At 43.8% G+C, this 144179-nt stretch overlaps 1 protein-coding gene across 1 annotated transcript; it reads right to left on the reverse strand.

The window, feature by feature from the left end:
* Nucleotides 1–75497: 75497 nt before the first annotated feature.
* Nucleotides 75498–76700, reverse strand: LOC118832688 (DDB1- and CUL4-associated factor 7-like). The gene is made up of 2 exons (XM_036740019.1): nucleotides 76370–76700; nucleotides 75498–76225 (listed from the first exon to the last, which is right to left on the reverse strand). The coding sequence occupies exons 1-2, from the start codon at nucleotides 76698–76700 to the stop codon at nucleotides 75498–75500; spliced, it is 1059 nt and encodes a 352-aa protein (XP_036595914.1).
* Between the last annotated feature and the right edge of the window lie 67479 nt (nucleotides 76701–144179).

The raw sequence follows: 144179 nt of genomic DNA on the forward strand, positions 1-144179 counted from the left end.
AAATGGAAGCAGTGTCAGATTTGATATTCTTGGGCTCAAAGATCACTGCAGATGGCAACGGCAGCCATGAAATTAAAAATGCTTGATCCTTGGAAGAAAAACTATGGCAAATCTGGGCAGCATATTAAAAAGTAGAGACATCACTTTGCTGACCAAGGTCTGTACAGTCAAAGCTGTGGTTTTTCCAGTAGCAATGTATGGCTGTGAGAGCTGGACTATACTGAGCTCCACAGAATCGATACTTTGGAATTGTGGGGCTGGAGAAGACTTTGGAGAGTCCCTTGGACAGCAAAGAGATCAAATCAGTCAATACTTAGAGAAATTAATTCAGGCTATTCAATGGAAGAACAAATACTGAAGCTGAAGATTAAATACTTTGGCCACATAACGAGAAGATGAGTGTCATTGGAAAAGACCCTGATGTTGGAAAAGATTGAAGGTAAAAGGAGATGGGACAGTAGAGGAGATGGATAGAGAGTGTCATGGAAACAAGAAATGTGAGCTTGGACAGACTTCAGGAGATAGTGGAGGATGGAAGGGCCTGGTGTGCCCTGGTCTATGAGGTCGTGAAGAGTCAGACGTGACTGAACAACGACAAAACGTTATTTGTACCTCTTATGTACTCAATTAGCAAATGTTTAGTAAGGACCTACTGTGTGCCAAGCACCGTACTAAAATAGGGCCACAAAGACAAAAGTCCAAGTCCCCATCCTCAATGAGGTCATTTTCTATCAAAGGAAGCAACCTGTGCACATAGAGTACATGCATATATTGACATCTATATGACCTCAGAGAAAGGGCACTAGCAGCTGCTGGGATCAGAAAAAGCCTCATGTAATAATCGGTCCATTGATAAGCATTTCTAGCTGGTTTCTGATCAGTGTGAATAATGAATTCACTATTTGAATTCATGCTACATATTTCCAGCGGACTGTAACTGGCTACTATATTTTCCATAATGATAACTTCAAATAGTGCGGATTCAAATACATGAAACCACTTTAGGGGATTCATTATTTGCACTAACTGGGACCTCATGCCTAATACCTAGTATCAGACATTCACTATATGCTAGTCTCTGGACCAAGGGCGGGAGACACATAGAAAAGAGGCAAAACCGGCCCCACGCCCTGAGATGGAGGAAACGACATAAGTAAATCAGTTTGTCCAAGATGAAATCCAGAGGAGATGGAAGGCAGCCTGAGAGGGAGAGGGACCAAAAGAGGCCCCTTGGAGAAGATGGCACTTTAAGGAAGCCAGGGAATCTACAAAGTGGACATCAGGTAGGAGAGTACTACAGGCATTGAAGATGTCTTGTCTGCAGAACAGCAAGGACAGTTAGAACAGAGAGTATGTAAGAGGGCTAAGGTATGATGGCTGGAGTGAGTAGGTGAGAGAGAGACAGAGACACGTTATGACTTCTCATGTGCCAAGCACAGTGCTGGGGATACAGGTACAAAAAGTAAGACAGTCCTAGGGGGGACAACCTATTGGGGGAGTGATGGCAAGGGAGGAGTGTTAAAACGTAATGATTTCATCATTGTTCCCAGGAGAGCTTGGGGTAAAGATCATGAGTTCTGTTGTGGACACGTGGACATGTTATCAGATGTTATTTTGTGTTATCCTTATTCAGGTCAGATCCTAGGGCCAAGGTGAGAACTGTTTCAATTCTCTTTTTGCCTGGGTTGAATTTGAAAATGTTTCCATCCCAGTGCTTTGAATGCTCACTAACGCTTGTCCTTTGCAAGGAGCTGGTCAAGGGGAGAAGGGGATGCTAACCCCAGGTGACATTTCTTTCTCTCCTCGTCCACTGAGTGCTAGTGGCTCTTCAAGATGAAAAAAGTAACCAAATGCTTGTTATGATGAGAATTAGGAATTTTTAAAACTTTCAAACAGTGAATTGCCATAGCCGAAGTTTTCCATCACAATAACTTATAAAATGTACTCTTAGGTACAGAAGGCTTGTGATTCGCTCCTTTGGAAAAAGTTTTCAAGGAGATGGAATCTTGGATCTTTGAAAATGTTCTCATTTAAATAATAAAGTTTCTAAGTACCTCCATGCTCTCCCTTTAGCGCCATGGCCAGAAGGGAGAATTTGCCAGTCACACCTGATTACAGGCTCATGAAAAATGACTCCTTAATTCAAATTACATTTGGCTTCATTCCTTCTGCCCATTTGCCAAAAGGAATACCCAACTGTGGAGAAGAGGGTACCCTGGCTGATCTGCTAATTTCTAAACAGGGCTATCCGTCTAGAATGGGCCAAACTCTACGTATAGTGCAGCCCGTGCCAGGGTGGTCTGTGGCAGCACATCATGGAGTAAAATGGCATCTAGTGTCTGCAGCTCTAGTTTAAATAAGGTCACAGCTCAGGAAGTAGCTCTCTTGAGTAATTTACTAGCAAGCGGCTTGAAAGTAAAATGTGTTACCTCCTGTATCTTCATTTTGTCCTAATCTGCCAAATAGGACATTTCTCCCTCTCCCCCTCATTCCCCTTTAACCTCACCATAAAGAATATCATAGCACCTGAGTGCTAGGAATTAAGCATCCGAGGAGTTAAACATCAATGAATACCCACATCCCCACAAGGGAAGACAAGAAGCTGTATTCCCACTAACTGGAAGAGTTGTCTAGAGGCCAGCTCAGGGATTGCAACTCAACACCCATTTGTTAAGAACCAACTATCTGTGTAAGAGGCAGTTCTAGGCAGTTGAATAGAGAGCTGGCCTTGGAGTTCTGAAGATCTGTGTCCAGAAGATTTCAGAACCATACTAGGCAGGTCGCTTAACCTTTTAGTGCACCAGGAAGCAACTTTTTATGACTAGAAGTTACATATAAGTTGCCAAGGGAGTTTCTACATTGGGAGGTCCCTACACTGATGAAATCACAGATCTTGACTGTCTGCTCTCTCTGCCCCTCCTCCCCATTTGAAAGGTACTGTGCTAAGTTGTGGGGATAGAGAGAAAAAAATGAGCCAGTCCTTGCCTTTAAGAAGCTTGCTGAGGAAATAGAAATAATTAACATTGAGATGGGGAGCACCACAATGAAAACATCTCCATGGTGTTTAAGGGATGCTGGGAAAGCCCCAACAACTCTGCCATGCTCCCTGAAATTCTATTATTTGAGACTCATAACTAGATGAATATATGTCTAGGGAAGAATAATATATTAATACATTGTCTTCCATTAAAACCTTTTGCAGGAATTAATTTATCATATTTGCTACAATGGGACATTTTAGTGAACATAGGAACCTAGGAAAATTAATTAATCATATTTCCCACAGTGGAATGTTTTAGCGAGCCTAGGAACCTAATGGAATAGGTTAGATAACCCTTAGAAAATGGGGAGACCTAGAATATAGGATGCTAATTTGAAATGGAGCTCTGCAGTACAGAGCTCTATTTATTTATTATGAACCTGAAAAACATTCAACAGCAACAAAAATGAGGACTATATATGAAACCGTAAACTTGTTTTAGATACATTAAAAATATTGTTTGTCCTTCATTTATGAAGAGGACCATTGACATCACTAGGTGATATTTTGAATTGCCCATCAATTGGATTTAAGTAAGGCAGAGCTGCACAAAGTCAGCAGCCTTACTCTCTTTGCCAGGGTCATCTAAGTCCAGTGACAAAAGTCAGACCAACTGGTGATGGCCCAGGACTCAGTGGATGACCTTGGTGTGTTTGATGTCTTACCAAACTCTAAGTGCTCCATAGCACCTGTTTCAGTCGGCTTTGTGGCCATTGGAACAAATTATTCTTTCCACCCTTTCCATGGGGAAAAGTCTTCACATGCTTTGGGAAGACATCCCCCTACCTCACTGATGAGTTTGAGGCCTGTTGATTACCCTTAACCTGGTATTAGCCCATCTCCCAGACGGTTTTTACCAGGTTGTGGCTGCTGTGCATGCTCCAGCTTCTTGGAGCTGCAGATGAGAGCTGTGTGACCAGTTAGACACCAAAAGAAGATGAGCAGCCCTGGTTCAGCAAGCCCTCACACCTGAATACCCTATATCCCCCCCAAAACATATATTAAAACGCATATTACATTTAACCCAATAGAAGCAAAATTGCACTGCCTATCTGTGTCCCTTTCTGCACTTCCTTCTGCTCTCTTCAGTGTATTTTTAAAAAGCTATTCTACTATTTTTTCTCTTTTCTTCTTTTTTTGGCATCATTCACTGGCTAGCCTTACATGCTTAACTTGTTCCCAAACAGAAGCCTTTCCTTGTAATGTGCAGTTGAACAATAAAAGCTCACTCTTACGCCATATCTGGAGATGCATGTCTCTTTCTGCACCCTTCATCTGTCACCTTCCGGCCAACAGATATGAGGTATGCTTCCCCATCAGTCTTCTGGAGTCGCACTTGGTCGTTTCATTGATCAGAGTTTTTAGCTCTTTCAGAGTTGTTTCCTTTATGTTTTTGTAGTCATTGTATAAATCGTTCTCCAGGTTTTGCCCACTTTCGCTCATCGTCAGTTCATATGAGTCTTCCCAGGTTTCTCTTAATCCATCCTGTAATATTCTATTACATTCGTGTGCCATAATTGGTTTACTTTCTCCAATTCATGGGCACCTTCTTTGTTTCCCTCTGCCTTTGATTTCTTTGGGATATATGCCTCATAGTGGTGTCACAGGTTCAAGGGACATGCACAGTTCAGTGACTTCTGCAGTACCTTTCCAGATTGCTTTCTAGAATGGTCGGACCAATTTGCAGTTCTACTGACAGACAGTACATCAGTGTACCTAGGCTTTCACAGCTGTTCCCAAAATTGTCATTTTCCTTTTTTGTCATCTTTGTCAATTTGATGTCTATAAAATTGAACCTCAGAGATCTTTAATTTACATTTCTCTTATTACCAATTGATCAATAACCATTTATTAAGCACCTACTATGTGCTAGATACTGTGCTAAGCACTGGAGACATAGAGAAAAAGCAAAAATAGTCCTTTTCTTCAAGGAGTCTATGTTCTAATGGGGGAAAATATTATTTATAAATCAGTACATACAAGATAAAATACAGAGGACATTGAAGGTAGCTTTAGAGGGAGAGGTACTAGCAGGGATACTGGGGACTCAAAAAGGCCTCCTGGAAAAGGTAACCCTTGAGCTGAATTCCCAAGGAAGCCAGGGAGTACATTTCAGGTCAAGGGTTTCACGGGAAGCCAGTACAAAGGCATTGAGATGAGGCACCTTGTCTGAAGAGGCCAGGATAGTTGAATTGCAGAATATGTAGAAGAGTAGAACATGTTATAAGAACAGTAGGGAGAGGCCAGGCACAAAGAACCAAGAGAGGACCTGATAGTTAATCCTAGAGGTAATAGGGATCCATTGGAGTTTAATGAATAGGAGGGTGACATGGTTGGATTGGGGCTTTAGGAAAATCACGATTGCAGCTGAGTGGAGGTTTTATTGGAGTGGGGAGACAATTATAAAACCATTGCAATGATTCAGGGAAATATCGATGAGGGTCTGAACTAAGCAAGGAAGTGATTGTGGGAGAGGAAAGCAGAGGCTATATAAGGAAAATTTACTAGAAAAAGAAATTACAGAATTTGGTAATTTATTACCTACGCAAGGTAAGTGAGAGAGGAGTCCAGGATGACACCTGGGTAACTGCATATAATTAGTGCTATCCTCAACAGTGGACAGCTAGGTGGTATGGTAAATAGAGCACCAGGTCTGGAGTCAGGAATACTCATCTTCCTGAGTTCAAATCTAACCTCAGGTACATCCTTGCTGTGTGACCCTGAACAAGTCACTTCAACCTGTTTGCCTCAGTTTCCTCCTCCATAAAATGAGCTGGAGAAGAAAATGGCAAACCACTCCAGTACCTTTGCCAAGAAAACCTCAAAGGGGTCATGAAGAGTCAGTCACGACTGAAGAACAACAACAAACCCTCAGTAACAACAGGCAAATACAGAAGAGTCATGTAGTTGAGATGTATATGGCATATTCAGCTGAAAACAGGCGATTGTTGATGTGGGCTTGGAGCTCAAGATGTACTAGAGTCAGATAAATAGATCTGAGGGTAGTCTTCTAAGAGATGAATTGAACACCTGAGAGTTGTGAAAGAATAGAGAGAGAAAATAGAAGAGGGTCCATGATGGAGACTTAGAGGACACTCATGGGGGTGGGGTGATCCAGCAAAAGCATCTGAGGAGGACTAGTCATATAGGTAGGAAGAGAACCAAGAAAATGTAGAAGCATAACGAGAGAGGAGAATCTGTAGAAGGAGAAGGCAGTAACTATGACGAGCTAAAGAAAGGCCAGCAAGGATGGGAACTGAAAAAGTCATTGGATTTGCCAATTAGGAGGTAACTTTGGTTATGGTGGCTTCAGTTGAATGTTGAAATTGAAAGCCAGATTTTAGAGAGTTTAGGGGAGAGAGAGAGAGAGAGAGGGAGGGAGAGAGAGGGAGAGAGAATATGTATGTGTGTGTGTGTGTGTGTGTGTGTGTGTTGGGGGGAAGAGTAGACAATGGGGGAGCGAGGGTGCAGCTGAGGTGGATGGGGACGAAGGTTGCATTTCAATAGCCAGGGTCAGTAGTGAAGAGATGGGGAGAGTAAGGGGAATGGGGGTGGGGTGAAGAATGTGTTAACCACTGGGAAATGAATCCAGGCAGAGAATTGATATGGTCCACTGATGAAGAAAGGCAATTAGAAGGACCTGGGTTGATTAGAATGGCCTTGGTTGACACCTCCACTCCCCCAGCTATCAACACAATACACAACTGATTGAGCTGCCAAGTCGTTGTGAATTGAGGTGAGCTGGGCCGTGTTGCGGTTCTGTGCAGTTGGGAATCTCTTGGGCCAGCTGGGAAACCTAGAAAAGAAGACAAAAGTTGTTTTTGCTAGTCTGGAAGCCCAGTGAGGAGGGGGGAGGAAATGATTATTAAGGATTTGGAACCTTTTTTCATATGGTTCTTGATAGCTTGCATTTCTTCTTTTAAGAATGGCCTCTTCCTGTTCCTTGATTGTTTATCCACTGGGTGAATGGTTCATGTTCTTTTTTTCCTCAATTTCCTTCATATCTTGGATATTGGACCTTTAGCGGAGAAGCATAGACCTTTAGACAGCTAGTTGTTAGCATGAGGGAATTTGGCTCCAATGGACAAAGGAGCATGGGAAAAGAAGAAAGCAGGGAGGCTAGAGCATAAAATCCAACTTTCCAATTCTGTCCAGGGCCTCCTCTTGGTACAGGAAGCTATCTGGAATAGATAAGGATGGGACTATGAACACAAACCAGTTCCCAAAGGTCATGATTTCTGTTTGTCCTTCATTCTCTTTTTTTAAATTTATTTTTTTATTTTTAGTTTACAACACTCAGTTCCACAAGTTTTTGAGCTCCAAATTTCCTTCCCCTCCCTCTCCTCCCCCCTCCCCCTATGACAGCATATAATCTGATATAGGTTCTACATATACCTTAACGTTAAACTTATTTTTACCTTAGTCAAGTTGTAAAGAAGAATTATAACCAATGGAATGAACTATGAGAAAGAAGAAACAAAACCAAAAAAGGGGGGAAAAGAGAAAGCAAACAGTTTGCTTCAATCTGCATTCAGACTCCTTAATTCTTTCTCTGGATGTGAATTGCTTTCTCCATCATGAATCTTTTGGAGCTGTCTTAGAACCTTGCATTGCTGAGAAGAACCAAGTCTATCAAAGTTAGTCATCACAGATACCATGTGTCTGTACCTGTGTATTGTCCTTCACTCTCGAAGAAGACCACAGCGTGAGGTAGTTGATGCCGTGACTTGAAAGTGAATTGGATTTAAGTGAGGGAGGGCCATGCAAAGTCACTAGCCTCACTTTCTCCTCCAGAGCCATCTGGGTCTGGTGGCCAGATATAGATCAGGTCTACTGGAAATGGCTCCAAAAGGTCATGAAAGCCAAGAGCAAAGGTCTTCCAGTTAGGCTGGTTTGGCTTATCCCTTTGTGCCAGAGTCCAGGGTGGGTGGCCTTTTGGTGCAAAGCCAAAGAAGTTTGCCCGTGCTTCTAAACAAAGAAGGCAGAGGAACTGCCATTCAGACTTCTTAACTGTGACTGATTCTCTTGGTTTGTTATTCTGTAAGGAAAGTTGTTGCACATCATTGAGGACCTAATAGAGCAGCATGAGGAGAAAAGTCTCAATTTGTTCAGAATGTATCACATTCATCCTCATCATAATACAGTCAGTATTCACTGGATTGCCTTTGCAGCCTGTGCTCAGTATATGGGGGCGCTTTGGCCACCTTCCTTAGACTAGGAACTTAATGGGATAAAACCAGTCATGTCTGACCACTTCCCTCTCTCTCTGTATGCTTTGCCCCATTTCCTTGACCTTGTATGTCTTAGTTAGATGATGACTTTAAACTTGGAGAGTAATCCCGCCTCCCTGCAGGGTCTTACCAGTCTTCCCAGGGCTGCCAACCTTTGCTCCCCAAGATGAAATGCAATCTGGGATGGTAATATCTTCAGCACGTGAGCCTGTACCTGCAATCTTGGTGAGTCTTTGTCCTGGAGTCCGTATTTCAGGAACCCAAATGCCTATGAATGGGATCCGAGGTCGACCTACGCTCGGTTGAATTTCACATAGTAGTTAGTTCTCATAGGGATAGCAAGATTCCTGGGGTTCTCTAATTCAGACACACTGATGCTCTTCTTCCTTCCATTTTTATTGCCCCCCCCCTTAATCCAGTAGGGCTTAGCCCAATTTGGAACTGGGCCAACTGAAGGCCAGTGGCATTAACCAGAGTGCCAGAATGCCCACCTAACCAGGGGGAGGGAGCCAAGGTTGCCAGTCTCTGTTCTGAGTTGTATCTACCTGGGCTCTGATTTTCATTCTGAAGATGGCTTCTGTCAAGCCCATCTGCACCCCATCCTTCAACAGCTCTGACCTGAACACAGAGTGAGTGACATTAAGATGTATAGCACCCCCTGCCCCTCTTTGGTGAAAATGCATAGTGAATATCATACAGTCAGCAAGTAGTTTGTCATCCTGATAATAACCACTTCAAACTGTCTGGGCATCTTTGAGTCTCCTACGGAATGACTTAGGGTACCATCCAAAAACATAGATCTGGCCGTGTTCCTCTCCTGCTCAAGAAATTTTAATGGTTCCCCATCGTCCTTAGGATCAAATGCAAACCATATCTGGCATTTATAACCCTTCCTAGTGTGGCTCCAGCCTCTTAGACTCTGTGGTTCAACCAAACTAGCCTCTTTAGCATTCCCTGCTCACCACATTCCACCCCCAACCTTCATACCTTTTTAGAAGCTGTACTCAAGCCTGGAATGCTTTCCTTTCTCACCTCAGCTTTTTGTAATCCCTGGATCGGTTCAAAGCTTGGCCAAAGCATTCCTTAGTTTGTTAACGTTTCAGTCTAAAATCCCCTTGGAGCTATTTTTATTAACTTCTCTGAATATCCACAGTGCTTCCCCCAATAGATTGTAAACCCCTTGAACAATGGGACTGTTCATTTGGGGAGTTGGATTCCCCAAACCTGGCCCAGTGCTTCCCCCGACCCCCTCGTACTCTATGAGGAATTAAGAATTGTCACCTCTTTGTCCTTCCTTAGTGACTGATACAGTGAACACTCAGAATTGTCCAGGTTCTGCTCTGCTGTTGTCTGTCTGGCAATGGCTCTTTCAAGGCATTGGGTTGCCCTTGAGTCTTTTGAGAAAGGAGCTCAGTTATCATGCTACCAAGGTGCTTTGAACTACCCAGGAAAAGCATCTATTTAATGTGGCCTGTCTGGCAGCTAGATTGGCACCTTGCATGAGGTGCTGGGTAATCCAGTGGCTCAGTGACCCCTTACTTTCTACCTCCTCTCCAAATAAAGATAGTGATGGACTAGATCTCCTCCCAGGGTCAACTCCACTGCCACTGGAATAGTGCCATTCACACTTGGGAGCACTGGATAATAATGAACAAATATCAGAATTAGAATGTAGAAGTGAGAGATGACATTCAAGCACCCTCCCACCTCCCTATCTCTCCCCACCCTGCATCAAACTTCCTTGAAGCTGCTCTTTAGTAATGTGTCCTTTGCCCATTTCTCTCTGCCCTGGCCTCCCATCACTCCTAAGTGTTGGCTTCATATGCGATTACAAAAACTCTGAGCTGGAAAGGCACTGTCAGGTGTGGGGAGATCTTATATAACATGATGCTTGAGCTGAGTCTGGAAAGAAACCAGGGATCCCAAGAGGCAGAGGAGGGCAAGGGATCAATGACTCCAGTTTGGTTAGGCAATAGAGAGTGTGTGTGTTGGGGGGCGGGGAATAAAGAGGGACCAGGTACGTCAATTGATGCAAAAAATGCTCTATAATTTTAATTTGAAATAATATTTTTCATCTTATATTTATTTTGACTTGGATAAAAAAATATGCATTGTCGATTGAGCCTGCTTGGTCCTTTGAGGTTTTCTCAAATTCTGGTCCTTGTGGTGGTAATATCTAAAACTGCTATAAAAGTCATCGTTTGGGAGCTTCCCATTTCTTGAGGCAAGCCATTCCAAACATTTGCGTACTTAGCTGTTTGCTGTGGCGCATTGTTCTGGAGATGTCTCCTTCCTCCTCGGTTAGACTTGAGACTGTTAGCAGAGGCTGGGCAATCCACTTGTTGAGGAAGTCATAGTGGAGCTTCCTTTCGCCTATGGGTCGGACTTGATGGTTGGTTCTCCAGCAAGGTCTTTCCAGTCTTTCAGTTCCATGATTACATGATTTTGTGAAAGTCAGAGATTGTGAGTTACCCTACATCTGTCATTGCACATCAAATCATAGCAGTAAGTAGGGGTTTGGTCCAGCTCTCTGAGAATCTTCCAGTGCCCCCATGGAGATCATAAAGGGAGAGAGTCCTAGCTGTCCTGTTCATAGCATTGTACCTTACATACAGTAGGTACCCAAGAAATACCTGTGGGGATAAAAGTGTGGATCTTGGATAGCATAGCCCAATGTTTGGGTCAGTATCCAACTTTGGGGATGGGCCTGAGCAAGATCTTATGAAGTTCTGAACTCCACAAGAACAAGTGAAGATAAGCTCTAACAGACAGCCATTAAAAAAAAACAACTGGTTTAGGGGGGATGTCTTCATTGGCTCAATGGGACCTATGTTTAACCATGATTAGTTTTAATGATTAACTGCAAGGTGACCAAGGTACTTTTTACTGGATGTAAATGAGAGCTCATTGTGAAGGCCTGAGGCCATAATGGCTGGAAAAAGACACTCCATTAGAAATGCAGATTTCAAAGAAACACTTTGGAATTCAATTTCAAAGCTTCAGTTAAAACCTTTGTATGGATAAGGTATTGCTTTGAAACGGTTCAAATTCCAAATCTGAATCTCTCCAAAGACCTGGGTCATTTTCCTGCAAGGTATTCTGCCCTGGGCGCAGTTTTACCTCAGGAAGGAGGGATAGAGAAAATACCCACTGACTCTGGAAATGCAACTGGGCATAATGGGACTTTTTCCTGCTTTGTTGTCTAGTCCTTGGCTGGGGTGTGATTGATTTCTGCTTCCCAAACAGGAGCACCCGGGGCTCAAATCATTGTCTGGCTGATGCTTTCAGACTTGGTGATCAAGGGGCTCCCATGCGCAGAAATGATTTTCTAAAGTGTCACCAGATGACGGTCTCATAATGCTGAAGAAACAAGGGAGAAAAAGTGCCGCGCACCAAGCTGTCACCTGCTGAAAATGAGCATTTAGGGAAAAAGTTTCTGACAAATGAGTAGCATTTCTTCGTAACATTTTGCCCTTCTCCATAACTCATTTTGAAAGTGTTTACTGCTCCTTCAAAAAATCTGGGATTGAGAACAGATGAAGATTTATCCAGGAATTTTGATAATTCATCATAGACAAGATGAGAAACATGGCCTGCATTTTTTGGCATTTTCCAAAGTCTAGCTTGGCTTGAAGGTAGGGATTCTTGTGGCACCAACCCCCGAAGGACTTTCCTTATGCATAACCATGGCAGTCATGCAACTGATGTCAGCCAATGAACTTTTTTATCAATGACATGATACTGACATGGATGCATAGTGCCTGGGTCAGAAAGCTTGGTGCTTTGATATCTGAGGTCACCCACTGTCTAGTAAGAAGCATTGATCTTCATGACATGGCCTCTACTTTCATATTTTCAGGGCCCTTGGAGGATGAGAGCAGGTATACCCATCCTTATTCAAGGATGTGCTTTGGTCAAATCCAATGAGCATTTATTAAGTGCCTACTCTGAACAAGGAGCTGGGCCGGGTGTTGGGAAAACACACACACACACACACACACACACACACACACACACACACGCATACACACACATACACGCATACACACATACACATACACACACATACACACACATATGCATTGTGGAAAATATTATACTATTTTATATCATTTCTAATTTCAACCAGACCCAGAGCCTGAATTAATGAGTAACTGGATGAAGATCCAGGACCTGGGCTTCTTTGTTCTCTCTAAAAGCTTGCTCAGGCAATACCCTTACCTCTGTCAACAAGGCCAGATACCTGTTAGCCATTAAGGGATGAGACCCTAACCCCAAGAAAGACTACCTCGCTTAATATTAACTGACCTTTGTCAACATTCTTTCCATTAAGGAAAATCCTCTTCTTGTATCATGGTTAAACATACATGGGGGTCATAAAAATGAGGTCATACAGGCTTGCTAGCTCTGCTAAAATAACATATATAAGTTTTCTCATTGCTTTGTTCAGGCAGCCAGAGTTTATACTCTGACTCCTTGTACGTACAAGTAAGCTAGCTCCGCTATGCTTTAAGGGAAAATAGTAAACAACATGGATTTTTCTATCACCTAGCTCTGTTGTTTCCTTCAACCAAATTTTCAGGTTTAACAACATACACACACATACATACATACACACACATACACATACACACACACACACACACACACACACCCCATTAGGCCCTGTCCTTAAAAACTTTACCTTCTATGACGATGGCCATTAGTTCTTACTGACTGAATGTTAGCAAAACTTATGATGGCTTATGCTCGTCACACATGTCAGCTGAGCATGTTGCCCAATAGTTCTGTATTTCAGAACTGGTACCTTCCCTTGGCCTTAGTGATTTCCTCATAAAATGTTATGGGTGCTCTTGTGATCAGAAGGAACCTATAAAGTTACTTTCAGATCTTAAATTTATGATAATAGGATTTTGGATGTCAAACTGGAAGTGGCTTCAGGGGACATAGAATCCAACCGTCAAATTTGGCAAAGGAGGAAGCTGAGGCCTGCAGTCACACAGATGTGTACCCAGCTGTTCTGACACCAAATCTCAGGCTCTTTCTCCTCCTCACAATTGAAAAGGAAGAAAAGAGGGCCTGCTTTACTTAGAGTGTGCTGTAGTTGCTTTGACAGCTTAATGTACTGTAAAATAGTTTGTTTTCATCCTTTTACTTTCCCTTCCATTGCCCTTTCCCTAAACTTTTTTTAAGGTAGTGAAGTCAAGATCTTAATATAGACACATGTTGTGTTGATAATTAGAAAGTTTCATCAACTATTCACGCAGGAAAAACCAAGTGGATGCAGAATGCCTGTTGTCAAAAGGATGCTCTGTAGTTAGAACAACTCACAAAGCTGACCCATCAGTAAATCAGTCTTGGCCAGTCACTGAAAATGACCTCAGCCCAGAATTAAACTGCCACAGAATGGTCTTGATTGCCCTTGGGGAAAACGCAAAGTTCCTTTAAAGACTCCAAGTTTCTTTCTGTAATAAAAGCCGGTCTTTTGTACAGCAATAGCTTCTAGCGATGTTGGCTGGTAGTGAGTTATCAACTGCCACAGTCTGGGAAGAAGTTCATTTTGTTTCTGTGATCTATGATCATAGGACTACGAATCTAGATCTGGAAAGGACCTTAACGGTCATTGAGTCCAGTCCAGAGTTCTCGCTATGGGTTCATAAGTTCTTGAAGGGTAGGAAACATGCAATCGGCTTTCTCCTTATATTGGCGTCCTCCAGAGCAGTTGTTTAAGCATGGCCTTCTTCCCTGAAAACCTCGAACTGAGAGCCTTTGGCACCACCCCTACCACTCTCAGTCCACTTCTATTTGTGAATTGTAAATCCACTTTCAATTATTCTGTTTCCATTTGAACACAAGAGATTCCATATTTGAACATAATAACAGTCAGCAAAGCAAAACAAAATAGGAAATATTTACTTTTGAATAGAAAAAAGCCTGAATCAAAGGAACAAATTGTTTTTAAGGCATCTGGCTGGGAGGGATTCAGAGCCTTTGCTTCTTTCCCCTCAAGTGAGCTGGGGAGCTTTTCCCACCTTGCTTGGAACCCTCCAACTTGTGGAGATCTTCTGTACTCCCAATTTATGATCCTGCTTTGCAGGTGACTAATTTACAAAGAACAACAAAAACCCATGTTTGCCCTAGCATGAACATGAGCATGTGAGAACTACAAAGATGCATAAGGCTCAGCCCTGACCTCGAGGAGTTGGCGGTCTAGTAGGGGAGCTACGATGTGGCTCAGAGACCTTTGATCCAAAATAGAACAGGGCAGGTACATCAGGAGAATAAAAGCCAAGAGTTCTGAGGCTCCAGGAGGAAGGGTTGCCTTCTAGCTGGATCAGAGGAGGTGATGTATGAGCTGAGCTTCAAAGGATTGCAAAAGGGAAGATGGAGTGGGAGGAGGGAGGGTTTTTTCTTTACACAGATAAGAAAAGGAAGGGGGGATGATCATCAAAAGCCAGCAAGACATCCTCAAGAACAGGTCAAGCCACATTAACCTTATATCTGTTGTTGCCAGGTTTGCTAAGCTGGTAGATTAGAGGAATCACTTAGGTTTTAGCAAAGCATTTACTAAAGCAGCTCATTTAATTCCTGCAACAAAGGTGGAGGGATGGGGGATTAGATGATGTATTTGAAACCAGCTGACGAAGAGTAGCCATTGTGGTTCAAGGTCTCCAGTGGCCTGCTCCAATGGCCTGCTTGGTACTGTGCTGTGTCACATCCCTGGCAATGATTTGAGAAAATGTGTGTCTGCCTATGTGTGCGCATGAGGGACCTCAGAGAACATTTAATCCAGTCCAACCTGTACACAATGGAACCCCTATAATATACCTGACAAATACTGATCTGCCCTCTCTCTGAAGACCTTTCAGGAGGCCTGAACCAGGGCCACTTCAGAACCAGCCTCTTTCTCAGGATCTTGTCTACTGGCCTCTGCTCCTGCTTCTGCCTTTGGGACCAATGGGATCAAGTTTAGTCCAGTGACACTTGAAGCCAGATCACATGTCCTCCCCAGTGGCTTCCTTCCTCCAGGCTAAACCTACCCAGTTCTTTCAACTCATCCTCATGAACTCAAATCCATTCTGGTTCAGAATCCTGGTTGCCCTCTGCTTGACATTCTCCAATGGATTCATGTTGTGCTTAACCTGTGAGGCCTTAAACCCAATCCAATACTCCAGATGAAGTTTGACCCGGGCAGAGGCTGCTGGGACTCATGCCTCCCTATCCCTGGAAGCTCTGGTCTTCCTGTGTAGCCCAAGATGGATTTAGCCTGTTTGGGTGCCACATCACACTGCCACCCCTACTGATCTTCCAGTCATGTCCTTCCTTCCACTGCCAAGGAATACTCCATGGAATGTGGCTGGATGCAAGGTCCCTTACTGACCTGGTTGCTTTCTTTGGATGCTCTCCAGATTATAAATTTTTCTAAGCTGCAGCCCCATAAATGAACTAATGCGTTATCATCAGTGACCCCTGGGACTTATTTCTTCTCTTAATCCAACACAAGATCAATTTGCTTTTATGGCCGTCCTACCCACTGAACTCTAAGGCCATCAGATCCCCCATCCTGTACTTTGTGAAATTGTACTCAAGTGAAAGACTTTAGATTTGTATCAATATTGATATATAGTTTGTAGATAGACAGAAATGGTTTGTAATATATACATATTTGTATATATATACACACATTTATATAATTATGTTTACATATATTTATACATGTATATGTACATATGTGTATATATACATATATACATATATATACACATATATACACACACACACACATACGTGTATATGTGTGTATTTTTCCCCCTGAATCTCTGAGTCCATCAGTTTCAGAGAGACAGAGAGACCTCTCTGGTGAAAAAATCACCTCTAGTAAAGCAACTACAACTCTTCAGCACCTTCTAGTCTTGGAGAGCTGCTTGGGGAACCAAGAGGGGAAATGACTTGGCCCAGATGAAATAGTTGGCTTCCCTCTTCACAAGGCTGGCTCTATGTATCGTATCAAGCTGCTTCTTTCTATTTGTCCCTGAAAGATGATACATCATTGGCTGTCAGCTCAGCCGTCTTCCAGACTTCTTCTCTTTGGATCCTGAATTTGCGATCCAGTTTGTTAGCCATCCCTCCTCGCTTTGTGGTGCCTGCAAATGCAATGGGCTGCCAAGTATGCCCCTGTGCAAATCATTGCTAGGGATGTGACACAGCACAGCACCAAGCAGGCCATTGGAGCAGGCCACTGGAGACCTTGAACCACAATGGCTACTCTTCGTCAGCTGGTTTCAAATACATCATCTAATCCCCCATCCCTCCACCTTTGTTGCAGGAATTAAATGAGCTGCTTTAGTAAATGCTTTGCTAAAACCTAAGTGATTCCTCTAATCTACCAGCTTAGCAAACCTGGCAACAGAAATAAGGTTAATGTGGCTTGACCTGTTCTTGAGGATGTCTTGCTGGCTTTTGATGATCATCCCCCCTTCCTTTTCTAAATATTCAACAAGCATCTCTTCGATTCCTATGAAAATTCTAGACTACATCATTAGCAACAACCTCAGTGGCCTATGGTTCACTCCCCTTCCCTTTTACAAAAGTCAGGTCGTTTGCCCATCTCCCATCCCGTGATAGTTATTCTGTGCCCTAGGACTTTTCACATATCACTGTCCCTTCCATAGGCTTCCATACAGTACCTGACCTGGCCACTGAAAGGCCGTAAGGCCAGAAAAGGGCCCTCATACTTGCCTTGAGGTGAGCAGCGGCCTAGTAGCCGTATTTGTTCTGTCCAATGCAGAGAAACAGAGGCACATTAAGACTCAAGCTGCTCTGTCTTATCTCTGAGGTCAGTTACTTTTTGTCCCACCTATTCCAAGCCCTGTCATCTTGTGATTTTCCTCTTCCCCTCCCTACCCCCATCACTAAAAAAAATCCCGTGAGCTTTAGAATGTCTGACACCATTTATGCTGTAGTGTGCTTTGACATGTGGCCCCTGGTCCGTGCCCTTGATTCTGTCTGCAGATAGATAGCTAGTTATGTATGGATTTGTGCAGATATATGTATATATGTATGTAAATATATATACACACACATATTAACATGTATACATATGTATACACACATACACATACATACATATGTGTGTGTGTTTCTAAGATCGAGGGTGCCTGTCATCCTAGATTCCTTCTCCTCCACCACCAACTCTAGGATGGTACTTCCTCTCCAAGGTTCCCATCATTTCCATTCCATTAATCTGCTCTTCTCTGTTACTGAAAATCATGCCCAGAATAGACTGTCCCCTAGTTGGTTCTTCTGCCTTGTGAAGGATGACTGTCATTAAAGCGAGTCAAGAAGTCTCCAGCTGCTCTGCTGTCAGCAGATGAGACACTCCAGCTTTGGAATCAGAGAGTCTGAAGTCAAGTCCTACTATGCGCGCTGGGTCACTTCACCTTTTGGGGCCTCAGTTTCTTCAGCAGTGAAATGAGGGCCTTGGACAAGACAGCCTTTAGGGTCTTTCTATCTCTATGGCCCTATGAGCCTATGGCTGGCTACTTGAAATTCCTCATCACTATTCTACTCGCCTCTTTCCCAAACCATTTATCTATTGGCTCTTTGTGTCTTGCAGTGTTTTCTGATGTCAGTCCCTTCTGCTTGTCCCTCCAAGGCTGCATACCCAAAGGCTCTCCACCATGCTCCCTCTCCTCCCCTTCTTTACTGGCTTTGTTCCTAGCATACACTGCTAACCTATCCTCTCCCTCTTAGCCATCCTGCTCATAGTCAGCGTAGCGTGCTCACCTAGAACCATCAGCCAATGAGACGTTTCATGTTGGGGCTTCATTATGAGGTAGAGATGGCTGTCAACACAGCCAAACCCAATGCATCCCACCTGTTTTGGCTATGAAGATCCCTTTGTAATAGCAAAACATTTTGCTGTCCCCAAGTGACCTTAGGACCCCCAATTTTGAGCTAGAAAGGACCCTAGAGGTCATCTAGATGATGCCTTCATTTTAAAGAGTGGGAAATTGAGGCCCAGGAAAGTCAACTTGCCCAAGGTCACATGGGCAGTGAGGAAGCAGAGCTTGGCTTCAAAGCCAAGTCTTGTCATTTCATATCCTGACCTGGTGCATTCCTTATGATGATGATGCAGTAGTCAGAGTAGGGGTTCTTAAAAAGGATGCTGTCAGGCTTGTGGGTGTACTTCACCCTCCCCAACACAGACACACACACACATGTACACACACACACACACACACACACACACATACAGACACACACACTCTTCCAAAGTCTTCACTTTGTTGCTTTCCTGCCAGTTGTCTTTCAAATGAAAAAAAACCCTCAGTTCTGTTCACTGGAGAAACAGAGATCTATACTGGGAGGAAAGTGGCCATTTTCAGTATTTTTATAATGTGAAAGACCCATGGATTCCCCTTAGAATATCCCTCCTGCCTGGCTCCTTGCAGCCCTTCAGAAGCCAGGCCTGTGCACCCCATAGCTGGGAAGAGGAGACAAGCCTCTGTCCAGCTCCTGGAGGGTACCAGGCAAGGGACTCCTCCCAGTGATGTAGCCAGCCCAAGACAAGGAAGAAAAGAAGACCACTTCAGATATTCTAAGCAGAAAGTGAGGATCAAGATTCTGCAGGCTGAAGACAAATCAATAAAATGCAAAAGAAAATGCTGCAGGAACTTCATGCCCTAATGCCCCTTATCTTCCAGAAAATAGCAGAATTGCGTTCTAGTCTCCTGAATAGAAGACGACAGGATATTTCCCGGGTTGATTTGTTCCTTACTTTACATTTAATATTCAATCCTGATGGAAAAGTGTAGAAGCCTTCCTCAGTTTGCCCAGGCCATCCCCACACTGCCCTGGGGTTTCCTGGAGTGGATGAGAATTGGGAGTGAGAGAATAAAGGAGGAGGATAGGCAGAGTCATCCTTGCCTCACTCGCCCATATGCCCTCCCCCAGGTCCATCCTCTAAATGCCCACCTTCTTCGCTTGGGGTCCACAAACTTGGGTTTTTAACAATATTTTGGTAACTGTAGTTCGATAATACACACACACATACATATACATATACATATACATATATATATATATATATATATATGCATATATGTGTGTGTGCGTATATACAGGTGTGTATATATGTCATGGGTGCCCTCCCTATCTGTCAGCACCTTTATTGTTGCCTTTGTTTTGTTTATCCTTAGCCTCCTATTGGATTCTTCCTTGCAGGAGTGAAGACTTTTAATCAAATATGTACCCCATCCCCCACCCGTGGCTCCCCCACATTGTGCGTTTCTCTACCATCCCATCATTCATCAGCCTTTCGCTGCTCTTTAACATTCTTTTTCTTTGAATCAGTGGAGTCATTTTATATATTGGTTCTGTTTTCTTCCTGAATTCTTTATTTTTGGTTATTTTTTTGGATGACCTAGCAATGTTCCATTACATTCATATACTACATATTCCCCAATTGATGGGCACCTACTTGTCTTCCAGTTTTTTGCTACCACAAAAATGGTGCCATGGATATCTGGGTATACATGGGCCCTTTCTTTTTACTTCGACCTCTCTGGGGTGTATACCCAGTGCTAAAATTGCTATGGGCCAAAGAATATATGACTTTCCCCCTCACAATTCTGTTTTTTTTTCTTCTTCTGAAATGGTTGGAATCAATTCAAAGCTCTACCAGCTATGTACCAGTGTGCCTATTTCTACCCCAGCCCAACATCGACTATTTGCATCTTTCATCATTTTTGCCATGTTGAAGGATGCCTATGGCTCCTCCCAGACCCCAGAAGCCCCACAAGAGAGGATTAGGGATACAAAACAAAAGTAAAAGCCAGAGCTCCATAAGCGTCCTAACAATATAGTGTGTCGTGATGACATGACTTGATAAACCCAAGATTATTGGCTGAGGCAGATGTGTCTATGAAGGTCATAGCAAGCACGAACATTAGCCCCCTCCTACCCAAATGTGATAAGGCTACAGTTGTAGGGGCAGGGACTGGTTAAAAGAAAGATCCAGGAAGATGGGGAGGCATAGGTTATGCTGGAGGGGCTTTAAGAGGAGAAAGACAGCTCTAGTGCAAAGGCTCCAGCCTCCTGATTCTCCCCTCGCAGCCCAAGGGAGCCTACTGGATAGATACCACAGCTTTCACAATGGCCAGTATCTCATCCTTTCTACATTGGGTGGGTTGGGGAAGGGGGACTAAGGATGATGGGAGTTTCATAGCAGTGGGCACAGGGACAGTTGGAGGAGACAGAGCAGCATGGGGCAGGCCAAGGCAGCCTAACTCCTACTGTCTCCTTGCCCCCATTCCCTGAGTTAAAGGTCCTGTTTGTCTTTGATTCCCAGCCTGCCCCTAAACCTCTCCCTAGTCCTGTATCAGTTCTCAGAAGCTCCTGACAGAGCAGGAGTCAGGGAAATAAAACTCTGTCTCATCGTCCTTGGGCACTTCTCAGAGGCCTAGACCTGAAAGCAAGAGCAGGCGTCAACCTTCTCCATGGCCTTTCCATTCCATTCCATCACCTCCTGCATCTGACACAGCTCAGAAAAATGGCATTTGTCTCATGCCACTTACCAAACTACGGCCTCGACTTTGGTTTCCCTTCTGCAGCATAGGGTTACCTTGTTATGGCCTTTAACCTAAGCCCTTGGTCATGGAGCTAGGGAGGGCCTGTGAGGATTGCTAGTGCCACTGGCCACTGAAGCAGTATAGGGGCTGAGTAGGAAGCCCGGAGGGAAGCCACCAGCCTTCCCTGGAGCTCAAGTAGGAGAGAGGCAAGAAAGAAGAGGGAGACGGGGAGGAGGAGGAAGAGGAAACAGAGGAAATAATCAGCCCAGCTATAAGGACAGATGGCCACTAACCTGCCTCAGGGCCCTGTGTAGATGTACCTGGTCCATGGTGGTTACCTTCCTCAATTCCCACCTGAAATTCCACACACCCACAGATATCTCATTGGGACATCCTCGGCTCTCCTTTCCAATCTAGCGTCAGATTAAAACCTATAACTTTTCTTCAATGAAAAGGGAATGCAGATATAGCTATATTTATGGTAGATAAAACCACTCTCGATATCATAAAAATCCCTCAAGATTAAGATGGATACATGATGCCTACATATATAGAATACCCCGGAATCTAATCTGCAGAGAACTCGTTTATCGAATCCCAATTATCAAACTCAGAAGTTCTTGAGAATGGATAGCCCCAATGACAGTAAGCAAAAGAAGAAAGCCCTCCCTGTCAATACTAGATATACCAATAACCAAAAAAGCAAAAAGCCAAGTAGGATCGAGAATTCAGTCATACACGGTAGCCATGGAGGTGTGAGTTTCCTAGTTGATTTCCTCTGGCAGAATGATGAGTTTGTGAAGCTAAGGAAGTCCAGGAAAGTCTCAAGCCCAGTGATCTCCCCACTATTTCTCCCAAAGTCCCAAACTGGATCATTAACAGTGAAATGAGTAGAATTCCAGCATAGATGGAGATGGAAGCCTGCTGTAACAGATATCAAATGATTCCATAATCCTCAGTAAGCAACTAAGAGAGTTTCTGGAGAGAAACACTCAATAGAATATTGATGCCACTGGACGCCCTTTGGTCGGAGCTGGAGCAAGTGTGCTCTATTCACTTGGATTCACCAGGTGGAAGCTGATCAGCTGCAGGCATGGTACCTTGAAGGAAACAAATAGACTCCCACAGGCTGCCCATCAACACCCAAAACCACAAAAGAGATGGAAAATAGCAGGTGTCACTCAGCAAGCCATTAGTCCTTTGTCTTCTTACTGGAGCTTTTTAGAGTTCTTTGCAGGCTGTCATTCCCTCTCAGGGATAAATCCATAGTCTTCTTTATTTCTGCAATTCCACAGAAAATCAACTTTTGGCCCCAAAGAACAGAACAGGGAGTTACAGTTGGTCTGCTCTATCCCAGAAGGAATAAACAATAGCATTTTACACAGAAACTTGGGGGTAGGGCAAGCCAGGGCTGGGATTGGGGGGGGGCAATTTTCCTGAGAATAACCACTTCCCCTGTTGCCTTCCTGGTGGGATACTGACTCTTCATTCCACTCCCACCAGAGGAAACCCAGAATCCCTCAGGCCTGCTTTCCCCTTTCCAGTGATGGTGATTAGGTCCTCTCCAGACTTGCTGACATCCAGAACAGACACCCTGCTGCACCTTAAAAGTGCTTGAGCCTTGCTATCTGCTGTACCTCCTTTACAACCCCTGGGCCTCATCATCTACCCTAAAGTTTCTCTATGTGTTATCTTCCCCAGCTAGACTATGAGCTCTTTGAAAGTGAGCATTGCCTTGCTTTCATTTTTTTGTATTCCCAGACTTGGCACAGTGTTTGGTGTATAGTAAACATTTAACAGATGCTTATTCATTCATTCATTTATCCATCCATCCATCCATTCATAGGAAGAGGAGGAGAAGTAAAAGAGCAATTAATCTGGGAAACTGTGCAGGAAGGAGATTTGAATTGTGGGGGCCCAAACAAAGCCTTTAGCCTCTCAAAACCTCAGTTTCTTCATCTGTAAAATGGGGCCATTAGCACATAGCTTGTTTACCTTTCGGATCTTCTTTATGTGTGTGAATGGTGCAAGATGCCAAAGGAAGGTCATTGGAGGGACTAAGCATTGGGAAGGGTGGTATTCAGACAGTGTTATGGTGGAGGTGAGAGATGAAGATGGTATGGGTACAGGCTACTATGAAGTACTGGGTGGAGGGGCCGGGGGACCCAGAGCTTCTGGAACAGCAGAAGCAGCAGGGCCAGGCTAGTGGGAACTTTGACTCTCCCAACATATGAATGTTTCATATATGATCAGAACTGGAAGGGCCCTGGGAGACCATCTAGTGTCCAATCCCCTCCTTTCAAAGGGGAGAAAACAGGTCCAGAGAGAAGCTGACTTGCTGCTGGTCACACGGCTTGTTTGTGGCAGCAAACACACTAATGTCTTGGTCTCTTAACTCCCTGGCAGTTGCCCATTGCCTTTGGGGTCTGGTGAGTGTTGGTGGTCAATTGACCACTGAAGGAGAGGGCTAGCTGGAGCAGGCTGGTGGAAAGGGGGCCTTAATGAATAAGGACAATGGGAAAGAGAAGAGCTACCAATGTTATCAGTGATCCTGCAATTGCCAAATCCAATGTTCTTTTCTCAGTCTTCCTCCTTCTTAAGCTATCTGGAGCCTTTGCCACTGTGGATCTCCCTCTTCTTCTTGGTATTCTTTCTCTCTAGATTTCCATGATTCACTCTGTCTTGGTTCTCCTCCCATTTGTCTGACCGCTCCTCAGTCTCCTTTGCTGAATCTGTTCAGTCATGCCTGCTAAGTGGGAGCTTTCCTCAGGCTTCTGTCCTGGGCCCTCTTCTCTTCTCCCTCTATACTGTCTCACTTGGTGATCTCATCAACTCCCATGGATTCAGTTGTCATGGATGCTGATGATTCTCTGAACTATTTCTCGAGCCCTCACCGCTCTGCTGACCTACAGAATCACATCCCCAACTGGATCTTAGAGATCTCAAATGAGATGTCCCATAGACATCTTCAACTCAATGTGTCCCTAACTGAACTCATTATCTTTTTCCCCTTCTGAACTTCCCCATTACTGTTTAGGGTGTTACCATCCCCCTAGTCACCCAGGCTCCCAAACTTGGGGCCATCCTCAATGCTACACTCTCCCTCACCCTCCCCATAACCATTCTGTGGCCAAGTGTTGTCAATTGTACCTTTGTAGCATTTCTCCTACATGCCTCCTTCTCTCCCCTCTGACACTGCCAATATCCATACCACCACCACCAAGGTCATTTGGGAAAGGAGAAAATTTTAACACCTGGGGATGGGGACAGAAACAGGGAGTCAGAAACCAAGAAAGGATTCCCAGAGAAGCTGGCATCTCAGCTGAGCCTTGGAGGAAGCTAAGACTTCTATGAGGCAGGAGCAAGGAAGGAGTTGAGTACAGGCAAAGATGGGAGGGAAGAGCTGAAATGCTGAGTTTGAGAATAGAAAGTTGGCTCTTTTGGCTGGAAAAGCATGTTTGTGAAATAGAGTAATGAGAAATATGTCTGAAAATGGAGATAGGAGATAAATGATGAGTGCCAAGCAGGAGAATCTGTATTTCATCCTAGAGATAACTGGGTTCTCCTGGATATCCCTGGGCTTTAGGAAGGGGATTTTTTGGCAGCTGTGAGGAGAAGGAATTGGAGAGGAGAGATCCTGGAAGCAGGGAGACCAATTAAGAGGCAATTGTGGTGGTCCAGATGAGAGGTAATGAGTAGCCTAACTCAGGTAGTGACCATATTAGTAAGGAGAGGGACAGATGGGAATGATGATAAAATGAGATACTGGATGTAAAAGAGCTTTGAAAATACAGTTTAAAGTGCTATGCAAATGAAGAAGGTGGAAGGCTATAAAATAAAAACTTCATTCCCATCTGTCTATATAGACCTCATAGGTAATACCACAGGGGCAGAGATGCAGCACTAGAATGAACCTCAGAAATTAAGCCAAATCTCCTTTTCGAAGAAGGGAAACTGAGGCTCAGAGAGGAGAAGAGCCTTGCCCAAGATCACACAGGGAACCAGGATGCAAACCTAGGTCCTTTTATTCCAGACCTGGTGTACACATAAAGCCCATAAACTATGATTTCATTAATATGAAAAACACCCATACGAAAAGTTCCTCCACTGATGTCAAGTAGCAAGTCCTCTGGATCCGACAGTCTTGGAGAATGATCTGGGTCACTAAAAGCCAGAATGTGTTAGAGGTGAAACTTGAGGCCAGGCTACCCTGCTGACTACAAGAACAGCCCTTTATCCACTAGGCTTCAAGGGCTTATATTTTTTCCCACTGAATTGCCTGAATTGGACCAGTTGGTGTGTGTGTGTGTGTGCATAAACACACTGCGCACGTCCACACATATCCCCTATTCAAAAGCTGGCAGAAAAAATCTTCCCTCTCCACTCAGGTAGGACGTTAAGATAAGAAATGATGTGAAATATTGTCAATGAACTGATATTTAGATAAATTATTAAAACATTCTGTTGTTGAATGGGAGCAACATATGCACTTTTCCTGGGAAAACGGCCTCAGAGGTTCCATTTCAAACTCCCAAGTTTGACATAGGCAGTGGTCTGCGGTGCCCTGGTTGGCATTCTGTGATCATTTGAAGAGCACGTTAATTGTAGAAGGGGCAGGAAAGCCAAACACTCAACTTGATGGACTTATGGGGACTCTGCAAATGGTGGTTTGGAGAGAGCATCCATCTCTATGCCTGTACTGGTGAATGCCCCTAAAGGGGAAGGAGGCATTCTATGTCACTACTGATTCACTTTCAAAATTGAGAGCTCTTCCTCGGCAGTAAAAGAAAGTGGGCAGATCAGGTGGTCTCTCGGATCTCTTCCAGTTCTCTTGTCTTCTAAATCCGGTGAACTTTGAATAACAACCATGGCATTTCCCAGTCACCAAGCCACTGCTTCTCACTCACTTGAGGATCTCATAGGAGAGATCTTCCCTCAAAGTCCTCCTCTGATGCTCCAGTGGGATAATGGAGGCACCCTTGGGATCCAGAAGGCTCTGTCAGTGGAGATGCTCACTACATCTGTAGATAATAGCCAACTGGAAGGGAGAGTAAACTTACTGAATGGCCAAGCCAGACCCAGTCATATCATGAGAGGCTAGAGCAGAAGGGATAAGTGTAAAGTTATAAAGCTAAGGTCAAAAAGTCCCCTTCACAAGGAAGAGACAGAAAAGGCATGGTTAGACTGCAATTTATCTAAAAGCAATCTGGGAGTTTCAGTGAAGCACAAGGTCGTTGTGAGTTGGCAGTGTGATGTGGTGGCCAAACAAGCTTTGGTACCATCTTGGGTGACATTAAGAGGGGTAGAGCTTCCTAGAATAGGGAGGTGAATCCTGCTGTACTTTGCCCTCATCAGGCTTCATTTGAAATATTGGATTCAGATACAGGTGCCATGTCATAGAACAACATCGATACGCCAGATGGTGTCGAGAGAAGAGCAACCAGCATGGTGGAGGACATTGAGCCCATGATATGTGAAGATCAGTTGAAGTAACTGGGGATGTTTTGCCTGGAGAAGAGAAGACTCACAAGGGATGTGCTAGCTGCATTCCAGGGCTGTATTGTGGAAGAAGGATTAGCTTTCTTCAGTTTGCCCCCAAAGGGTAGAATCAAGAACATTTAAATGTAAGAGGTAAATTTCAGCTTTATGTTTTCACTGTTGGAGCTATCTGCCAGGTGGGAGGCTCCTCCTCTTGGGAAGTCTTTAAGCAGAGGCTGGGTAACCACTGTTTGGGCTGTCAGCAGGGATTCCTTTCAGGTACGAGTCACATTAGATGGTTGTTAAGGTCCCTTCCAAGCTGCAAATCTGTAATTATCTGGGAGAGTCTACTTACTGCTTCACATACAGTCCTCAAAGATGGCTTCAGTTCATGCATAGACCCTTCTCATCAACTTGTAGAAATGAGAAAGGTTGGCACCTGTTGATAACTTTGGAGGGCGATGATTAACAATAATAACAGCTAGTGATTATTTGTCACCTACTATGTGCCAGGCACTAGCTAAGTGCTTTATAAATATTATGTGATCCTCACAGCAACCCCTTGAGGCATGTGCTCTTATTATCTCTATTTTACAGTTGAGGAAACTGAGGCAAACAGAGGTTAAGTGAGTTGCCCAAGGACACACAACTGGAAGGTCCCTGAGGCTGGATTTGAACTTAGTTCCAGGCCCAGTGCTCTCTTCCCTGCATCACATAGCTTCCTCTAGAAACCTGAAATTTTGAAATTCTTTTGAAATCTTCCCTGCTTTACATTTCTTGCCAATGGATCCCCAGGTGCCTCTAAAACTGCACCATTTCTACACCATTGATTTCTATGCTAGGCATCTGGTCATGTGCAGCTGCTTTTCCCAACTTCCTATTTCTAAATGCCAATCTGACCTTAAAGTGAGATACATTTAAGCCTCGTGTTCTCATTGGGCAGTGACTTGGCTCCGAAGTTCAGTTGTCATCTGATAACTCTACACTAGATACAAATACAGTGATTGAAATGGGTCAGAACAAAGTGGCTCTTTGGGCTGCCAAGGCAGAAATGATGCTGACACATGGACATTTACTCCATCCCACACCAAGAGTTCTTGTGTTTGATATGTTGCTGTTCTGATGGAAGGATGGGAATAGAGTGACAGTCAAGTCCCTCCGTCCCACACCCCTTGCCCAATGTGAAATGATGATGCCGAACCATAGTGCTTATTCCTTCTTGTGAAGAGAAAAGGAACAAGCCATCCCAATAGGCCTCATATGTTCAGAAATGGTCTTATCCATGCAAGAAAGCTATTTCTCCATTGACCTATACAGGTCCTCAAGTGTGGCCCTTTAACTGAATCCAAACTTCACAGAATAAATCCCTTTAATAAAAGGATTTGTTCTGTAAAACTTGGACTCAGTCAAAGGCAGCACCTATAGGTAGGTATAGGTCCTATGCCTACCAAAGTGATATGCAAAGAGCCAGCCCTCACCACAATGGGAGAGTTGGCAAAGTATCTTTGGTTGGCAGGTCCTCCTCCTTTTTGCCCTTTTACTTCCCCCTCCCTTTATCCCTCCCCATTCCAGCACCCTACAAAAACTATTTCCTCCCTTAAGCACAACTATGGAATGAAAGCCCAGTAATATTGCATATGAACCTGAGGCACTAGAGACCTAATGGTGAAGAGAACTTGTCATGTCAAGGAGGGAGGAAAAGGTCAATATGAAGGAATCCATTTCTAATGTGCAGTTTCAGACAGTTTGACAAGTGATGGGAATATCTCAATCAATCAACAAGCCCCTGTTATGCTCTAGGGATCATGCTTGGCACTGGGGAACCAAAGACAGAAACCAAACCATCATGGGCCTCACAAAGTTAACATTTGAATAGAAGAAACAGTATGTATGTACATGTTATGAGGAGAACCAGAATGTAGACAAAATAAATAATGATAGTTTGGGCAGGAGGGCATGGTAGCATGTAGGGCACTAAGTAAAGGCTGCATATAGGAGGTGTTCTTGAGGGAACCTAGGGATTCCAAGACGTGGAGGTGAGGAGGGAGAACATTCCAGGTGTGTGTGGCGGGAACTTCAGTGCCTCCCAAAGAGGTGCTAATACTCCCTGAACACCCCATACCCACCAGAAAAATGCATAAGAAGACTGGAAAGGTAGGAAGGGGCTGGATTGTGAAAAGCATAAAATGATACTTTATATTTCATCCTAAAGGTAGTAGGGGGTAACTGGAGTTAAGAGGAGGGAAGGGGTGATGTGGCTACGCGCTCCCTTTTGGAGAATGGATTAGAGTAGGGAGAACATATGTGCTCTGACCTCAGCAGATTTGGTGAGTGGAGATAAAGGACCAGAGACGGTACTTGGAACTACATAGGCCCAAGCATGGTGTGTTGCTCAGTGGAGCCACTGGCTCTCCTCCCACTCTCTTCTAAACTCTGACCTCACCACCCAAGTCACCATTGATCTTTTAAATGCCTTTGCTCAATAGCCATCCTTTTGGACCTCTCTGCAGACTCTCCTGATGGAGATCACTCTCTTTTCCTCTGAGTAACACTGCTCTCCTCCACTTTTCCTCCTTCCCGTACACCTGTTCATTCTCAGTCTCTCTCCTTGGATGAATCCTCATCCAGGTATAGCCACTAACTGTGGCCATCCCCCAAGGCTCTGCTTGGACCACCTTCACTTTCCAGTCTGTACTAAGGGGGTTTGTGAATTGAAAAATATGTTACATAAATACATATGTTTGAAAAACTATTTCAATATAATTGGTTTCCTTTGTAATACTATGATTTAAGTTTATGTTTTTAAAAGTGCCATTCTTAGAAAGGATCCATGGGCTTCACCAGGCTGCTATAGAATCCTAGTGCCTGCTAGGTCCTGTCTCTTGGTTTCTCTGGCTTCCTTCCAGACTCAGTTCAAGTCTCACTCCCTGCAGTTACCCACCGAGCTAAGACCTTCCCCTCAAAGATTGTCTTCCACTTACTCTGTGTAGAACATGTTTACACATCATCGTTTGCAGTTCATTTTCCAATAGAACACAACCTTCGATGGCAGAGGACAGATTTTCGCCTTTCTTTGTGTCCACAGCATTTAGCACAGTGCCTGGCACATAGTGAGTACTTAACAAATGCTTACTGACTGACCGGCTGAGATAGAGTTCATACTCTTTGTTGCACAAAATGACCAGGAAGATCTACAGAGAATACCAGGTATGAGGAAACCTGTTCTTGGCCCCAGGAGCTGTTGGCACCTCCCTGTTAAGGCCTAATTTAGGGACACTTGCTGTGGCCAGCCAGAAATAATATATGAAAAATAAATTGAAAGAATGGATCATCCTTCATTTGTGAAAGAAAGCAGAATGAATGAATGATTAGAAAGCATTTATTAAACTCTCATCACTGTGCTGGGGATACAAACGGAAAAGCAAGATACTCTCTAATGTAATTGATCTCAGCACTTTCATTGTTACAAGCTCTGTGTTTATCGTCTCATTTAATCCTCAGAACAACCTTGTGAGGTAGGTGCTATCATTATCCCTTTGTACAGAGAAGGAAATGGAGACTGAGAGTGGTTAAGTGACTTACCTAGGGTCACACAGCTAGTACGTCTCTGAGGTGGGTGGCAAACTCGACTTTCTCTGATTTCAAGTCTGAGTCACTAGCCATAAGTTAGAAGTTTAGGCAACATCATCCACACCGTCTCATCTCTGCTCACCAATGACATACTTCTCCATCCCAGTTAGAAATTATGTATCTACTTTGTGTTCATCTCATTGAAAAATCCATGGACAATGTTTAATGAATAAGCACGGAGGAACGTACCATAATGACTGAGATATCTACATGAGGTAAGGTTTGAGGTAAGCATAAACAAAAGATTATGTATTTGGAGAATAGGAAGAACCAAATTAATTTAGCGAGTGTTTCTCAAAAGCGTCCTTACTATGTGCAAGACACTCGAGATACAAATATGAAAAATCACTCTCCTTGGGCCTAAGTTTCTATGAAATGAGGTAGTGGGACTCAGTGGCTCCTAGGGTCCCTTCTAGCTCTAAATCTGTGGTTCTATGATCCCTGCTGCTCTCTAGAAGTGTGTCTTCTAGTGAGGAAGCCAAGTCATGTGCATAGATGAGTATGCTACAGTTTGAAGTATGAGCTGTCCATAGTGGACAACTTCCTTAGACTAGGAAGAGGAAGTGTTAGCTTTAGCAATGTCACCAAAATTCCCCAAAGACAAACCTCCTCTGACAATGCTCTCTCTGTCACCCATGCTATGAAAACACAGGCTTCAGAACAGCCCACCAGGGTCAGGCATAGTCAACAACACCACATTGCACATTTCCTGTCCTTTATGTCTTGGCTCGGTGGATAATTTCAGGGTACCCATCAGCCCTCAGGGGAAGCCAGCTGTTTTTCAGGGCCCATAAAGGAGCTGACTGGTGAGACAGAACAGGTGGAGACTAATCATGGATGAAAACATTCCAGTCTACAAAATGGCCACAGGACATCAACCTGGCTACAGTGAAAATGGACCAGGGATAATGCCCCCTCTTATTGGGACCTAGCCTGCAAAGGGAAAAAGACTAGAAAAGCCCTGCAAGTGTGAAGAAGGCCAGCAATTCTGCTTGAGCAATCATGGAAAGCAAAAATGCTTAGCTGTGGTAATGGCAGACAGCTAAGGAGAAGGCACTTAGTATAGGCTGGATTAATGAATAAGGCCTTGAGATATGGACACTTGGCTGCCTCCGTCCCCTTTCTCATCCCTCTATCCCCATCCTTCCATCACCCTCAAAGATATTTGAAGGGGGACTCTTGTGCACCCACCTAACCAGACCAAACCATGCTAGCTCCCACTTAATAATAGGGGAAGAGTGTATTTGCTGTCAATCACAGCTGGAAAATGAGAACAAAGAAAAGATTGGATGGCAAATCAAATCGCCCCATGATTTCTCAAAGGGGATTGTCATGGAAACTGTGGAAGGAAACCCCAAATGGCCCTACAGATGTTACCCCTTATTGGGATCTTTTTCTATACATTTACATGCATGTGTGTATATACACATATTTACAAGCTCTATTCAAATATTTAAATTAAGACAAACAAATAGTTGAAATGTTAGCTCATCTAAAAGTATTTTGTAACCAATATTCAAGGAAAAAAGGAATGGCAGTGAGCTTGGGGGGAGGTACTCATCACAGTAAGTATTCTCAGTAGAGAATCAGTTTAAAAGATATTCCCTGTGCCAATACCCAACAAGGAAAGAGAAATGCCTTGTGCAGAAAGTGAGATAGATGAGCTGATTGGCATGTACCAATATGCAATTTTCTAATGCCATCTAATTACCTTCTTAGCATTCAGTATCATTGGCTTCCTTTTGTCTGTTTCCAAACAGAATGAATGCTGTGCTAAAACAAGGAAATTGAGCACAGACATCCTTGGTTACACAACCTGTTCTTGCTCATTAGCAAGTCAAAATAGCTTGACATTCAAAGGACCACCATTTGATAATTCTATCAACCCTCCTGTCAGTGCTGAAATAGCAAGGAACTACATCAAATCCATGAAATAGAACTAATGTCAAGTTGAGTGTCTTGCACATAGTAGGTATTCAATCAACATTTGTTTAATAAATAAATTCAACAAACTTTTATGAAGCCTCTACTGTACTCAAGGCACTGTGCTAGGGGTTAGAGATACATACACAACAAAGGAGTTCTTGCTCTCAAGGAGCTTATTTCCACATTTTAGAATTGCTATCTCCTACCAAGGTTCAGCATAAGGGCCACCATCAGACCTTCCCTGATTATTCCTCCCCCATCCCAGTTACCACCAATTGTTAATGTTTTCCCTGCAACATACACACCCCAAAACTCTTCAGTATTTACTTGCAATCCTGGATATTCCCAGGAATCTTGGGCTTAGCTGCCCATCAGTGGTAGGTTTTTTGTGTTTCATGTTGGTGGTTGTAAAGAAGATGGGCCCTTGCTCTACAGGGATGGCTCCTCTCAATGATGGCTGCCAGGTCCACACTAGAGGTATGGCTGGTGGCTTGTGGGCTATCTCCATCAGAGTCTGAGGTAAAATGGTGGTCAGGTTGGTGGCAGTAGTTTGACTTACCTGACAGGTCAGCTCTTGTCCCTCTGGACTGTGTTGAAGGGATTATGTAAGGAAGTGAGTATGTGGTGAGAAAACATGCTTTGAACTAACTGCCTCCTGGCCACTACCCCCTTTGAGCAGTAACCCAAGCAGGCTTTGTTTGGTCATGGTTAATAGGTATTTCTCCATTCTGAGTTCCAGATGGGCACATGGTAACAGAAATACTTCTCCTTTCCAAAGAAGACACTTGTTGCCTCTCATTGAAAACTCCACAGACAGTATTTAATAAATAATCTAGTAGCGTGGAGAAGCCAAACAAAGTCAACAATGGTTGAAATGTCCACATGAATTGAGGCTTGAGGAGTTGGGGTTGATTTTTAGATCAGTGCTAGGATAACTCTAAGAGCCTGGACTCAGAGTTTCTGGAGGCTGTTAGTTGCACACAATGTTTTTTTTTCCATCTTCCAGGAGGAAGATCGATCTTGGTATTGATTTACTTAACACTAAGACTTGAAAACCTAAAATAATTGTCAAATAGTCTTTCCATCATTTCAACAGAATGAGGAGACAGAGCTTCAATATCCCTGTTCATGGACACACTTAGGAGCTTAATAGTTTCAGGATGGGGGCAGGAGGCTCACCTCTTTGTAGAATTGTTTGGGAACGGTCAACATTTGGCAAAGCTATGGAAGTGAGAGCTATGTTGTATTTTTAATGTACGCATTTCAAATGAGGGTATGTTGGTCTCAGGTTATCAAATAGGGATGGCAGCAGATTGGACAATAGGACTCCTTCAAAGCCGTAATGACAATAAATTATACCCCTGAGGATTTCAACCAACATCCATTCGATCCCCCTCTTAATGCTCACACCGCCCATTCAAGTCCAGAAAGTACAGAGAATTATCATCCTCATTATACAAACAGAGAAATCAATCTGCCACCCGATAAAGGAGTTTGATCAGAAGTGAACAATGAGGCAGTGGGGAGTGTGGAAGGGACCTCTGGTGGGATGCCAACAATTGAAATGAAGTCACAGAGCCTGGTGTGCTTGTCAGCTTGTGGAGCTCAATGAGTGTTCCATAGGTGGACTAAACTGCATTGTCAGACTGGAAGCACACAAAGAGGCAACATGTTACTTCGGGCATTGGAGGAATATGAAGGTTGGCACATTAGGGTGGCCGCTGGATTCAAGATTCGAAGGTCATCCAGGAAGTCAGTGCAGAACCACATGGTGAAGTTCAGAGCCATATACTCAAATGCACCTGCTTGCCTACCCGATGCCTCACAATAGGTGTTCTATAGTCAGTTCAAGCTCAACATGCCCAAAACAGAACTCATTATCTTTCCCCCCAAATAATGTTCTGAGCTTTTCTATTACCGCCAAGAGGAGTACCATCCTTCCACCAAACTCAGCATCATCCTCCATGCCTCATTCTCTCTTACTCTGCATATTTCCACTCTCATTTCTGCCTCTCTCTCTCATCCATCCTCTTCTCTCTACTCTCATGGCCATATGGGAGTTCAGGCTCCCAGCACATCTCATATGAAAAGCCCACCTAGTGAAAATGCATAGCAGGAGCCCTTTTCTGGGGAGGGACCTCCTGGGTCCAGGATAATGAAGGTTTGGAACGTAGGGGAGAAAATAGACAAAGTAAGTGAATTCAGCTTAATACATAAGATGGAGCGTAATGTTTCAAGCCACTGATGTGTGCATCTGTGCATGTATGTGAGTGTGTGTAAGTGTGTGTGGGCAGGGGTGAGGGGATGATGGCACATGAGCTGAATATTCTTGATGGTATTAGTAATCTTTTGATGGAAGGATTGATCTAGTCCTATTATCTCCTTGAAGTAGAACACTCCAGATTCTTTTTATTTTAAATTTATTTATTTAACATATTTAGTTTTCAGCATTGATTTTCACAAGAGTTTGAATTACAAATTTTCTCCCCATTTATACCCTACCCCCCACTCCAAGATGGCGTATATTCTGGTTGCCCTGTTCCCCAGTCAGCCCTCCTTTCTGTCCTCCCACTCCCCTCCCATCCCCTTTTTCCTTCCTTTCTTGTAGGGTAAGATAAATTTCTATGCCCCATTGCCTGTGTATCTTATTTTCTAGTTGCATGCAAAAACTTTTTTTTTGTTTTTGAACATCTGTTTTTAAAACTTTGAGTTCCAAATTCTCTCCCCTCTTCCCTTCCCACCCACTCTCCCTAAGAAGGCAAGCGATTCGACATAGGCCACATGTGTATCATTATGTATAACCCTTCCACGATACTCGTGTTGTGTAAGGCTAAATATATTTTGCTTCTTCCCAACCCATCCCCCTTTATTGAATTTTCTCCCTTAACCCTGTCTACTTTCCAAAGTGTTTGTTTTTGATTACCTCCACCCCCATCTGCCCTCCCCTCCATCATCCCCCCCCCTTTTTTTATCTTCTTCCCTCTTCTTTCCTGTGGGGTAAGATACCCAATTCAGTATGTATGGTATTCCCTCCTCAGGCCAAATTTGATGAGAGCAAGATTCACTCATTCCCCCCTCACCTGCCCTCTCCCCTCCTCCCACAGAACTGCTTCCTCTTGCTACCTTTATGCGAGATAATCCACCCCATTCTATCTCTCCCTATCTCCCTCTCTCAATATATTCCTCTCTCATCCCTTAATTTGATTTTATTTCTTTTAGATATCTTCCCTTCATCTTCAACTCACCCTGTGTCCGCTCTCTCTCTCTTTATATATATACACACATACATATATACATACATACACATTTACTTATATCTATCTATATATGTATATATATATATATATATATAAACATGTATATATATGCATATTCCCTTCAGCTACCCTAATACTGAGGTCTCATGAATTATACACATCATCTTTCCATGTAGGAATGTAAACAAAACAGTTCAACTTTAGTAAGTCCCTTGCAATTTCTTTTTCTTGATTACCTTTTCATGCTTCTCTTGATTCTTGTGTTTGAAAGTCAAATTTTCTATTCAGCTCTGGTCTTTTCACTGAGAAAGCTTGAAAGTCCTCTATTTTATTGAAAATCCTTATTTTGCCTTGGAACATGATACTCAGTTTTGCTGGGTAGGTGATTCTTGCTTTTAATCCCAGCTCCATTGACCTCTGGAATATGGTATTCCAAGCCCTTCGATCTCTTAATGTAGAGGCTGCCAGATCTTGGGTTATTCTGATTGGGTTTCCACAATACTCAAATTGTTTCTTTCTGGCTGCTTGCAGTATTTTCTCCTTGATCTGGGAGCTCTGGAATTTGGCGACAATATTCCTAGGAGATTTCTTTTTGGGATCTATTTGAGGAGGCGATCGATGGATTCTTTCAATTTCTATTTTGCCCTGTGGCTCTAGAATATCAGGGCAGTTCTCCTTGATAATTTCTTGAAAGATGATATCTAGGCTCTTTTTTGATCATGGCTTTCAGGTAGTCCAATAATTTTTAAATTCTCTCTCCTGGATCTATTCTCCAGGTCAGTGGTTTTTCCAATGAGATATTTCACATTGTCTTCCATTTTTTCATTCCTTTGGTTCTGTTTGATAATATCTTGATTTCTCATCAAGTCACTAGCTTCCACTTGCTCCAATCTAATTTTTAAGGTAGTATTTTCTTCAGTGGTCTTTTGGACCTCCTTTTCCATTTCAGTAATTCTGCCTTTCAAGGCATTCTTCTCCTCATTGGCTTTTTGGAGCTCTTTTGCCATTTGAGTTAGTCTATTTTTTAAGGTGTTGTTTTCTTCAGTGTATTTTTCAGTATTTTTTTTGGGTCTCCTTTAGCAAGTCATTGACTTGTTTTTCATGGTTTTCTCGCATCCTTCTCATTTCTCTTCCCAATTTTTCCTCTACTTCTCTAACTTGCTTTTCCAAATCCTTTTTGAGTTCTTCCATGGCCTGGGGCCAGTTCATGTTTTTCTTGGAGGCTTTTGGTGTAGGCTCTTGCACTTTGTTGACTTTTTTAGGCTGTATGTTTTGGTGTTCTTTGTCACCAAAGAAGGAATCCAAAGTCTGAGACTGAATCTGGGTGCATTTTCGCTGCCTGGGCATATTCCCAACCAACTAACTTGACCCTTGAGTTTTTCAGCGGGGTATGACTGCTTGTAGACTAAAGAGTTCTACGTTCCATGTTTGGGGGGGATGCACCAGCTCTGCCACACAAACACTCCTCCTTCCCCAAGAACCCCCAACCCGGACTGGGCTTAGGTCTTCAGCAGGCTGTGCACTCCTGTTCTGATCTGCCACTTAATTCCTCCCACCAGGTGGGCCTGGGGCCTGAAGCAACTGCGGCTGTAGCTGCCCCACCTCCGCTGCCCCTGGGGCGGTGGCCGAACTGGGAACTCCTTCCACTCCCGCAGCTTTTCCCACTAACCTTCTCTGCTGTCTTTGGTGTTTGTGGGTTGAGAAGTCTGGTAACTGCCGCGGCTCACTGATTCAGAGTGCTAGGGCCCGCTCTGCCCAGCTCCTGGTCTGGTTGGTCCGCACCGCTCACGCTGGGCTCTGCTCTGCTCCCAGCTCCCAGCTCTGTGTGGGATAGACCTCACCCAAAGACCATCCAGGCTGTCCTGGGCTGCAGCCCTGCTTCCCTCTGCTGTTTTGTGGGTTCTGCAGTTCTAGAATTGGTTCAGAGCCATTTTTAAAAGGCTTTGGAGGGACTGGGGGGGGGAGCTCACGCTAGTCCTTGCTTTCCAGCCACCATCTTGGCTCCGGCCCCATCTCCACTCCAGATTCTTTAAACAGGGAAGATCAACCAGTGCATTCATTAATTGGAGTCCTGTGTGTAGCTCCAGAGGGAGACAGCATTAAGTGAGACCCAGGTCGTGAAGCCAACTGTCATTCTCTAAAAATATTGAGTTAACTTGAGTTCTTGTAGGAAATGCAGGAACTTGGGAACTTGTGAAATTCATGCATACTTTTTTTTAATACAAAGACTTTTTCTCCCAATAATAAGGCATCAAATGACTTTACTATGTTAGAAGCCCAGCAGTTGAGACAAACATGGTCCAGCTGAAGCTAGAAATGTAAACAAGGTTCTAGTGAATAAATGGACTGCTCAGGGCTCCCAACCCAAGCTTAGCCTTTGGTCAGGTCCAATCTAAATGATAAGCCATATTAAAATGAAAAAGGGCCATTTCAAAGAGGGAGAAAGCAGAGATAAAAGGTGAAGGCCTGAGGAGTGAGAACTCCATCTTCTCACCCCTGTATCTTCTGCTCCCTATGCCAAGAGTCCTCACTATGTTTTGTTTGGTTCCTTTGGGAAGTATCAAAAGATGGCATTTTTTTCATAAAACTATTTGGATTTAATATCTGGGATTTTTTTAATCTATGACCACCAGATATGTGAAATCAACCATCTGTTAGTCCTTCTGCTGAGATATAGGAATGTAGCCTCTACTTCATAAGAGAGAAAAAGCTACGTTTCCCAGGCATCCAACTCTTATAAATCCTGTGTACAGCAAAGTAAGTGAAAATGAGAGGGGCAGATCAATAGAGTCTTGAAAGGCCAGGAGGTGGGTGTGATGTAGGTTAGGTTCCAATTTGTGGGGCTAGTTTTTCTTGCCTGAGTCGTGAAGTTTTAAACTATAAATGTATTCCATGCACATATAGTACATGCAAAATTGATTTCTTACCCAAAAAGTTGTGCCAACAATTAAAAAATGAGAAGTAAGCAGGCCCTTGTGGCCTTCACGACTCCATGCCAGGCCTGGCTCCCAATACTAAGCATCATTGACATTCTTCTGACAATATTTCTGGGCTTGGAGGACTAATTCAGCAGTGATAGGGTCATCTGGGCAATCCTTTTGTTGCCAGAAGTGCCAGATTGATGGAGCTCATCGCTGGGGAGGCAAATAAGGCTGTCTTGGCATACCGTCCTCCCTTCCCTCCCTGGCCATTGATTCCCTTTATTGCCCCCGCCCCCAATCCAAGCAAAATTATCTGGTCTCCTTCAGGGCCCTACAATGATCCAACATATGTCAGGCTGTTCTTCGCAGATGGTCCAGCCAAACCAACTTTCTTGTTGCCTCAATAATGTATTTTGTCCCCTTGCTTCTGTGTCTCTGATGAGGGTGGCCCCTATTCCTGGAAGAATTTCCTTCCTCGTGTCTGGCTTTGGGAATCTCCAGCTCCTTTTGAGGCTCAGGTCAGATGTCAGCTCCTATTGAGGCCTTTCCTAATTATCCCAGGTGCTAGTACCCTCTTTGGCCTGAAATTATTTGTATGTTGTGTGTGTGTGTGTGTGTGTGTGTGTGTGTGTGTGTGTGTGTATGTGTGTATGTGTATGACAAGTTCTATCAGTTTCTACCATGCCAGAGAAGTATCTGGCAGGGGTCCTGCTTCCCAAGGACCAGTCTAGCAATAGGCTGATCACTTGATGGTGAATCTTTGGCATGGCCATCCTTGCACCAAAGACAATTAGCAAGTGGCCCTCAGACTGTGCAAACCCCTTTCATCTCTATAGTGATCATGGCAGTGGGCTGGGGAGTGCCAGGAATGACGAGGTTTTTGCCTTGGTTATTGGGCTTCTAAATGTTAGAACCTTGTCCGGTGACTGGTGAGTGAACATGGAACTAAAGGAAGTGGATGGTACCTTTGTTGACATTCTTGCTATAAATGGAGTGAGAAGAAATAAGAAAGATTCAGTTAAAAGGAGGAAATGGTTGCAGACTCTCCTGGGGGAGACAAAGAAAAAAAAAACCATGGAGTTGGTTTTATCAAATGTCCAAATGAAACAAAGATCATAATTCAAGGAGATATTTGTTCACCTTTGCCAGTGCTTAGGATAAGTGTTTGCAAAATGACAAGCACAGAAAACTATATCCCCCAAACTAAATGGACCCTCTTTTAGCCAATAGTAAATGACTACTTATTAATATGGTAGACATTCCCAAATTACCTGTCTGTAAAGAAAAACCACCATCTTCTTAGAGCAAAGATGAAAGTGAATGTACATCTAAAAGGAAGAAAAATAGAAGCAAGTTATGGGATGCAGTATAAATAAGTAAATCCTGACTTACGCCAACAGTTTACTGATAATTAAAAATGGATTGTGGACAAAATAAAGGCAATAGACATCATTCAGAAGAATCTGGCCTCACCAGTGATCTATGTAGGAAAGCTCAGGAGGATGAAGAATGAAGCATTAGCGTGCTCGGATGGTGACAAAGTGAGAAATTTCTATGGTTATTGTCCAGGCTACACCATAGCGAACAATGTCCATAGTACTTTGATTTATATTTATTAACTCATTTGACATGCAGTCAGACGAGCTGTAGAACATAGACATCAGTACATTTATTGCGGACAGATGGCACCAATGACTAATCAGTTGAACCTAGAGTTAAACAGACCAAAGAGAATGGGTGGATGGCCTTTAGGAAATTGTAAAGTTACTTTATAGACCCCACACTCCTTCAAAAAAAAGGGCCATATTTTATAATACCAGTAATCTACTAGTGGAGGCAGGTAGGTGGCTCAGTGGATAGAGCACTACACCTGGAGTCAGAAAGACCTGAGTTCAAATCCAACTTCAGACACTTGCTAGCTGTGTGACCCTGGGCATGTCAGTTTCCCTCAGTTTCGTCATCCATAAAATGAGCTGGAGAAGGGAATGTTAGCAGGGGCCTCCTGGTGGCATCTTGCTTTAGGCTATAATGGTGGTGTTTCAGGCACTTTGTCAGGAGATATCTTTGCAGAGGAGGGTCATTTAACAGTGCCGCTCACACGATGCCATGTAAGTAACTGACTTAGCTGAGGATGGACTGGAAATCTTTCATCATTTTCCTTACCACAAATTGATTTGGGAGTCGATGATGATAACAGCCTTTCACTTTATTGTAACCTTTGGGATTTACAAAGCACTTTAATATCCATTATCTCATGTGAATGAACAAATCAGCTTTTATTAAGTGCTTAACTCTGGAGATAGAAATAGGAAAGCAAGAGAGCCCCTGCCCTCAAGGACCTTACATCCTAATAGGAGGAGATAGTATCAATAGGGAAGTGGCAGACACAGGGAGGGAGAGGTTTTAGACAAGAAGGCCCTAGAGAAGGGGCAGTGGAGGAATAGGCTGTTCTCTGAGGGAATGGTAGTATTCATTGAATTACCCATCATCTAACGGTATGGGCTGGGGAGGTTAGCCACACAGCAGCTGGTTGGCAAAGGACCTCAACAATAATTCTGTGAGGCAGGCAGGGCAGGTGCTAACCATCCCTATTTAATTGCTGAGGAAACAGATTTGGGGAGGTTAAGTGATTTGGCCCATATCCCTTGGAACCCACATTTCTTCAGGCATAAACTCTGGGAGCTTCCCACTCCACCTACAGCACATGATTAAGCTGTCCCTAAGCCTGCCCTTTCTCATCCCAGACCCTATCCTTTCCACCATACTATCCTGTTTCTTTTGTAGCTTAGCTAACTACCAATGCTCTGAGTTTTCCAACTTGTAAAGGAAGTCCGCAAGTATTCAAAAAGCACATTATAAATGTGGTGAGGTAAGGACACCAGATTAGGCAGCGGACTCACCAAAGGAAGCCACAGAAATCCTGAGAGGTCATTTGGCTTGGTTGCTAATACACAGACACTGGGTCTCAAAGATCATATGCAACAGCTCCAACCCGCACAGGGCAAATGGACCTTTGATCCAAGACATCAACATTTTGAGTAGGATAGGGGATCATGTTCCCTTTACACTAAGAGATTCAGGGTTGTATGATGGATAGAGCAGTGGACTTGGAATCAGGAAGAGGTGGGTTCAAATCTTGCCTCAAAGGCTTGCTATTGTGTGGCTTTGGGCAAGTCACTTAAACACTCTGGCCTCAGTTTCCTCACCTGTAAAATGAAGAGATTTGATTTAATCCCTAAACGCCCTTTCAGCTTGAAATCTATGATCCTATGATCCCTTGTGCCACCTTCAGGGGCCTATCCTTAAGTCCACTTTTCCCTCCAACCCTTACAGGAGTGAGGGCTGGACTCTCTGGTGGGTGAGCCCCTCCCTCCCTCTCTTGACATGGCTGTCCCTATTAGTTAGACTTTCCTGTGTTCTACCACTGTACTCCTCTCTCCTCTTCCCCCCGAATTTTCCCGAAGCACAGTCATTGTTCTGCTGTGTGTCCCCTCCCCCAGCCCTCTACAAAAATGAAATAGGAACATAGCTCTGGAGATGGAAGAGACCCTGGGGGTTATCTGGTCCTTTACAAATGAGGAAATGGGTATAGAAGGGTGAGGGGACTTTCTCAAGGTCACATAGGGAGTTAGTAAGTAGGATTTGAACTCGCATCCCTTGACTCCTGATTGGGAGAGCCATTCATTCCACGGGTTCCATTTCTTCATCTCCTTCGTCTCCCCACAGATGCCAGAGGAATGGACTCTGCTCTTGCCCCTTCCACTTACTCTTCCTCACGTGTATTCCGAAAGCTCTGTCTTTGGCTGGCTGATGGCCCAAGCTTAACCCTTCTTAGCTTCAGAAACCTAGCAAGATTATGGCCCAAGGGAATTATGGAAATTGTAGCTTTCTCACCAGCTGCTCAGAGTGTGCGATAAGCATTCCTTCCTGTGTCCCATTAATTACTTTTCCAGGGCTACAATAAATACTTAGGACTGCGTGTAAGCTATGAGTAACTTGTTCACCTTTTTTGTTATTTCTCTGTAGACTGGCGTTCAGTACCACTGCCAAAACCGAGACCTGCCTTAGGAAATGGCCACATGAGAACAGCCAAACTATAGCACCTTTAATGGCCTAGTACTTTATCTTTGGTAGGATAAGATCATAGATCTAGAGGAGAAAAAAGCTCTCCGCACCCCATCATTTTACAGATGAGAAAATTGAGGTCCCAATAGGTCAAGTGACTTGCCCACAGTAATATAGGAAGTAGCAGACACAGGATTTGAATCCAGGTCCTCTGACTCTCTGCTTTATTCACTATACTGTGCTATGCACTACCGCCTGTCTGCCCAGATACTCTCCTTGTGGGGCTACTTGGTCCTACCTCAACCCCTTGCTACCTCCTCCCATCACAGCTGAGCTATGCAGCATCCATTTCCTTCACAGCTTAGCTCTAGGCTAGGAAAAAAAAGCATCTTGAGAGCCTACCAGGCTTAGATACCTTTTATGTATTTTCATGCAGACCTTCTGGGTACCAAAAAAGGTGGACATTTTGATTACTGCAAGGGTTCTTTCTGTAATCCTATAAAACCACAGGCTTTGGCCAGTTGCCTTCTCTGCTTCTCTTTACACCTGTGTATAAGACCTAGATACACAGAAGACAGGGAAGCTTTGGGCTTTCAGCAGACAGAGGTTTGAGTCATAGCTCTCGTAGCCCTCCCTGAGCTTTAGTTTCCTCATCTAAAAATGGTGGTGATAACGTTGGCACTACCCACCTCCCAGGGTGCCTGTGTGGAAAGTGATCTTAAATTGGGAAGGGGAAGTGAAAAGAAATGCTTAATAACTTAAAATAGAGTGATTTTTAATAAAACTAAGGACTAGGAGAAAAAAGGGATTTATAAACTGAAAAGTGAGTTACTTTCACGTTCTCTATCGTATTGGGAATGCAGCACATGCACGAGGACTGATTTTCCAATTTGCAAAGCGTCTGTATCTTTTTAAAAGACAAAATAGAATGCTACCATGATAAATGCATCCTGAAATCACTTGGATCAACCTTTTGGGAATCCTGAGTAACTCTTTCCTGCCATTACAGATGTCATATTATTGTCCATGGGGTTGATGGTGAAAATTTACTGCAAGTCGGTTCCATGTAAGCCCTCCTCCCTAGAAAAGAGAAAATGGAGCACACTTATTTGTGAAGTTCTACTTTGGAATAGGGAGAACTGGATTTGCAGTTAGGAAGACCTGGCTTTAGATCTTGCCTCTGAAGCTCGCTAGCTGTGTGATTCTGGGTAAGCCACTTGATCACCTTTCTGGCATCTGTAAAAAGGCGATGAGGATATCTGTCTTGCAGACCTCATAGAGTTGTTATGAGGCTCATATGAAATGATGTAGGTAAACTGCTTTCTCAGTGATGTGGTATACTGGAAATTTGGGCTGTCATCCTCCTCCTCTTCCTCCTCCTCCTCCTCCTCCTCCTCTTCCTCCTCTTCCTCCTCCTCCTCCTCCTCCTCCTCCTCCTCATCATCATCATCATCATCATCTTTGATGAGGTTCAGATTGAAACGATCCTGGGGCAAATCTCTATCCTGTTTTTATTCTATATTTAATGGTCCTCAGACCACTGCACAGATGGTTACAGCTACTGCTGTTTATAGTCAAATAAAAGTATTGGAATGAGATCCCATTCTCTGTATGTGCACTGAGAGCATCTTTGGTACCTCTCCAGTAGCAGACAGGGTGGCAAAAAGACAAGAACTTCATCTTATCACCGTATGATTTTGGTCTCCTCTGCTGGGTGTCTGTATTTTACAAGCTTTTTGTTCCATGTAGCTTGGATAAAATGAATATTGGAGATGACTACATCTATCAAAAACCCCCTTTGAAGTTTTTGTAGTTCAGTATTATATCTAAGCAATTATAGGCAAGAATTTAGTCTGTGATGATGGTCTGGTTTGAGTCCAATTCATTGGTTGAGTTTTCCAGGATATTTTGAAGTCTCTATAGTAGTATGTGAGTTTGTCAGTTGTTGGTCTATGAGAGGCAGTAAGCTTCTGATAAATAATTCTACCCACCAGATCATGTCTTGATAAGTATTTTTTTGTGCTGTTGTGCTGTCTCGGTTATTTCTTTATACCTCCTCTGCATATATCTTTTATGTATTATTACCACGATCTTCTCAAGAATAGAGACTGTCTTTTGTCTTTCTTTGTATCCCTGGCACTCAGCACAGTGGCTGGAATATTAGTGTGTAATAGCTTATAATCTTTTCAATGTGTGGCTGTAGCTTCTATGCTAGTAGTCAATATTTGTGTGTCAAAATTCATTAGAAATGTTGAAGTATAGTTTTCTTTCTGTGTTTTGACTCTCCCTGTGTCCTAAAAGGAATTTGGTAGGATCTATTTTTTATTTTGGCAAATTATTTAATACTGGGATTGTTGTTTGCCTTAGTTTTCAAAGAGGACCAGTGACATCATGGGGTGATATCTTGACTTGTGCATGAATTACATTTAAGTGAGACAGAATTGCACAAAGTCATCAGCCTTATTCTTTCTTCCTGAGTCATCAAAGTCCAGTTGCAGGACAAAAGTCAAGATGTCTGGTGATGGTCTGGGATGCAGTGGCATCCGGGCACATTGGCAACTTAGATGTCTGGCCAAGCTCTGAGCAGTCCACAACACCCGCTTCAGCCTCCTTCATGCCTGTTGGAACAAAATGTTCCCATCCACCCATTCCACAGCAGGGAGTCTTAACATGCTTGAGGTAGACATGCCCCTAAAACATCGACAATTTCGAGGCCTGTTGGTTACCCTCAACCTGGTTTTGCCCCTCTGCCAAGATGGATCAGTGAGGTATGACTACTGTACATGTTACAGCTTGTTGGAGCCACAGGTGAGAGTTGGGTGAACATAGGCACCAAAGGAACAGCCCTGAAAGGGGCTCTGCAAGTCCTCACCCCAAAGGCACTAGTCCTCCCTGAATGCCCCATACACCCCAATAATACTGGAATTAGTTGTTCTTTGAAATATTTGAGAATAATCACTTACAAATCCATCTGGTCCTGCATTTAAAAAAATTCTTTGGGTGTTCAATTATAGCTTATTCAATTTCTTTTTCTGAAATGGGAATATTTACATTTTTATTAATCAGTCTATCGGTTTAGGTATTTTATATGTTTAAAAATATTCATCAATTTTGTCAGTCTATAATTGAGCACTAATGCTTCTAGCAAATTCCTTTATTTCTTCTTGACCTGCTGTATATTGTCATTTTCCATTTTTTTGTATTGGCAAATTGGTTTTCCCTCTCTCTTAAAAACATAATTAGCTAATTACAGTTTGCTTATCTGTTTGTAAGAAAAGGTACTAGTCTTATTTTCAATTCGTGTCTTTCCTTCAGTGTTGTTAACACTCCCTTTGACTTTCAGAATTGGAGTTTTGGTGTTTAATTGAAGCTGCTTGATTTGTTGGTTTTCTAGTGTTTTTTCAAACATGTGATTCTCAATTCATTGATATGTTCCTTTTCTCTTTTTCTTGACGAAAATGTTTAGAGACATACATTTATCCCTAATGACTACTTTGGCTGCAGCCAGAAAGTTGGATCGTATTGTCTCACTGTTGTCATTTCCTTTGATGAAATTAATCTAATGTTTCTATGATTAGTTCTTTGAACCAATTCTTTAGGACTAAATTACTTAATCTTCATTAAATTTGAATTCCTTCTCTGCAGACTCTTTGTTATCATTTTATTATCTTGTGGTCAGTAAAAGATATGTTTACTATTTCTCCTTTTCTGTATTTGTTTGGGAAGTTTTCACTAGCTCATTAAAGTTACTTTTTGTAAAAGTTCTATGTACAGCTGAAAATATGTATATTTCTTTCCATTCCCATTCAGTAATTGCAAGAGAGTTAGGACTAAATTACTTAATCTTCATTAAATTTGAATTCCTTCTCTTCTTCCTTTTGACTGATAGGGCCACGTGTGGCTTCAAGGCCATAGGTTTCCTACCCCTCATTTAAACTGTGTATATCTCTTTTAACTATGCCTATTTTTGTTGTCGTTCAGTTCAGTCGTGTCTGACTCTTTGTCACCCCACAGACCATAACACACCAGGCCCTCCTATCCTCTACTATCTCTCAGAGTCTGTCCAAGTTCATGTTTATTTTTTCCGTAATACTATTGATCCATCTCATCCTCTGTCATCCCATTTTCCTATTGCCTTCAATCTTTCCCAAGTTAGGGTCTTTTCCAACGAGCCCAGTCCTCTCATTATGTGGCCAAAGTATTTCAGCTTCGGTATTTGACCTTCCAGCGAAAAGCCTGAATTGATTAAGTATTAACTGATTTTGTCTCCTTGCTCTCTAAGGGACTCTCAAAAGTCTTCTCCAGCACCACAATTCGAAAGTGTTGATTCTGTCGCCCTCAGCTTTCTTTATGATAGAATTCTGACAGCCATACGTTGCTACTGGAAAAATTATAGCTTTGACTATAAGGACCTTTGTTGGCAACGTGATGTCTTTGGTTTTTAGTGTACTGTCCAGATTTGCCCTACCTCTCTTTCCAAGGTGCAAGCCTTTTTTTACTTTTACTGTCCGTTCCCCACCCCCACCACCCCACACACCTTGTCAATCTCTTATCCCCTTCCCCTCCTTTTTCCTTATTGGGTAAGATAGATTTTGACAACCAACTGAGTAAGTGTGTGTATTTCCCTCTTTGAATAAATTCCACTGAGAATGAGGTTGAAGCATTGCAACCACCCCTACCTTTTCCCTCTCTACTATAAAAGTTCTTCCTTGTGTACCTGTTTTATGTGAGAAAAATTTCTCTGTTTTACCTCTCCTGTTCTCCCCTTCTTCCAGTGCATTCCTTTTTCATCCCCTCTTCATTTTTTTGAGATAATTCCAACATAATTGATTCACACCCATGCCCTCTGTCTACATAAATTCCTATTAACTTCCCTAATAATGATAAAGTTCTTAGGAGTTATAGGAGTCCCCATATAGGGAATTTTATTGAATCCCTTATGATTTCTCTTTCATGCTTCTCTCAAGTCTTATGTTTTAATATCAAATTTTCTATTCAGCTCTGATCTTTTCATCAGGGATGCTTGGAAGCTGCTATATCTTATGTGATCCTGACTGTGGTTTTACAGTATTTGAATTGTTTCTTTCTGGCTATTGAAGTATTTCCTCCTTGACCTGGGAGCTCTGGAATTTGGCTATTATATTCCAGGGAGTTTTCATTTTGGGATCTCTCTCAGGATTTGATTGGTAGATTCTTTCCATTTCTATTTTGCCCTCTGGATCCAAAATATCAAGGCAGTTTTCCTTGATAATATTTGAAATATAATGTCTAGACTTTTTTTTTATCATGGCTTTCAGGTAGTCCAATAATTCTTAATTATCTCTCCTTAATCTATTTTCCAGGTCAGTTGCTTTCTGATGAGATATTTCACATTTTCTATGTTTTAATTCTTTTGACTTTATTTTATTGTTGCTCGATGTCTTACAGAGTCATTAGCTTCTACCTGCCCAATTCAAATTTTTAAGGAATTTTTTTTCAGTGAGCTTTTGTATCTCTTTTTTCATTTAGTTAATTCTGCTTTTTTAAAAAATGTTTTTCTTTAGTGAATTTTTGTGCCTCTTTTACCATTAGGCCCATTCTGGTTTTTTAAGGTGTCATTTACTTCAGTATTTTTGTGTTTCTTTTATCAAACTATAAATACTTTTTTCATAATTGTCTTGCATCACTCTTCATTTCTTTTCTCAGTTTTTCCTCTACCTCTTTTATCATGTAACTCTTCCAGGAATTCTTGTTGGGCTTGGATCCAATTATCAGTTCTCTTTGAGTCTTTACTTGTAGCTGTTTTCACATTATTGTCTTCTTCTGAATTTATGTCCTGGTCTTCCCTGGCACCATAGTAGCTATTTATGGTCAAGTTCTTTTTTTGTTGTTTGCTCATTTTCCCACCTATTTCTTGACTTTGAATTTTATGTTGAAGTTGGACTCTGCTTATCTGGGGGTAGAAAGGCACTGTCCCAAGCTTCAGACTTTTTATATTGTTGTTTTCACAGCTAATTCTGAGGATCTGCAAGTTTTCAGTGCTTCCAAGTTGGTGTGACTTGGGGAGAGGTGTGGTTACTACTCTCCTGGTCTGCACTCTGATATTTATCCTGCTACCCTGCAGTCACAAGTGTTAGTGCTCCTGTTAGCCCTGGAACTGTGACTAGGACCCCTATTCACTTTGTGACCAACCATAAGCACTCCTCTCTGCCTGGGTACTGGGATCTAGAACTGCGTATGGGCAATAGAGTTGCCAATCAGTGCCAGCAGAGAGTCCTACATAATCTGTTTCTGACCAGTCCTCTGAACCCCTTACCACATCCTGAAGCTGCTACCACTGCTGCTATTTCAGCTGCCTTCCAAGGCCCACAACTGGTGCTGCTGCTGCTCCCACCCCAGTGTTATGAAGCTCTCCTGTCAACCTCCTAAATTGTCTTATGTTGGAAAAATGTCTCACTCTGATCTTTTGTTGGCTCTGCTGCTTTAGAATTTGATTTGAGATGTTATTTTAAAATTGTTTGCAGGAGAATGTTAGGAAAGTTCAACTGTATGGCTGCCTCTAATCCTCCAACTTGGCTAGCTTCTGCCCTTGCCTCATTTTGAAGGTACTCTTGTCTCTGCACCTTTACGACATTTGTTCTTCTGACTGCCTACCTGGCTTTGACCTACTGGCCTGACTTGACACACCTCCCTACCAGCATTTCTGGCTTCCATGGATTCTCTCAATCTAGCCAGTCATGTCCCTTCCATCCTGTCCATTGATTCCAGACCTGACTTTAGCCCTCCCAGAATCACTGAATTCTGTCTATGACTCACATGACAGGGCAAATAGGCTATCCTGGTGTGTTGTGGTATGCCTTTGTAAATGGTTCACTATGCTCTACTACTATTCCTAGTGCTTTTCATTCTAGTCTTTTTAGATAATTTTGTTAAAACATCAGAGAACAAAAGCTTCAAATCCAATAATTAGCTGCAAAGAACTTAGCATTTTTCAGCGTGAACCAGTAATGGACTTCCAGTTTTGGAATAGCACATAACTGTTCTCAAGTTCTCAAGATGAAGATAAATGGGGGAAACCTCAATCTGATGACTTCTCCTCTGGCTTTCATTGCAGGTCTCTCAAGGGGAGCATCTTCTAGCACTGCCTCCACTTGCCCACAGTCATTCCCTGCCCCTTTGCTCCGGCCTCTCTGGAAGGCTAGCCTTTTGATCAATCCAACGAGAGACTGTCTCCAAGATTCTTGCTGTAGATTCTTGATTTGACCTTCCTTGCACAAGATCCCATGCTCTTTGTCCTATTCCACACTGCCTCTTCATTATCTCAGCAGGGAAGGGAAATACCTTGGTTGCCTGTATTGATGGGCCAGACATTTCATGAGATCTTCATGAGATAGTTTTGCTGATATTTATATCGGAAAAAATGTTTCATGTGTTGGCTTCATTTCTAGGTCCCTCTACAGGGGAGTTAGGACTTTGTGCTTTGTAAGTCTGTGTTTCCCTTGGGTCTACAGACTCCTGAAGAAACTTGACTTGTGCTTTCCACTCAGTTGCTGGCTTGCTATGTGACCCTGTATATAGCTTCTCCTTTCACTGGGCTTCAGTTGACCCTATCTATAACATGACATTAAACTTGAATGAGTCAATACAAATTCTCTATTTTCTCCTCCTGTTGGATGAGATTCTGCTAGAATTCACAGACTTGTTGCACATGTGTACATCTCTTTGTGAACAAAAAAGAGGGGAGGGAGGGCACCAGTGACAAACAGACTCCTACTCTGGCTGTAGCATGCAGTGTTACTAAGGAAGTACAGTACCAAGCTGTGCATCCCCTTTGAGGGGATATATGATGCAAAGACAAGGCAGTGTGGGCTGGTGTAGCTGAAGAGAGCACCAGGGGAACCCAGTAAAGTGCCAAGACCAAGTGGGATGCCTCCAGCACATTGAAGGGACCACTGGTGGAGAGCTCCCAGAAGAATACCTTCTCCCCAGTCTGAGAAGGCAGGGCTTGTGCAGGGTGGGAAGGCATGCCCGTGTGGACAAGGCCACAGTGTTCTTGAGGTGCTTTGGTGGAAGATGCCTCTGACTGGCCTGAGAGATGTCACTGGGTGAGTCATCGTGGGCATCACAGGGCTCTTTTCTCAAATTTGGGATCCCGGAGCTTGTGGAATTTGGAACTGGGGGACAGAAAGCGTGGCTTTTCCTTTCCTCCTGGCCCTGGCTCACTATGTCATTTTGGATGTCTCATTTCCATTCTCTGGGCCTCGGTTGCCCCCAACCATCATAAGATATTAAAGTTAATCATCTCAAATGGGCTTCTTAATTTTATGTTTCTGAAATATTATAGCAAAGAGTTAGTTGAAAAATTAGTTGGGCTCCCACTCCCCTTTTCAAGCAAGAATGTGTTTGCTTGCAAAACTGCTTCGTGGGGCTTGGATAACAATCCTCGTAATCCTGTCTACTTAGCAGCTATTACATTTCAGTGGGAGGTACACCTTTATTGTAGCTTTGGAATATATAATTAGGATTGGAACATGCTGTCCCTGATTGCCATAGAAACACACTGAAATTTCTCCTCAAACTGTTTTTTCCTTTTGGAAGTCTTTCTTTCTTCCTTTCCCAATGAGAGAGACAGAGGCAGAGGCAGAGGCAGGGGTGGAGAGGGAGAGGGAGATGGAGCGGGAGAGGAAGGGAGAGGAAGGGAGGGACAGGGAGGGGGGGAGAGAGAGAGCGAGAGAGCAAGAGAGAGAGAGAGAATGAGAATGAGAATGAATCCTTTTCTCCCATTTTGGTTCATTTACCAAGAGGAGCCATTGCCAACCACAACAAGTGGTGTAGAATGAACCCCTCTTCTCCCTGAAAAACCAGAACCTATTAATAGCCTGTCACACATTTTAATTAAATATGTTTTTCTAGCTAAAATTTAAATAGACGTTTTGGCATCAGACATTTTCTCAATCTCCAGTAATTTCCAGTCCATTCCTTTGGCAGAATTTATGCTCACTTGGATTAGAGAAGGTCAGGCTATGCTCAGTTTCGATCAATGTCCGATTAGGTACACTGGCCTGAGGAGCTGAACCAAAGCAACTTCTCCAGGCAACTCGATCTATAAGTCTTTGTCTTCCTCAGCAGCAGGGCCCTGCTTTCGCCTCTGAATTGCAGAGATCATTTCTCATCTTGCTGTTTGCAAAGTTGTTCCAAGCTTGCCTTCTGCATTTTAAAGCAAAAGCTCAAGCAATGGCACTAATTTGCTTTTCTGAGATAGGAGAGCAGGATGTGAGCTCATCAGATGACTTCTGGGCCTTCTCCTCCTTGGAGAGCTGTACCTTGTGGGCAGAAAACCGAAGTTTTGCAAAGACATTCATTTTCCAAGGAGAAGAATGCTGGTTCGGTGTTTGTTGCCCTCCTGAGGTGAGGTGAATGTTCCGATATTAGGGGAAGCTTTTTATAGCCCACATTTGGGTATTTGTGTTTGACAGGCCTGTCCTACTCAGTAGGAATGGTCTTGAATGTCTGCTTTTGCTCATTACAGAATCCTCCACTGTACTCTCCATGTTGAGATGGCCATTCATCAGCCTTGATTACCGTGGTCCAAATGTAAAAAGCAGTTGGTACCTCCTATTACCTGTGTCCTTCCTCAGACAAAATCCATCAATCCCTGTCTGGAACTCCTTAGGAGCCTGGGGATGTTGACTACGGAAGGGCCCATACAGACTTGTTATTCCATTCCAGAAAGCAAGCCTGCCCTTCTGACAGTATGTTTGCCTTTGCTGCCCTTTCCTCTCTCTCTCTGGGGTGCCCCTTTTTGTGTCCTCATTCTCCTACCCTTCCTTCTAGCAAAGTCTCCTCAGCTGCCAAACGAAAAGGCAGTAATAACCTAATTCACACAAATGACTCAACACTATTGTCCCTCCTTAGAATTGTTGCATTTTAATGGGGTTAACCTACTTAACCCAAAGGAATATGTTTCAGGCATTGGGACAGGTCCTCCTAGAGGCCTCCAAACTTCTTCAATATTTTGCCCTGAGGTTTGTAGAGGTCAGAGAACTTGTCTAACATTCACCTCTCCCCCACCCTCAGCCCTCCAGGGCCTCAGGCAGTGTGCAGTGAAAGCTGAGCGCTGAATGGCTCACTGATTTCTCACTTAGCTCTGGTGATGATAAACCCAGTTGTTCTTCAGTCCTGGAGAAAAAACACATCATGAGAATGAAGGGCATATACACACGTGTGTCAGAAAGTAAGCAAATGTAGCATGTGGTGGGGGAAGGGCTGGGAGGGAGGAAGGGGGAGATGCAGTCTGTCAGTGAGCCAATCTTAGCCATGGGAGCTGGAGTCCGTTCCCTTCAGGGGCTTCCAGGGCTGGGGTGGGGAGCGTTTTGTATAGCTGTGCAGCAAGGTTCAATACAGTGGGGAGCAGAGCCCTCATCTGTAGGCACTTGAGGTCTGCCTGGCCTCAGATAAGACATTGGCATTCCAGACTTGGCAGCAGAATGCAAATCATCCCAGAGGAAGAGCAATAAACAAATATGTGCGCACTGGGGAGGGGAGGATTCAATAGGAATTAGCAATAGGCCATCAATATCCAGGAGTCAGCAGCCATATTTTGGCCTCACTTCTACCTTGGATGACAGGTAGCTGGAAACATTTCAAATATCTAGATAGATGGGTTTTTTTAATCTATTAGAACCAACTTTGATTCTTGTGAAGGCCAGCAAACAAACAAGTACTTTGCCATTTTGTCTCCTGGATTCTCCAGTGCTCAGCCCATTCCAACCACCATGTGTTCTTTCTCATTAGTGAGTCCTGGGAATTCGAGAGAACTGACTTCCCTCCCTTGCTTGAAGAAAGGGAAGAGATGAATTGCTTCATCCCTGCCACTATTCCCCAGTGCCCTTGTCTGGCCTTCAGTGCCACATTTGGCAGATGGTAGAAATGGTGGCATACTTGACAGCATCCATTCATTGGCCCCTTGTTTCCCATTGGATTCTTGGCCTCTAACATTAAAGTAGGTTGGCCATGTAAAGATAGGTGCTGATGAGGGTTCATGGGGAGGTTTCAGTGGGGTTCCAAAACCCCATTATTACCACCATACAAGCCTTTATAACACTAGGTAAAGTCCTCTTAGAGGGCAATAAAAGTCAACAGCAGCTGCCCTAATGCATTTACCCTGAAGGTCAGTGATCTCCTTAGCATGTGAAAGGGTCATGAGGATATCAAGGAGGTGTGAAAAAGGTCAGAAATGTAATTATTGTCAATCATTCCTATTCTGGGAAGAAGCAGTGTGTTACAGTGGCAGGAGGGTGGAGATTGGACTCAGGAGGGCTTGGATTCAGATGCCACCTTCAATACTTACTAGCTATGTAACCATGGGCACGCCACTCTGACCTCCAGACTCTTCCTGAGACCTGTCTACTCTATTACAGACAAGTTATAATCTGAGTTGATGGAGGGAGTTCCTATTCTAAATAAATAGAAATCCATGACCTTCAAAGAAAAGGGTGAATGACCTATTTGTACAAAAAAAATATACAGCAGCTCTTCTGGTAGTGGCAAAGAATTAGAAAGTGAGGAGATGCCCATCATTTGGGGAATGGCCAAACAAATTGCAGTACATGGTTGGGATGGAATTCTATTGTACTATAAGAAATGATAGCAGGATGGTTTCAGAAAAAACCTGGAACGAGTTATATGAACTAATGCAAAGCAAAGTGAGCAGAACCAGGAGAATATTGTGTAAAGTAATGGCAATATTGTGAGGATGATCAACTGTGAAATACTTAGGGACTCTTATCAAGACAATTCCAAAAGCCCCATGATAAAAAATTCGATCTACCACCAGAGAGAGAAATGATGAACTCTGAGTGCAAATTAAAGCATACTTTTCTTGCATTCTTTATTTTTCTTAGGTGTGTGTGTATGTGTGTGTGTGTGTGTGTGTGTGTGTGTGTGTGTGTGTGCTTTCTTCTGCAACATGGCTAATATTGAAATATATTTTGTATGACTTCACATGTATAATCAATATCATATTGCTTGTCTTCTAAAGGGGTGGGGGATGGGCAAGAGGGAGAGAAAGAATTTGGAAATCAAAATTTTTAAAAATGAATGTTAAAAATTTTTAAATGTAACTGGGAAATATTTAATGAAATAAATAAAATATTTTTAAAAACAGAAATAAAAGAATCCATAATTTTCTGATTTATTCCTATCCCTGATAGCTTATCTTTATCTCCCATTCTCCTCCCCACATGGACCAAGAAGCTACAAACAATGTTTTGCTCATTAAGAACCTACCTGCTCAAATATTTCTGATAAAGTACTGATATCTAAGATATAAAGAAAATTGACACATATGAAAGAACAAGAGCCATTACCCATTTGATAAGTTGTCAGATAATATGAGCAAGCACTAATAAAAGTAAGAAATGCAAGCTATCAATAGGCTTAGGAAAGAATGTTTCAAATCACCACTGGTAGGAGAAATGCAATGTCAAACAGCTCTCACCCTTCAGATTGGCAATTCTGACCAAAGAGGAAAATAGCTAATGCTACAGGGGCATAGAAGACAGGTATACCAATGCATTATTGGTGAAGCTGTGAATTAGTCTGATACTTCTGGAAAACAATTTGGAATTACCCTAGAAAAGTAACTAAATTATCCACACTCTGACCCAGCAATACCACTCCTGAGCATATACCTCAGAGAAGTCAACGACATAGGGAAAGATTCCATGTATGACAAAATATTCTTAGCAATGATAGCAAGGGACTGGAAGCAAAGTGCATACCCATCGAGTAATGATGGAACAAATTGGGGTATGTGAATAGAATACATTGCTATGCTGTGAGAAGTAGTGTATATGAAGAATTCAGAGAAATTTGTGGATTGATTCGGAGCAAAGTAAGCAGAGCCAAAACAAATGATATGATGGCCACCATAACATAAAGGAAATGAATGCTGGAAGACTTCAAAACCCTGATCAATGCAATGACTGTACATGACCTCAGAAGACTCATGGTGAAATATGCCACCTACCAGAGGCACAGAATGAGGAATACGTTGTCAGATGTGGCCTTCAGTTTTATTTGCTTAACATAATTGTACTTCATTGTTTCAAAAGTGGGGCATCACTAAGAAGTGACAGACTTTTCAAAATAAGTATCAATAAAACATTGAGAACCCATCTGCTGATTTTTGGTCATGACACTATGTCCTATGAAGGAAGACCAAGTCAAAGTGGTAGTGGGAATATGTCTTTTCCCTTTGTGCCTCAGTTTCCCTTTCTGTACAATAAGGAGGTTGAATAGATAGTCTCTTAGGAACCACATTCTAGTTCTGCCATTCTTATACAGCTTAATATAGGTCAGTGCTTCTTAAACTGGGGGTTGTCACGACCCATAGTTTAAGAAGTGCTGAAGGGGTCACCAGTGGGAAAAGTTTAAGAAACCCTGAATTATAGGTGATGTACTATATGGATCCATTCTAAAGCCAAGATGATATGTCAGTTCAGTGTAAGTTCATTTTATGGAGATTTGGTCAGTTTTTCAATCCGTCCATCAATGATCTGTGCTTTTGTTCCCCAACCAGTGCAGAAGGCAATGTGTCTGTGAATCAGGAGTCTGTCTTTGAGAGTTTTTCTGACCAGAAAAGCCACGGGCCTGTGGCCAACCTAGTGAGGAGCCCCTGCAAACTTAGCTGGGCTGGTCTTCAAACGGCAAGTGTGATACAGCTCCTGCCAGGCCCCAGTCCTTCTGTCAGACTCCACCCTCTAGTGGCAGAGCCTTGGAAGAGCCAGGGTCACCACTCCACAATGAGGCATTGGGTTCCAAGGTGACCGAAAGTTTGAAAAATAAAAGAATTATCCATGAAATGTAAAAAACCCTCTGGCATAATATAAAGGTGAAGTCACTTCAGAAGAGGCTACATTGAGGGCTGATCTCTGAATCTCAATCCCTGCCTAGCAGGTGCTAGTGATGTACTGGGGGATACAACAGTTGGTTCATATCTGTCAGCATCTAGTTAGTACAAGCCTTCTAGGTGCTGGCACTCTACTGGGTACTAGAGATAAAAACAGAGCAGTCCTTACCTTCAAGGAGCTTATACTGTACTGGCAGAAATAGCATCTACCTAGATGAGGAAATATAAACTATGCACCAAAAAACACAGAGTAATGGCGGGGGCAGCAAACAACTGGGGGAATATGGAAAACCTTCCTCTAGGAGCTGGCTCTTGAGTCGAGCTTTGAAGTGAACTTGGACTTCCAAGAGGCAGAGGGGAGGAAGGGGACCCAGTTTGATTGGAAAGGAAGGTGTGAAAGTGGCCATGCAAAGAAGATGGGGCTTTAAATGTCCAACAGTTATGTTAGTATTGTGTTGTAGAAGTTTCTTCAGCCTGGGAGTGGCATGATCAGTCCTGCACTTATACGAATCTGGCAGTTGGAAGATGGATTGGAAAGAGGCCACCGTGGGGGCAGCAAAACCCTTGAGGACTAGCACAATGGGCTAGACAAGAGATGCTGAGTATCTGAACACAGATCCATCAGGTCCAGTGTGAGTGGAGGAAGGACATGGAGTTAAGATATTGTGGAGGTCACATACATAAAACTTGGCGACTGGCTGTGGGTGGGGGAGAGGGAAGCATTGTAGACTTGCCAGGAGGCTCAAGAAAAGCTTCAGCTACTAAGAAGGACATGGGGTAAAAGAAATTAGGGCGTGTAAGAAGTAGGAGAGAACCAGGGAAAAATGAGGCCTGGGAAGATGGAGGAACTTGCGAACATTACATGTTGACTTTGACATAGCTGACACTTGACTCTCACTTTCAGCTCAGCGGTTTTTCCACTGTGCCACAATTCAAACCAGAAAATATTTATTAAGTCCCTATCCTATAGCCAAGGCCCTACAAATGCAAAAAGAGCAGTTGAATAACCCCTGCCATCGAGGAGCTCATGTTCTCTTGGGAGAATACAACATGTGCCCAGACATGTCGATATGAGGTCATTGGAAGGAGGAGCATTGATGGAGGCTTCACAAAAGGAGTGACAGCCCTATGCTGAGCTTCCAAGGAAGAAATGGGCTCTGAGAGGGTGAGATCCTCTGGAAGGGAGTACCAGTCATGGGAGATGACTCCTCTAAAAGCACAAATCTGGGGAAGGAGGAAGAGGATCCAGTTGGAAGGTGGTAATGGCAAATCCGAGGGTGGGGGAGGCAATGGCCAGCAGGGAGTTTAGAAGAGAACTTGGGAGACATCATCATCAGGATGAATGTCAGCCTCATGGGAACTGATGTGGTCACCAAGGCAGAGCCCTGGGAGATGCCTCTAGTGAAGGTGTAGGAGAGGAAAGGGATGGTAAATATCAAGAGAGGTGGACAGCTATGTGGGAGGGGAAATACAAGAGAGCAACCAGGCGGAAGCTAAGGAAAGAGAGACTGCAGAAGGAGGAAGTGCTTAACATTTTCAACAGCTGCAGAGAGATCAAAGAGGACACAGATTCAGAAAAAAAGCTTTTAAATTTAGCAGTTAAGAGATTCTTGGAGGGGCAGCTAGGTGGCTCAGTGAGTAGAGCACTGGCCCTGGAGTCAGGAGGACATCAGACACTTGACAAACTTACTAGCTGTGTGACCTTGGGCAAGTCACTTAACCCCAACTGCCCTGCCTTCTGTCCTCAAAAAAAGAAAAAAAAAAGAAGAGACTCGGCACCTTTAGAGGGTAAAGTTCCAGCAGAGTGATGGGGTCAGGGCCAAATCACAAGGAGTTGAGAAGTGAGTGCGTGGAAGGGCAGTGGCTGCAAACAGCTTGTTTTCTGTTAGTTTGGGAGTGAAGGAAGAGAGAGAGCTGGAGAAGAGGGGAACAGGCAGCTGCTTGGGGTCACCACACCCCACAGTCTCATGGTGCTAGAACCTGATGTACAGGCCCATTCCATCTCCCCATACAGAGCTGGGTGTGCTCGTAGGGAGTCCAGGCAAGTTATCTGGGCCACTCACGTCCTGGTCATCAGGGCCTGAGGCTGACCTCACCCACCATTCCAGCTCTACGCTTTAATACCAAGGCAGTGAGACCCATGTAGAATATAATAACCCCTCTGTGTGTGACATATGCTCCACTCTCAAATGAACCTGTTATGTGAGGTGTAGCCCCCCTTCTCTTCCTCACTTGTGACAAGAATTTCTCTTCCAGATGATTCTATCTTTCTCTAAGAAGGGGTTAAAGAAGACACAGTCACCCTATGTGGAGGTGAACCTTTTTATTCTTTCGAAACTTGATTCTTAAAGACCCTTTTAAAAGCCACGGAGACATCAGGGAAGACACTTTTAGAACAAGATTTTATAATTAAAAATGATCTGAGGGGAATGACTGAACAAATCGTGGTACATGAATGCAATGCACTGCAGCATTATCGCACCTTGAGAAATGACTAATCTGAGGAATTCAGAGGAACATGGGAAGTGTTGTCTGGATCATCACAGACGGAAATCAGCAGAATGAAGAACGCAGATCTTTACACCGGCTAGGCTGATGTAAGGGCAAAGAAGGCCAAAGTAAAGCTGAACACTTAGAGACTAGGAGAGCAAATCTAGGCCCCAGAGAAGGAACAAGGAAACAGTACAGACAGGAGGGGTTATGGGCACAGAATATTGAATACAATAACATAGATTGGTTGCTAAATATTTTTGTTACAATGGAGGGCTCTTTTGTGTGTAGGGAATATGATCTAAAAATTACATTTAAAAATAAAATGCATCACACCTTATTTAAAAAAAAAAAGATCTGCTTAGGGGTCTGTATTAGCAATTTAGATTTGAAGATCTTTCCCAGCTATTAATAGGCCATGTGACCTGCTTACATCACGGGAAGCCTAAGACATATGTGGTGGGAGGAGCTTCCTGACAGGAAAAGGAAATTACGTCACAGGAAAATGCTGAGAGAGAGAGAGGGAGAGAAAGAGAGAGAGCGTGAGCGAGAGCGCTGCGAACACGCAGTTATGTCCGCTAATGGCCACCCTTGTGATGGTTAGAACTGAACAGGCTGACTTAGCTGTACTGTCAGTTTGTTTTGGGGAAGACCCCAGCAGGGGGTCAGAGAGGTTTGGGGATGGCCAGGCTCCAGGCTGGATATTATGTATCAAATGTTTTACTCCTGTGGTAGACGGGGTAGATGGCTCGTGGGATCTGGTCCTCTGGTGTCTGAATAGATGGTTTACCTCTTCTACCTTCTATGTGGAGACTCTCGTGTGCTTTGTGATACAGAGCTACGTGGGCATTTTGATAATTATCTTCTACATTGTCATTACCGCCTTACTGTTTCAGGGTCCCACTTTCATAAGAGCATAGAGTTTGTGCTGGAAGAGGGCAAAGAGATCATGTAATTCAACCCCTTCATTTTTAAGATAAAGACATTAAGGCCTAAAAAGGTTAAGTACATTGTCTGAGGTCACCATAGCAAGGCCAAGGGTTTGAACTCAGGTCCCCAAACCCAATCTAAAGATTTTTCTACCTCATCAGAAGAAACTCCCATGCTCTATGATAGACAATTTCTTTTGGGCCTCCTCCAATCTCTCCTTCTCCCTCTCCTTCACTTCCTCCTCTTCCCCCTCCCTTTCTCCCTCTCCATCCTATGGTATCTCACCAGATAGCCAACAGATTGCATCAGTCATCACAGGGCATTATGAAGCCAAGCCACCTTACTGAACCTTGCAGAGGAAGGTCTAGTTTTTGAGTGTGCCCTGGCAGTTGTGGACATGTTAATTACATAAGCACACTCAGCACATCACCTTAAGTAGAAATGGGGGCAACTTCTTGAATATTCCTGATTTTCAGCCAATCAAGAAAAGTGAGCTAGATACTCCAGAGGGGATTTTAGAGGGAAAAGAGATGGCCCCAACCCCAAAAAAGGAATTCTTGCAAATTCAGTTAGGATTTGGGAGATGTAGAAGCCATGCTGCCTACCATGACCGTAGCTGGGCAGGGATCAGGGGTACTCCACACTTCTTGGCAGTTGGGGAAAAGGTGAGTCCTGGGAGAGGAAAGGTTTTCTGAGGACCATCACGCCAATGGTAAGCACGGGCTGGTATAGGACTGTGAGAGACACTAGAGTGAGTGTTACTCCTCTGGAAAGGAAATGTAGCTGCTCCCTCCAGTGCATCAGCCCCTTGGGGGCTTTGGTTTATTCATACTAGCTCTGACTCTGGCATGACCCTTCCCCTCAAGGAGTAATGAGTAAACCTTCTAACAGGGGCTAGAAGAAAGTGCTGGGTCATACAAGAGGCAATGAGTACTATAGGAGGTGAGAGACGGGAGATGTGGATGTGGCTTCCATTGGTGCGAGTGGGCTTCCCAGAGGAAGACATGCTGAGCTGGATGGAAGATAGGTGAGGCTTCCTGGTCTGTGCTGCACTGAGCTAAGCTGGAGTGGGGACTGGAAGCATCAGCCAACGTAAGGAAATTAAAGCTAGTACAGCATATCTAAGGGACAGTGAGAGACTTGACTTCGGCAGTGGAGAGAATTAGCCTAGGCACTTTTGTGCAATTTCCTGGACTGCCCCCAAGAAGAGCAGTAGAAGCTGGTGGTTCCATCTGTAATATGAAGGCAGAATTTATAATTTCAAAGAGGATCATATATATGTCTGAAAGGTTCAGAACCGCTGGATATAAGGAATTCTCAAAGTAGGAGGCAGAAGAATCAAAGCACATATTTAAGCTCCACAGTAACAAAACCACAGACCAGCATCCCTATTTTGATATATTGATCAAAAGCCTCCAGGCCCAATAAGTCTGCCTCACAAGAGTAACCAGGAGGCTACAGAGAAGCATGATGGTATAAAGCGAAATCATATACATGCTTCCCCTCTATGGTAAAAAGATTACCCACTGGCCTCAAGTCCTTGTTCAGCACTCCTCAATCCACACATAGGTCAGCTCTGCTACCGGCAGCTCCTGCTTCAGCTTCGGCTGTAGCTGTCTCTGGCTCCAACAGAAGCTGTTTTTAACAGTCCGGCTAGCAGCTTCTGTGGGGGTGTTAGACCCGCCCACAGCTTCTGCCGGTATGCCAGGAAAGCACAGGTTCTTTCGATCTGCTTAACCAAGGGAAGCAAGGTGAAGGGGCTGACAAGCTTACTCCAATCCAACATACAGACAGCATTCAGTTCAGGGGAAAAAGCCAAACTAGTCAAGGGCACTTGTTGACTAAGTGCTAAGGAGCCCATTTTTGGTTACCAACACACCATCCTACTGGAGTGGGGAAGCAGGATGTCCCCTTCCATGGCAGGGCACATCCAGAAAGTCCCCTATCATTCCTCCTGCTTGCCAAAAGAGCTTGGGGGCACAATCAAGTTTGGCCAAATGGCATTTGCTCCTCAGCTACTGGGACAAGGGGGCAGGAGAGAAGAAAGACATCCTAGAAAGTTGGCCTTGGCTTTAAGGAGCCAGGGTTTAGTCTCACCAGAAAGGAAGGCTTTGCTGGAGCCTGGAGAACTTTAGATATAGCATCAGTCATCTAAATGAAGCTAATGCTTTCTTTGAAGCTGCTCTTCGACATTTTGGAAATGTCAGCCCTGATTGCAGATTGTAAAATAATCCCAAACATTGCCTAGAGATAGGCAGGGGGAAGGAAGGTTCTCTTAGACAAACAGCTATTGAATTTTGGGTGCTCATCTTCTCCTAGCCCTAACCCCAAGGACTATTTCTCTCCTGTCCGGTCCAGACATGCTTGTTCAAGTGTTTGCCTCCAACCAGGTCCCCAGGATGAAGCTGCTACGGTCCTAACACCTGGGGGAAGAATTGTGCTGGCTTGTAAAATCATGTAAGACTCAGCTCCTTACGAGAGACTGTTGTCTTCTAACACTAGGTCTTCTGAATAAGGTCCCATGACAGTAGGTCACTTTCCAGGGGGATCTCAAAGCTTTACCTAGCAAAGTTCCAAGTTGCCCCCTTCACATACCATCTTGGCAATCTGCTGGGGTCCCCAGTGGGGAGAATGGCTGACAGCATCTTCCTAGACTAGGGGATTCTGACATCCCAAAGGAGCCCAGCACCTCTGGGTAATAACTGGGCCAGTAGGACCCTACAGTAGCAGATGACAACACCCAGGGGACCGAGCAAGGCCCCTTGAGTTTTGTTTGCCAGCAAGGTCAAGCTCTGCTCTGAAGATTTAGAGCAATTGAGGGCTGGTGAACAAGCTTTTCTATTCAGAGTAAAAGTTCCCATGCACAGAAGTATTGCTCTTACCAAGCCTTCAAATGTTCTTCCAAGAGAAAAAAAAATGTTGCTCTTAACTTAAGGCTATACATACATAATTCCCTACTCTCCATTTTGTCGGCAAAATATTGACTGAACTGTCATGATGTACTTAGGGAAAGCTAAAGAGGGTCAAGGTCATTTGGGGCAGTTGTTTAGTCGCGTCTGGTTCTTCTTGACCCCATTTGGGGTTTTCTTTGCAAAGATACCGGAGTGGTTTGCCATTTCCTTCTCTAGCTCATTTTACAGATGAGAAAACTGAGGCAAACAGGGTGAAGTGACTTGCCCAGGGTCACACAGCTGGTAAGTGACTGAGGCTGGATTCCAACTCAAGGCCTCCTGACTCAGCACTCTAGCCAATGCAGTGGCACCAAGTTGCTCTCAGAGTTAGTGGGTAGGAAAGTGGATTGTAAATGTTGTGTCCTCATATGACTGTACCAGCCTGTCCTTTGGCTCATCTGTAAAATGACATAGGCTAAATAGACATAGGGATGCAGATGAGTGACCATAGTTCGCTACTCGTAACAAGCTTTCCTTTTCCTACTGGGGTATGTTGGCTGCTCTCAGCTTTCCCTGACAGAGATGCTGTTCTATTTTATGAACCTCTCTTCTGTTGTGTCTGCACAAGAGCAAACAGAAATTCAGAGGCAGGATTCACTAGAACATATCCTTTTGCCATTTAAAAAATGGGCAGAATGAGAGCTTGTGATACAAAAAATATCGGAAATACCTACTGTGTGCAGAGAACCATAGTAGGTTCTAGGAAGCTTGGAAGGGACCTTAGCAATCATCTGGTCCAGTCTGCTGCCCTGTGCCCTTGGGAAGTGACATTAGGCATTTCTGCTCCAACACCTCTTGTGACAGAGAAGGTAGCAATGTCCTAACACAGTCTATTTATCTTCCTTCTTATGTTTGGTGGATGAAAGCAATTTTTCAGCTAAACTTCTGCAGATTGTCTGTCAGGGGGCCAAGCTCTCATCCTGCTGTGTATTTCAGGCCCTCTCCAGTACTAGACTGAAGTGGAGAAAGAGAAGGGGGAAGGGATGGGGGAGATGGTTTTGTCAAACTGCACTGACCATTTGCTTTGCAAGCCCTTGCTTTACAGAGACACAGCTTTCATCATTCTCTCCTCTTCGGTTGTCACTCATGAGTCCTCACAGTCCATACAGATCTGCTTCTTACCTCCTTGGGAAGGAAAGGATGTTTATGTGGCTTTCTGTAGAGGAGACAGTGTGTGTGTGTGTGTGTGTGTGTGTGTGTGTGTGTGTGTGTATGTGTGAGAGACAGTGACACACAGGCGTGCCTGAGGGAAGGAGTGATTGTTCTATGGAAGCAGGGGTACTGGAATATTCTTTTATCAGAGACATGTCCCTTTATGTGACCTTAGCAATAGGCCCCAAGCCCTTGTCATCTCTGCATTCTGGCTGTCTTCCCAGCTGCTTGGGCCATCGCGAAGGCAGTTGAAATGAGGTCACCAGTCCTGCTGCAGTCTGGTTCACGTACTGTCTGTAGACACAGTCTGAGTCCCCTTCCTGGGCTAACACCCTGATCAGACACACAGCATCTGTCACATTTGGACCTCCGGCTCCCCCACCCCTGATGTTGGCATCAAGGACACAAATGAGGACGGAAGAAGGAGTCCAGGAGACAAACAAATGCTGTGCTTAGAGACGAGAGAGGACCATTTCCCTGTATTGGGGTGAAGTGGGGGAAGCTTTTCTATCTGAGCTCAGAAACTTCAGGCTGACCCACTGTGCCCGGTGGTGTCTGCACCACAGCAATGCTTTCATTAAATAGGGCTTTAAAAAAATCTCTATAAGAAAAAAATAACTGAGTCGTATGGTTGTGTAATCTGCTGCACAGTACTAATAATGTGGACTGTACGTATTCTACTCCCAGGTGGGCCAATTAGCTTTGGCTAATGGGTCCATGTTGAACATCAGGAAGCTTGTCTTGAACATCTCCCATGTGTAGGTCCCCAAGCTGGGCACTGGAGAAAGAGCTGCAGGAGGATAAGGTGTAACCCCTGCCCTCAAGGAGCTCACTCTCTTCCTAGAGAAATAGAACACCAACCCACACAAAGCAATAAGTATGCAAGGCAGCAAAATATAATGAGTGCCTAGCAGGAGGCACAGATAATGAGGAGGTAAGGAGCGTGGTGATTTGGCTTGCTGGTGGAAGTAGGGCAAGGTCTCTCCAGCTCCATCAGCCCCACCTGGTCCTTTTCAATCTTGTATCCAAGTTCATTTGCATGGCAACCTGGAACGCATCAGAAGGCTTGAAAGATTTTCTTTTGAAAGCAGATCACTGAAGGGTAGGACCCTCAGGGAAGGCTCCTAGAAGGAGATAGAGCCCAATGCTGGTCTGGAAGGATGGGAGGGCTTAAGTGAATTCAAAATGGGAGGGCATTCCCTGCCACCACCTCCTTGGCTCCAGGGTGGGGGGACTCCATCACCAGCTGCTTTCTTCCATTGGATGTCCAATGGAATGGTTGTCCAATGAAACATCCCTGAGGCCCAAAGCCGAGAAATCATCTTCACCTATTCCTTCTCCCTCCCTCTCTAGCCAATCAGTTGCGAGGTTATATGGTTTTGGTTCTGACTTCAACTCTTGTTTCCTTTTTCTCGAATGCCCCCAGCCTAGTTCAGGATCTCATGGCTTCTGACATGGGTGAAATTCTGTCTCCATTCTATCCTAACCTCTCTGCATCTCCAGTCCAACTTCTGCAGAGCTGCCTATCAGATCAGTTCTCCCATAATACCACCCCACTTAAAAAGCTTCACTGGTGCTCTCTTGCTCCTAGAAGATAAGACAGAGTCCTCTGGCTGGGATTTCTAGCCCTTTACAGTTTGGCTCTAATTTCCCATCATTTTACCTCAGGCCCTGTGGGCCTGGGCTTCTTATGATTTCTTACACGTATTATTACATTTCCAGACATCTGCTTGGATTACTCTCCCTTAGGACCCGTAGCTCCCTTCAAGGCTTAGCTTAAGCTATATCTCTTACACTAAGCCTTCCCTGATTCTCACCCTGTCCCTAGGTATTTGTGTCCCCCTTTTCCCCCCATTCCTGCTTATTGGTTGAGTATGTAGGGGTGGGGAACCTGGGGCCTCAAGGCCACATGTGGCCTTGTAGGTCCTCAAGTGTGGCTCTTTGACTGAATCCAAACTTCACAGAACAAATCCCCTTAAAAAAAGGATTTGTCCTATAAAACTTGGACTGAGTCAAAGAGTTGCATTTGAGGACCTAGATGGCCATGTAACGCTTCTAGCCTACAGGTTCCCCACCCCTGGATAGATTGTCTATTGACTTTTCTATGCACAAATTTTTCCCCTTTGGTACAGAATGTAAGCTTCCTGAGGACAGGGACTGTTTTGTTTTTGTCTTTGCTCTTAATAAGTACTTGCTGAATTGGATTAAAAGAATTGACATGGTATTTTCAGAGGCTAATTAATAGCTCAGTGTGCCTAGAGCAGAGGGTTGGGGCAGGGGAGCTGGAAGGGGCATAGCCAAGTGCCAGGATATGGGGAGTTTGGCCAGTGACAGAAGCCCTGATCCCCAGTTCTGGTTGGCCAATGTGTGTAGGGTGGTCACTAAGAGAAGAAAGTGCTGATGGGTCAGGACAAATCCATCCTCACTCCCATTTCCTTCTCGGTGCCCTAGCAACAGCATTGCAGTATCCCAGGGCAGAACATCCATGGAAGAGGAAAAGGGTGTTTTCATCCATGGATTCATTGTTGTGGCTGGTACAACGAAACAAAACTGCAGTGGGCTTCCAAGGTCCAAATAGTAGCCAGAATCGCTGAGCTCACCTCAGGCTGCATCTAGACTCTTGTGTCCAGTCATGTCAGGAAGGCCAAGATGCAGTGCATTCAGAGAAATGTGCCCAGCTTGGTAGGGACCAGTCAAAAGGAGTGGTGTAAGCATGGCAGAAAGTCAGGCCATGGGAGTGGGGGCAGCACAAGGAGCGGCAGCTTCCAGTGGGCCTGTTTCCTAGCCTGTAAAATGACGTAGTGGCATGTGTGTTCTCCAGTTCCTCCCAGCTCTAGGGCTACTCCCTTTAATCAGAGGGGCCATGAGGAGGGAGCAAAGCAAAGCTGGCCGCAAAGGGCAAGGATCTAGAATGCTCATGAGCAACAGAACCATCAAGGGACCACAAGGGAAGTAATTAGTAGGTTTTCTGTGTAGTATAATGGAGTCTGCAAAGACATGGGTTAGGATTCTACCTTAAACACTTACTCACTGGATGACCCTGGGCAAGTCACTTAACCTCTCCTTACCTCAGTTTCCTCAACTAGACCCTTACATTTCTAACTCTATGATCTCACGATTGTTTAACCTTAGTTAACTTTGCTGAATGTTAGCTTCCTCATCTGTAACACATGGGTGATAATGGTGATAATACCTACACCACAAATAAGTCCTTTGTGAGCCTCAGAGCCACACATCAATGGGAGCAGCTGCACTTCTGCTGTTGTTGGGCCGAGGGAAAGGGGAGGTTGAGTCAATTGGGGAGGAAAAGAGATGGAACAGGAAGCCTTGGAGGAGTCTGTGCCTGGGCAACAGCTGATGCCAGCTGAATTGAGGGAAGTAAGAGAAGGCAACTGAGGCCTGAAAAGAAGTGTCTGCGGTTCACACGAGTAACTGAGATGGCAACAGAGCCCTTCCATCGTAGCACCGAATGATAGAGATCCCAGGTGGCTCACTCCTTTCCTACCTGTTGGGCACCCATGTTCCTTCCAGATCTTTACAGCTACATTCAGCAGCTGCTGGCCTTTAGCCTTCACTGCTCCTCTGCCTCTGCCTTTGGAAGCCTTGGGATAGGAACATTCAGCCTTCCCTTCTGGGAAAGGGGCTGCCTATATGGCAACCTAAGCCTGACAGAGCTGAGGACAAGGGGGCGCCTAGCTGAAATGGAGCTTCTTGGGACAGAGGGCAGTGGCCAAACAATCTCTCTTCTCTCTGGGCCTCAGTAAAATGCAGAGGCTGAACCCAGTAGTCTCTGAGGGCCTCCTTTGGTTCTCTGGCCCTGCCTCCAATGAATGCATCAGTGATCCTATCTGCCCAGGCTCGATTGCCCAGGCTGGACTACATATAGGCCCCGGGGAAGGTGCCATCGAGGAGGCTTGTCAATGATGTCCCACTGCACTGCTGGCCACAAATATGAATCAGGGCTTCCAAGTGACTGGGAAGCATATGCCGGAATTTGAATCGTTATAAGACCAGGCATTTCTATAGCATTTGAGGCTTCTCAAAGCCTCCCACCTTGGCTATCTCATGGCAGCCCTCCTTCCATTGTTCCCTGAGGCCTAGGCAAGGGGAGGAGAAGAGAGGAGGGTTGTTTTGGGGAATCATCTATGCAAAGGAGCCTGAGTTTTCTGTGTTTCAAATGGGAATATTCCAAAAGGCCAATTGGAGGAATGGCTTTGAACATGCAGAGTTGATTCAATGAAATTTAATCCAAAAAGCATTTCCTGAGCATCTGCTATGTGAGGCATCTTACTCATGCTGAAGGTACAAAGGAAAAAAGCAAACAACCTCTGCCCTCAATGGGTGATGGCCCCAGATTTGAAGGCTTGGGTAGATAGAGACTCTAGACATTATCTCCATTTGACAGAAGAGGAAATTGAGGCACAGAAATGTTAAAGGAGGGATTCGAACCTGGGGCTCTCCTATCTCCAGGTCTAGGGTTCTCTCCACTCCATGGCTTTGCCTCCTGTGGGCCAGCTGCAGAGGTAGAGGGAGGTACATGCATCCAATGTGGAGCAATGATCCCATCCTGTCTTACTCCCCACCTGACAAATAAACAAGGGAAACAGTGCTAGCCAAGTATAGAGGAATCAGAAAGACCTGGGTTCAAATCTCGCCTCAGACACTTAAGAATGGATCAGTCACTTTGCCTCTGAACCTGTTGGCTCATTTATAAAGTACGGTTAATGCCGTTAGGCCCTGAGGCAGGCACATAGACCCTCCTATCCAAGGAGGCCTAGTGTGTTGGCTCATATAGACCTCTAGGGACTTTGGCTTTTTTTGTATCTGCGGTTCTTACTTGGCCCTGGGCCTGGCCCAGAGGAGGTGTTTAATAAATACTTCTTGACCCACTGATGCAGAGGGCCATTTGTCAGCAATCATGAGAGAGGGATTTGTCTAAGGCCATCGGATCCAACCCTGTCATTTTACATGTTGCCTAAGGTCACATAGCAAGCGTTGGGCCTCCAACTCCAAATTCAGCACCACCCCCACCACCACTAGCACTCTTTAGAAGTTCGGGAAAGGCTCCAGGTCTTTCAGAGGATGCTTAACACAAAGTTTGTTGGTGTGTTATTTTTCATTCAACTCTTTGCAAAGGGCAGTTTCTGAGCTCTTGGCCCTGCCAGAGGAATGTCTGATGATAGATGATTACTCCCGAGCCCCACTGATTAGGCTGCAGCAGCAGGGCTGAGTGCAGTCACTAGGCGGCTTGGGGGACGAGCCAGAAGGCAAAGGAGCCCTCAAGAAGAGAGCAAGACTGGCGGCTAATGTGCCCTGTTCCTTCCCATGACGAACCACTATCAACCACTGTGCTTTCTGGGGGTGTTTGTTTGACAGAGGGCAGAGAGGGCCAGAGAAGGGAACGTGGGCAGACTGCAAAGGTGCTGCAACCTGCTTCCATATTTCCGCAAAGGCCAGTGGGCCAGGGAAGGCGTCAGGCTGGAGGCGCTTCCCAAAGCAGAAATCTTAGACAGAAATGGACACATGGCTTGGCAAAACCCACAAGCTTCATATTAGTCAGAGGAGCCTGCAAAAGGAATGCATTTTCATGTTTCACAGCCGTTGTTTACTGATACTGTATGCATTCCTGCAGGTGCCCATTCCTATGTCACAATGCAGACATTTCCCTGTTTCGTATTCATCCATTTATTTTTTCAACCAACAAGTCTTAAGGGCTTACACTATGTGCAAATCACTGCGATCAGGCTGCCAGATTGTGGAGGCATTGAATGGCAGACAGAGGCATGTGAACTCTATAGGAAGGGATAGGAAGCTACGGAAAATTTGGAACTGGGAAGTGGCCCCTGGGGTTGGCACAGCCCTGTAGACAGAATAGTGGTTAGGGGGCTGGACCTGGTGTCAGGAAGAGAATCACTTCACCTCTGGGTCTCAGTTTCCCACTTTGTAAAATGGGGATAATAATATGCATAGTAACCTAACTCACAGTGTTCTTGGGGGCAGTGTAGTGTAGTGCACAGAGCACTGGGCCTAGTGTCCAGAAGCCCTGAGTTCCCATCTATATTCAGACAGGTATTGGCTGCATGACCCAAGGCAAGTCACTTCCCTTCTGTTGGCCTCAGTTCCCTTATCAGTAACAATAGCACCTGCTTCCCAGAGTGGTTGTGAGGATAGAATGATATATGTCATTGTGAATCGAATAATTGTAAATTTCTGAAAAAGGCTTCTTAAAAAAACTAAACTAAAACTTTTTTCCAGATTAGCCCTTTCTCAAAAAAAGCAAAAAAGCAGAAAATTCTACTTCAATGTGCACTCTGAGTTCATCAGTTCTCACTCTGGAACGTTCTTGGATTATTCTATTTATCACAATAGTCAAGTCTTTCACAGTTGCTCATCATGACAACATTGCCATTTCTGTCACAATGATCCCCCAGTTCTTCTCACCTCACTCTGCATCAGTTCATATAGGTCTTGCCATGTATTTTCTGAAACCATCCTCTTCCTCATTTCTTTATTTTTAAATTAGATTTTTTATTTTTAGTTTGCAACACTTAGTTCTCCATGTTCTTGAGTTTCGAATTTTCTTCCCTTCCCTCCCCTCCCCCCTCCCCTGTTTTTAGGGAAAGTTTTGAACACAGAAAATGTTAGTGAACCTCCCCAATTTTGGAGAGGATCTTTGTCCAGTGGAGAAGCATGCTGCTGAAACACCTGTTCTTGGTCAAACCCACATTGGACACTTTGGGGTGAGGGCTGAGAGCCATTGGTGGTAACGGCCACTGCCCCTCTCCTGATAGCCCTAGTTCAAAGGCCCATCCTCAGGAGCAAATACTGCCTCCCTAGAGAAAGAGAGAAAAAAGCCACCACGAGGCTTTCTGATTATTTCTTAGCATCTCTAATAAACAAACAAAAGTTGGTACTTTTGCTTCTTCCATTTGGTAACATGAACTACAGCTCATCGCTTAAGGTAGTGGCTTCTACCTTTACTTACCTCTCCAACCCAGAGCTGGGTGCTGACTGGGAGAAGCTCCATTGACTTCTGGGCCCCTCTTGCCATGCTTCATTTTAATCCTTGCCTCTTACTTGTAATTTTCCCTTTCAATCCCCATTACTTCGAGGTTATATAATGTATTATCCAATCTCTTTCACTTAAATGACCCCAAATTTAACATCTATTACCATTAGGGACCAGACAAAGAAAAGGCTGATAAGAGAACTGTTCACAGTATTCCCAGCTGCTCTCAAGAATTAAGCCTAGGTAGATGAGCCAAAACTTTACTGTTTCCTATGATCTGCTGGCCATCAGTATGGGCCCAAGTGTCACTTGGCTTTCTTGTCATTTCAATTAACCTTGTCATTCCATTGGAGGGGAGGAGGCAACAGGCTATGACATTGAAGAGACCTTGCCTATATAATTATTATTATCATTTTTACAGACAATCTATTCTAGAGAGAGATTTCTTTTGCAGAGAAAGTTGTCCAGTGTTTTCAACTCCTTATTTCTAAATCTGTAGATTTGGTGGTGGTGAGGGTGAGGGAAGGCTAGGTAGGGAAAACTATCATGTCATATCTGCCTGTGCCACCAGTGAGCTAATGTGCTTTGGAAACCTTAGAGCATGATAGGAATTTTGTCAATTATTCTTAAGTCTCCTGACTTCCAACTCTAAAATCCTGTGTTCCTCACTGTTCAATGTATGGGAATTAGTTAACTGATCAGTGATAGGGAATCTCATAGTTATCTACATCCACTCCCTGAGCCCCAAGAGTTCCAAATCTCAGTCCTCAGATATAGGAGGACCCCCCCCCACAAAGTTAGTCTTTGCTGTTTGAGTTGATGGATAGAGAGAAGAGGAGCTCTTGTGTCCTTACCTCCACCACACCCACACCCCATCCTCTGCCACAAAGCCTGATGGGAGCATGGCAACATAGACACAGGAAGCAGTTTCTCCATTGGGGTTGGCATTGAAGGCACAGGGAATGACTGTAAGTAAGAGACGTCATTTCCTGCCCAAGAAGTGAAGAAAAAGTCCCAAGGGTAAGACAGTGTCCTTTGCTCAAGGTATTTATGGCCCCTGAAAGTACAGTTACTTTGAGTTGAGAACTCTTTCCCACTCAAAAAGCATGGATTGTGTACTGACTCTGTATCAGATGTTGTGCTAGGGCCTAGGGGTACAAAAAGAAGAAAAAAGGAGGAAAAGGAATAGTCTGTAAGAACTCAGCATTATGGGATCTAAGTGGCTCTGACAAGGATTTAAGTTCTTCCCAGATGTTAGTGGACAAGCTGGATACTGGGGATGTAAAACCCAAGCCAGAACCCAATTGGTCACAAAATCATTTCAGCCACTATGAAGGTATGTGCTTTTGTCTTAACGATGGTCCTTCCACCAACAGAGATTGCAACCCTTCTATAACTTAGTAGATGGTTTTGATGGGTTGCTTGGGTGCTTGTGCTTGGACCCTAATTCTAACGGCCTCTGCCTGGGTGCCTGTGCCTGAACCCCAATTCCAAAATCACATCCAGTTCTAAAATCACATCTCTCCCTAGCCTCAAAATACTGCCTGAGGCAGGTTCTCTCCAGTTCAAGGGCAGCATGCCTTGGCAAAACACTTATCTCTCCTCCTGATACTGCAGCCAGCTGCACATATAGAATTTATTAGTTTTAACTCCCTGTGTACATGCTAATTGGCTGTGCACTGGGCCATAACGATATTTACTACTTACTGACCTTACTGATATGTATCCTAGACATAGTCAAATGTATACTCCCTTACATTCATCTTGTCTAACTAGACATTTGATGTAAGCAGCCTGGATATTTCCAGTTAGCTCTGACCATTGGTTGACTTAGTGCCGGTTCACAGACAAAACTACACCTCGAGGTTGCCCCCCCCCCCCAGGCTATTTCCCAGTAAACTCTGGGTAAGATACTTGCGCAGTAGATAAAAATGTGCATGTTCTTTTAAGAACTGACCACCCCTTACCTACTCCCTAATCCCACCCTAAAACACCTAATTGACAGGTTTCATCCCCCAAATCTCATATTAAACTTTCCCAGCACCCCTATAAGGTTGCAGGTTCCCTAAGAACTCCTGCTCGCTGTAAAGTATAATAAATCTTTACCACCTTGACTCAAAGAATGCTTGAGATTCTGAATTCATTGCAGATGGCCCAACCCTCTCCAGTACTCGGGTCCTTGAGGGGCACTCCCCCCAACGACCCCATCTGGGAACTCCAGTCTCAGGGTTCCTGGACCTCAGCTCCCTCAACTCTCAACATTTTTAAAGAGTTGCTAACTCAAAGGAGGGAGATGGAGAAGCCTTTGTTTCCTCATCTGGGTAAGGGGGATGATAATTACCTATGATCCAACCTCATAGGGTAGGTGAGGTCAAATGAGACAACAATATACATGGAGTACTTGGTAACCTTGAATGTGCTTTAGAAATGTTACTTATTACTACCATTCATCTGATGGTGTGCTCCCTCAGGAAGGGTCAATATGGTAATCAATACTCTGTATTCTTTCAATGTTCTCTGTTTCCCTGATATCATTACTGTGCTGCAAGGTAGCTGCTTGTGTACATACACTCCTGTGTCTGTGTCTTAGTCTCTGAGTGTCACGGATTGACTGAGAGCAGAGGCCAACTCCCTAAGGTGGGCTCATGTTCCTGGGCCTTCTCCTTCAATCCAAGCCTATCGTGGTTTTCTTTAAATTAGAATAGAGACAAGGACTGAAGTCAGATTTCATTATTAGTGAGGAAACTCCCTCCATCTGTTTTGGAAATGAAAGTGAAATTCATTTCACTTAAACTGAACATTTTAAAAGGTATCAATCTAAAATGACTTTGAGATTGGGTAAGGCAGGAGGACAGTCCTTTTGAAAGCTGACATTTGCTTTAAGAGCTAGGAAAGGAAGTAGGTTAGCTACCTGAGGCAGGGGGCAAGACAGGTGGATTAAAGGGTATATTTAAAGCCTCTTCTCCCCCAACAGTTTTAAAGTCATCCCTCCCCCCACTGCCCTCCTCCCCCCATGGACTTAGCCACAACTATCATTCAAACCCTAATGCCCATTAACACAAAGAGGGATGACGAAGGATTAGGCCAAGTTTAGTTTAATAATGAACTAGTGAGATGAGGAAGCCACTTTAAGTCAGAACTCCAGTGGTGGCAGCACCGCTCAGGTAGTTCTCACATCTTGGGGGTTTGTCTGAATCCAGGCAGCCTGTGGGACTGACTGGCAAAGGTCTTAACAGTTGTAGCACCCTGGGAATCTTCTGGCAAAAGTCTTAACAGTCGTAGCACCCTGGGAATCTTCTGGCAAAAGTCTTAACAGTCGTAGCACCCTGGGAATCTTCTGGCAAAAGTCTTAACAGTCGTAGCACCCTGGGAATCTTCTGGCAAAAGTCTTAACAGTCGTAGCACCCTGGGAATCTTCTGGCAAAAGTCTTAACAGTCGTAGCACCCTGGGAATTTTCTGGCAAAAGTCTTAACAGTTCTAGCATCCTGGGAATTTTCTGGCAAAAGTCTTAACAGTCGTAGTACCCTGGGAATTTTCTCGCAAAAGTCTTAACAGTCGTAGCACCCTGGGAATTTTCTCTCAAAAGTCTTAACAGTCCTAGCATCCTGGGAATTTTCTGGCAAAAGTCTTAAGAGTCGTAGCATCCTGGGAATTTTCTCGCAAAAGTCTTAACAGTCCTAGCATCCTGGGAGTTTTCTGGCAAAAGTCTTAAGAGCCGTAGCATCCTGGGAATTTTCTGGCAAGGGTCTTAACAGTCCTAGCATCCTGGGAATTTTCTCGCAAAAGTCTTAACAGTTGTAGCATCCTGGGGATTTTCTGGCAAAAGTCTTAACAGTCGTAGCACCCTGGGAATCTTCTGGCAAAAGTCTTAACAGTCCTAGCATCCTGGGAATTTTCTGGCAAAAGTCTTAAGAGTCGTAGCACCCTGGGAATTTTCTGGCAAAAGTCTTAACAGTTCTAGCATCCTGGGAATTTTCTGGCAAAAGTCTTAACAGTCGTAGCACCCTGGGAATTTTCTCGCAAAAGTCTTAACAGTCGTAGCACCCTGGGAATTTTCTCGCAAAAGTCTTAACAGTCCTAGCATCCTGGGAATTTTCTGGCAAAAGTCTTAAGAGTCGTAGCATCCTGGGAATTTTCTGGCAAGGGTCTTAACAGTCCTAGCATCCTGGGAATTTTCTGGCAAGGGTCTTAACAGTCCTAGCATCCTGGGAATTTTCTGGCAAAAGTCTTAACAGTTGTAGCATCCTGGGGATTTTCTCGCAAAAGTCTTAACAGTTCTAGCATTCTGGGAATTTCCTGGGAAAAGTCTTAACAGTCGTAGTACCCTGGGAATTTTCTGGCAAAAGTCTTAACAGTCCTAGCATCCTGGAAATTTTCTGGCAAAAGTCTTAAGAGTCGTAGCACCCTGGGAATTTTCTGGCAAAAGTCTTAACAGTCGTAGCATCCTGGGAATTTTCTGGCAAAAGTCTTAACAGTTGTAGCATCCTGGGGATTTTTTGGCAAAAGTCTTAACAGTTCTAGCATCCTGGGAATTTTCTGGCAAAAGTCTTAACAGTTGTAGCACCCTGGGAATTTTCTCGCAAAAGTCTTAACAGTTTTAGCATTCTGGGAATTTCCTGGCAAAAGTCTTAAGAGTTGTAGCATCCTGGGAATTTTCTGGCAAGGGTCTTAACAGTTGTAGCATCCTGGGGATTTTTTGGCAAAAGTCTTAACAGTTCTAGCATTCTGGGAATTTTCTGGCAAAAGTCTTAACAGTCGTAGCACCCTGGGAATTTTCTGGCAAAAGTCTTAAGTCTTAACATTTCAGGAATTTTCTGGGAAGGGCTGATGAACTGTAACGGATGAACTATAATGAGGAACAGTCTTGTAACAACTATTTATTTATTCTTAGTTTCTTCTGGTGGGTGTTTGGGTTGGGACTTAGGAATTGCCCTGCTGGCCCAGGCCAGGGCATTAGACTCGGAGAAGTTCCAGGAAGTTTTTATAGCAGATGGCAATCCAGTCGGTCTGGCTGGCAGCCCACTGCACGTTGTTGATCTCCCCTTTGGCTTTGTAGGCCAGGGTAGGGTATTTGACAGCTGCATTGGGTGTTTGCTGAATATCCCAGATGAGGGCCTGGCAGTCATCGGAAACGGTACAGATGTGGCTTGCGAAGTGGGGTGCCCAGGCGAGCCCATTGACACAGGCCCCATGGCCTTTAAGGAGGGCCATAGGTGAGCCAGGCCTGCGCAAGTCGACAACGACCACCTCCTTGGAGTCCATGGCCAGGGTGGCCAAGTAGTTGAGGTCCTGCTTGTTCCAGGCGAGGCGCAGCAGTGGGAGGCGCTGGGGGTGCTGATACACTATGGAGCTACTGTCAAGCCTGCGTAGGTCAAACCGCCGCAGAGAGCCATCAGCACCCACTGAGGCAAATACATCTCGGCCCCCTCCAAAGGCAATGTCATAGACCTGTTTGTTGCTGTAACTAAAGTGTGCCTGCCCATGACCCGACACTCGGCCCAGTACCTGGCGGGTCTCCAGAGCCCAGATGGTACACGTGGTATCGCTGCTCGAGGTACCCAGTATGTAAGGGTCTACGTTATTCCAGTCAAAAGAGGTGAGGGGAAAGCAGAAACGAGGATTCTTGTTATGGTTGAGTAGGCACTCAAGTCGGGGCTCTAAATCAAGGGTAGCAGCCCCGACTGTGGAAGCCGCGGCAGCAGCGATAAATCCGCGGCCGCGCCCGCGCCCTTGGAAGACACTGCCCCCTAGCGCCTGGGCCCTATAGATAAATCCTCTGCTCCTGCCCCTGCCGAGAGCAGGAATCAAATCACTGGGACTCATACAGCGCCAAACCCGTAGGTAGTCACCGCTGGTAGCCAGCAGGTCTGGGTGGATGCCCTGAGGGTCAGGCATCCACATGATCTTGGTGACCGGGTAGGGGTGCTGCAAGGTGTAGCTGCACACGAAATCCCCCGCGGTATCCACCGAGTCAGAGGCCAGACTCATGAGTTGCACCTTGTTCCCATACTCCTCTACAAAGCTTCCCAGTGCCAGGCGGAAAGGTTGATCAGCCCGCACACTCCAATTCATGGCATACACAGTCCATGGGGCTTCGTACCTGTATGTCTTGCGGTTCGGATAATCCCTCCGACACAGCTGATCTACCCAGGACATTTCGGCAGCCTGATCACCCCCTTCACTTTCCAGGAAAGCCAAGGTTGGCCTTGGCCACAAAGTTAGAACTGGCGAGTGAGATTGCCACAGCCGCGGGCGACAGGAGCTGTGACGATCTGGGTGTGGCAGAAAGCTGAGAAGATGCCGGAAGAGAGTTCAAGGGTCACCGGGTACTTCCCCTCCCCCACCCAGGGTGTTATGATGCACAGGCTCACCCTAGCGTTTCCCACGATCTGACAGTTTGCAGTTTGGTACTAGCGATAACCCCGGTTTAAAGAAACAACAACTAACAATTTTTCAATTCCTTTCTTTCAATCCCTTCCTTTTACTAGGAGAGAATGTAGGTCCATAAAGTGGGGACAGTCATCCCAAAGTAATCCAACCAGCTGATGGTCGGGAGAGCAGGAGGACCCAACTTTCTTTGCCCAACAAGTGGCTCTTCTTTTCCACTTATTTTTCATTTCATAAGCACCAAGAGGCCACAATCCTACTTGATCTTTTCTTCCCCAGTGTCTACTACAGAGGAAGCACCAAAATTATATTTATGAAGATCAGTGACATTTGCATGAGAAGTGAATCTTAGCCCAAAAATTGGGTTTGTCTTACCTAGTTTCTCTCCAACAGTGGGTGCTGTTCAGTTTAACACAGGAAGAAAGTATGGCCCAAAGAAGAAGGGCTGTTTGTCTATGGCAGAAACAGCACTGGACTCCAGCTCTCCTCTGCTGTTCTGTCCACTTCACTTGACAGGCAACATGGATTTCAGGAGAGAGGCATGAATCTAGAATCCAGAAGACCTGCATTCAAATTCTGTCTTAAATACTAGGCATGGGATCCTGAAGAAATAGCTTCACCTCATTTGTAAAATGGACAGTGCCAGTAGGCAATGGACGCAAAGTGATTTTACAACCTTCAGTCACTTATCACCATTCTTACCTGTTTTCTGTTCCTCCAAGTAGTTTGTATGTCCTCCCTCCTCAAATTATCCTTCACATACCTGTCTGACTAATATGACTTCCATCACTACAATGTAACCTTCCTGCTTTGATTTCAGGGACTCAAGGAGTCATTCTGCAATTGTTTTCTCCTAGATAAATGTCTTCCTTTTTAACCATTTTTAACCACAGACAGTAATAACAACCAACATTTCTATGACACCTTATGGTTTACAAAAGACCTTCCACCCTTTAGCCCATTTGAGCTTCACAAAAACCCTGGGAGAGACAAGTCCCGGCTCTTGCAATTTCATAGTGTTACGGGTTTTTTTGTTTTTGTTTTTGAGGGAGGAAGGCAGGGCAATTGGGGTTAAGTGACTTGCCCAAGGTCACACAACTAGTAAGTGTGTCAAGTGTCTGAGGTCAGATTTGAACTCAGGTCCTCCTGACTCCAGGGCCAGTGCTCTACTCACTGTGCCACCTAGCTGCCCCCTCATAGTGTGTTGTGGCAGCACCATCTCAAAGAATTCAGCGTCAGACCACCTCTAATCCAACTATAAGCATTTATTGAGGATTGCTGCTCCTTAGAAGCGGGCTAGGTTCTAAGAGGAACCAGCACCTTAGTGAGACAACACAAGCAAATTTATGGTGTACTGATGCTGATTACATAGCAGAAATTATGAATATTAAAAAGGCAGGAGGGATCTGTTAAGGAATTAGGTGATGGGAAGGGGTTCCTTCTATGGGTCAGCAGTCAAACATCCTGGTAATGCTGCCCTCAGTTGGTTACCTATTGTCGTCCTGTCTGGTCAAGATGGATAGTTAAGTATTGTGGTCCGATCTTGGCCTAAATGGATGATACAATTGTAGTTGAGTACAAGAACATACCTGTTCAAATCTGTGAACTGAATCTGGGGACAGTGGCTAGCTAGGGGCAGAGACTATATTGAGCCTGTGCTGTGGTTAAATCAGGATGCTAAACTGCTGTTCAGTGGGGACCATAAGGAAGTTAACATATTGAGGCTGGAGGCAGCTTTATTAGGATTCCATCATTTCGCCCCCTCAAAGAGCTGGGGCCCAAATTCATTTGGGTAAAGGGAGGAAGGTCTCTACTTCTATAGCTTCTTCAGGCTAGCAAGGTGGGTAGAGCTGTCCCTGCCTCAGTGGGTCTCAATTTGAAGACTGACTGGAACCAAGCATAGGCCACATGTAGGGGATGATGGGTGAGTATGGGCTACCAGCTGTAGGTCAATGGCACATAGTCTAGAAGACAGGCAAATTCAATATGCAGAGCCCAAATAGAAGGAGAAAGAAAGCAAGAGCCCCAAGAAGCTATATACATTTGACATACAGGATTATCTGATCTACTAACAGGCAGATGACTAGGTCAGACACCCATTTACTAAGTTGTTCAGGATATAGAAAGGAATAGAACTTTTATTATAGTAACTCAGATGTATCCCAGCCTTAGTCTGTAGGATAATGATTAACATTGTGTTTGTACCTTTGTTTCACAAACTTTTTTTCCTTTTGTCTTATTATTCAGAAAGAATATTCTATTCCAGGGACTTAACCTTTCACATGACTATGCAGGGAAGCAGATGACAAGCATGAGTATTAATGGACCCAGTTCTTTAGGACATTGCATGATCACACATTCAGATTGAAAACAGTAAGATTTCACATACTTCCATTGTGATCATATCTTTTACTGACCACTTGCTCTGATTATAGACACTTAATATAAAAGGAAGACTTTGAATGAGGGAGGGCTGTGCAAGGACTCCAGCCTCACTTTCTCCTCCAGAGCCATTTGAGTCCAGTGGCCTCTTTGAAAACAAAGGACAAACAAAACCTGTGAGTAGTCCGAGATGCCTAAATGCGGACCTGGTCAGTTGGGTAATTCACATCAACCTCCCCCTCTCCTTCCCCTCTCTAAAGGAAGGTAAATTTTCATGGCTGGAAGCTCCCCAGTTAACTAGATTACTAGTTAACTAGTTAAGCTATGTTTACTGACTAGATCCCTGCCTTCCTATCTGTCTTTCTTTTTTCTTTCTTTTTTTCCCTTCCTTCCTTCCTTCCTTCCCTCCTTCCTTTTTGATTATGTTGTTTAGTCAAACCTCAGTTCTTTTAAAACACCATTAATAGAGCACTTGGGATGACCATTCAGAATTGGAAGACTATAATGGAAATCAAATTAAGCACAAGTGTTGGGGGCGGGAACACTTAGAGCTAGCTTGCTGTAATTGCCATATTAGGAGATAAAGTAGGACTCAGCCTGTGATTGGACGACAGAGCTCGCATAGGGAGGGGTAAAGCTATAAGAGCACTCGCTTCGGGGAAGTGCGGCGGTCCGGGATGTAGTCGCCACGGAATAAAGAGCTCCCTGATTACCTCAGGTGTTCTGTCTGGTTCATCCTCCGCGAGGGTCGTGGAGGCCGGTGGCGCCCCGAAGACTCATCATGCTGCGACTTGGTGAGTGAGAGGACGGGCTAGCAGTGGGGGGACAGTAGTGCGAGTGCTGTAGATAGAGCACTCCGCACACAAGCAACATTATTTTTTTCATTTATTTTTTTTACTTTTGATTTACAACACTCAGTTCCACAAATTTGGGGGTTCCAAATATTCCCTCCCTCCCACTCCTCCCCCCAACCCCCCAAAACAGCATGTAATCCAATGTAGGTTTTACATATACCTTCACTTTGAACTTATTTACATAATAGTCCAGTTGTAATGAAGAATTATAATGAATCATGAGAAAGGAAAAATGAAACCCAAAAAGAAGGAAAAAAAAGAGAGCAAATAGTGTGCCTCAATCTGCATTCAGATTCCAGAATTCTTTCTCTGGGTGTGCAGAGCTTTTTCCATCATGTGTCTTTTGGAGCTGCCTTAGAACCTTGCATTGCTGAGAGTAACCAAGTCTATCAAAGTTAGTCCTTACAGATTCCGTGTGTCTGTAATTGTGTATAATGTTCCCCTGGTTCTGCTCCCCTCACTCAGCATCAGATCATGTGAGTCTTTCCAGGTTATCATGAAGTATGTCTGCTCCTCATTTCTTATAGCACAATAGTATTCCATTATATTCATATGCCACAACTTATTTAGCCATTCTCCAATTGATGGGCATCCCCTTGATTTCCAGGTTTTGCCAACACAAAAACAGCTGCTATAAATATTTTGCACATACGGATGCATTTCCCACTTGTTTGACCTCTTTGGGATACAGCCCTAGAAGTGGTATTACTGGGTCAGGGTATGCACACTTTTATACCCCTTTGGGCATAGTTCCAAATTGCTCTCCAGAATGGCTGGATCAGTTCACAACTCTACCAACAATGTAATAATGTTTCAATTTTCCCACATCCTCTCCAGCATTCATCATTTTCCTGTTTTGTCATGTTAACCAATCTGACAGGAGAGATGTGGTATCTAAGAGTTGTTTTGATTTGCATTTCTCTAATCAGTAGTGATCCAGAGCATTTTTTCATATGCCTATAGATAGCTTTAATTTCTTCCTCTGAAAACTGCCTGTTCATATCCTTTGACCATTTCTCAATTGGGGAATGGCTTGCATTCCTATACGTTTGGCTCAGTTCCCTGACTTTTTACATCAAGCTCACGTTCATACAAATTAATACAATCCCATTGATAGCTTTACTATTTAATTATAATTTTCAAACTCTTGGACTCTCGTGGTTTTAAATTTATAATACACATTTTTTCATGACTGGAACTTCATTTGCTCATCCAGTTCCCAACAGGAGCTTTGGTGTCTTCCCTTGGTAGTCCCAAGGTCCTGTGGTACTACTTTATTTTTTGAGCCCTAACTGTGCGGTGGGTTAAGATGGTGGAGAAAAAGTAGAGTCCATGGCCTTCAAGAAACAAGCAATCTAGTTGGTGGAGATAAGACCCACATAATGGAGAAGTGAATAAGTATCCAAGATTGTTTTCACTTCCATCACTTATGATCTCCCTTTCCCTCTCCTTCTGTCCCCTTCTTCCTCCTTCTCCCTCTCCCTATCCCTTTCTGTCTCTCTTCCTCTCCCTGTCCCTCTCCCCTTCTCTCTCTCTCTGTGTCTCTGTCTTTCTATCTCTCTCTCTGTCTCTCTCCCTCTCTCCCTCCCTCTCCTCTCCCTTTCCCCCTTCTCATCTATGAATCTACCTTCTGCTTAGGACAAATGCTTGCATTCAAGAACGTTGTGTTTTAACTATTTCCTCTTGAGATGAATCCTGATGAGATAAGATTTCCAGAATGGCATTTCTCCTGGACTCCTAAGGATGTGAATATGATAAACGAAAGGCACCCCCCCCCCATGAGATCCTGTTAGACTAGGATTTGCCTGCTCTTGTTTTGGAAAAGGAGGTTTTTTGAAGGTTTTCATCTCTTTTGTCTTGGTAGTCTCCACCCCAGTGTGTTGCCCTTGAATCCAGATCTTGTCTCATTAGCGAGAAGTCGGACCTCCTCTCATTCTCCACGTTATGAATCATTTGCTTGCAATTCACTGAGGGAAATCATAGAGCTGGGTCATCAGCAACCTTTCCTTCCCCCTGATGCCCTTGGCCTTCTCCACTAGCAATCAAGTTAGAAAAAGTGGCAGCATGCCATTTTTCCTGGCCTGAAGTAAAAGGGATTGTCCTGTCCCTGGAGGCCTGCAAGTGCAGATGGCATCTCCACTTGCCAAGGATGCTCTCCAAAGGACAGCTCAGGTGGGGGTCAGACAAGAAGCTATCTGTAGTCCCTTTTAGCTCCAAGATTCTGTAATTCTAGGAACTGGATGGAATGGAATTGGTGAGAGGCTCTGGGCTGCAGGCAGGGGACTAGGTGCCATCTTGCAAGCTGCCCTCCCCATCCTCTATCTTCTTTGTTGCTCTGCTTTCCTTTTCTCTCTAGGGCAACTCCCAGTCAGAGTGTAGTAGAGTAGAAAGAGCACTGGAATGGAAGGTCAGAGAATCTGGGTTTGAAACCTACTTCTAACTTGTTAGCTGCATGACCTTGGGTGGGTCATTTCTATTCTCCTGGTCTCGGCTTCTTCCGCTATGAAATGAGGTTGGACTAGATGAGCTCTGAGTCCCTTCCACCACTAAACCTAGGATTCTGTGATTCAAATCTGGCCTAAAACCAGGAATCTACTTTGGCCAATTTCCTTTCTTTTCCCCCACTTGAGCTAGTCAGGAACATAACCCTTTTTGAATCTATGGCCTCAGAACCTAGCACAGTGCCTGGCATACAGCAGGCACTTATTAAATGTTCTGTCCCCCTGAATATCCACATTCTCCTTCCTCTCATGATGATTGGTTATATTAAAAAAAAACAAACTCCATTGCTTGCAGCCTTGTTTATTTCTCTTGTCTCGAAATACCAGGAAAACAATGACAAGTCAAATGAAAATTCTCAACGATGTGGTTTTCAACCAAACTCTCCCAGATTTGTTTTCTGTCTCTACAGTTACAGTCACATGTCTCAACTTACTTTTACTTCTAACTCTCCTTGAGTACGTGGATGTGTGCACGTGTATTTCTTCTTCAGCGACCTACCATCTAACAAGAACAAAAAGGTATTCCAGCACCAATTTTACTCAACTCAAAGATATTTCATCTACATACAAGGAGGCTGGGAAGTGGGAGCATCTTACGTAAATTCCAAAGGGTGCAATTGCCTTCTACAGATGGGCAGTAGTAGGATTTTTGGTGGTGCTCTGCTGTCCGATTGGAGTGTTCAAAGTAGCCTGCTTGTGACAGAGCAGGTAATCTCAAGTCTCCTTTGGTTGGAACATCAATATCCGTCTTGAAAGGTAGAATTGGAAAACTTGACAAAAAAACAAAATGCTTTGGCTGAAGGAGAGCCTCGTGTTTTCCAAGTGCTTTTCAGCTGGGTGGAAAGGTTCCGTTTGTCATTAGCCCATATATAAGCAGGCATGATGAGATTTTGTCTGGCAGAATTGATTATAAAGCTTTTGCATTGCTTCATTTCTTCCTGTTGCTTTATTGAGTTCCCTTCAATGAGGATTTGGCTAGAATGTGCCCATGGAATTTATGGAAGACATAGAAATATAGGGGGATATGTAGACTCCCTGATATCAACTGGCAATTTAGGATCACAGGGTCAGAGCTAGGATCCGGTACCTTGGAGATCATCAGGACCAGCGCTTCTTGTTCTTGTCCATTGTGTGTATGTGTGTATGCGTGTGAAGAACCCCTTTGGCAATCTGGTGAAACCTATGTACCTCTTCTCAGAATTATGTCTTTAAACACATAAAATGTATAGGATTATAAAGAAAAACAATTATATTGAAAGTTATATCTTTTAAACAAAGTTCACAGATTCCAAGTCAAGAACCCCTAATTCTAGACCAACTGCCTCTTTTTTTAGATAAGGAAACTGAGTCTGAGAGGATAAAGGACTGGCCCAACAGCCACACAGCTTGTCTAACAGTAGAATCAGGACTAGAAGTCAGGCCTCAAATTCTAATTCTAGCTCTTACGAAGAGTTGTATTGATCTTTCTGTTAAATCATCACTGTTACTCTCCAGTGGCTCCATCTATCACCTCCCTCCCCCTTAGGACCTTCCCTTGTAACCGAGAAGTATAATTAAGCAAAACAAACCAATCCATTGTTGACATACGCCTTGGTCTGTTCCTATAATCTAGCACATCTCAATTTTCTATTTGTATCCCTAATACTTACAATAGTACTTGGCATATAGTAAGAGCTTAATAAATGCTTTTTCATTCATTCATTTATAATTTTTTGAATATGTTTATATAGCCTCTTTGTTAATTTTTATTCAATACATTTTAATATTCATTAGCGATATTTTCTTTTTCTGTCATATCTCTCTTTTTGGAATTCTGGGACCCTGGTTAGTATTTGTTTCATATGTCCATCTGGGCTGGTGTTATAATCTTGACCTGACTCAGGGTAACACAAGATAATCAGCAAGGGTACAACATTCACCTCAGGTAGCTGCAGCCCCCTTCACCTCCATGTGGAAATGGTCTGGTCATCAGGGCATGGCCTTGCAACAATCTCTCAAGGGCCCCAGTTCCACAAGGACAGATCTTTTTTAGACCCTTAAATTCTCATGAAGCCACAGTAACACAGCCTGAGGACACCAGGAAGCTCTGAACAGTGACTAAGCTTAAACCTTAGCTCCTGAGACAATCAGGTCTTGTCTTGAGAATAGCTTCTTTTCCTTTTAGGGAAAGAACAAATCTAATCTATGTGGCAGGAGGCAGGGAATGCTGGTAGATATTGATTCTGTCACAGCCTTTTTTCCCACTTTGACATTTCATTTATGGATCATTCAATTTCTGTTGCTGAGGTTGGAATGTTTTAATTCTCTATTGTTAGTTTTGGTATTTTATTATTATGTTTTGTAAATATTTATTCATTTCATTTAAGTAATCATTTTTGTTTGTATGTAATTGGGTATGAATAGGCATCATAGGGTAGGAAAGAGCCAATCTTGAAGTGTAAACTTGGCTTCAAGTTTCTCCTCTGAAACCTCCTGTCTCTGAGATCCTGGGCAAGTAAGTTAACCTCTCTTGGCCTCAGTTTCCTCATCTGTAAAATGAGGGTGTTGGACCTTTGTAGGCGAATGTTAGATGTGGGAGTAAACATGGGTTTACTGTAGCCCCACTCCCTGAGCGCCACCTATATTACATGTGCCCCTTCTGCTGGGGGAGTTGGGAAGTCTCTCTTCTCTGCCATTAGCTAGATCTCCCAAATACTATATTTTCCCAGATTTTAGGGTCCCAGTGAGTAGTACCCCAGCTCCATCTAACCATCTGACATCAGATTAGCTTTTACAAAGAGATATTTACTTCACAGAAATAGCAAGAACAGGCATATAAACATTTCTCCCTAACATCCAGGGTCACAACCTTCCCTTACCACCTCATTCTCTGGGGAGGGGAGATGGATTAGGTTCACAGTTTAAATTACTTCCTAGGTAGTATTAATCCCATCAAGTTCAAGTCCAGAGTGTCTCCCCCTCTCACCCAGCTTCCTAGGACCCTAGATTCCAGGGCTTCCCTGCTGGACTGGCTGCAACATCTGACCTGGAATACTAGGCTCCATGATCCCATGGTCCAAGCTCCCAGGTCAAGGATTCCCCTCCCTGAACTTGGACCTAACTAAGACCCCAAGCCTATTTCCGGGGACCATAGAGCCTAAGAAGGGGAAGAAGTGACCTTCAGGCCTGGCTTCCCACCTCCTGCCACCTCCTGCCACCTCATAGTGTTACCTGCTGTGAGGGAAGACGTCTTTCATCTTTATATGACAGCCATAAAGAGCACAGCTGGGCTTAGGCGGATTAAAAGATGCGGACAGTTCTAGCTATGATGTTAGTGGGAAAAGGATGCTGCCAACCAAGCCGGAGGCTGGTGGAGAATGTCCGTGCATGAACTAGTCCTCTGGTTTCCCAGGACCAAGTGCAAAGAATCTCCAACGTGGGTGACTCCATCTTAGGTGATCTGAGCATGAGCCAAATCCCATTACAACTGTATGGCCCTGGGCAAGTCACCTAACCTTCCCTATTAGTAAAAGAAAATCTCTTGTAAAGGGAAATTCTTAATCAGATGAAATTACAAGTCCAATTAAAGAAATTCTAAACAGCATTTAGTTTCATAATCTCATTTGTTTTTTCAAATTGTTTATCTTGTAGCTAATCATTCGTATTTTAATTTCTCACTTTGGGTTTTCTTTATTCATTTATTTGTAGTTGTTTTTTTTTTTCATTTATATTGCAGGCATGGCCAGCACTACTAGGCCCATACCCAAAAGAAATTTAAAAGAGGAAATGGATCTCTAGGTACAAAACTATTTGTAGCAGCTTGTTATCAGTAGCCCAAAACCTGGAAACTGTGAGAATGGCCTCCTATTTGAGAATGACATCATGGTATATGAATATAATGGAATATTATTGTGCCATAAAAATATTATCTCGTTTGATAAGACAGTATTGAAATGAGATTTTGTGAAGTGCTTGGCGCAATGCCTGACACATAATGGGTATTTAATAAATGGCTACTTCCTTCCCCACAAGGAGGTAGGAAAGTTTCTTGGACTTTCCATGGCCTCAGGTACAAACTTCTCTGCATGTTTGTTGTATAAATAAGATCTTTATTACATTTAGTGTCTCCCTTACTTCGTGAGTTCCTTGAGGGCAGGGGCTGTCTTTTCCCTCTTTTTGTATCCAAAATGCTTAGTACAGTGCCCTGCACATAGTAGGCCCTTCATAAATGTTTATTGATATTGATAAAAAGTGATGAAATGGGCAGTTTTAGACAACCAAGCAGACTTCTGTAAGCCAATGCAGAAGGAAGTAAGCAGAACGAGGAGAAAAATGTATACGATAGCAACATTATAGAGAAAACCAACTTTGGAAACCTTTAGAACTTGATCAATGCAATGATAAAGCACAGGTCATAGGACTGGAGATGAAACAAGTCCCCTACCTCCTGCTGGAGCTGGGGTGGAGAACGGGAGTGAGGAGACAGATATTTTTGGACATGGCCAGTGGGGTGAATCACACTGAGGAACTACGTACATTTTTTATGAGCGCTTTCTTTTTCTTTTTTTAATCGTTGGCTTCGGGGAAGGGGGAGTGAGAGAGATAATGAATGCTTGTAAAGAGAGACAAATGAACAGAATTACATAAAGTTAGTTTATTGATCTAGTGTTTCTCTCTTTTGTTGATGAAAGTATTTAGAGATAGAAGCTTTCCCCTAAGGACTGCCTTGGCCGCCTCCCAAAAGTTCTGATATGTTATCGCACTGCTGTCATTTTCTTTGATAAAAAAAAATATTGTTTCTCTGACTTCTTTGACCTACTCATTCATTCTTTAGAATTAGGTTATTTGGTTTCCATTTAAGTCAGAATTCTTTCCTCAAAGTTTCCTTATTGATTAATTTTTATTATGTGGACTAAGTTGAGTATTTCTGTCTTTCTACATTCATTTATTAGTACTTTATGCCTTAGTACAAAATCAGTTTCTGAATGTGTGTATGTATATGTGTGTGCATATATAAGTGTGTAAGCATACATTCCACATGACTTCAATTTGATAATAATAATCACTAAAGGTTTACCAAAACTAATTTCTTGATAACTTGGTTTAGATCCTTAAGTCCTTTCTAGTGTATCTTTCCAACAGATTTCTCCAGGTCTGAAAGGGAGCACTGTGAAGCCCCCAACAATTGTTTTACTGTCTATTTCTTCCTGTAGTTTGATTAGTATTTCTTAAAGTAGTTTGATGTTCTCTTCATGAATAAATGAATAAAGCATTTGTAAAGCGCTTACTATGTGCAAGGCACTTTGCTAAGGGCTGAGGATGCAGACAGAAAAGCAAATCAGATGAAGTCCCATGATCCTTTGGGCACAGTGGCAAAGCAGATGGTTATGTCTCTCCTTTAATATCATTTCTGCTGATCAAATGATATCAGTTTCTGATGTTGAACCATTTCAAGTGCCAAGGACTTTAAGGACAAAAACTTTCTTTGCTAGGTCTTCAGGAGCTGCGTTCCCTGTGGGAGCAGTTACCAGGTCACCTCTGGTCACATCTCATTCAGCAGGAATTGCCTTCCAGGTAGATGCCTGAGGGTGCTGGGCTGGAAGCATTGCCCTGCCCAGGTCTCTTAGGCTCAGGGTCCTGGCCTACCTCCATCAGGATCGGGGTGGAGAGGGGGAGATGGCAGTCATATTTTGATGCATATATTTAGTATTAATGCTGTTGATTGTATTCGTTATCTATGGTCCCTTTAACTATGGTATAGTGGCCCTGCTTTTATCTCTCCTAACCCTGTCTGCTTGCATCGTCTGAGATTACTATTTCAGTCCCTGGGTGGTAGTAGTTGTTGTCTGCATTCAGCTGAAAAATAATATCATAATATCTGCTACGTCAACCCCACACTTTAATTGTGCAATTCTTATGTTTTAAGGGGAAGGAAAGGTAGCAAGCATTTATTTAGCATCTACTATGTGTCAGGCACTGTACTAAGTGCTTTACAATTACTATGAAATTTGATCCTCACAACAACTCTGTTAAATAGGTGAGATTATTATCTCCATTTCATAAGTGAGGAAACTGAGGCAGACAGGTTAAGTGATTTGTCCAGAGTTCCATAGATAGTAAGTATCTGAGGCAGGATTTGAATTAAGGCCTAACACTCTTATCTACACCACCACCTCTTCAGGTTTTGCTTTTCTGATCTTTTCTGCCACCCTCATCAATTTTATGGGTGAGTTCTTCCTGTTCACATTCATAGTTATGGTTGTTACATTTATTTTTCCCTCCACCAGAGTCTCATGATATTTCCTCTCTTCATGTACCATCCCCTATAAAAGAAAAACAGAAGGTAGAGAAAGAAAGGGGTCACCAGTAGTAATGTATAGATTGAACCATATGATCTCAATCCTCTGTACTTCACCTCTGCCCAACCCAATCTTTTGAGTCTTTCCCCTGCTCTCCTCCACCCCCTTGGTATTTAGCCCTCTGTAACTGAAGTTTGTTTTGCTTGCCATTATTCCCTCCCCAATTCTACACCTCTCTTGAACCCCTCTTTTCCAACTCCATGGCCTTGCCTCATTCCATGTTTACTGTATTTTTCTACCCTATGCTCATTTCTTCTCCTGAAACTTTCCTTTGTCTGGCTCAGATGACAGTGGGGTTTATAAAATGGCCAGTCTCTGCACCCCTACCCTTATGCTTGTATTATTTCCTCTCATTCTCTAATTAGAAGAAATAGTCATTTCTTCCTCCTCATTAACTGTTCTGAGTCTGAAATAACAAGTACCTGATCTCAGTTCAATTCACTTGACATTTATTAAGCACCTGCTGTGTTCCAGGCACTGTGCTAAGCACTGGGAATTACAAATAAAAAAGAAAGACCTGATCTCTTAAGTTAGGCTGGACAATGTACCACTGAAGAGTGAGACTGGATCTTGGGTCAAAGAACAGGACTCAGGATAAAGGGAAAGCCACTGGGGCCAGTGTAGAGGTCCCCATCTGAGGTCCATCTATCCTCTTCTTCTTCTGGCCTTTCTTTCCCAGCCATTTGCTTTGGGGACTCATTTAAACAAAAAAGATTTGGGAGGCTCCTAACTGATATGGAATATTTGATGAAGTTTCCGTAATGAAGTTGAATAGTTAGTTGAAAGTCAGAGGTCAGTGTTCAATCAGTGCTTGGGGAATTGAATGGAATCGAGGTTGGGCTAGGTTTTAATGTCTTTTTTTGGAGGGGGTAAGCAGGGCAATTGGGGTTAAGTGACTTGCCCAAGGTCACACAGCTAGTACGTGTCAAGTGTCTGAGGGCAAATTTGAACTCAGGTCCTCCTGACTCCAGGGCCAGTGCTCTACTCACTGCACCACCTAGCTGCCCATTTGATGTCTTTTCCAACTCCATTACTCTGTGTTACAGATTTGGGAACCATCATCACGGAGAGAGTGGCTGAAGATGAGGAATAACATCTGAACTTTGCTAGATACCCATGTCACCGAAGGAAACAGAAGGAACAACCAAAGAGGTAGGTGGGGAGCCTCATTAGTGTCTTATCCTGAAATCTTCTCCTCCTTATTTAGATTTGTATTGAGTTGGGGTTCTTATTCTTATCTTCTTTCCCCCTTCAGTCTAGTCAGGTGACCTGGTTCAGGAAGCCTGGCTTTTTGTTGCAGCTCTGCCACTGATTATACAAGTCACCTCCCCTTTCTGGGTCTCACTTTCCTCCAGTGTAAAATCTCTGAGGTCCCTTCTAGCTCCATTGGCTAATTATTTGCCACACAAGTCTTAGTTCCAGAGGGCAAGGACTCTTTAATCTGCTTTGAATCCATTAGAAGAGCTAGCATGGTGCTGCACATGCAGTAGGTGCTAAATACATACTGTCTGATTCCTTCCATTACTGTTTAAGTCTCCAGAGCTCGGCTGCATTTTCTTCCCCCAGCCAAATAATCAAACTTGCGTGGGTTTGCACAGGAGAAATTAATATCAAATGAAAGCTTGATTAATTATCCCCAGGTTTCGACTAACAACTTCTCCCCCTATACCCATGTGTTAATTTATTTTAGTGTCAAGTTCAGTTATCTCTAATCATTAGAAAACGTGTTTAGTCTTTCCCGAAACATGTTCACTTAAGTTGCCCCCGCAGTGATAGCTGCTGCACAGTCAGGTGCAATAAAACTTTTCTACCAGTTGGTAATTTTCCTCAGAAAGTGTTTCCAGAATCCTTGAGAAGCATCCTTCTGATCGTGAGAGCGCCTGATAAATTCTCGTTGCTCACTTCTCCAGACCATGTCTAGGGTCATGTCCTGGCACAGGCTGGCCATAGGCCAATGGCCATCCTCCCCGGGTCCCTGTAGCCCATTGTTGCTGAGCTCTTCCTCCTGCTCCACGTGGAAGCCCTTGGGAGGAAGGAAACTGAAAGCACATGTCCGGGGGGCATCAGATGCCAAGCAAGCATGTGACACTTGGCAGTGCTTTGGTTGCGTGACAGATGTGGTGGCAAAATTCACTCCCAAGACACACCTAGAGTATATCTCAGGATTATGATGAATAAGCCTGCCCAAATCCCCTCCGTGATGCCCAAACCCATGCCCCAGTACCCTTCCTTGCCCAAATTGTAGTAAGACTGGCCATTGGCTGTACAAAAGACTCCCACGGGCTAATGTTCATTTCTTCTGTCAACATGAATCCCAAGGTGGTGGGAGTTTGGCAAGAGTCTTTGGAAACCACAGCAGTGATTTTGACAACTCACATCACAAGGCCAAGGCTTAGTGACAGAAAACACTTTCTGGATTCTCTCAAGTGCTGTGTTCTTTACTACCCAAAGCTAAGATAGTCTGTTTGGAGAAGGAAGGAGAACTAGGATATCTTACAGGTTTGAAGTAGGGAGCATTGAATTTCTTCTTTCTTTGGCTTCTTTTCATTCTTTTCTATTCCCCTGCTCAAGAAGCTTCAACCGTTCCCTCTTGCCTCTAGGGTACAATCTAAGTTCCTCTGCTTCACACTGCAGGCCCTCCCCAGTCCTCTTCCCTCCTACCTTTCCTGTTTCATTCCCCACTATTCCTTTCACATACTGTGCAACATAGTCAAGCAGGCCTATTTGGTGTTCCTGATACACAGCATTCAGTCTCCGGCCTTTGTACAATCTGTCCTTCATCCTTGGAATAGGTACTTCTTCTCTCATAAAAGTCTGGTTTAGCTGCTCCCTCTTCTGTGAAGCTTTCCCTTCTCCCCTGCTCCCCACCCCCAGTTAGTAGCGTACTCTCCCTCCCCAGACCACCTGATATTTATACATCTCTATATGTATGGTACATATTTCTCTTTAGAAAGCAAACTCCTTGAGGGCAGGAACAGTTTGCTTTCTGTCTTTGTATCTATAGAGCCTTAACACGGTGATTCGTGCATAGTAGGAACTTAATAACGGCAATAGAGTAATAACAACCAATTGGGGATCTGTGGTTTTCTCAGAGTGAGGGTACCCCAAAGGTGGGAATACAAATTAGGGTCCTTCTGTGCCTCAGTAGATAAGTCCTAGGGAGTTTCCCGAGGCCCAGAGAGGTTGAGTGAATTGCTGCTGGTCACAGAGCTCATAAGTGTCAGAGACAGAATTTGAACCCAGGTCTTTCTGGTCATGTGCTCTCTCCACTGCTTTGAGAAACTGAGGTATGGAAGGTGAAACAACTTTGTAAGAGTCACAGAGATTGGTTTTTTTTTCCCTCAAGTCAGTGCTATTTCTCTTATAACCTGCAGAGTCATGGAAAGCAAGGCCAGCATGCATTTTGTTTGTCTCTCTGTCTCACATGAGAGATTGTTAGAGGATGTTTTTGGAAGGAAGGGTGACCGTTGGTGAGCATTGGTGTTTGTCAGAATTTCCAAGGTCATTGACGAATGTAGGTAAAATGTTATTTTTGAGTTAGTTGCCCTGGGATTTTCCCCTTTGGCATGTAATGTTGTAATGGCTTCAGTTTGGAGACAAGAGAGTTAACAGTAAGACACAAAGCCAACAATGAGAACGGTCCTGCCCAGGTTCAGTTTGGAGGCTCCACCATGTACTAGTGTGCCACCTCTGTAAGATAAGCCCCTTGATCTTCTGCTGTCACCAATGAATTTGGGATCCTGGCAAACACCACACCTGAGCCCTAGAGCCAGCCCTTTGCTTCCTTTATTAAAAAGATCATCTCCATTTTGCATTTTGTAATGCTCTTTATCTCTTGTTATGTCATGAATTCTTCCCTTTCCCATAAATCTGATAAGTAAACTATTCCCTGCTCTCCCAAACTGCTTATAGTATCAGCCTTTATTACTAAATCATGAGCCCATTTTGACTTTATTTTGGTATATGATGTAAGATATTGGTCTATGCCAAGTTTCTGCCCTACCATTTTCCAATTTTCCCAGCAGTTTTTGTGCAATAGTGAATTCTTAGCCCAGAAGCTGGATTCTTTGGGTTTATCAAAGAAGAGATTGCTATAGTCGTTGACTTCTCCGTCTTGTATACTCATCCTATTCCGCTGATCCACACCTCTGTTTCTTATCCAGTACCAGGTAGTTTTGATGACTGCTGCTCTGTAGTACAGTTTAATATCTGGTATGGCTAGGCCACCTTCTCTAGCATTTCTTTTCATTAATACCCTAGATATTCTGGAACTTTTGTTCTTCTGGATGAATTTTGCTATTATTTTATCCAGCTCTGTAAAATGGATAATTTTGATTATGTTAAATTGAAAAGTTTTGTATAAAAAACCAATGCAACAAAGATTAGGAGGGAAGCAGAAAATTGGGAGAAAATCTTTACAACAAGTGTCTCTGATAAAGGCCTCATCTCTAAAATATACAGGGAACTGAGCCAAATTTGTAGGAATACAAGTCATTCCCCAATTGAGAAATGGTCAAAGGATATGAACAGGCAGTTTTCAGAGGACGAAATTGAAGATATCTATAGGCATATGAAAAAATGCTCTAAATCACTATTGATTAGAGAAATGCAAATCAAAACAACTCCTAGGTACTACATCTCTCCTGTCAGATTGGCTAAAAGCCAAAACAGGAAAATGATAAATGCTGGAGAGGATGTGGGAAAATTGGAACACTGTTACATTGCTGGCGGACTTGTGAACTGATCCAGCCATTCTGGAGAGCAATTTGGAACTATGCCCAAAGGGCTATAAAAATGTTCATACCCTTTGACCTAGTAATACCACTTCTGGGGTTGTGTCCCAAAGAGATCACACAAGTGGGAAAGGGACCCATATGTACAAAAATATTTATAATGGCTCTTTTGGTAGTAGCAAAGAATTGGAAATCAAGGGGGTGCCCATCAACTGAGGAATGGCTGAAAAAGTTGTGGTATATGAAGGTAATGGAATACTATTGTGCTATAAGAAATGGGGATGATACGGACTTCATAATAACCTGGAAAGGCCTACATGATATGATGCTGAATGAAGGGAGCAGAACCAGGAGAACATTACACACAACCACAGATATATGGATTCTCTGAGAGCTAACCCTCATAGACTTCGCTCTTCTCAGCAATACAAGATGCAAAGACAACTCCAAAGGACTCATGATGGAGAGAGCTATCTACATCCAGAGAAAGAACTATGGAGTCTGAATGCCGATTGGGGCAAGCCATTTGCTCTCTCTCTTTTTTTATTTTTTCTTTTTTTTTTGGTTCTGTTTCTTCTTTCTCATGATTCATTCCATTGGTCATAATTCTTCTTTACAACTTGACTATTGTGTAAATAAGTTCGGTGTGAAGTTATATGTAGAAGATATATCGGATTCCATGCCGTCTTGGGGAGGGAGAGGAGGAGAAGAAAATCTGGGACTCAAAATCATGTGGAACTGAGTGTTGTAAACTAAAAATAAAAAATCTTAATTAAAAAAAAAAGATCATCTCAAAAATGTGTTTGGGCTGGGGGAGACCAATTTGCTTTTGGCTTTTATCTGGCAGTAAATGACTCTTTACCACAGACTGGGAGAACTCTTAGCATGGTACAAAAGGGAGTACCCCAATCTCTTCCCACCGGGTCACCATTTATATCTGGCAAATGCAACATGAAATTTGTAAAAGTATTAATAACAGTAACAATGAGCAATGGGGGTTTCAAATTAAGAATGCCAAGTGAACTTACTTGGTTCGTCAGATAGCCACTTGGAAGAATTCCTCTCACGGAGGTTGGCCGTTGAAGCCCATCTTTGGTATTTACTGCCTTAGCAGCATGGCCTTTGTTCTCATTCAGGCACTCTGGAGACCAGTACAGATCAATCTCTGCTTTACAGATAGAATGACTGGTCTGTGGCCTGGCGGAGGGGCATGTCTCTATGGACTGTCAGACCCTAATGGCTCTGGGAGTAACTGCCGGGTCTCCAAATTGTTTCCCTCTCAGGAAGTCAGAGAACAATCTCCAGCCAATATTTTCTTGAGAAAAGGGGAAGTGTAGGGGTGGAAAAGGAGGAGGGGGTGGCTTAACTGTGTTAATTACCCAGAACATGCCCTCATTCTTATGGTACTCACTTCGAAAGGCTAGAAATGAGTCAGATGGAATAAAATCATTTGAATAATGAAAATAGCATCAGGGTCATTAAGACATACCACCAGGTCAATTCATTAGTCATCGCAGCCCTGCCAGGGAATATGGATTCTCAGCTAGCTCAGCGAACAAAAGGCGAGGCAATAGTAGAAGGCTGGCTCCCAGCACTGCCCACGGTGGTCTAAGGCTGCCTGCCCTCTTGTCTCCAAACTGAAGACTTCACAACATTACATGCAAAAGCAGAAAATCTCATGGCAACCGAGTCAGAAATGAATGTTTTCCCTCTGTTCCTAGAACATCCTGAGCCCTAAGCAATGCCAATGACTCTCTCACCGTTCTTTCCACAAACATTCTCGAAGTGGCTCCTCTAAATAAGGCCCCATACAATATGCAAAGACAAACCGGGCATAGACTGGCTTGGTCTTCCAGGGCCTTGCAAGTTGAACTCATTGGCATGCTATAATAAAAACAGCATTGACTGGAGTATAAATCCCAGCTCCATGACTGTGGGCAAGTTGTTTTGCCCCTCTGGGCCTCAGTTTTCTCATCTGTAAAGTGGGGAGAATACATCTTGTCCCTTGTGAGAATGTTGTGAGGAAGCTGTCATCATGCTTTTTAATGTTGTCATTGTAGACATCGCTCCCCTACTTCTTCCTCCTCCTCTCTGCATTAAGTTTCTCTGAAGCTGTTCCTTTCACTGTTTTTTGCACGCCAATAGTATTCTATTACATTCACATACCATGGTTGTTCTTCTTCTCAAAAAGGACCATGGCATCAAGGAGATGATGCCGTGACTTGCAAGCGAATTGGATTTAAGTGAGGAGGGCTGGACAAAGGCACCAGCCTCACTCTCTCCTCCAGAGCCAGGTGAGGCCAGGGGCCAGATACCAGAGATGGCCCAGGATGCAGTGGGAGACCTTGGCCTTTTAAATCTGAGGTCTTTCCCAGTATACCATGGACTGACTATGCAGAATGTGGTGCATTTTAGGACCTGGCCAAGGTGGAAACTTGTTTTGCTTGACTATGCATATTGTTACAAGGTTTTGCTTTTTTTTCCCTTTTTGCCAGTGGGAGTGAAGAAGTAGAAGAAAGAAAATAAATGATTGTTAATTGAAGGGAATTTAATAAAAACAAAAAGCATTTCTCTGTGCTGAGCAGAATGGAATTAAAGGGAGATTCTGTCCAGTCCTGTGTCCATGCTGCATTCCTGAGGAGTGAGGGGGTGGCAGTTTTGCCAAACAACTGAAAGACCAAGAGGGAAATGAGAGCTTCCCTGGGCTGCCTCTCCATGTTCTCCTCCCTCTTCGTTTTTCTGTCTAGTTCCATCAGCATGGCACCAGCAGCTGTGTGGATGGAGACACACAGGCAAAGAGAAATGGAGAAAATATAGTGTGAATTAAAGCCACAGAAAGAGCTCATCTGGCCAGTGGAAGGAAGGCATGGGTCAGTTTCCTTGGGAGCCCATTTTCCCTGGCATTACCTCACCTTCACTTTCCTCTGCCTCTCCAACCACACAATCAAAATCCCTTTCATGGTCTCAGTGGCCACGAATTGATGGATTTTGATCTTTCCCAAGGTAACCTTGTGATTTCCTTCTGTGGAACATGGCAAAGTGGGAAGAGCACTAGGTCAAGTCTGGCTTTAGTCCGGCTTCTACAGTTAACTAGTCATTTTCTTGCTCCCTTCAAGACTGAGCTCATTGCCCCCTCCCACCAGAGGCTTTTTCTGATTCCCCTAGAAGTTAGCACTTCTCCCTCCTCCTGTAAAAGCATGGCAGAGCAGATAGTTGGCCTCAAAATCCAGAAGTCCTAAGTCGGAGTCCCACTTCTGACACCCACTGAGTGCATGACCCTGGACAAAGCAGCTAAGCCCCCCAGTGCTCAGGGAAGCTCTTGGAGACTGGAAGTTACTGAGAAGCAGTGGCCGTGCACTGGGATAGGGGTTTTTCTCATCTGGGAGTTCTGTGTATCAGCTATCGTAGGTCCAGTCCCTATTCTCACTAACTTTCTGGGTATTTTGGGTTCCCTGGAGGGCAGAGGCCTTTAAAAAAATTCTTTGTATCTCTCCCACCCACTGCAATGTATAGATGCTTACCTTGAGTGACACCTTTCATCTGTCACTCAGCCATTTGACAATACTTATTCTGGGCCACATGCTAGGGATAGAAACTCATTCTTCCCTACCAAGTCCTTGGTGTTTGACTTTAGGAGAACTTTGCTACCCCGTTCAAAGAGTTCATCTTCTGCATCAAAAATACTGTTGGCACTTGTCCCAGTGATAGGTTTGGAGACAGAAGGCCTGACTGGGAGTCAATGCCACACTCAGAGTCTGGGACAACTGGCTTTGAATCCCATCTCAGACATTTCCTGGGTGTGTTATTCTTCATCTTTTTGATCCTCAGTTTCTTCATTTTGAAAATGGTGGTTATGATGTCATTAACTTCACAGGCTCATTGTTATTCATTGACTGTAGACAACTTTCTTCTCTCTGAGCCCTAGTTTTCCTTCATAAAAAAGAGGATTAAAAAAGAAAGCATTAAGTGACTGACCTGACAGGTTTTGGGCCCATAGGGAGGGGCCCCTCTCCAAGTAGGGGCTCTTGTCATTCTTAGTACTGTCCCCTCAGAGAAGGCCTCTGAAAAGGGTCAGATTTCTGATTGGTTTGGAGGTTGCACATTAAATACGATTCTCTGATGGGCTCCAGGAATAAAGACATTGTGTGGGAGATAATCAGCAGGGGTCTCATTCGTTGGGAAGAAAATCATCTCGGGAGGCCTTTGTCCCATGCTCCGTTCTCTCACCCTCCAATTGCTGCTTCTCCTTCACTAAGAAGACAGGCGATGATGAGGAATGATGTTTCTGTAGAAATTGGCACCTCATCTGGCCCAGTTGAATAGGGAGGTGCATCGTTGGGCTCTCTCTCATTAGATTGAAGGAGGACTCCATTTTCACCTTTGCAAGTAGGCATGGGTCACTATCTTTGGAGCTCATTATGTTATTTGCCTTTCACTGGGGGTGCAAATGAATTGGTGGCTTGTTGAGCCAACAGACAGGGTCCCTGAAGAGGGGAAGCAGAGATTAGACTGGCCCAATAAAAGCGACTCACTCAGCAATTGTTTCTCATGTTATGTTGGAAAACATCGATATCGTCTTTCCTTGGGGCTCCTCGCACTCCTGTGAATTTTGAGGAGGCAGCTTTGGTTCTGCTGAAATCTGGATAGATTAAGAACAGCTCTGCTAACCAGGAATTGAAATGCTGAGGAGGGTTTCTTTTCTCTGGACCTGCTTGTAATGTTCCTATGCCATGCTATCTCCATTGGGCCCCCTTTTGCATCCCTTATCCCAGGGGCACATGAGCCAACCCCAGGGGATGGAGCAGTCTCATTTGAGAGGTGCTGTTGTCTGAATCACTGCAGTCTGGAGTGCCACAGTTAGCAGGAATCCATTTCCTTGAAGTCATGGCTGTTCCCTATTTGTAAATTGCTCTTCTTGGTACCAGAGGCACTGGGCAACATGCAGTCAGAGATTTAAATCTGGGAGAGGTCTCCCACTTTTGAATATCAGCCTCCCATCTTACAGAAGAGGAAACAGAGACCCTCAGGGATGAGCTAGTTAGAAGCCCAGAGCCCAGATTCGAACCCTGGTGTCCTGGCTTCACATCCAACAGTCTTTCCATTCAACTGTGTCTGTGGCTCTGATCATTTGTACTGGGTTTCACTGGTCGATAGAGTCTAATAATGAGAGATAGGAAGGGAACAAATTCTCTGTCATGAGAATGGATTGCAGAACAAACCTAGTATTGGTACTTTGGCATCTTATAAAGGAGTTAAATATAGACCATCCAGCTAGTTTGACTCCCTCATCTTACAGTGGAAGAAACTGAGATCTTTGAAACTTGAGTCTTGCCCAAGGTCACTCAGATAGTAAAGTGGGAATGGCTGAATTTGAACCCATGTCCCTGACTCCAAATCCAGAGGTTTCTCCCTTTTATTGCCACATGGAAGCCTCTCTATGCTGGCCCTCAGTGGTGACCTTCCTTAAGGTCCCGAGGACCAGGGCCAGGGGCCCCTGTGACTCACACCTGCCCAGGCTTCACTGGGCAGATCTCCATGGTTCTTTCTTCTCCCACTGGAAAAGAGCAAAACCTTGAACTGCCTCCAGTACAGCCCTACTTTTTCTGCCCCTGAATCCCTTAAGGGGAGAAATGGGATTATGTGTCTCCAGCACTTTGTAAATGCCTGGAGGAAATAATTCACCTGGGGGCTTCAAGCAGGAAGGAATGCTTTTACCTTGGCCTCCTCTTAGAGATCAGCATGAATGGTGAAGCTGAAAGCATGCAAGACATCATTTAGTGACTGCTTAGACATTGTGTGAGATACAAGAGGAGAAATCCTGGTCTCTACCCTTGGAAAGCTTACACTCAGAAGCATTGATTACTGTAGTCATGAGACAGATAGAGTGCCAAGCCCAAGATTGCAAAGCACAGACTTTGTTAGATATTCAAGAAGGTAAGATGAGGAAGAGACTCATGAGAGCCAAAAGATCCTGTGGAAGGTTCATGGGAAGTGAGAAAGTGGAGGATTTACATTGGTGCAGACCATGAGCCATCCAGACCTCTTCATCCTGTCATCCTGTGTGACCCCTCTGAATCCTCCCAGAGATTCTACCTAGGGATACTCAAGGGGCCACTGGTGGGGTACCAGAATGGCATAGGCATATATAGGCATATATATATGTATATATATATATATATGTATATATAATATGTATACATACATATATGTATGTGTGTATATATGTGATATATATGTATTTTTTGTATATGTATGTATCTATTGACCTTTGAATTACTTCTAGTCCTGATTCTTCAGAGACTCTTTTGTTCCATGAATCTCAACCATGTAGCATCATGACTGGAAGCATATTGCTCTTAAAAAGATAGGTTTTTACTTGGGGAAGCATCTTGAGAACAAAATAGAGAACAATTTCAGCATACAGTCTAGTGTGCACTTGTCTTCCCATTCTGATGGACCAGTTCAACGTGCTGTTCATTTAATTCCATGTTGTACTTTGAACAGTAGGCATTCTTCATCCACTTTGTTTTTCTTGTGTGGATTATGTGCCTGGGACTATTTTTTGGAGTGATTTTGGATCTCAATCAGGAAGCTGAAGTGTTCCAGAGGTTGATATAGTTAATACAATGTCATCAGCAAACAGGAATCTCTGGAAGACCTCAGCATTTATAGAGAATTTCTCTTCCGTTTGGGTTCTGAGCTAGATGTCCTCCATGACTATTCCAAATCCTTTGGCTTTGCCTTTTCTGATATTAATAATAATCAGTTATCTTTTGCTTGAATCTTTAATAGATATGGTATGAATGTAACATAATCACAGGAGCAGGAATATGCTAGTAAATGCTTAACAACCAATTCTCTGGAAAAAAAAGTGTTCATGACACTTTTAGGTTTAATCTACCTTATTAACATTTTCTCCGTCATTTTAAATCTAGACGATCAGCAAAACAATAACTCAAACTCTGATTTGTAGTATTTGCCAATTTCCGAAGTATAAACACTCATGCTGAAAATTTAACAATCAGCTCCTGATTGTTACAATACATCTTTGCATGGGAAGACTTTTATGGCAGCATTTGCTCTCCTGAATCAGATGATAATTTATATTTAACAAACCCTACGTACAAAGGAGTTAAGCATATTATAAAAATATGGTCTCTTGTAGAATATTTGCTTTAGTCCTACTCATTCCCTTTCCATACCTTCATCAAGGTTGCCCACCATATATGTACAGCTATCATAAAGATTTTATGGAAACGCAATGAAAACGTAGGCAACTCGATCTGGCATTCCTGATGCCTTATTGATCACCTGGCTTTTAGTAGTAATTTTTCTTGCAGTTTTCTTCTCATCATCGGGCATCTTCTCTTACAAATATTGCTACCTTTCTGGGAATTAGTCTTTCAGTCCTCTTAAAGAGTATGTTGTGGGGGCAGCTAGGTGGTGCAGTGAGTAGAGCATTGGCCCTGGAGTCAGGAGGACCTGAGTTCAAATCCAGCCTCAGACACTTGACACATGTACTAGCTGTGTGACCTTGGGCAAGTCACTTAACCCCAATTGCTCTGCCCCCCCCCCCAAGAGTATGTTGCTTATGGTATGGATTTCTTCTTTGTTCAACTGGCCTTGTCTGGCCATATTTTCTAACTTTGCCCTCTTCTTGCCATCTGTACGTTGTCATGTGGCATATCTGGGACTGGACTGAGTGCAAATAGAAAGACTTTGCTCAACACTGATGAAGATAATAGAAATGCTGACAGTTCCATAGCATATTTTGTTGATCTGTTGTCTTTCTTACATTTGCATGTTTAAATCCTCCTGGCTTAGTTCAATTTGATGTCAAATGTTCTGCAAACTTCCTAAGGTTTTTTTTTTTATGATAGTGCTCATAATCTCCCTCTATAGTCCATAAAGTTTGGAAAGTGAATTGATCTTCCAAATTGGCCTTGCCCAGGGCCGCTGCATCTCTGTGCTTGGCAAGAGGAGCAAGTGTTTGTTGAGGCAGTTCTTCGTCTTCCTTGTGTCAGTCACATTGAATTAGTTAAAATTCCATAGGGAATGATGGAAGTCTGTGCCAATAGCTTTTCCTTGTTCCATTTTCCATTTTTAGCCCAAGGAGCTTCCTTCTTAATTTGCTGTTAAGTTTATTCTTTTTGTCTACCAAGTTGGTCATTTGCTTGTAGACTAATGCTGAAAAATGAATACCACATCCATCCCAGGTGTTTCCTCTTAAGGTGTTTTTAGAATCAGATTCAAATGTAATGGAATATTATTTTGTTATATGAAATGATGGAAGGGATAGATTTAGAAAAACCTGGGAGGAATCCCATACAGAATGAAGTGAACAGAATCAAGAAAATGATGTCTTCAATGACTGCATACAATCCATACAAAATGCAGGCAATTGCTACAATGACTAACCAGAACTCCACAGGACCACCAATGAAATGGGCTTCCTGCAACTTGAAAGAAAAGTGAAGAACTCCAGGTGAAGAATGAGGCAGACATATCTAAAGGTGGTCAATATATAGGTCTTGGGACATCTAGGTGGCAATGCCGTGGGTAGAGTTCCAGGCCTGGAGTCAGGACGACTCTTCTTCCTGAGTTTAAATCTGGTCTCAGACACTTAGTAGCTGTGTGACCCTGGGCAAGTCACTGAACTCTGTTTGCCTCAGTTTCCTCATCTGTAAAAGGAGCTGGAGAAGGAAATGACAATCCACTCTAGTATCTCTGTCAAGAATCCCCCCAAATGGGGTTATGAAGGGTCACACACAACTGAAACGGCTGAACAACAGGATCTGCTTTGGCCAGAGTATGTTTATTGGTTTTGTTGGTTTTGTTTTGGGAGTACTGATAATGAGACAAAAAAGGATCTGAAAAGAATCAAGGAAGCATTTAAAAGGCGCATAGAACAGAACAGAAGGATGTTTGAGAGGAACAGCAACCATCAGGACAGCCTTGGAACGAAAGTGATGAATGAATTATGTTCTTCAAAAAAGTGAGCTGCGTGTCATAGCTGTTCATGGTTTCAGGCACAATATCCTTTGTTCTTTTTTTGTTTATGGAAACTCTCCTATTTTCTGGGGTTTCCTAAGTGCAGAATAAGACAAAATAAAAAATTAAAATGTGTGATCTTTTTGTGATACTGTTTGCAGCTTACCGTGTCTAGTGCCTTCTCATTCTTTCATAAAGGCAGCATGAAGAATATAGAGGCATGAGGCTTTTCCTGTAGCCTATAAGCCTTTGTCTTTTTTTCCTTAATCCCAAAGAAGTATTTTTTTTCAGGTTTCTGAGCATTTCAATTTATTTTTTTTCTTTTTTTTATTTTATTTTTTTAATTTAACATATTTAGTTTTCAGCATTGATTTTCACAAGAGTTTGAATTACAAATTTTCTCCCCATTTCTACCCTCCCACCCACTCCAAGATGGCGTATATTCTGGTTGCCCTGTTCCCCAGTCAGCACTCCCCTATGTCACCCCACTCCCCTCCCATCCCCTTTTCCCTTCCTTTCTTGTAGGACAAGATAAATTTCTACGCCCCATTGTCTGTGTATCTTATTTTCTAGTTGCATGCAAAAACATTTTGGTTGTTTTTGAACATCTGTTTTTAAAACTTTGAATTCCAAATTCTCTCCCCTCTTCCCTTCCCACCCACCCTCCCTAAGAAGTCAAGCAATTCAACATAGGCCACATGTGTATCATTATGCATAACCCTTCCACAATACTCATGTTGTGAAAGACTAACTATATTTTGCTCCTTCTCAACCCATCCCCCTTTATTCAATTTTCTCCCTTGACCCTGTCCCCTTTTGAAAGTGTTTGTTTTTAACTACCTCCACCCCCATCAGCCCTCCCCTCCATCATCCCCCACCTTTTTTTTTTATCTTCTTCCCTCTTCTTTCCTGTGGGGTAAGATTCCCAATTGGATATGTATGGTATTCCCTCCTTAGACCAAATCTGATGAGAGCCAGGTTCACTCATTCCCGCCTCATCCGCCCTCTCCCCTCCTCCCACAGAACTGCTTCCTCTTGCCACCTTTATGCGAGATAATCCACCCCATTCTATCTCTCCTTATCTCCCTCTCTCAGTATGTTCTTCTCTCATCCCTTAATTTAATTTTATTTCTTTTAGATATCTTCCCTTCATCTTCAACTCACCCTGTGTCCGCTCTCTCTCCCTCTCTCTCTCTCTCTCTCTATATATATATATATATATATATACACATATACATATATATATACACACCCATAGATATATACATACATACACATTCACCCATATATATACATAAACATATACGTATGCATATTCCCTTCAGCTACCCTAATACTGAGGTCTCATGAATCATATTCGTCATCTTTCCATGTAGGAATGTCAACAAAACAGTTCACCTTTAGTAAGTCCCTTGCAATTTCCGTTTCTTGATTACCTTTTCATGCTTCTCTTGATTCTTGTGTTTGAAAGTCAAATTTTCTATTCAGTTCTGGTCTTTTCACTGAGAAAGCTTGAAAGTCCTCTATTTTATTGAAAATCCATATTTTGCTTTGGAGCATGATACTCAGTTTTGCTGGGTAGGTGATTCTTGGTTTTAATCCTAGCTCCATTGACCTCCGGAATATCGCATTCCAAGCCCTTCGATCTCTTAATGTAGAGGCTGCCAGATCTTGGGTTATTCTGATTGGGTTTCCACAATACTCAAATTGTTTCTTTCTGGCTGCTTGCAGTATTTTCTCCTTGATCTGGGAGCTCTGGAATTTGGTGACAATATTCCTGGGAGATTTCTTTTTGGGATCTATTTGAGGAGGCGATCAATGGATTCTTTCAATTTCTATTTTGCCCTGTGGCTCTAGAATATCAAGGCAGTTCTCCTTGATAATTTCTTGAAAGATGATATCTAGGCTCTTTTTCTGATCATGGCTTTCAGGTAGTCCAATAATTTTTAAATTCTCTCTCCTGGATCTATTTTCCATGTCAGTGGTTTTTCCAAGGAGATATTTCACATTGTCTTCCATTTTTTCATTCCTTTGGTTCTGTTTTATAATATCCTGATTTCTCATCAAGTCACTAGCTTCCACTTGCTCCAATCTAATTTTTAAAGTAGTATTTTCTTCAGTGGTCTTTTGGACCTCCTTTTCCATTTGGCTAATTCTGCCTTTCAAGGCATTCTTCTCCTCATTGGCTTTTTGGAGCTCTTTTGCCATTTGAGTTAGTCTGTTTTTTAAGGTGTTGTTTTCTTCAGTGTATTTTTCAGTATTTTTTTGGGTCTCCTTTAGCAAGTCATTGACTTGTTTTTCATGGTTTTCTTGCATCATTCTCATTTCCCTTCCCAATTTTTCCTCTACTTCTCTAACTTGCTTTTCCAACTCCTTTTTGAGCTCTTCCATGGCCTGGGATCAGTTCATGTTTTTCTTGGAGGCTTTTGGTGTAGGCTCTTGCACTTTATTGACTTCTTTAGGCTGTATGTTTTGGTCTTCTTTGTCAGCAAAGAAAGAATCCAAAGTCTGAGACTGAATCTCGGTGCATTTTCGCTGCCTGGCCATATTCCCAGCCAACTAACTTGACCTTTGAGTTTTTCAGTGGGTATGACTGCTTGTAGACTATAGAGTTCTATGTTCCACATTTGGGAGGGAGGTGCCAGCTCTGCCACACCAGCACTGCTCCTTCCCCAAGAACCCCCAACCTGAACTGGGCTTAGATCTTTAGCAGGCTGTGCTCTCCTGCTCTGATCTGCCACTTAATTCCTCCCACCAGGTGGGCCTGGAGCCAGAAGTGACAACAGCCGTAGCTGCCCCACCTCCGCTGCCCCCGGGGCTGGAAGCTGAACTGCGAACTCCTTCCACTTCCGCAGCTTTTCCCACTAACCTTCTCAGCAGTCTTTGGTGTTTGTGGGTTGAGAAGTCTCGTAATTGCCGCAACTCACTGATTCAGGGCGCTAGGGCATGCTCTGCCCGGTTGCTGGTCTTGTTGGTCCACGCTGCTCAGGCTGGGCTCTGCTCCACTCTGCTCCCAGCTCCCAGCTCCCAGCTCCCAGCTCCGTGTGGGACAGACCTCACCCAGAGACCATCCAGGCTGTCCTGGGCTGGAGCCCTGCTTCCCTCTGCTGTTTTGTGGGTTCTGCCATTCTAGAATTGGTTCAGAGCCATTTTTTATAGGTTTTTGGAGGGACTCGGTACGGAGCTCAAGCTAGTCCCTGCTTACCTGCTGCCATCTTGGCTCCGCCCCCCCCAAAGAAGTATTTTTTAAAATACTTTGTTGCCATTCTTTCTGCTCAGCTTTGTCCTGAGCTTTAAGATGCATGTTGACTTGAGCTAGAGGACATCTTTGCATTTCTTCATTAGGCTTGTTTTACCTGCTCAGCCTTTCTAACAAAGGTTGGCACATAAGGTGCCTTCCTGGTAGTCCTTTGGTTTCTCTTCGTCTGGAAGGATGAGATGACTCAGTGCCCCAAGAAATAATGTTCCACGTTGCTTCTAGGAGCACAATGAGGCTTGTTCTACCACTTCCTTGCTTTGCCTCTCCAAGGAGAACCTGTGAGTCATCCTTCCATTGGAAGCATGGCACAGGGAAGCGAGCTCTTGCTCTGGAGTCAGAGGCCTTGGGTTCAAATCCTACCTCTTGACCTCCCTGGAGTCTGTTTCTTCGTCTGTAAAATGAAGGGTTGGACTTGACTGCCTGGGAGGCCACTAGATTTAGGATTTTTATTGTTTTGGATTTCATTCAGAGTATTGCTATGACTCAGTTTCTATAGAAGTTTGTTACCACATTGGTCGTGGGGAGAGTATATGATATTTAAAGTATCAGCAATTAGTGTACATAAAGGTGGGTTTTTCCATCACTGTAGCACCTTCATTATGGGACATTCATTAATTTGTAAAGTTCTGTATTTTGATTGGGCAAGCATATATTATGCATCTACCACAGGCAAGAAACTTCCTTCTACTCTCTCTATGTCTCATAGAGGCTTAATAATTTACACCTTGCTTCCCCCATTAGAAGACGAGTCTCTGCAGGGCAGGGACCATGTTGTAACCTTTCTTTAAATCCCCAGCCCTTAGCACAGTGCATGTTGACTTGACAGTGTCCCTTTGGTTAAAGAGCTTCTACTCTCCCAGATGTGAGATGTTCCCAGATCAAAGAAATGCAGGCAAGACTGTGGAGGGTGAAAGGAGGGAGCTGGTATATGGCCCCTTAGGAATATCAGAGCTCGCACCATCATCTCCCTTGGCAAGCTCCCTCCCAGGAGGCACAAGTACAACAGATGATTGTCCCACTGTCTCTCTGTTCGGAATTAAAGATTGACATCTCCTGAGATATCTACCGATAGGACATCATCTCCACTGGCCTACCCCACTGGCAAGTCTAGGTAACCAATTGTATTTTATTTTCCCCTAAACGTGCTCCTTCTTGCCTCACTCTTTGTTTGTGGCATCTCTTTTTGCCCAGTTGAACCATGTTCTTAACCTTGGCATTCTATTAGTTCTTCCCTGGGTTCAGTTCACAACCTTGGAGTCATCCTCACCTATGCACTCTCCAGCCTCTTCTCCATCCCCAGCAGTCAGTTGGCCAGTCTTGCCATCTCTATCTCTACAGTGTCGCTTGCCTTCATCCCTTTCTCTTCCCTCACAAAGACACCACCCTAGTTCAGGGTCTCATCACCTTTTAGCAGGGCTTTTGCAATGGTCTCCTCCCAATTGGTCTTCCTGCCTCCAGATGCCCCCCTCTTCAATCTATCCTCCATTCAGCTTTCAAAATGATTTTGCTAAAGTGTGGGTCTGACCACGTCACTCCCCTGCTCAGTAAACTCCGATGGCTCCCCATTGCTTCTCAAATCAAATACCAGTGCCTCTGGAATTTACAGCCCCTCACAGTTGGTCTTTCCTAACCGATTTTACACTAGATTAGTCTCCCTCACGCACTCTGTATTCTATCCAGATTGTCTTCCATCTCCCACCTCCAAGCCTTTGATCAGGGTGTCCCTCAAAAGAAGCCAGGAGGCTAGGGACCAAAGAGTCAGGGACCTAGGGTAGAAGGGTTGGGGAGCAAGAAATCAAGGTTCAACAAAAAGTCTCAGTAATAGTCACCAAAAGTCATAATAGGTCCTGCTGCAGAATGGTCCTTCCATGCCTCCTGCCCAGGCAAAGGGGGCTCTGAGGAGAGGAAGCAAAGGGGAGTAGGAGAGAGGGTGGGGTCTCCTGACTGAGGCTTATTCCTTCCCACTTGTACCAATTTCCCTTTCTCACATGTAACCTGCTGATGCGCACATACACACACACACACACACACACAACACACACATACACACACACACACTCGCACACATGCATGCGCTCACACAAAATTAATGCTGATATTAAGTGGAAAGTTTAGTACTACTTTCACCTTGCGATATTACAAATGATTTAAAGAATTCATTAACTGTTAAATGCCAGCATCTCCTAGCTTCTTAACTTTTCTGGACTCATCATTTTGCAGCCAGCTGCGAACAATAATTTTAAATCTGTACAGTGCTTCAGAAAAGATCTATGCTAATGGCTTCTTGAATGATAGCGCTAAACAGCCAAGCACTGAAGTGCCCAAATGAAGGCATGCATTATAAACCTGGTGCCTCGCAAAAGCAAGCCAGCATGGGCAGGCTCTGGCCCAGTGCTGGGGATTAAGGGGAGATTTATAGGATTGTCGATTCCGAGTGGGACAACACCTTAGAGTTCACCCAAGGTCCTGGATTCCAAGTTGGGCAGGCCTCTAAGCTCCTGTCTAAAGCAGGGCTCAGTAAACTACTGCCCAGGGACCAACTCTGGACTAAGAATGGCTTTTACAATTGAAATATAATAAAATTTGATTTTAAAATGTATAACCCATTTATAGCTTGTGGACTGTACAAAAACAGGGAATGGACTGGATGTGGCCATAGTTTGTGACCCCTGGTCTGAGGTCACAGATTTAGAGCAGGAAGGAACCTCGGAGGTCATTCATTCCAGCCCCTTCATTTTATAGATGAGAAAATTGAGGCCAAGGGAGTTTAAATGATTTACCCAAGGTCACTTAGCTAGTAAATTGGAGAGCTAGAATTCCTCTGCCACCATATCAGATACTCTTTTTTCTACATCACTGTTTCAACTAGGCCAACTCACTTCATCTCACAGACGACCAAAGGAATGACTAAAGAAGACGTGTGATTCGGCCCAGACCACACAGATGACGTCCCCAGGATTTGAACCCACATCTTCTAATTCTAAGTCCAGCACGCTTTTCCCAGTCCCTCTCTGCCATTCTTTCAATGACAGTTTCAGGGACCATCACATTATACCTCATGTCTTGCTCCCCACCTTACCATGGTGTGGAATTGACCCTCAGTTCTCCAAGACCATGCCAGCAAAGCCCAGGCTCTGGTGGGTCCTTCCAAGGGTGTCTGGCCTCAGTGGCACCTAAGGATCAGCTACAAGGTCCTGCACTTTTTGTCCAGGGAGTTTCTTTAAAAAGAAAGCAAAAACTTTTGGGATGCCATTTGTTATTTTTATGCCCTAATCACTTTCCAGTGTCTCCTTGTGCCCCCACTCCTTTAACCCTCCCGCAAAACAAAGAAAAAAAAGCCAGCCAAACAAACTCAACTGATAATCCAACTGAGTCTGAGTTTGTCTGCAGTGTTCTCCCAAGGAGGGAAGTATGTTGCATCATCTATCAGGACCAAGGGTTTTTCCATCTCCATTTGGACTGCTGATCTCCCTGGCTTCCCTTCTTTTACTGAAAACCTTTCCCAACCCCTCTACATTCTAAAGCCTTCCCTCTATTAAGCACTTCCTATATATCCTGTCTATAGCTTGCTTTGTCTATGTTTGTTTGTGTGTTGTCTCCCCCATTAGATTGTCAACACCCTGAGGGCAGGAACTGTCTTTGGCCTCTCTTTATATTAGCACTTAATAATGACTGATTGATTGAATTTGGGTTTGGCTACCTTCTGATGGCCTATCTTGGTGGGGAGAAAAGTCCCACCTAGGATATCTTTCTGTTTCTCTTCTTTGAGAGGCCACAGGGAGTGGCTGGGCTGAGAGTTCAAGTCCTACATATGAGCTCTGGTGTTTGAGGATGGTCAATGATTTCAATCTTCCCTGCCCCAGCCTCTTCTCTAAAACTCAAAGCTACTGATGAAGCAGTACTCTGCTTTGCTGAAACACATGTCCACACAAGGAATTCCAAGGAATCACAGCTTCAGACAGATGAACATTTTTAAAAGTAAGTTTATGACAGTTAGATTCCCAAGCCTGGATTCATTCATAGGCCTCAGTAGGACCCCCGCGATGTACCTAGGAGGGGCAGAGCCTGCTGCAACAGTCTAGACTAGCTGAAAGAATACTAATAATTAGGTTAATAATAATCGTTACTACTCCTCGATAAAGTGCCTACTATGAATGTTGCACACTCTGCTACATGCTAGGGACCCAAATGAGAGCAAAGGAAAAACACGGAGCAGACAACATGTAAATAACCAGCTCTGCATAAGATGTAGACAGGGTCAGTGGAAGGTAATCTGAGAGGAAGGCATTAGATGGGTGGAGGTTGGGAGGGGCACAGGGAAAAGCCTCTTGTTGAGGAGGCAGAGAGAGGGAGGAGGACATGGAATACAGAAAGGATAAAAGCATGGTAATGGGAAATGGCATGTCATGTCTGAGGAACTGTAAGTAGGCCTGTGTTACTGGACCATAAAACATGTGAAGGAGGCTAAGGTGTAAGAGAAAGGTAGGAAGGTAGGAAGGGACCAGGTTGTGAATAGCTTTAAATGCCAAGCAAAGGAGTTTGATCCTGGAGGTGATAGGGAGTCCTCGCATCTCAGTGAATAAGGAGGTGACGTGTGCTCCAACTGCAGTTTAAGAAAATCAAGTTGACATCTAAGTCAGCCAGTCAACAAATGTATTAAACACTTACTATGTGCCAGGCACTGTTCTAAGCACTGGGAATTCACAGAGATAAAAGACAGTTGCTACCCCCAAAGAGCTTATAATCTAATGGGAGAGATAGCAAAAACCACATATGTACAAACAAGGTAGATACAGGATAAATAGGACATAATGGAAAGGTAAGAAGGGCTAGGTTTTGAGGGACTTTGAATGGCAAAGGATTTTTGTATGTGGTACTGGAGGTCATAGGGATCCACTGGAGTTTATTGACTTGGGGGGGTATGGCAAGATCAGACCTGCGTGTTAGGAAGTTAACTTTGGTGGCTGAATGGCAGATGGATTGGAGTGGGGAGAGACTTGAGGCAGGCTGACACACCAGCATGTTATTGTAGTAGTCTAGACATGAAATGATGAGGTGTCTGTTCCAAGATGGTGACAGTGTCAGAGGAGAGATATTGCAAAAGTGAAATCAACAGGCCTTGGCAACAGAGTAGATATGGGGAGTGAGAGATAGTGTGAAGTGGAATATGGCTTATAGGTAGTGAGCTTGAGGGCCTGGGAGGATGGTGTTGCCCTCTACAATAACAGGGAAAACAGGAGGCAGGGAGGATTTAAGGAGAATGATCATGAGTTCAGTTTTGGACATGTTGAGTTTAAGAAGTCTACTAGGAATCCAGGTCAGGATGTCTGAAGGGCAGTTGGAGATGCAAGATTGGAGGTCAGCAGAGAGGTTGGGGCAAGATAGGGAGACGTGAGAATCATTGGCATAGAGATGATCATTAACTCTGCGGAACTAATGGATCCAGGCAAAGTAGTATAGAGGAAGAGAAGAGAAGAAGGTCTAGGACAGAACCCTGAGGGTCACCCATGGTTAAAGGGTGTGATCTGGAGGAGGATCCAGCAAAGGAGACTGAAAAGGAGCAGTCAGAGATGGAGGAGGAAAACCAGAAGAGAGAGAGGTGTCCCAAAATTATCTTGAGAGAAGAGAATATCAAGGAGGAGAGAGTGATAAGTGATAGAGTGAGGATGACAAAGCCAGAGATGTACTGGAGGAGCCAGGATGAAATGGAATTGCTTGTGAAGGTGGAGGGGTTAGCCTTGGTAAGTGGTAAAGCCACTCAATTGTGTGAGACGGGGTAAAGGAGGAGAGAGTGGCAGAAGGCACCTGAGTAATATAAGATGGGGAGGAGAGGGAGCTCACAGCAAATGGCCCCAATTTCTTCTGAATAGTATGAGGTAAGGTTCTCAGCTGAGAAAGTAGGGGAAGAGGGAACTATGGGACATTTGAGGAAGGATGAAGATGTTTGGAAGAGCCTCTGTGGAGAGTGGAAGAATGAGTTGATAAGACAGGTAGAGTAGAATTGCATAGTAGCAGCGAGGACCCAATTGAGGTTGTGTAACATACATTTATAGTGGACCAATCATAATGGTTTTGAGATTTCCGCCACCTTCATTCAGCAGCACATGTGTAGGAGTGAAGGTAGTGAAGGATGGGAGTGAGCCAAGGCTTGAGGCTTGGCAGGGTACAACTGGTGAAATGATAAAGAGGCTAAGGATTTAGGAGAGGAGGACAGTATGAAGTTGAATTGGTTCACCAAAAGTCAAGATGGGGGAAAAAGAGAGTGGCTACTGCAGAGGAGATAGCCTAGGAGGGAATTGAGGGGTCAAGAGACTGGGGGTCATGGTGTGGACAAAGAATCAGGTTTGGTAAAGAGGGGAGGATGATTTGGAAAGAGGAAAGACTTGAGACCAAGAAAGCAGAAAAAAGGCATTGCAATAATTCAGGCAAAAGTTTCTGAGAGCCTGAAGTCGAGTTGTGGCAAGGGTACAGGTGTTAGAGATGCTGCAAAGGCAGAAACAGCATCTTTGGAAATGGATTTGACATATAGCGTGAATGGAAGTGAGAAGTAATGGATGATACTGAGGTTGTAGATGTTGGATGACGAGGACAGTGGTGGTACTTTCCAAAGTGATGGGGAAATTTGGAAGAGTAGGGGCTTTGGGGAGAAACAGAATGTAGATTACATGCCTCTATTCAGTTTGAGGTGTCCAAGAGGCAGTTGGCGATTTGTGACTAGGTCAGGAAAAAGACTACAGCTAGATATAGGGATCTGGGGATCATCTGCATAGAGAAGATCACTAGATCCACGCAAGTTGATGAGATCACTAAGTGAAATGCTATGGAAGGAGAAGAAAAGAGAGCCCAGGACACAGATTTGGGAGCATCTAGGGTCAGTGGGTGTGACTTGGATGAAGATCCAGAGAAAGAGACTGAGACACAGTGTTAGACAGCCAAGAGGAGAACAAGGAGAGGGTCGTGTAACAGAAACCTTCTAGAGAGAAGAGTATCCAGGAGAGGAGGGAGACCCAGGGTGCCCAAGGGGCAGAGCAGTCAAAGAGGATGAGGACTGAGAAGAGGCCATTGGATTTGTCGAGTAAGAGATCTTTGAAAATATCCTTTGTTATATAGGATGGTTCTGTGAGAGGGAAGGGGAAGGAATGAAGTGGAAAACGGAGATGATGTAAAAGCAAAAGATAGCAATGTGTGTAGATTGCAAGGAAGTAGCCCGAGAGGAAATGAAGTAAGAGAATGAGAATGAGAATGAAGACAGTTTGCTAAAGAGAATGGAAAAGGACATGATCAAGGACAAACAGAGTACCTTGGCGAGAGCAATGACTGCTTCTTCATCAGAGACCAGAGTGAAAGAGGAGATATGAGATGAGGAGGAGGGGAGCAAGGAGAGTTCCCAGGGAAGGCTCTCGACTTTTTGCCAGTGAAATATTAGATTAGGTCCTTATTCCTATTGTTGTTGTGAATGTTAACTATTACTGTTGTTGTTAACATGAATAACTAACACTTAAGGTTTGCCTCAAACTTGGCTTCAAGTCTTACCTTGAACACATCACTGGCTGTGTGGTCTTAGCCAAGTCCCTTCACCATTCAGTACTCTGAGCAACTTTCTAAGGCTGTTAAATTGCAGAGAAGGTGCCATCCTGCATTGGTGGAGGGAGTTTCTTCACATGGGAGTTCCTGATACCTTTGGAATTCCAGGTTCAGTCCTCATTCCCATTCGGATTTATGATACTTTTGCTTGTATGACTAGCTTATAAATTAGCACATAAAAGCAATAATAAACTTGTTTAGGGTCATAGATTTAGAGCATGAAGGGGACTCGATCATGTAGCCCAACCCCCTCATTTTGCAGCAGAGAAAACTGAGGCCTAGATAGGAAGTGACTTCCCCAAAGTCACACAGCTAGTAAGTAGCAGAGCCAAGCCTTGAATGCAGGTTCTATTGATTTAGACTGTCGAATGCCTCTTCCCTCTGTCCTCTCCACTTTTCTCATTTCTTCTACTCCAGTATGGATTTTTGTTCCCCATTACTGGGACTCTCTTATTGTGGGCCACCCATGCTTCAGGCTCCCAGGTCCTTTGATTTCAACTCTTCCTCTGCACCAAGCTGCCTCCTTGTGGGGAGACTCGACAAATCAATTTCAGTAGCTTTCTATACCTTGAAGGATGTGTGATCTCAGTGAGGTGGGAACTTCTTCCAAGTGTACAAATTTCAGCCCATCCAGGACTTTTCATGCTGTGGGACTCTTGTCCTCGCATCCTCCTGTAAATCCACCCTCTGTGCTGGGGGCCTTGCTCTAGAGCTCTTGACTTCACACCAGTCTAGAGACTGCTCATGGGTTACTCCCCACCAGCACTCTTCCCCACTCCATACCACCTTTTCTGCTCAGATATGCTTTTGTGTTTTTCCCCACTTAATGGTATTTTATTTGTTTTATTTTATTTTTTCCAATTATATGTGAAAATAGTTTTCAACGTGCACTTTTGTACGATTTTGAGTTCCACGTTTTTTCTCCCTCCCTCCTTCCCCACTCCCCTCCCCAAGACAGCAAGTAATCTGTTATAGGTTACACACATATACTCACATGAAATGTAGTTCAATGTTAGTTATGTTGTGAAAGAAAGATCAGAACCAAAGGAAAAAGCATGAGAGAAGAAAAAAGAGAAAGTAGTCTGCTTCGATGTGCGTTTAGACTCCTCGGTTCTTTCTCCGGATGTGGATAACATTTTCCATCATGAGTCTTTTGGAATTGTCTTAGATTGCTGCATTTCTGAGAAGGGCTAGGTCTATCAAAGTTGGTCATCACACAATGTGGCTGTCTTACTCACTGTGTACAGTGTTCTCCTGGTTCTGCTCACTTCACTCAGCATCAGTTCATGGAGGTTTTTCAGATATGTCTTTTCTGTTGCTTTTGCCGTATATTTCTTTGCTGGTAATATGCCAGAGCCTGGCTATGCCTCTCATACATGGCCATGGCAGCTCATGAAAGAGAGTAAGCACGAGCAAATTTTGACATAGCTTTGAAGTTTTGTTTATTTAGGCATCATTCCAAGTGGAGAATGGAGATAACTGAGCAACTTCCATATTTTTCAGGGATCTCAAAGTCCAATATTGTTGTTACTCACAGACCATCCATTAACTTAATTCTCAAGGAGAGACGTCTCTACAGATGGCTCTGTTCTGTAGCATTGCAGCCATTGCTCCTTGGTTCTAATGTAGGGGTGCTTTACCTTTTTGGTGTTACGGACCCCTTTGGCCATTTGGGGAAGCCGACAGATTCCTGCTCAGAATGGTGTTTGCATGTGTATAAAACAAAATACAGGGGATTGCAGAAGAACCCAAGGTTATCCCTTCCGCATCATAGGAGTAAGGGGCATGGCGTCCCCTTCCCTTATCTAGAAAATCTGAAATTTTTGGCCCTCCCTTTGGATCGGATCAGAGAAGTCTGAATTTTTTCTTTTTCTTTTGTGGGATGTTTACAACAACTTATTGTCAAATTTGGGTTAAGTATTTGGTCATAGGGTCTGTGTTGTCTGCTTGGCTTCATGTGTCATCTGTGGCTTCTGCAAAACTCCCCCAAAATTCTCATTTAATTTCTTATGACAATCCATGATATATTGAAACCATAATGGGGAAAGTCACAATGAGGAAGGGGTAACTGTACAGTTAACTATCTCTATCTCTCTATCTGTCCATCCGTCTGTCTGTCTGTCTTCTATCTACCTATCCATCCACCTATCTGCTCACCCACCCACCCATCTATCCACAAAACAAGTTCACTGACCCCAGGTTAATAACGTTTGCCTATTCTAGAACAGTTGGCCTTAGACCAATCCTTCAGGAGACTAAAGGTCAGAGAGGGCCAGTGACTGGATTCATATGAAAGAAGGACATTTGCAATATTTGCCCCATAGGGTCAGTTCAATTCTATCTGTATTTAACAGGCACACACTCTGTGCCAGATGCTGTGTTAGGAGTCCGCAATGCAACAAGAACAAGGAAATCATTCCTGACCTTGAGGAGTTTGCATTTTACTGGGGCTGCAGAATAGCCTGTAGGCAAAGGAATGCAAGTAAACGTGGTGAAGGGGATAGAGCACTGGGCCTGGAGTCAGGAAGACCTAAGTTCAAATCCAGCCTCAGACACTTACCAGCTGTGTGACCCTGGGCAAGTCACTTAACTTCTGTCTGCTTCAATTTCCCCAACTGGAAAATGAGGATAATAATAGCACCTGCCTCCTAGGGTTCTTGGGATGAGATCATGTTGTAAAGCACTTAGCGCGGTGCCTGGCACAGAGCGACCATTCTATAAATGCTTATTCCTTTCCCTGTTCCCCCTTATAGATCCTTCTTTTTCTCATCACTGTCGTCATCCTCACCAGCCCCCTGAGAGCTTGTGCAGGACCATAGATTTTGAGCTAGAGGGATCTTAGATGTGATCTGGTCCAATCGCTTCACTTTCCAGTTGCAGAAGCTAGTTGTGGCAGTTGATTGATTTGCCTGCTGTCCCACAATTGATGAGGAGCAGAAAAGGCATTTGTTCTCAGCTTCTGGGGCTCCAAATCCAGGGCTCTCAACATAGGAGGTGCCCCTTGAGTCTCCAAGAGGCAGATGTGAAAAGTGATGGCATTCCAGGTGTTGGCAGCAGTCTAGGCAAAGTCATGGAGCAGGGAGGTGGTTCAAGAAACAGCAAGTGGGTATTGGGGGAGCAAGCATTACCTTAAAGCACCCTGGAAATAGAAGCTAATAGCCACAGCAGCAGCACCAGGAGCAGGAACACCAGCACCAGCACCAGGAGCAGCAGCAGCAGAGCCAGCAGCACACCTCTGCTCCCCTGACTTCTCTATCTAGGATTCTTTCCTCTGTGTTCTGCTGGTAAGAGTGAGTTACTCTCTGACTAAGAAACCCCAAGCAATTAAAAAGTTAGAGCAGGCAAAGTTGAAGAACATTTTGGAAAGTTGTTCAAAGCAGAGATAGCTCTTTCTTATTCTCGGTGGATAAACACAATTGTAGAGCTAGCATTAGGGTTATCGAATATAAATGGAAATGTTAAGTCAAGCCCTGCTTCTCAGACTCGGAAACATTCTCAGAGCGTTAGTCCCTGCTCTCAAATCAAATCCAAGCAACATGAAAAGGATCCATTTACATGGACCTTCAGGGACTCCGATTGCCCACAGGCTGGGGGCGCTTAGTAGAAGAAGACAGAGTGTATGATTTGTCTTCCAGACAGTAAAAGCCCTGGAATCTCTAGGTTACTTTAGATTCCAAGCAGCACTGTTCTGTTTGTCCAGTTGGGGTTTCATGGTCTCCAGGAGGAACATAACACTGTTTGATTGGCAGTGAGAAAGAGAAATGAATTGTGGGACCCCCAGTCCCAAAGCTGGTATTTTTGGAAGTGCCTTCCTGGCTGAAAGGCTTGACTCCTTGTATTCTAGGGGAGGTAGATTTAGGAGTTATAAATTCCTCAGAACCACTTCTAATGACCAATTCTCCCCTGGGCCACTGGACATATTATGTGAATTACTGCAGGATGCTTGTACAGGCTCTCCAAAGGGAGATGGGGTGGGGAGGAGGAGAGGCAGCCACTCCCAGGGGCTGCTCTCAGTGCCCATGCCTAGGACCCAGAGTGGGCAGGTGCTTCTCCTTACCCACTGGCATCCTAACTTCATCCTGACAGGCCACTCTTTTAGGCTGGATCAGCCCTTGCTGAACGTGGCTTCCCTCTCAAGAAGTTTCCAAACCAACCCTTTAATAATATGTTCTTCTATTTTGCCAGGGATTGAAGTCAAGCCTATTATTGGCCTACATTTTGTAAACTCCATCCTCTTTGCTTTTCAGAAAGTCAGGGCAACATTTCCCCTTGTCTGGTCTTTGGGCCCCTTTCCTCTTTCAAATAATTCTGCCAGTTATTTCTCTGCCTCAGGAGATCGTTCATTCAAGCCTGGTTGCTTGAACTCATTAGTGGCAGCTCTGTACCCTTATTATCTCCTTGCCTAGATTTTAACTCCCTACTAAGCATTTGTGTTCGATCCTGGCCAGTCCAAGCACTTAGGATGCCCCCTTCCACCCCCACCCTTTGCTGGTTATAAGCACTCTCTTCCTCTGGAAATGACTTTCACTTTATATATTTGCCTACACTTTGTGTATCCTCAGTAGAAAGTGAGCTCCCCAATGGCAGGGACCGTTGGGATTTTGTCTTTGTGTCCCACATGGTGGGAATGGGGTGGGGCTGGCAGAGGGAGATCTTAATGAAGATTTGCAGAATTGAATAGATTTGTTTCTTACTGAACAGTTGTTTTTTTTACATTTCGGTAATGCTTTTCATCTTTGCTTTTCTGGTGAAAGTAAGGAAATCTCAAATGTCAAAGCCCAGTTCCTTGGGTACTTGGGAAAAGGAACCAATTACTCACAATTTCTCCTGTTTTGCCTGTGTCATCTAAAAAGGATATTTTGTGTTAATCTGATCTCTAAGCACCAAATGAGATTGAAATTTTAGGTTTCAACTCTCTTTATTTTATAGGAATCTAAATGTTGCAACATCTCTTGAATTCATTTTGCCTTATAGGCAAAGCTAGAAATCCAAACTTCTAACCAATTAGACTTTAGCACTCTCTCTCTCTCTCTCTCTCTCTCTCTCTCTCTCTCTCTCTGTCTCTCTCTCCCTCTCTCCTTCTCCCTCCCTTCCTCTCTGCCTTCCTGCCCCCTTCTCTCTCCCTCTACACACACACACACACACACACATTCCTTGTTAAGAGAAAGCCAGCAAGACCAAACAGAAGAGCAATTACTTGCCACATCCCAACCCTAATTGCTTTACTACCTCCATTCCCCAGCCTGTGAGAATTTTTCATTTAGACAAGACCTAAGGCTTGGCGCTATCCCGGGGCCTAGCCTTTGTTCAAGCACGGCACTGGGCTGGCTGCTTTTCACATCGACAAGGTTTTCTGATTTGCCTCCAAGTTCATTAGAACCAGTCCCTGAACGCTACAACAGCACAAAAACCTCAGGGCAGAAGAGGGACTTGGTTTGAGGTCTTTTGGTTTTTGTTCTTTACTCCTTTATTCTTAAATAATAGCTGATGTTTATATAGAATTTGAAGGTCAGCAAAATACTTTTCAGACATGGTCTCATTTGAGCCTCACAACAACTCCACTTTAGAGAGGAGGCCTCTAAAGCTTGGAGGGATAAAATCACTTACCCAGGTGCCCCCAGCTAAGAAAGGTCGGCAGCAAGAACACCCAGGTCTTCCTGGTTCCAAAGCCTGTTCTGCGTCCCAAGTCTATGGCATGCTTTTTAATCAGGAGACCTCATCAGTTATCACTGGACCTCTGAATTCATCGCCCTGTGGTTTGACCAACAGTTTCTCTGGAATTTGCTAATGGTAGCTAAAATATGGGGCTTTGTTTTAAGCGGTAACATCAGTCAGTAAATTTGTATTAAACACTTACTGGGTTGTTCTGTGGCTCTTGTCTAGTTGTGAGGCATAGGATGCTACAGTCTCCAAAACATCGACATTAAAGATCCCTCAAAAGGCCAGAGAGGGTAGGATGGAGCTGGCTGTAACAATATACCAACAAGGATTTTCCAAAGAGAAGTGGTGTAAGCAGTGTCACTACATGGACATCTGAGCAGAGAATATGGGTTAGCCACATGGTGTTGGACTGGGTGGCGAGAAGCACATTGGGAGGACCTCTTGTGGCCCATTTGGGGGAGAGTCTAGGCCGCAGTGGTATAGGATGGGCAGGCAGAAATTGACCATTGCCTGGATTATGGTAATGAATATTCTTACTGATGTGAACACAGGGCCATTGGAGAATTTTGAGAATGTTAGTCTAAGCAGACAGGCTACCATTACAATGGAAAAGGGGTTATTTTTAAACAAATGATTTGTAACCTCAAGGGCACAGGGCCTGGCTTTCTTGCTTCCTGTGACATCCAAAGAAATATTTATGTAACTGTCACAGGGAGCTTCCTCACTCAGGAGAGTCACATAATCTAAGAGCTAGAAGAAACCATCCAGTCCAACTGAACCTGAAAATGAATCCCCAAGAAAACTCACTCCATTAGAAAGAAAAAGTTTTGTTGATAATTCCCCCACCCCACCTTCAATACTCAACACCTTCATTTTTTTGTGATTGTTTTAAAGATACAGTCCAGCAAACCTTACCAAGATATTAACTGGGTCTGACTTTGTCTAACAGGATATGCAATGTTCCATATCCATTGTCTCCCACCCTTTGGTGGGTGAAAGGAAGAAAGTGTTCAGATCCATTTTATTGTTCTTTCTGCTTACGTTATTGTAGTCATTCTAGATATATGGAAGGATTATGGAAGCAAAGTCACAAAGAAAAGAAAGCCCTTAGCATCTCCTCAAAAAGAGGGTGGCCAAATTTGGTAGGTACCTAAAGGACAGCAAGGCTGAGAAGGCAGGATGGAACCAGACTCTTGAGGGTCTTGAATGCCAGGCAGAGGAGTTTGAACTTTGTTCTGCTGGCAATAGGGAGCCAATGAAGATTTTTCAGCATGAAAATAGCATGACTATGCATGTTCTAGAGTCCATAATTGTAGACTTTGAGCTGTACAGGGCCTTTGAGGTCGTCTTGCCCAGCCCGCTCTTTTTATAGGGAGCAGAGGCCAAGACAGGCCAAGTGACTTGCCCAGGATCCTCCTAGTAGTAAGCGATGGAATTGTAATTTGAACTCTGGTCCTCTGACTCCAAATTAAAGGAATTTTCTAAAGAAATAGAAGTTCAGAAATAGTTTTCAAATTTTCTTTTTTAATTATAAGTTTGACAAGCATCAACAAACATGGATTTTCCATATACAAAAAAAGAAACAGAAAAAGAAGATTGTATATGAAACTGTGTCTTTATATTCTGTAGAGATTCACTTGTTTTTTAACAAGTGAATGTAACCCTTCTATCTCCCAAGCCAAAGGGGATTTTGTGGAGGGAATTCCTTATGCCAAGTATGGCAGGAGATGTGGCTCTATATTGCTGAGAAAATGCTGTATATCTGAATAAGGGGCTTACTTCAGTTTACTGCAGAGAGATTTCAGAGATACATATGGAGAGAGAATATCTAGAGAGATAATTGAAAGCAACTTTTGAATTACAGACTATGACCCTCACAGCCATGGACAAGTACAGGAGCCAACTACACCATGTTGTTTGACCTGCTCCAAAGCAGCCGACGTGTGGACAGAAACAGGGTTACAGATGTATGATTGAACGTGATTGTGCCGACTTTTTGTCCGTCTCCTGGGTTGCCTTTTGCTCTCTTCTGTGTGTTTCTAAGAGTTTCATGGCTGCTCTTTCCTTTTCAGTTCACTTTGTTAAACTTTCCCAGAGCTGAAAGAGACCTTGGAAGTCATTTGGTCCAGTCATCCATCCCATTCAAGAATGCCCTCTAGTCATTCAGCTAGGGCAGTCCATTTCATTTGGGAAGTAGCTCTAAATGGGAGAAAAACAGCCTTTTATTGAGCTCAAAACCACCTCCCTGCAATTTTCAGCCACTGTTATTCTTCAGATCACGGTGATGAAGGATTAATTTTCAGAGATTTGTCAAGTAGTATGCTATCTGGGCTGAGGATACAAATACAAACACACAGTCCCTCCCTCCAGGGGTTTGCATTCTATTCTAGTCAGGAGGAATGACATGTACTGAAATAAGTATGAAACATATACAAATTGAACACAAAGTGATATTGGGTAGAGGGCATTCCAGGCATGGGGCACAGCCTGGATAAAGGCACTGAGTCTGGAAATGGATGGAATACAGTATCCAGGAAACAGCAAGCATGCCATTTGCGTTGCCATGTATAGAGTCTGAAGGAGATGAACATGCAGTGATCCTTGGAAAGATAGACTGGAGCCTGGTTGTGGCGGTCTTTGAATACCAAACAAAGTCATTTTATCCAAAAGGCAGTAGGGAGCCCCTGGAGCTTCTTGAGAACGGGAATGAAAGGGTCAGACTTGTCCATGACAAATCCTTTTGAGTGTTCTGTGGAAGATGGAGTGGGCAGTAGGACCACTTGGGACACTATTGTAATAGTCTCCAAAGCTAAGACAACTGAAGTTGGCCTTAACTTTTTTTTGTCAGTCAAATAGCTGCAGAGCTGGCCATTAGTAATAGGCAGAGACCTGGGATAAGCAGAAGATCAAAGAATAGCACAAGATGACAGATATGACCTGGAAGGAGCATCCAAGGTCATCTAGGCCAGGCTCCTCATTTTGCAGGTAAAGAAACTGAAGCCTGGAATGGATGAGTGGCTTGGCCAAGGTCACACAGATAGTGGAGTTGGGATTTGAAACAAATCCTCTGACTCCAAATCTAGAGCCCTTCCCTCACCCACCCTCCTACCCCTGACCTGCAAGTCCCCTCTCTGAGCTCATCCCCATCCCAGGAATCCTCATAGAATACAACTACGGCAGCTTTGACAATATCAAAAATCAAACCCACCAAAATGGTATTCCAAGGCCCCAATCTGTGGACCTATGCAACACCCCATAATTAGAGTGCGGTTTCCTAATGGGCTTTGCAACAGTATCCCTGCAACCCCACCCTTGCTGTCTTCAGATGAACCTCAGCTGAGTCCCCACCTTGATGCAGCAGATGCTAAATTCAGCACTTTCTAGTTCCCCTTCTGCCTTCTGACTGACAGACTCAGATCAATTCCACTGTCTTTGGCATTATGCAAGAACCTTCTCCTAGGAGTCAGGGTGTGGGGGTGAGCTCCAAACAAAGACAACAGCTCTTCATCCCTCGGTTTCAGACTCATAGCTTGATATTAAAAAGTAATGAGTTTGTGGTTTCATCTATTGGGAAGCGCTCAAAAGTATATTCATGAGCTAAGAATGGAATGGCACCTTTGGGGGAATGAAAATCCAGCCTGTTTCCCATATCTCAAGTTTGTTTTTCTTTTCCCTCTGAATATTTTGATCCTTCATCTTGAGTCTCCTTTGCCGAGTTTTCTTTCTAATTCCTCAAATAGCCAGTCCAGTGGTCATTGGCCATCCTCTCTTCACATGCCTTTTTATTGGCTGTTATCCATATCTAGAATGTTCTTCCTGTACTTCTGCCTCCTGACTTCCCTGGCTTCTCTGACAGGTGGTCTTCCACCTACTTCCCCCTTGCCCTTCGGCTTCCCCTAGAGATTACCTTGCATTTGTGTGGTATGGTTCTTGGATACACGTACTTATTTAAATGCTGTCTCCCTCCTTAGAAGGTGAGCTCCTTGAAGGCAGGGATCGCGTTTTGGCCTTTCTTTTCTACCCCAATGCTTTGTACAATGCTGGATACATAGGAAGCGCCTAAAATTGCTTGTGATGGTATGGCATACAAGGGAGGAGAATGAGATCTGCCTCCCAAAGGACTACACTCTCGGGATTCTCAGCTTACAGCTTTCAGATTTCTTTTTTGTTTGTTTGTTTGTTTACAGATGTTTGCACTAATTTCAGGTTGGCCTCCAAGAAAATTAACATATGAAAACTACAACTGAAGTGTCTGAGAGCTGCCTCCAGCCAATCATCTTGGTTGTGCAGCTGTCACTGAAATGCCCCTCCCCTCCCCACCAAGTGGCCCTTCTGCTTGGCACTTGGGCAGGAGGCCTCAGCGTCCTCAGAGTTGGCACAAAAACTTTGCCTTGCCTGCAGCCTCCTTTTGGGGGCAGACTAGCCTAATTTCTAGGAAGATTAGAGGAAGTCATGTTAGTCTTGCCTTTCCTGAGTTTCTTCATCTTTCTACATACAGCATCTCAGCAGCAATAGATTTGCTATACTCATCAAAGCCCAACCTAGAAAGAAGCAGGAGAATCCCAATAGGCAGTGAAAGAAAGCTCAGTAACGCAGCTTATCTGGAGATTGTGAGACCCTTTTATGGTCAGCCCTAACCCGGGGAACCTCAGTAGAAAAGTGCCAAGGCTGCCAAGCTGGGGCTGGGAGGGAAACACCCATTGGAGGGGCTAGGGCACTTGACTAGCCACCCGACTATGCAGCCTTTTTGCTCCACTGGCTCCTTGTTGCCTCCAGGATACAATCTAAATGACTCTAGTTGGCATTTCATGTGCTTCATAGTCTGGTTCTAGTCTCTTTCCAGGCTTATTGCCCATCACAGCCCTACATGCATTCTATGATCTAACAACATTCCGTCTCCCAACTCTGTTCCTTTGCACAGACAGTGCCCCATACCTTCTCTCCTTCACCTGAGAATCTCTACATTCCTTCATGACTCATCTCAAGCGTCATGATGTACATCACTAGTGTCAAACTCAAGTAGAAACAGACCCCTGATGCCACATAGTGACTTAGAAAACCACAAGTTAACATTATCTTTGCTTTGTCTTATTTTTATTTATTTTTAAACATTTCCCAATTACATTTTAATCTGGTTTGGCCTCACCAGGAGCTTTGCAAAGGCTTCAGAGTTTGGCATCTCTGGTTTATGAGCTCCTACCCCCTCCCAGTCGTTAGCCCCCTGCAGTTATTTTTCATTTACTTTGTATATATGAATCTGTATGTGTCATCCCCTCCCTCAGTAGAATGTCAGTTCCATGAGGGTAGGGATCATTCTGGTTTCCAAGTTTATATCCCCAGCACCCAGCACAGTGCTTGGTACATAGTAGGGGTCTAATAAATGCTGGTTGCATAAACAAAGGAGTGAACGAACAAGTCTGGCAGCAAAGCAAGGAGCAGAGAGTATGATGTGCCAAAGTTAGCCAAAGGAGTTGCAAATGATGTGGAAGATCTGCTGATGTTTGCCACAAGCAGGTAGACAGAGAAAAGGGAGAGTGACTCATGAGTTCTGATCATACTCTGAAGCCTATGAACCCAAACCAGAATTGGGTTTGCAAGTGGGCAGAAACCAGCGAATTCTATTCTGTGAGCGTACATGCAAACTTCTCATTTTCAGGGAAATTAGATGGGCGGAAGGGAGGGAGGAATGAAGCTCTGCTCTCTGGAGCTTGAGCCAGTGTGTATGAAAGCAATTGGAGACTTCAATCATTGCAGAGAACCCCTCATGTAACCTATGGGGGAATCAAATTTACCTGGTCATCGAGTAATCCTGCCAGCTCGAAAAGCTTTGTTGTTTAAACACTTAAGAAAGACCTTTGCTAACTGTGCGAATGGAAGGAGGAAGAACACCACTTGCTATTTCTATTGGCCTTCTATCCACTTGAATGAAGCTAACTCCCCAGATGCCTGCTTTGGGTAAATTGCTGGGTGAAACGTGGGTTATTATCAAACCATCAAGGGGCCTACTTATTGAATACACAGGAACAGGCTAAAGAAGTTAGCTTTGCCTTGGAAACTTGGTTACTTCCCAAAGGGATTGATTTCTGCAGCCTAATCATTAATACAGAATCTTAAGCAACAGCAGTGGGTAGCGGGCTAGCATCATTGACTAGTTGGAGGTGCAAGGCTCTCTGGGGCCACATTTGGCTCCCCGCTCTTCTGTCTGGGCCCCTCTTCCTTATAAGAGGCCCTCCCCTGCATTGGCCTTCATGTTCATCTATCCTCTAGGATCTTGATCTACTCTGGCCCCACCAGGTATACCATGAATGGGCCATGGGGAACCCAGAAAGGTGCCATTCAGACGGGCTGCTCAGCAGAGGGTCTGACCAGACTCCCATTACTACTGGAGCACTGGGGATGTGTGGAGAATGGGGCCCTAGAACCTAGAGGCCCCATGACACAGCACACAACCCATCCCTCACCTGGTGTCCAGGTGAACGTGCTGGACTCTCAAACTCCAGCTTTCTCTATCAGATTATCTCCTCAAACTACCAGGGCTCCAGGGTCCTGATGTTCCTTCACATGCATTCTTTCATTTTATCTCTCACTCTCTCAAAGCATTGAGCTTAAAGTTAGAAAGACCCGAGTCCACATAAGAAAGTGGAGCATGGGAGAGGGCGGTGCAGGAAAGATGAGAGCTTGGCGCTGACCTTCTTCAATTTGACTCAATGATGCTCATTCTGAAAGGACTTGGAGACAGTGCAAGTCTCAACTGAATTAAGTACACTTAGGTCTTGGCTTTGTAGAGTATATGGTAATTAAATGTGAGAAGAGTTAACATTACCCAGGGTCCATCTGGGTTCTGATAGCAATAGAGCCCAATTCGCACAAGCAACTGGTGGGAAGTTGTCTGATCCATAGCCACCAGATGAGATGCTGTGGGAATCAAGCCTGGGAAGGATGAGTTGTGGAGCACACGAAGAGGCTGTGGCTAATGGCCTCAGAAGCACCCGAAAAGTTGAAGAGGATGATGAGGTATCCCTTATACAGTGCTGAAAATAATAGGTTTCATTTGGCACAAATTTCCTGAACATAATGTATCAAACCCTACTTAATGTGGCTACTATAAGGAATGTCCAGACAAAGTTGCATTATTACTTTCTCTTAATGGTCATCTTCTTTCCTGGTCAATGGTATTATTAGTTAAGGCAATTCATCTTAATATAATGGAAGAGAATTAAAGTGTTTGGGGCCCTCTGTTATACTGGCCCTTTTCTGGAACCAGTTGCAAGTTTTCATGGAGTTTCTTGTTAATTAGATACCATAAGTGATGAGATCTGGAATCTCTCTATGGATTTTTCACTGTAAGATTCTCTCCCCCCAATCTTCTTAATCTTCCTTCCTTAGAAGCACCTCAGTGGCATTGGAGATGCACTCAACGTTCGCTGCCGGTGAGCTGGAGATTAGACACCAAGAAGCTTGGAGGTGACCCTTTCCAAAGAGCTCAGAAGTCTCACCTTCTTCAGCCTTCAGGGTGTGGAGAAAGTGAAGGCTGTGGAATGTGCAGGGAAAAATCTGCTGAACTTTAAGCTGGATAAATAACCTTCACCTCCAAATGGATTGGAGGCATAAGGATCCTTGATGGCTAGGACTCTGAGGGTTCACATCTAAATGTGGTTTACGACCAAGATGAAGAACTCTGGAATCCTTCGATGTGGCTGCAATCTAGCATTGCATCTCTGTGCCTCGCTGCTTCCACCCCGATTCTTTGTCTTCACTACAACCTCCAGTCTCTCTGTCCCTCAGTATCCAAATGTTCATATGTGCCTGAGTTGTGGTAGAGCCTTCCAAGCTCAGATAAGTCTCATCAGCCACAGATGACCACACTGAACCTTGACTCCAACATCATGATGTCATTTTGGTCCTCTTCCAACAGGAAGGAAAACCACCACCACCATCCTGCTCTGGCTCACTCAGCTCTCCCTCTCCAATCTTGGCCCCTTAGGGAACCAGTTTCACTCTTCACGCAGCTCTTCCATTCCTTGTTGACTTATCATACTGTTGCTCAATTCTCTCCAAATGCCAAGCCTGGACTCCTCTCACCATCCCTTCCTTTGCTCCTGCTTCAGTTCTGCCCAACAGAGTCCAGGGAAGTAATGTTACCTGGATGCTGCAGATCTCTACGAGTTTCTGTCATCCAGTCTCCACTGGGCCTTCACTCTAGCAAAACAGTCAAGGAGAGATTCCCTGTTTTGCTCCCCTCTAAGACTGTTCCATGCTCTCTCTTCTCTTCTTAACTCTCCTATGCTGTCCTATCCTTCCAACTTGCTCAGCTGAGATCTTTGTCTCATAATTTATTGAGCTCCCTTTTCCCATTTATCTACATCTTTGAAGACTTTGGTTTCATCCTCTACTCACTCTTCCTTGATTACACTCTCTGCTGAAGAGGTGTCCCTTCCCCTCAAAAAGGCCAAGTGCACTGTGTGCATGCTTTATCCCATCTCCTCCAAGCTGGTCCCAACAGATAGTCCCCACTATCATTCCATCCTGCCCTGGGGTTCAAATAGGCATCCTTGAAAAACTGACCCAAGATCTTACTATTTCCACTAGCAAGCGTTCCTAAGTCTCTTTTTCAGCTGAACACTTGAAAAAGCTATCTACTTTTGTCACTTTTCCTAAATTGTCCGCAGTCGGTCTTTCCAACTCTGTCACTCTGCTGAAACTGCTCTCTCCAAAGTCACCAGGGATCTCCTAGGTGCCAATCCGATGGCCTTATCTCAGTCCTCATCCCCGTTGATGTCTGTGCAGACTACCTTCTCCTCCTGGATATTCTCTTCTCTCTGGGTCTTGGTGCCACTGCCCTCTCCTGCTTTTTCTTGTACCTGACCAGTACTCATCTCTTTTGAGGGATCATCATCCATGTCACCTGCTCCCTAACTATAAGTAATGTCCTCCAAGGTTCTTTCCTGGGCCCTTTTCTATGTTCTTTCTACACTTGCTTCTGGTGACCTTATCAGTTTCCATGGATTCCATGATCATCTCCATGCTGATGATTCTCAGATCTATTTCCCCAGTCCTAGTTCCTCTCCTGACTCCAGTCCCAGCTGTTCATTAGATATTTTGAATGTATATCTCATAGGTATCTAAAATTCATGTCCCAAAGACAACTTATTTGTGTTCCCCCCGCCAATCTCCTTGTCTTCAGAACTTTCCTGTTTCTATCTGGAGTGCCACTCTCTTTCCAATCACCCAAGCTGGCCTTCAGCCTTGGACTTGGGATTCTTTCCTTTCACTCTATGCATATCCCATCAGTCCCCAAATTTTGCCATTTCTTCCCCTGCAACACCTTTCACATCCATTTTCTCCTCTCCTTCAAGTCCCAACTAAAATCTCACCTTCTAAAGAAAGTCTTTCCTGATCCCTCTTAATTCAAGTACCTTCCCTCTATTGATTATTTCCCTTTTCTACTGTCTATATTCTGTTTGAACATAATTGTTTGCAAATTGCCTCCCCCATTGGACTGTGAGCACCTTGAAGGCAGGGATTATCTTTTGCTTCTCTTTGTATCTACAATGCTTAGCACAGTACCTGGTATATAGTAGGTGCTTGATAAAGGCTTATTGACTGACTGTTTCTCCTGTGCCAAATTCCCATCCCTGTGCCTTTGCACTGAGTGCCCCCTCTCTCTATCCCTGCCTTAAGGAATCCCTGGTTTCCTTCAAGCACATCTGAATGCATCCTTTCCTGGCCCTTCCATGAACTAGGACCTCCCCTCTTCTGTCCCCCTCCCCCTTCCTAGTATCTCCTCCATATATGTTCTGTATATACCTAAATACATGCAGGACACTGAGGTCCTTTCTTGAGCTAAAGTGCCAGGCATTCAAACTCTACTGAAGAGAGTGCAACTCCAATGGGCTGACTGTGTTATTTGGATGCCAAATGTACGCTTGCCTAAAAGACTATTTTGTGGAGAATTCACCCAAGGCAAGTGCTCATGTCAGAAGAAGAAGCCATGCAAGGATACTCTCAAGGTCTCTCTGAAGAACTTTGGAATTGATTGTGTGACATGGGAGACCCTGGCAAAGGACCACCCTGCATGGCATGCCCTCATCAAAGAAGGCGCTATGCTCTATGAACAAAGGAGAATTGCAGCAGCACAAAGGAAACATGGGAGGAGCAAATTTAGAAACATTTCCATCTCAAATATTCAAATAGACTATTTGTACCTGCCCTGGGCTAGAACTTTCAAGCTCATATTGGTCTGATCAGCCATACTTGGACACACTGCACCTTGACCCCAACAGTGATGTCATTGGTCCTCTTCGAGCATGAAGGGCAACCACCACATTCATATGTGTGGCCTCCTCAAGGGCAGGGATGGTTTCATGTTTGCCTCTGTGTGCCCAGCACCCTAGATGGTGCCTGGTAACTCCCAGGGGCTTGAAAATACAGTACTTGCTGATAGATGTATTGACAAGAGCGTTGCTCATTCAAAAATCAGTTCGAATTTGGAACACACTACTCCTTGTCTTGCTCTCCAGAAGTATTTCCAGGCGAAGTTCTTTCCCCATTCCTTCCACAAGTCTGGCACAGGCCCTCGTGGAGCAAAACCGTGAGCTGCCCAGTGACTACACATTCATTGTCTTTCTAGAGTTGCAACGTTTTCATAGTGAAAACCTCATAAGAATTCTATGTGTGACGGTGGTCGTAGTGGTGGCAGGATCACCAGCTGCCATTTTGTGGCACTTGAAAGTTTCCCAGGTACTTTGTATCCAATAACTTACACGATCAGTACAACCACCCCAGGTGGGTTCTGCAAGTGTTCTCCCCATTTTCAAGATGAGTATGCAGAGGCACAGAGTGGTGAAGTGATTTAGAACTAATTAGCTTTATCGTTTAGGTAGTAGAAATCCTCATCTCTTCCTATTTTAAGCTCACCAAAATATTTAGATAAAATTCTTTGCTTAAAGCTGTCTGTAGAAGGTTTTTACAAAAAGTCATTGTAAAAGTTGATCTTTTAAAGACATTCTTCAAGTCAACTTCTCAATATTGAAAGTATAAATAGCAGATGTACCAGTGTAAGAATATTTGCTCTAGAAATCAGGTGACGCGTATGCAGCTCAATTTGTGTCTTGGTAATTAACTTATATGTTGGCATGGATAGTTATAATGGCAAAATGAAATAAAGAGCAAGCAAAATGAAAACAGTGGACCAGCTCTTTAGTTCATCAGAAAACATGACTCTAAGTGTGGGAGTATGGAGCAGCCAGTATCATAGGTCTCAGATTTATGCTGATCTTGTCAGTCCTGCTGAGTGTGTTTCCTGCCTTAGCTAGCAGAGCATAGAACTTGATGGTGGGCAATAAATCTCTCCCACTGTTCCAGAATGTTTTCTTCCTGTGATCCTCTTAAAGCCACTGGGATAAACCCAACCTTATCTACCTCTCTGCCACAGCACACCCCCCAACTCCCTAACCCTGAAGCCCCACTCACATCACCTTCCAAACAAGAACTCTACAGTCTTGAGGAGATGGCAATTAGAATACCTCTCTTTGTGTTCTTTATAGGAAGTTCTCAATGACTCCCCTGGGCTTTGCTGATCTTCCTCTAAGGCTAAGACTAGGGAGAAGGAAGGAGAAGTGGAGATGGGGAGGAGGAGGTGAAAACAGGCAACCTTACATTACGTATACTTCCATCCTCTTGCCAGGACCAGGTTCTGTTTATCATTTCATTGAGTTTCAGAGTTTGCTTTTCATTTGATGTGATGACTCTTTGGTCCTTAGTCCCACTCAAGTCTTTAAATATTAAATTCTAATTTAGGTTCAGTAAAACTTGGTGCAACTACCAGAATGAATCAGGTGGGCATTGGAAGACTCCCCTGCCTCCAAGGGACTCTCATTGCCCAGTCACGGTGAGAGAAAGTTCGATCATCCTGACTGTCTGGTGAGGCCAAGGCATTGTCCCGGTATGCGTCATTCCCATGCAAACCTCCCTGGAAAGGACGGCATATTAAGGTAGCATCGATTGCTTACATTTTTAGCATGAATTGGCCCAGACCTTCCTTTCCCGTGTGCTGTCTAGCTAAAACCAAGGCCCTATGGGAATAGAGCAGACAGGCCGACTGTTGCTAGGGAAAAAGAAGGGAGGAAATGGCCTGAATGCAGAATGAGGAGACCTGGAACAAGAGCCCTGAGAGATGCAAAAAGGGAAGAGGGAAAGAAAAATCAATCAATTTCCAGGGCTCCCACCTCCTAGATTGAGAAATACTGGCCTGTAGGCAGTAAAGTACTAGTTCTTGTAATTAATCTTATGATAAAAGATAATAAAATCATATTATGCCTCCTCATTTACAAAGAGCTGCTTCCTCATCTACTATCTAGCAGATTCCTCCTCTCAACCCTGGAAGGAAGTTAATATATGCACTATTTTCCCCTTCCCAATTTGACAGATGAGGAAACTAAGGCCCAGAGAGTTGCCCATGGCCATACAGCCAGTGCCTGTGAGAGGCAGGGCTTGAACCCAGGGCTGCCTGCTGCCAAGACCTGTGTGCTGTCCTCTGCATCACCATGTACCCTCACAACCATTTAAAGACTCCGCCTCCCTTGACACTTGGGTAGGTCTGAACAGCCCCTGGCCAAGCAGACCTCTGCACTGTGGCTGGCAGGCCTCTCTACCTAGCTGTGCTGCCCTGAACGAGCTGCCTCATCTCGGCCCTGCTCAGCATCTTGGCACGTTCCAGGATGGACCTTTGCTTTCAGGCCAGTGACTCCGGAGTTTCCTTTCTATCTCAGCTCTTTAAATATTAAATTCTAATCTATGTTCAACACAACTTGCTGTAACTGCAGAGAAGTAAAAGAACTCTGAAATGAAGTAGGTACCTGGAAACAGGAAATGGAAAGGGATAGTCCATGGCTAAACCAATGCGACCTGTCTCCTCTCCCTCTTCCCTCTATGTGCTGGACCTTTGGGATCTTCAGCCCTTGCCACTGTCAGGGGATGGCACTTCAGCAGCCATCCCTCTACCCTGCAAACCTAACACTCTACTACTGCCCACATGGCCCAGCATGGCCCCATGCAACTGGTTGGCAATGGTGGCTACCAGACTGCCACCCCATTGCAGCATGGCTTGAGGTGAGGACCAGAGTCTGTACAACTTTATGGGCTGCATCAGCTCAATGGGCACAGAGGTAGCAGTGAGCATACCAGACTCTGGTCTCAGCTATGAACAAACTTAGTTGTGCAAACTTAGGCAAGTCTTTTAACTTCTCTGTGCCTCAGTTTCCGCATCTGTGAAATGGAGCCAATACCTTTAGTCTTACTACCTTGAGTTTTGGTGGGAGGAACCAACAAGGCAATGATTATGAATGAAAAATTTTAAAGTAGCATGACTAATAAGTAATGACAATTGTCTGAAGGAACTCCTGAAACAATAAATCACAGATATATTGGAGGAATAATGATACAAGTTCACATTGGATAGCACTCTATAGTTTGGAAAGAGCTTATATGAACCTTCCTTCAGCCTGGGAATTATCCCCATTTTACAGATGAGAACAGTGAGGCTCAGAGATGTTAAGTGACTTACCCAGAGTCACGCAGCTAGTGAGTTTCTGAGGCAATATTTGAATCTCGGTCTTCCTGGCTCCCCTAAACATATAGTATAGGGGCAGCTAGGGGGCACAGTGAGTAGAGCACCAGCCCTGGAGTCAGGAGGACCTGAGTTCAAATTCAGCCTCAGATACTTGACACATGTACTAGCTGTGTGACCTTGGGCAAGTCACTTAACCCCAATCATCCTGCCTTCCTCCCTCCAAATATACATATATGTGTTTATAGTATATGAATAGCAGATGTTGTGAAGAGGCAAGGCACCATGTCAGGGTGGATAGAGGGATGCCCTTGACCTCAGGAAGGTGTAGGTTCCAGTGTCTTGGGCATGTTAAACAACATTGGCCTAAGCAACTTTCTTGGACTAAGTTCTGCATCAGGGGTGGGAGTTTCTACCCTAGGGAATTCTCCACATTGATCAAGTCACAGGGAGGTCCAGATCAAGGCCTTCTTCAAGGCTGGGAAGGGGGAACCTGTGTCCTCGAGGCCACCCACATGTGGCCCTCCAAGTACTCAAGTGCCACCCTTTGACTGAATCCAGACTTCCCAGAACAAGTCCCCTTCATAAAAGGATTTGCTCTGTAAAACTTGGACTCAGTCAAAAGGCCACAACAAGGACCTACAAGGCCACATGTTCCCCACCCCTGGTCTAGGAGGTTTACTTCCTTCTGTCTTGGGTCAGCTCTCTTATACATTTCCTCCTTGCCCTCCCACCCCCAGAGTGGCTGTCATCAGGAGAGCTTTTCAAAGGATTCACCTTTCCTCAGGATTTCCCAAGAAGAAAATACTTGTCTCTTGGCTAACTTTGAAAATGCTGGGCCCAAGGCAATGGGTGGCCACCGAGCATCCTGCTGCTCCCAGCTCCTAATGTGGGAAGGCTCCAACGTATTTAAGGCACAGTGGGAGGGCCTCTCTCTTGGTGGTGATCAGAGGGCTCTCACTAGTTCCTGAGTGAAGTGGGGAGTGTGGACAGTGAGTGCGTGTTTGTGTGGGTCGCTCACTCTGGCTGAATTGTGCTAGATAAAAGGGAGCTGTTCTTGAGTTGGCCATTGTCTAGAGCGAGTAAGTCATGTCAACTATGTGTCAGGCCTTGTGCTAGTACTGTGCCTACACAATCAAAAAAGAAATAGTTCCAGACCTCAAGGAGCTTACAGTCTACCTGGGCACATGTGGTGCACTGGATAGAGGGTTATTCCAGGAATAGGAGCCGAATTCAAATCCAGCCTCAGACACTTACCAGCTTGATCCTGGACAAGTCACTTCACCATTTGCCTCAGTTTCTTCATTTGTAAAATGAGCTGGAGAAGGAAATGACAGACTACTTCTGTATCTTAGCCAAGAAAACCCCGAAAGGGGTCACGGAGAGTCAGGCACGACTAAAACAAGGGAACAAAAGTTTGTTTCAAGGTTTTTCTTACGCAGCTCCAGCTAGGTGGCGCCATAGTGCACAGAGCACCAGTCTCAAGTCAGGAAGACTCCTCTCCTTGAGTTCAAATCTGGCCTCAGATAGTTACTGGCTGTGTGACCCTGGGCAAGTCATTTCACCCTGTTTGCCTCAGTTTCCCTATCTGTAAAATTAGGATAATAATAGCACCTATTTCCAAGGGTTGTGAGGATAAAGTTAGAAAATATTTGTATTTTGCAAACCTGCAAGCGCTACATAATGCTAGTAACTATTACAACTATTACTTCCACTGCTGCTGCTGGGGTGGAAGGGGAAGGGAAAATGTATACAGTTCAATAAATGCAGAATATACAAAGTACACATGAAATTATTTGGGGGGGGAGCAGGGGGAGGGCTAAAAACAAAGGGTCAAGAAGGGCCTCCCTCCTGTAGGAGATGGCCCAGGAGCTTAGCCTTAAAGGGAGAATTCCACAGATGACGCACAACCTGGGCAAAGGCATGAAGGTAGCAGATTAGCTGTCACCTGTAGGGAACTGCAAGTCACCTGGAGCACCCGAAGGAGGAGAATGGGAAGTCAGTTGGGCCCAGCAGGCAGCAGGAGATTCGGGTAGATGCAGTTAAAAGACTTTCAAGAAGTGGGTGTGAAGGGTAGAGAATGCCAGAGGATGAGGCTATAAGGAGTCTGTACTGGAAGAGGCCATGGAGTTAGGGCTGGTAGGGAGTCTACTCTGAGTCTCTAGGCTATGTTTGGGAGCCTGAGCCCTTGTCACTTCCCCACATAGCAATGTGAGCAGTGAGGATGCCCCCATCAGATTCTGGAGAAGTGACTGGCAGGTTCCCAAGCTGCCCATAATCACTGCACAGAAAAGAGAGTGTCAAAGGTGGGTGGGATTCAGTGGATATTTGGGGGGCAGTAGGCAGAGTTTGGATAAAGCCCAAACACAATCAGTTCTCATGGCAGCAGCAGGATACTTTTGGAAGGAATCCAGAATGTCCTGCACCTTCCAAGTCTTCTACTAGCCACTAGGCCCCAAGGCCATGAGCTCAGGCCTAGAGCTTGGAGGGTCTCCCACAGAAGGCTCTAAGTCAGCCCTATTTCTCTAGCAGGCAAGGAAGAATATCCCATCTTCCTTGTGAAAGAGAACAGAAGGTTGGTGAGGGCAGAGGCTGCTGTTGGGGTTCCAAAAAGAGTCGCAGCCCAGCAGAAGCAGTACTTCAGCCAGAGCTCATAGTCTGGGGGCATGGTATAAAAATCACAGTGAGTAGTTTTGTGAAATGATTTGTATAATCTGCCTTTATCCACCTCTTAGGATTGCTTAATACTCAGGTTAAATGACTTGCCCAAGGTCATACAGCCAGTAAGTGTCAGAGGTGAGATATCCTCCCTAAATGTAAATTACTGCAGTGTAGGCTTTTTGGTGGGGATGTATGTGTTTTTACACTGGAGTGAAGTCATCCGGGAAAATTGTTGATTCCTGCAGTTTGCTTAAGAGTCAACAGTAGAGAAAAAGCCCTTTCAATATCACATAAATATTTGAAAAGAACATTTAGCAAAGGAATGCAGAGTAATGTGTTAGCAGAGCATAACCAACAATCTTTCCCCTGGAGCATGTGGAGAAATCTGCTCCTTACTAGCTGGGGGGTTTCAGGGAAGGCTAACGTAAGTGGCACCCCCCTCCCAGACAGGCTTGGTGTGAGAGAACCAGGAGATAGACCCAGTGAAGGTACTGGGAGGGCTCCTTCTCAAGGCCCCGTGGAGCCCAAACTAGCTTCATTCCTGTTCAGTGACGATCCCATATTGTGCCTTTCCCCCATTTTGTCCTTCTGAAGAGAATACTTTTAACACAAGTTGAATACTTTGAGCCCAGTTCATCTCTCTTTATTAGCCTTTGTTCATTGTTCTAACTTAGCAAGAACTTGGGGAACACTGGCCCTGTCATCTGGCTCTCAGTGCCAGCTTTGTGTCACCTGCCTTTAACCAAGCCAGCGATGGAACCATTAGCCGGCGTTAGGCCAAGCAGAGCACTTGACCAGAGACCTCCTTCCAGGCTAATATCAAATGCTTTGTGACAACTCTCTGGGTCTGGACATCGGCTACTTGTGAATCCACCTAACTGTACTAGCCTCATTCCAAATGCCTCCTAGAAGAGAGGGCAGTCTCTGTTTTGTGTTTCATGGACTTGGATTGGAAAATCAGGACAATGTTAGCCCTTCTTCAATCCTGTTCTACCTCCTCATGTAATCCTCTGTAAGAAAGCACAACAGTTAAACAAAACCCTCCAACACAGAGCACAGCACCCTGCATCCATAGCCCCCCGCCTTTCTAGTAGAAGTCGCTTGGTGCTTCCTTCATCTTTTCTCTGGGACTGAGATTAATTGTAATGATTCCTCAGGATTTGTCTTCCTTGGACTCTTTTGGTTGGTTATGTTATTGGTCTACCAGCTTTATCTACTTTGCATCAATTCATACAAATCTCCTCATGTTTCTCTAATTTATTGGTTCTTTTGGTCACTTAGTTAATGCGTATTTAGTAATGCTTGCTATTGGAGAGCCATGTCATGAAAACCCAGAGAGTACAGAGGATCCGGGAAGAGAAGATGATTGACAGTGTCAAAGGCCAATCATTGGGAAAAGACCATTAGCTTTGACAATTAAGACATCATCGTTAACTTATGCTGCAGTAAGATTCCATTTTGTTCAGAAACAACATGTTGTTCAGCATTTCCCCAACTGTTGCCCTCCTACTTTGTTTCTAGGTTTTTGTTACCTCAAAAACATGCTGCCATGAACATTTTGGTCAATATGGGAGGTTTCCTGAGGTCTTTGATATCCTTAGGCCATGAGGATCCACAGGATCAGATCATTGGTCAAAAAGTTAGTGACATGGCCTGCATAATTCCAAATTGTTTCCCAGATTGCCTGTGCTATTTCATAGCTCTACCCAATGGTGCATTGGCATGCCTCCTTTCCTACCACTGCTCCATCATCCACTCTCGGCTTCTGCACTTGATAGCTAGCTAGATGGGAGATCAAGCCTCAGAGCTGTTTTAATCTCTTATTCTTCATCATTGGGAGAAATTTTTCTCCCAGTTCTCCCAGAACTGATCAATTGCAGTTCTTCTTTTGAAAATGGTTCCTATCCTTTAACTATGTCTCTCTTGAGAAATGATTCTATATTTATGTCTTTCCTCACTATGAAATCTTTCTGAAATGGCCTGTGCCATCTTTGGCATATAGGCTATGCCTGTCAAGGGTTTCCTATATAACCATAGGAGAAGGGAGCAGATAGACCAAACAGATGACATTTGACAGTAGATCATCCTGCAGTCATGCAATTAACTGAGAAGTGGAGCAAATGCAAGATCCCGACATGTGGGTTGCTTACAGAGCAGGGAAAAGAAATTGACCTGGTGGAACAAAATGCTTCTTTAATGGATCACCACCAACCTGGTGTTTCCCATGCATATGGGTAAAGTGTGTAAGATTTTACAACAACTTCACAATTTCCTGGGAAGGATGGCTAGCACATTAGATAAGTCAAGATCCAAAAGGATCATGAAGGAAGTTTCAGGGGGCGGAGCCAAGGTGGTGGTTGGAAAGCAGGGACTTGCTTAATCTCCCCGCCCAGGTCCCTCCAAACACCTATAAAAATGGCTCTGAACAAATTCTAGAGCTGCAGAACCCACAAAATGGCAAAGGGAAGCAGGGCTCCAGCCCAGGACAGCCTGGATGGTTGCTGGGAAGTGTCTATCGCAGGGAGCTGGGAGCAGAGTGGAACACAGCCCAGCGTGGGCTGCACCAGGACCAACCAGACTGGGAGCCAGGCAGAACAGGCATAGCGCCCTGAATCAATGAGCTGTGGCAGTTACCAGACTTCTCAACCCACAAACACCAAAGACAACAGAGAAGGTTAGTGGGAAAAGCTGCTGGGACAGAGTGACAAAAGTTTATGGTAGGCCATGGCCCCAGTGGCAGAGGTGGTGCAGCTCTGAGGTTGCTTCCAGAGCTACAGCTGCACTTGTCTCTGGCCCCAGGCCCACCTAGTGGGAGGAATTAAGTGGCAGATTAGAGCAGGAGTTCAAAGCCTGCTTTGCCCTGCCTAGATGTGGGTCAAAATCCTGGTTGGCGGTTCTTGGGGGAGAAGGAGGGCTGATGTGGCAGAGCTTCCTGTTTAGAAGTACCTCTGAAAATAGCAGCACAGCCCCTCAAGCTTGGGACTCTCTACTCTACAAGCAGACATACCCTGACAAAAAGCTCAAGGGTCAAGTAGTTGGCTGGAAACATGAACAGGCAGCAAAAACAGCCTCAGATTCAGACTAAGACTTTGGAATCTTTTTTGTGACAAAGAAGACCAAAACATACAGCCACAAGAAGTCAACAAAGTCAAAGAGCCCACATCAAAAGCCTCCAAGAAAAATATGAATTGCTCTCAGGCCATGGAAGAGTTCAAAAAGGATTTGGAAAAGCAAGTTAGAGAAGTAGAGGAAAAATTGGGAAGAGAAATGAGAGTGATGCCAGAAAACCATGAAAAACAAGTCAATGACTTGCTAAAGGAGACCCAAAAAATACTCAAGAAAATAACACCTTAAAAAATAGACGAGCTCAAATGGCAAAAGAGCTCCAAAAAGCCAATGAGGAGAAGAATGCCTTGAAAGGCAGAATTACTGAAATGGAAAAAGGAGGTACAAAAGGCCACTGAAGAAAACACCACCTTAAGAATTAGACTAGAGCAAGTGGAAGCTAGTGACTTTATGAGAAATCAAAATATTATAAAACAGAACCAAAGGAATGAAAAAATGGAAGACAATGTCAAATATCTCATCGGAAAAAACCACTGACCTGGAAAATAGATCCAGGAGAGATAATTTAAAAATTATTGGACTACCTGAAAGCCATGATCAAAAAAAGATCCTAGATATCATCTTTCAAGAAATTATCAAGGAGAACTGCCCTGATGGTCTAGAGCCAGAGGGTAAAATAGAAATTGAAAGAATCCACAGATGGCCTCCTCAAATAGATCCCCAAAAGAAACCTCCTAGGAATATTGTTGCCAAATTCCAGAGCTCCCGGATCAAGGAGAAAATATTGCAAGCAGCCAGAAAGAAACAGTTTGAGTATTGTGGAAACATAATCAGCATAATACAAGATCTAGCAGCTTCTACATCAAGAGATCGAAGGGCTTAGAATATGACACTCCGGAGGTCAATAGAGCTAGGATTAAAACCAAGAATCACCTACCCAGCAAAGCTGAGTATAATGCTCCAAGGCAAAATATGGATTTTCAATAAAATAGAGGACTTTCAAGCTTTCTCAGTGAAAAGACCAGAGCTGAATAGAAAATTTGACTTTCAAACACAAGAATCAAGAGAAGCATGAAAAGGTAAACAAGAAAGAGAGATCATAAGGGACTTACTAAAGTTGAACTGTTTTGTTTACATTCCTACATGGAAAGATGATGTGTGTAATTCATGAGGCCTCAGTATGAGGGTAGCTGCAGGGAACATACATACATACATACATACATACATGTGTGTGTGTATATATATATATATATATATATATATATATATATATATATACACAGAGGGCACAGGGTGAGTTGAATTAAAAGGGATGATATCTAAAAAATAAAATCAAATTAAGGGATGAGAGAGGACTATATTGAGAGAGGGAGAAAGGGAGAGATAGAATGGGGAAATTATCTTACATAAAAGTGGCAAGAAAAAGCAGTTTCATTAGAAGGGAAGAGGGGGCAGGTGAAAGGGAATGACTGAATCTTGCTCTCATCAGATTTGACTTGAGGAGGGAATAACATACACACTCAATTGGTTATCTTACCCCACAGGAAAGAAGGAAGAAGGGGATAAAAAAGGGGGAACGATAGAAGGAAGGGCAGATAGGGGGAGGAGGTAATCAAAAACAAACACTTTTGAAAAGGGACAGGGTCAAGGGAGAAAATTGAATAAAGGGGGACAGGATAGGAGGGAGCAAAATATAGTTAGTCTTTTACAATATGAGTATTATGGAAGGGGCTTACATAATGATACATGTGTGGCCTATGTTGAAATGCTTGCCTTCTTAGGTAGGATGGGTGGGGAGGGAAGAGGAGAGAGAATTTGGAACTCAAAGTTTTAAAAGCAGATGTTCAAAAAAAGGTATTTTTGCATGTAACTATGAAATAAGATATAAAGGCAATGGGGCATAGGAACCTATCTTGCCCTACAAGAAAGTAAGAGAAAAGGGGATGGGGGGGAGTGGGGTGACAGAAGGGAGGGCTGACTGGGGAATGGGGAAATCAGAATATATGCCATCTTGGAGTGGGGGGGAGGGTAAAAATGGGGAGAAAATTTGAAATTCAAAATCTTGTGGAAATCAATGCTGAAAACTAAAAATATTAAATAAATAAGAAAAAAGAAAGAAGTTTCAACCAATTCTAATGAGATGAAATGTAATAGACATCAATGCAAAGCTTTTCACTTGGGTTCCAAAATCAAGCCAGTAAGTACAAGATAGAGGGGACATGGCTAGGTAGTATGCTCTGTTCCAAGGGAAATCTAGAAATGCTTGCAGCACTGCAGAAGATGAAGTGTTCTCCCAACTTATTTTCAAAACAACAATAATTAATAATGCTATATTAATCACTTGATTACATAAATGACATCAAGATAGATGGCTTTACTGAAACGTACATTAAATAACTCCTGCATCTTATAGAAGTTTTTTTCCAACAACATCAAAGTGTCATTTGGACTCAGTAAGTGTCCTATTCTTCATTTGCACCAAGGAAGAATTGAAATGAGAATCTTTGAGTTCAAATGTACAGTTCAAAATGAAACAGTCAGTGAAAGCAGTGCTTACAAATCCATTGGTTTTCACAAGTCCAGAGGATTCATAACGAAACTTGCTACCCACCTCCTGATGGGTGAAGGAGTACAGATGGAGGAAAACTTCTGGACCTGTCCAATTGAGGAATTTCTTTTGCTTGGCCATACGTACTTGTAATGCAGTCTTGTTTATTCTTGCTTTATCAATTACGGGAGGGAGGGAAGGAAAAAGGGAGATGAAGCAGATTAAATAAAATTTAATTTCAAAATACTCCAAGTACATTGTTTTTTCATGCAAGATAAAGTGAGCATGGGGGTTATCAAGGGAAGGCTATGGCTGAGTGTATCGAGAGGGACTGGCACCATGGAGCCAAAGTTTAACAGAAAGAAGAACACGTTTAAAGTAGCTACTACTACGAATAGGAAGCTAGCTGCCAGGCACTGTGCTAAGCACTTTCCAGTTATTGTCTCATCTGATCCTCACAGAAACCCGGGAGGTAGATGCTATTATTATCCCCATCTTACAGATGAGGAAACTGAGGCAAGCAGAGGTGAAGTGACTTGCCCAAGGTCATACAGCTAGTAAGTGTCTGAGACTGGATTTGAAGTCAGGTCTTCTTGATTAGACCTAGCACTCTATGCACTGAACCACCGACTTCCTTCATAATGGCTTTGTGATGCTGATCTCAGCCTATCCTTCCAGCTCAGTGAAATGGACAACTACGGTTCTACAACGTATTCACACAATGGTGACAAAAACCCCAAACAGATATAGAAAGATTAATTTTCTCTTGATAAGAAGGAGGAAGGGAGGGGCAGCTGGTGGCACAGTGGATAGGGCACCAACTCTGGAGTCAGGAGGACCTGACTTCAAATCTGGCCCCGGACACTTGACACTTACTGTGTGACCCTGGGCAAGTCATTTCATCCTGGGAAGGAGGAGGAGTGACAGCTGTTGCCATAGCTTTAGGAACAGAAAGGGAAGAAGGGAAGAGAAGAGAAAGGAAGGGAAGGGAGCAAGCGTGCATTTATTAAGTGCTTACTGTGTGCCTTGCAAGTTCTGTACTAAGTAACAGTAATGGACGAAACAGGATTTCTCAAAAGTAATAAGAATGATTCATCTCTGGATGAACCTAATGAAGCAGTTAAAATCCGAGGATGGAATCAGCAGGCTCACCGGGTGACATCCAACTGAACTCAATCAATGCCATGTTAACAAAGAAGCATCGAATGAACTGTGGTGCATGGCATGCCGGGTCGCCAAAATTTAGCATCTATTGAATACCTAATAAGACCTGATGCAGCGACTGGAAATATACCTCCCAGCCAACAACAAATGGCCAAATCCTTCAGAATTCAATGAATAAACTTGACTGGAACCAGGGCTATCATGTTGATCCACAAATATATATATATATACACACACACACACACACACATATATATATACACACACATATACATATACACACATACATATATACACACACATATACACACATATGTATACACATACACACATATGTACACACACATGTACACACATACACACATATATACACACATACATACACACATACACACACACATATATACACACATATATACACATGCATATACACACATATACAGATATACACATACATACACACACATACACACATGTATACACACATATACACACATATATACATACATATATATGCACACACATATACACACATACACACACATGTATACACACACATATATACACACATATACACACATACATATACACACACATATACATACACACACACATATATACACACACACATACACACACACTGTTTTAATAGAAGTTGCCATAATAAAAACTCACTATCTCCAAGCTACTTGCATTGAAAAACTTAGAGGAGCCTAAAACCATGTGGGAACAGGATGAGGTTCATCTCATTCCTGTCCTTCTCTTGCTACTAAAAATGTACCAGTGATGCTCTTGGTGAGCTTGCCTCTCTTGCCTTTGTTTCGGTACAAGGCACGGTTATTTCATCTCTCTACGATTGTCCATAGAACATAAGATATAAAAGCATTCTTGTCAGAGAGCATCTTGTCCCAAGACCATTTCTATCTGAACTCCTGGAAAGATGAGAAGAAACTTTTCCATGATGATTATGATGATGGAAACACAACAAATCCGATTACATGTAGTGATCAACCTTTTCTGTTGCTTGTTCCAAGGGATGTCTGCAGGTTTCTCACCTACATGGTGTGGGCTCTGGGGATGTCCATCCTTTCCCTCCGTTTTGGTGAGGAAAAGTTAACCTTTCCCAAGTTCCCTTACAGTGGAGGGCCTTCCTTGTCTTTTGTTAATGTTGTTTGAGTTTTTGTTTGAATGCTTTCCAAATCAGTTATGGTCCATTTGACAGTTCTTGAAATGCATGTCAAAACAGGCTTTGCATCGGTGTTAATTGCTTTAAACATATCCTTCCAATTAAGTATTGAATTAAGGATATCCATATTTAGCCACAGCTCATATATGTTTTTTGTAAAAATTCCATTTTAGTTTATTTTCAGTTCTAGATTCTCTCTGTCCCCCATCCATAGAGAAAGCAAGAAACACAAAACCTGTTACATATGACAAATTCCTGCAGCGAATACATATTCTTTATGTAGTTGGCCACCGCTTCCTACTTGTTGGCTTTCTGATTGATCTGTTTGGCCTGGAGGAGACCAAGGTATTTGTATTTTGCCTTCGTCTATTGGTTCAACCAGAAAGCTTGTAGTCTCTCTCTTTGCACGGCATAGGTTAAATATTGCTCTTGCTGAATTCAAATGAGATTTTGATGTCACTTGAGAAAGATTCCAGAAGATGAAGTTGTTTAGTGTGTTTACAACCCCCAGTGTATTTACATAGCTTGATGTCATCCAGCTTGTATGTCAAGTGATTAATAAGGTGTTTGGGTTCAACTTTCTTTCATTTGGAAGCCATACTTAGTTCTATTTAGGGGAGAGAATAATGTGTTTCAGACTAGACATGATCATAAAGGACTTCAATAGTCTCCCTGAAGAATATTGCTTTTGATTCGAAGTGTTCTTGACATTAATGTGCTGATGATGTGTTTTAGATGGTTTTGCATGAGGAC

The sequence above is a fragment of the Trichosurus vulpecula genome, chromosome X (genome assembly GCF_011100635.1).
Source record: "Trichosurus vulpecula isolate mTriVul1 chromosome X, mTriVul1.pri, whole genome shotgun sequence".
NCBI classification, from domain to species: Eukaryota; Metazoa; Chordata; class Mammalia; order Diprotodontia; family Phalangeridae; genus Trichosurus; species Trichosurus vulpecula.

Excerpts from the sequence above, each read along its gene's own strand:
- LOC118832688 (XM_036740019.1), bottom strand. The coding sequence starts at position 76,700 with ATGTCCTGGGTAGATCAGCTGTGTCGGAGGGATTATCCGAACCGCAAG. Across the intron at positions 76,226-76,369 it reads CTACCTACGGGTTTGGCGCT|TCGGGGCTGCTACCCTTGAT; the intron begins GTATGAGTCCCA and ends CGGCTTCCACAG.